Source organism: Adiantum capillus-veneris, chromosome 30 (genome assembly GCF_014529385.1).
Source record: "Adiantum capillus-veneris isolate H3 chromosome 30, ASM1452938v2, whole genome shotgun sequence".
Taxonomy (NCBI): Eukaryota; Viridiplantae; Streptophyta; class Polypodiopsida; order Polypodiales; family Pteridaceae; genus Adiantum; species Adiantum capillus-veneris.
This window is the reverse complement of record NC_140960.1, coordinates 14939211-15083389: the sequence shown is the minus strand read 5'-3', so window position 1 is coordinate 15083389 and position 144179 is coordinate 14939211. Positions and strand designations below refer to the sequence as shown.

The 144179-nt window shown below is 43.7% G+C and overlaps 2 protein-coding genes across 2 annotated transcripts; one reads left to right on the top strand and one right to left on the bottom strand.

Moving 5' to 3' along the window:
- Positions 1-1292: 1292 nt before the first annotated feature.
- On the top strand, positions 1293-3529 carry LOC147417579 (ferritin-3, chloroplastic-like). Its single transcript, XM_086506565.1, has 8 exons — positions 1293-1677; positions 2011-2094; positions 2182-2242; positions 2323-2413; positions 2513-2574; positions 2689-2754; positions 2856-2919; positions 3103-3529. Exons 1-8 carry the CDS (start codon positions 1376-1378, stop codon positions 3135-3137), a joined length of 765 nt encoding a protein of 254 aa, XP_086362691.1. The 5' UTR covers positions 1293-1375; the 3' UTR covers positions 3138-3529.
- Positions 3530-65391: 61862 nt separating this feature from the next.
- LOC147417578 (transcription factor SRM1-like) lies at positions 65392-136301 on the bottom strand. Its single transcript, XM_086506430.1, has 3 exons — positions 135884-136301; positions 134752-135245; positions 65392-66122 (listed from the first exon to the last, which is right to left on the bottom strand). The coding sequence occupies exons 2-3, from the start codon at positions 135222-135224 to the stop codon at positions 65633-65635; spliced, it is 963 nt and encodes a 320-aa protein (XP_086362556.1). The 5' UTR covers positions 135225-135245; positions 135884-136301; the 3' UTR covers positions 65392-65632.
- Positions 136302-144179: the final 7878 nt, after the last annotated feature.

Sequence of the window (144179 nt, the reverse complement as noted above, 5' to 3'; positions counted from 1 at the left end):
GCCAGCACTCGTCTATGGACGCTCAGAGGTGCGCGTGTGCACGCGCACACACAAAGATTCTCTAGAACTCGACTTCAGAAGAAGTCAATCTTGTTATTTTGAAAATAGCAACATTTCTTTGCTTCCAATTTCACGTTTTGGGCTCTTCAAAGGAAAAAAGAACCCAACCCAACATGTGGGTGCTCTATTCTTTTTCGTCAAGTCCATGCCTTCTCCTGCGAAACGTAACTTAGGTTGGGTTCACATCGCCCGACGGAAGAGCTTAGAATTTCCTGTGAGCCAATCGAAATCTCCCTAGCTCGCTGCCTTGTTCACATAAGGCGATGGAAGGTGCTGACTAGGCTGCCACGTTGAGGAAGAATTCGCCTTTTTCTCTTCTACCCTGCCCTCTTTTTCTTCCGACCCCCCTCCCCCCCCCCCCCTGCCCCCCCCCCCCCCCCCCCCCCCGAGCACTTCCACCCTCATGCCTTTCTTCTCCAGCCAATGGAGCCACACCATGCAAGCATAGGGACTACCGTCTTGTGTGAATGCTAGGGCGGAGGCAGAGCTGAGAATCTCTGCGTTCCGCCGGGAAGTGGTGGAAAGGTGCTTCTCTTCCACCTCTTCAATCTGAACCCACCCTTAGAAAGAGAGATCTTGTTGATGTGCCCCCTTCTTCCCCCCCCTTGAGTGGACTCGGCTCCCCGAGAGAGAGAGAGAGAGAGAGAGAGAGAGAGAGAGAGAGAGCGCAATGTATCACTCCAAATTAAACTGTATTGAGTAAAAGATGAAAAGGAAAGCTGAAGTAAGTGCCCTGGAGCCTCGAGAGAGATTCGCCTTTCGCATCGCTCCAAAGTAAATTTTGAGTAAAAGATGAAAAGGAAAGGTGAACTAAGTGGGCACTTGGGGAGCTAAAAATGTGGCACGTTTATATTTGAAAGGAAATCTGGTGGGCGATAAGAAAAGCGCCACGAATGTTGCCCGACACGCGCCAAGCCCTATCTTATCAATCCACGTGTCGAATGTACAGGCGATCGGCGAAAGAATCTTGATGGATTGGACGGTCAGGATGGGGAGATGCCAGATCGGCAGGACGTAGCGAAACAGGATACGTATTACGTATTGACTATTGAGACGAGTGTTAGTAGGCTTGGAGAGGAGCTCAGAGGACTTTATAGTCGTAAGGAAATACGTATACTTATGGAATCTACGTATGACGTATGTAGGTGTACGCTTTACAGGTGGATCGTATCGACAGGCTGGACCGCAGGGCGCGTGCCGGTATAAAAAGAGGCGCGTGCCGCTCCCTTTGGCAAGCCCTAGAGCCCCGTCTGCAGCATTTTTCTCTACACACACTCGCACCCGTCTCTCTGTCTTTAGACCCCCTTCCCCCATCATGCTCCTGAGAGTCTCGCCCTCTTCCTCCATCGCCCCTGCCCAAGGCTGCCATGCCGTCCATTTGAAGGTGCAGGCCTCCCCTGCTCTGCCCTTTCGGCGTTGCTGCCCTAGAGTCCCATGCATCCGGGCTGCTGTCACTCCTGATGTGGTTAACAACAGCAGCCTCACGGGCGTGATCTTCCAGCCCTTTGTTGAGGTGCAAGAGCAGCTTGTGAAAGTGCCCCCTTCCTCATCTGATCAGTCGCTTGCTCGCCAGCGCTACTCTGCCGGTTGCGAGGCTGCAATTAACGAGCAGATCAAGTTAGTGTTCTGAGTATCTGTCTGCGTTAACTTGTAATTGTTACGTTTGAAGCGTGTATGGAAATTTAAGATGGGTGTGTTTTGTTTTGGTGGGTACATGTGCATGACGAGGGGGCGTGTGTGTGTGTGTGTGTGTGTGTTGGTGGGTACATGTGCATGACGAGGGGGCGTGTGTGTGTGTGTGTGTGTGTGTGTGTGTGTGTGTGTGTGTGTGTGTGTGTGTGTGTGAGAGAGAGAGAGAGAGAGAGAGAGAGAGAGAGGAGAGAGAGAGAGAGAGAGAGAGAGAGAGAGAGAGAGAGAGAGAGAGAGAGAGACACCTCTGGAGACTTGCAGTGTGGAGTACAATGCATCGTACGTCTACCACACTCTATTCGCGTATTTTGATCGAGACAATGTGGGCCTTCCAGGATTTGCCCGGTAAGCGATACTTTAAAATGAAACGTGTTTGACATGGAGTTTGTGGTTTTGTTACTATATGTCTTATCTGTCTGTCACTTTGTGAAGGTTCTTCAAAGATTCAAGTGCTGAGGAACGAGAACATGCAGAGAAGTTAATGCAGTATCAGGTTTGAGCGCTTGTTTCCTTACATGTGGAAAATTGCCCCCTTGAAATATCTTGATTTCTCCCAACAATTGTTATGAGCAGAACCGGAGGGGTGGCCGAGTGAAATTGCAATCCATTGTTATGCCGCCAATGAATGAGTTTGATGATCCAGAGAAAGGAGATGCACTCTATGGTGAGTACTGCATGACACACTTGGTTATGTTTGTCTGGTTGAGTTGGAGTACTCTGCGAGTATGTTCTCATTGGAGTGTTGTGCCCTTTGTGTTTTCAGCTATGGAGCTGACTCTTGCCCTTGAGAAACTTGTCCATGAGAAATTACTGAAATTGCACAAGGTAGAATCTCCCATCTGGATGTTATGTGAGCTCCATTTGGGTTTTATTATCTATATTTGTTTATAAAACTTGGTGTGGACACCTTTTTCATCATAATAGTGAATTCTCTTGCAGGTTGCTGAAGAGGAAGATGATCCTCAATTGCAAGATTTCATAGAGGGCGAATTCTTGAAGACACAGGTGGGTGCCCATAACAATGACACAGCTCTCTACAATAGCTCTTTTTCTTTTTGCTTTTTCGGAAGTGAATTATAACAATTTGTTGAAATTATATGTCCCAGGTTGAGGACATAAAGAAGGTTTCAGTGTATGTCTCTCAACTGCGGAGAGTGGGCAAAGGCCATGGTATGTTACGCACTTATTGATTCTTTGTTTTGCAATCGCTCTTGCTTTGACTCGCTCGATTTTACATTTTGCACACGACAATGGTGCCTAATCTTCACAGTTTCTTAAATATTATTACAGAAGGGTCAATTGTTTTGGATGTTTAGCACTTTGAAGTTGCTAATAATCTTATACACATTGCAGGAGTGTATCATTTTGATTTGCAGCTTCAAGGATGAGGGGCTTAAGTAAAGACCAAGTTTCTAACACAAGATGCGTATGCGTGCGACACTATAGCTTGTAAAAACAGCTTTTTTTCAAGCACAATTTTCCTCTTGACGAAGGAGGTCTTATGTACATATAAGGTGGATGCATCTATCTAATTCAGCGTGCAGATGTAGGTTACAAGTACCCAAAGATGTAGGTTATAATACATGTTCATGTAGGTGGTTGTTTCTGGTTCCCCATTCTCTTTTGCCATCCCAGTTCTGCTCACCCTTCCATGTAGCAAGGGATGACAGTTCATGACCATTGCGATGCCGCCTTGTTCCAATGTTTTGAGTTCCATGTTGACTGGTTTTTTTGTAAGGATTCTTGAGAGATGAATCGGAAAGAGACCACTTTTGGTGAATGGAATAGAGTGGCATGTGTTGTTTTGTTGAGTAATTTCATTTCCATTTTGAACTTTTTGACAAAAGCTTTTGACAAGATTTTGCAAATATTCCTTGCTCAAAGTGCATGATATGTTTCTTCCTTTTGATCAAATGTCAGCCAGTGCATGAGTTTTGAACGGGTGATTTTGAGTTTTTATGGTGAGAAATACTACACAGAGATGGATAAGTGAGGGGTTACTGGCTACTTGAATCTCGTCAATTCTTTTGATATTTACGATATGTTGTCCGATGGGAAGCTGTGGAGTGCTTCGTCCATGAACAGGCTTAATGCAAGATTAATTTCTTTAAGAGAGTACTTATATTAATTTTTTAAGAGATGAGAAATAATCCAGTGTGCGCATTTGGGTGACATGAACGGGAAAAATTCTGTAATACGTATTGAAGAATTTTTTATGGTGAAAAACAATTTTAATATCCCAATTACAGCTAGATGAAAGAAGATTTTTGAGATTTATTTAGGTTGGAAATTGTAGAATAGGATTAATATCTGTCACACCAAAGCCTTGACAAAGTGGGTGGCGGCAAAGCCTTGACAAGTGGGGTGATTGTACCCATCCCTTTATAAAGTACTTAATAAGCTTGCACCTCAAATTGTTTTTGGGGCTACTTGACAAATGGGTTGATGGTAGCCATTACCTTCATTATAGAAAAAGGGCCCCCTAGTCTAGTCTAGGGCCTCACTCAAATTGCTCTTCTCACGAATCCTTAAAGGAGCCCTCCACTTGTCATTTGGAAAGTCATGTCTGCAAGTGATCACATGAAAATCTTTCAATTCTTGTTGCTTACATAAGTCCTTCAAAAGAACTTCTCTTCAATAATTGAAAAGAAATAAACCATTTCCTTATTAACATTCTTTCTCGAAATTCAATTTTTTTTCAAAATAATCTGGAGGAGATGTAACAAATGATTTGAAACTTTGAGTGAAATAATTTTTAAAAAACTTTTGATTCTTTTATATGTACCATTAATGATTTTAAAATTAATCAAATTTCACAAAATCATGCTACATTGCATATAGACAGGACCACTCCCCCCCCCCCCCCCCCCCCCCTTCTTCAGATTTTCAATTGCAAGAAATTAACTAATTTCCACAAAAGCATGGCACATTGCAAGGTGGTGCACCCGTTTACATAAAGAATAAAAGTCTTTTGACTTCCCACTTGTAAGAAGCTTTCATGCACCCTTTTATATATATATAATAAAAAAAGCCTTTTAACTCCTACTTGCAAAAAGCTTTTCATTTTTTACACCTTTCACTTTTGCATTTTAGATGGAGTTTTTTTTTTCAAACTGAAGAGACCTAATCATTTTCAAATCAAGCCATTTAGTGAAGGGTTTTGATTTTTTATTGTATCCATTAAGAAACAAAAAAAGACAAATTTCTTTTTAATCAAGGCAAAAAAAAAAGTCAGGCAAGTTAATGCAATGCCTCTTGTACATGCCAAAAATTGGATTAATGTGAAATTTTCATCTCAAATTGTGAATGTTTTTTTTTTTGGGTGGGCCAAACTCACAAATGTGAGAGAATGGTTTGTGGGATGGTTTGAATGTTGGACTTTGGTACTCTCATATTGTAAATGTTAAACAAAACATCCTTTTAAAGTAGATTATTAAATCTTTCAATCTTTTTGTAACCCTTTATGTAACTTGGTGTCGGTGAGGCCTATCACCGTGCCATGGCGAAAACTCTAAACCCTAAAGAACTGCCCGACGCTCTCAAGGCTATCGAGCCGACTGGCGACCTTGTGGAATGGGCACCGTTGATAGCGGTCAAAGCTCCCTTACTGATCTGAGTAAGGAGGAACGGAAACAAAGAAAGACATAGGTGGAAAAAGACCTAGCGGCAATCTTGTGTGCACTGTCATTGAACAAAAGGTCGCGCAAGGATTTGGCGTCGCACGAGGATGTTGCTGAAGTGGCCAAAGGGGACAGATCTTTCCAAGCACTTAAGAAGGCGCTCTCGCAACGGGTCGAGGTGGAAGATGTTGTTACGGTGGTTGTTCCCCCTGCCATAGTGAAAAAACAGCTTGCGGAGGTTGCAAATTCCACTCTGATCTTCGGGTTTATGGGGAGAGTTCCCAATAGAATTGAGCTCTGTAATTGGCTTTGCAGTCCACTAGTGTTGATTCAACACGGCGCGGTAATATTCACCCAATATATAGCAAAAGGATTCGTGCCAGTTCAGTTCAACGACAGTGCAATGGTGGAGAAGGTTTTGGCGAAAAGACTGCTGTTCTTCAATCGTGCGTTGGTGTGCGTGCTCCCTTGGGACCCTCTGTTTGAATCTAACGAGGCATTCAAGGATCTCTGCCCAGTATGGGTGGAGTTTGGCAACCTCCCAGTATGGCTAAGAACGAAACTTGAAGGACCTCACTGCTTCGCTTGGTAATCCATTGTTTGTCCCATCTGCCAGAGCCTTGGGGTAGCAACAAACAAGGTCTGTATCTGGTGGGATCTGAGGAAGCCACAGCCAAAGAACTTGGTGGTGAATGTTGGGGCAGGGCTAAAGATCATTCCTCTTAACTCACCTTCTTCGGGGCCTACTTCAAATGCAACAAATTCGGGCATTTTGCGAGGGCGTGTCCCGTTGTTTGAGGTGCTAAAGCCTACAGAGGAGAGAAGCGAATCACTGGCTACCCCACAGGGTGGCACGAATACAGTAGATCCATCAAAGAATCCTTCTGAAGATCTTGGCAAGGCAGAGAGGGGGCAAAATAAAGTCAACTCGAATAAAGATGTGGAGAAACAAGATCATGGAAACCGGGGTAAGGGCAAGACCACCCAAAGCTATCGCTTTTCATCCACCGCTCAACAAAGGACAGCCACCCCATTAATGCAGAAGATCGTGATGTCTCTAACTATTAGGTCAAAAGATGAGGGCTGGCAACTAGTATCTCATATTTCATGTAAACGGTTCAAAGCAAAGGCTAGGACCTTGGGACAAATCATAAGTCTCCCGCCGGATTTCCCAAAGCCTCATGTCCTGTATGACAATATATTCGAAGTTTTGGGGAAGACAAATCAAGAGGACCTTTTCACTTCCAAAAGCTGGATACCATGCATGTTGTAGCAGAAAAGGAGCCAAGGGAAGAGGACAACCTGAATGGGAACTCGGGTGAAGAGTTCCTGGAGGCAGAAGAATTTGTCCCCCTTTTCCAATGATGGATACTCTCTCTATTCAATACTGGAATGTGAAGGGACTAAACCTGGAAGAAGGGCACTCTCTTTTGGGAGGAAGTGAAGAAAGAGAAGACAGTCAATTGCTAGGCCATCTAGGAACACCATTTGGATGCCCGGTGCAAGAGAAAAGAGGCTGTAGGAAAAAACTTATCTTTTTATGGGGAAGGAAGCGACGGTGTCAGTGGTGTCTTGTCCATTACTGACAGAGATTTGGAGCCAAAGGTGGTTCTTAACCACCCCTCCGGAAGAGTCCTTGGTATTAGAATCAGATGGGACAATCAACCTATCACCATAGTAAATGTTTACGGCCCGTGCAACGCAAAGGATAGAGCTAAACTGTGGATGCACCTCAAGGATACTCCGATCGAAGGGGAGTGGCCGATGGTTGGAGATTTCAATATGGTCGAGAAAAGCAAGGACACTTAGCTCAAAAAAGTCTAAATGGCTAAGCTTATGTGAGAAATGGGCTATTATTGACTTGTGGGAAGTGGGCCCATGGAAGAGCATGCCTGGATTCACCTACACAAGCCTTCAGTATCCCCATACTGCCTCCCGACTGGATAGATGCTACTGCTCTCATCAAGCTGACTGGATCTCATCGACGTTAGAGATGAAGATAATCTCAACAAAAAGCCTCTCCGATCACATGCCATTACAATCACAACTCAAGAAAGAAAAAGGGGGGGAGCAATCCCTGAGAGGGAGAAAAATCTTCTTGTTATAGGGACACACCTGTTCAAAGACCCTCTCTTCAGAAGCATCACCAAGAAAGCGTTGGGAAAGCTCAAGAAAGATGTGCGGATGAATAAACCTAGTGCTTGGAATGTATTTGTTCGGAGTGTACAAAAAGCTATCAAAATTGCGGGTCCTCGGGTAAAAAAAGCCAATGAGGCACATATCAAACATCTCACAAAGGAGGTAGCGCAATTAGCCTCTAGGAAGGCCGAAGATAAGCACAAGCGATGGCTTGAAGCTAAATCTCACATGGCTAACGAACAACTAGAGGAAATCAAGAAGGTGAGATTGCTATCTAGGGAAACTTTCCTGCAACGAGCCTTCTAACCAAACACATTTTTTTAGGGCTTTGAAAGTGAGGAAAAGTCAAGACCGCATGCAAGTGCTCGATGATGAGAAAGGGAATACAATTCAAAACCAAGATGAGATGGCTGCACTTATGCTCAAGTATCTCAGCTAGATTATCGGCCAGCTAGAGAGCCAATCTCAAGAAGTGGAAGAAGCCCGGGCATCTTTACTTGGAAGTGTAGAAAAGAAGGTTCTCCAGGAGGAAGCCAACCGCATGGAAAAGGCCTTCTCTAAGGAGGAATGCTCAGCGGCACTTAAAGCTCTTGGCAAGGAAAAGTCCCCCGGTTGGGATGGACTGAAGACTGAATTCTTCAAGGAATTTTGGGATGATCTCAAGGGTCCAGTCACACGGATGACCAATCTAGCTATTTCAGAAGAGACGTTGGATGCAAGTGTTAAGAGAGGGCTTATCAAGCCCATCCCCAAATAGATTTGCTGCTCTCAACTTAAACATTGGCGTCTCATTACGATGATGTCAGTAGCATACAAAATTATTGGCAAGGCGATAGCTCTCAGACTTGCCCCCCTCCTGAGCTGGATCATCTCTCCCCATCAAGACGGGTTCATTAAAGGGAGATCTATATATGACAATATCTTGGCAGCAATGGTAGGAATAGAGTATGCATCCTTCTCCAAGAAAGAGTGCATCTTGCTGTAGCTGGAAGACTATGATAGAATAGAATGGTCCTATATAGAAGAAGTCATGGGAGCTCTGGGCTTTGGGCCTCGCCTTTGTCGCCTCATACGCACACTAGGCGTTGGCAGCCAGTCAGAGCTCCTGTTTAACGACAAAATTGTGGGATCTTTTGAGGTTAAAAAGGTCTATTAAGAAAGGATGTCCCCTGGCCCCCTTGTTGTTCGCCATCGGGTCACATCCTCTCATTATGATGCTCGAAGCCAGTGTTATGCGGGGAGAGATTCAAGGTCCAGCATTACCGGCCAACGACTAGCTACAACGACTAGCTACTGGCCAAAATGTTCGTAGATGATTCGCGCCTATATTTGAAGGCGTGCCCTCAAGTTGGCAGGAGAGCTATGGGGATTGTGCAAACATTTGCCGTGGCCTCGAGATCCAAGTGCAATATAGAGAAGTCTCCCTGTCGGAGAATGACTCTTTTGACTTGAACCTGCAGTCTAGACATGAGAGATTATCTCAAAAGGGAGTGTATTTAGACACCTGGGAGCCCCCGTAGGGGTGGACGTAACCCGCATACAAAGATTTCAATGGGTCATTGAAAAAATAAGCGCCAAAATGAGAAGGTAGGAGTTTGTTCTCCTACCCTTCCAAAGCTGGATTAGAGTGATCAATGCTTTTATGATCTCGTATGTTGCTTTCCTCTCGGCTAGATGGGAGGTAGTTGCTCGGCTGGTAGACCAAGGAGGGCTCGGCATTCTTAACCTTGTATCTCATGTTGAGGCCCTTTGTGCCAAATTTATGGTCTCATTGGCTAAGCAGGACCAAGCTTGGGCTATCATGACCAAGGAAATGCTTGATGAAGCAAAACTGGGATTGAAAGGGTGAAAGTGGAAGGGGGTTGGGATGCACGACAAACTTCTCGCCCCGAAGTGGTCTTATCTTAGATCTGGTGGACTCTCAAGGGAGCTGATGAGGAAGTGCAAAAGTGTTGCTGAGGCTTTGGAATGGGGGGAAGTAACCAAATACTTTAAGAACTCCATTTTGCATTGGTCCCCTTGGCTCTCTAAAATACTGGGGCCGCCGCAAAGCCCTTACTGGATAGAAATGGCCAGGAAGGTGAATAATAAGGGACTCATTCGACTAGAACATTTCTGGGTTGGCAACAGGAAGTGCTGGAAAACTACTGACTCTTTAGCCATCCAATTTCAACTAGATGGCTTTGAGATCTTACTAGTCTATAGGGTGATTAAAGAGCTTGATAAGGTGGTGATGCCAATTTGTGAATCCAACTTTCAATGGGACGCTTGGAGATGGCTCGGAAGTAGCCTCTTTTGGAGACCACACTCTAAAGACATTTACCATGCATTAATGCACGAGGCTAATTGGTGTATCCCCCTCAACAAATTATGGAAGAGGCACTGGAGCAAAAACGGTGGGAGGGAGTCATGGAGAACATCTGGAAGCCAAGATGGCCTCAGTATATGAAGATTTTTATGTGGAAAGTGATGTGGGGTGCTCTGCCGATGGGTGTAAAGATACAAGAAAGAGGCATTGGGTCCGATCGTTGCTCGGGGTGCAGAATTGCCAGTGAAGACCTAGCCCACCTTTTCATGGGATGCCACGCAATCAGGGGCATGGCTGGGAAAATATGCAAGTGGATTCAAAGGACATGGAAAATTAGGGTGCGGTTGCCAGTGAAGACCTAGCCCACCTTTTCATGGGATGCCAGGCAATCAAGGGCATGGCTGGGAAAATATGCAAGTGGATTCAAAGGACATGGCAAATTAAGTTCTTCAAGAATGATCTGTTCTTTGGTAGTAACAGGATGGGAAATCCTGCTCTTCTCGTCTGCACTCAAATAATCAGGTACTACTTCTTGCACCATACTTGGCAAGCAAGGAACCGCCGCGTGTTTGAGGGGGATCTAGCTGTGGCAAGCTTTTGTAAAATCATGCAAGAGAGCAGAGTGACGATCCACATGATCAGAGGCAAACAAACCTCAAAAGACTGGTTTAGAACAATACATAACATCTTGTAATAAGTAAAGCCGGTGAGTAGGAGTGGTTTCTCTGCCAAGCAGATAACTTGTAATCCTTTGACCCTCAAGGCTCGGTCTGAGCTCGAGGATTGGTGTATATTTCTGTTCTTAATACTATCCACTCACAATTTTGAATTTTGAAAAAAAAAGATTTTTAAATCTTTCTCTCCCCCCATATGAATCTATATCTATCTATACTATTATAATTGGGGAAGGGATTCTGCCACCCTACCTGAACAAGGTCAACTCCTCCTTGAACTGCCAGTGTGGCCTGCAGCCTCCAGCGAGAACACAGGGAACTGAGAGAGAGAGAGAGAGAGAGAGAGAGAGAGAGAGAGAGAGAGAGAGAGAGAGAGAGAGAGAGAGAGAGAGAGACTAGTCTATATCTATCTATAATATCTATTAAGCAGGCAAGAATTTCGACAGGCCATGTGGTGCAAGGGCAGGCCAACGACCCATCACACTGAAATTGCGGAGAGTGGCCGCAAGGCGAACAGAGATACAATCAAGGCCTTGAGGGGGGGCGGGGGCGGGGAATTCACCAGGGAATCACGCCCCTCCTCCGGCCACATGTCAACATGAGGTTGATCCGACCAATGTCTTCTATAGCCGACGATCATACGAACAGTATTCCAGAGTTGAATATGGATACAGATTGAGAGAGAGAGAGAGAGAGAGAGAGAGAGAGAGATGTGTGTATCTCGCCCCATCAACTTCCTCCCGCCTCATTCCAGTGCCGAAGGGAAGAAATGGAGCAGCATAATGTATTGAATGTTGTTGGAGTAAATGGATGCGTCCCTTCTCAAACAGTTGCTCAGAGAGCGAGATCCAGAGAATTCTGCCAGTCTCACACATCAGCCCCCGTCAAATTGACTAAATAGGAAGGTTTTTACACTTTGTTCTTCTTCCCAAAAGTTTTGCACGTTTTCTCACCTTCAAGTTCAAAATTGAGAGAAGAAGGACCATCGTTAAAAAGCTTAAAAGCTTGTCAAAATCTAAAAAATTCTTTCAAAAACTTAGTAAACTTACATACGATAAAAAGATTATCACCATGATGGAGCACTTTTCTATTCGATACACGTCGATGATGGCGATGTAGCATGCACCCAAATTAGGTCTAGGGACTCAGGAGCGGTTAAAGAAAGTAGATGCAATAGAGGCTTAACTTCGCTTCAAGAAAGCGGTGGAGAGGGGAAAAGGGGAACACACCCAGCACACACAGTGCCTCACTATAGCTCAGGGTATACACAGCGTCCCAATCCACTGGAGTTCACCTTCAAAACTCGACACTATCCGCAAGAAAACCACTGCTTTCACATGACCATACGCACACACGCTTTGCAATGCACCAAACAGACCCAATCATACCGCTCTATCTTCCTCACTTGTCTCCCAGCAACACAAGCTTGTATCTTCATCATCATCAGCATCATATACCGACTCCGTATCTGCATCTTCATCCGCTTGCTGCTCCACAAAAGCTTGACCATCTCCATGTCTGCTTCTTAACCTTCGGTATCTGCAACCTGATGGCATTCTACTATCTTCTCATGCAAACTTTCCACAAGAACAGGCTTTACCTCTTTAATCCGCACTGAAAACTCAACATTTACTACCACTTTTGCATCCTGGACCCTGGTTCATCTCACCATGGAGCTTTTACTTGTTGACAAGCTCGTCCACCCTCGGCACATGCACATCACAAACTGGGAACATAACCAACCATAGGCCTTACCTCAATAGGCTCTACACTTCGAACAATTGGAACCGCCTTTGGTCGGACCAAAGAACACTCCGCTACCGCCGCAACAGGCACATAATCTGCAGGCTTTAACACGCCCAACTCCAACTTCAGCTTTACCTTTCTACTCTTCATCTTGGCTAGATAGACCATGTCTTCATATGTATCCGCACCGTCTTCCACCTTTTCTCTAATCCTCGAATGCAAGCACTCTAGCAACTTCCATAGCTTCAAATATTGACTGCCCTTAACCCCAGTAGCAACCTCTAACTGATTCGAATAGGCTTCAAATGCTCAATGAAAATAGAAAAATCCTTACTCACATCCTGGCGTACCGCCTTCAACTTTGCACCTACTTTTTTCGACGTAATTACTTCTCAAAACCGCTCCAGAAATTGGTTTTAGAACTCCTGCCATGATCCTTGATCACTACTCTTTAAACCATCGAACCAAATCTTGGCTCGTCGTCGCATCAACAACGGCATCGTCTGCAGCTTCTGTGCATCCGTCAATATATGCATCGACAACAGCCATAGCTCAAAATTTGCTAACCAATCCTCACGATCTTCAACGCCCGTAAATATCGGGCCAAAACTTGGCTCCACCATCTCTGTAAGCTTCAAACTCGATCACTGAACACCTCGACCATCAACCAACCGCTTTGTCGGCTACCAAACATCACTTTAAACCTCAAATCGGAGCATCAGACAGCTCTTCACTGGGGGCATCAGAAGATGGAGAGGGAGAAAGGGAAACACACCCAGCACACAACACAATGCCTCACTATAGCCCAGGGTATACGCAGTAGGGTATACACAGTGCCCCAATCCACTAGAGTTCACCTTCAAAACTCAACACTATCTGCATGCAAACCACCGCCTGAACACGACCATACGCACACACGCTCTACAATGCATCAAACAGACCCAATCATTCCGCTATGTCCAATTCACAACCTTCTACACGCACACAGCCTCTCTCTATCTCTCTTTGCACGACAAACCTCCAGGGGGAGGGAGAGCACACGCCGACACACGCCCGAAAACATACGCACACAAGTCGAGAAGAGAAGGGGAAAGGGGGAATGACGCCAAGAGACAGGAATGATAGATTTTTTTGCATTTATACAACCATGTACAACCAATTCTCTAAGTCGGCACAACCGTCGGCAAAAAAACTCAATGGCCAAAGCTCCAAGAGCAAAAGCCTATTGGCCCAAAAGCCCCTAAAAATTCACGTTATCCCCTTTTATAGAGGGGGCTAAGTCCCAAAAAAAAGAAGAAAAAGGAGCTTCCTCAGCTCCTTCAGTCAACTTTGAGCTTACATCCAAAAAAAAAAAAAAAAAAAAAAGGAGCTTCCTCAGCTCCTTGAGTCAACTTTGAGCTTACATTAGTATTTTTTTGGTTTGGCATACAATTAACTTACTTCTTTGGTTTGGCATACAGTTAACTTACTTCTGTCTAGAAACATTTGCATGGTGGACAACTCGGTATGTCCTTGTCCGTCGGGTTTGGCCACCCACTTTACTCGCCCTGTGAATTTGCCCCTTTGGCATATGGCAATCCCCTTGGGGAATCTGTGATCTCTCTCTCTCTCTCCCCCCCCCCCCCCCCCCCCCCCCCCCCCCACCCCCCACAGCAGTCGTGGGACTGCTAGGCTTACCTCACCACTAGCGATATCGCTTGCGGGGGGGGATGTGCTCGCTTGCCTTCAAAAAAGGGGCATCGGCATGGGACCAACGGCTTGCCAAACTACCACGTCATCCCATGCACCTAGCCACACTGAACCACTGCCATCAGCTACTTCCAGCGCACCACCGACGCAAGCCCAAACCGCCGATGTCCGCCCCTGCATACGCCCGCGCAACGCCCGCAGGGCAGCATCCATAGCCACGCAGAGCAAGAGCTCCCCATGCTCGCTTGTACACTTCAATAGGAGCCACGCCCTACCTCAAATAGTCCGGACTCCTGCAATCCATGTGGGCTCAAGTGACTCGCCACGTGGCGGCCTCCAGAGCCCTCACCTCAGCCTTCAAAAATTTCCACATTCACTTTCAAAAAATTCCTTTTTTTTCGCAACCCTTTTGCTTGGTCTGGTCTTTGCCATTTGGTGATCCGATTACCGGTCCGCAAAGCCCGGGCAAAAAAACACATGATTGGCTCCGCACTCCTCCGACCTTGCCGCATTTTGAGATTTCTAAGTTCCCGAACCGAGGCTGCAAAAGCGCTAAACTTCATCTGTAATCAATCTCGAGTAGCCGCACCCAACCTTCCAACTGCTATAACTTTCTGCTCCAGGCTTTGTTTGATAAGAAGTCAATTCCTATTTTCTCTATACACTACGTAGAACCTTCTCAAACTCTGTCAAGGCCAAAAAATGCCACATGGCACGACTCCCCATGCGGTCAACCTGGCCCTTGGCAAAACTTCAAACAGCCATATCCTGCAATCCATAGCTCTGATTTGCAATCTAAAAAGATGGGTATGCTCCATAACTCAAGCACTATGCGTCTATACAATGACATTCACTTGGGACACCTATCCCCAGTTTGCTCTTCCCGACGAGGATCTGCAACGCACTGCACCTTCAAACTCCAATATCTTGGGCTCCGTAGCTCCGTTTGATGAGCCGTCTGGACCTGCTCCTTCAGCACTTCAAGCTCTACATATCTAAGCCCAAATACTTCACCTTGAACCTCATTCATTTGCTATCCAAATTAGCCCCTCTTCTAGAGCCTTTCTTGGCCTATAAACCGCATCAACCATACATATCCGCTGCTACTATCTGCCCATGATCTTTATAGTTTCTCTAGCCCTTTGCCTTCCTTCTACTAGCCTGCACATACCTGCCCATGCCATCTTCTATGGTCGACCAACTTTGGCTGCACCAGCAGCATGACCTCCTTTGTAGGAGGAGCATATGGTACAGACTGTAGCAAAAATAGAGAAGATTATGATGCTCTTCGGAAAATTGGTGCCCCTCATGGAGGAGGCTTCAACTCACACACCCCCAATGTAAGAGAAGCTAGAGAAGAGTATTAGGCTCTTCTGAAATCAATGTCCATCATGACGGAGGTTTTGACTGATCAATCTGTTGCCTCACCGCCACATTGTCATGCACCCTCTACCAACCTTCGTCTTAGTTACTACGATCTCGATGCCGGAATTAGATGATCTCCCATTAACAAAGCACCAATTTAGTTGTCAATTCTACATCATTTTCACGGCTAGGTCCACTAAAATGCAAAGCAAAGGAGCTCTTCTTTTCAACATTAGCCGTTGTCTTTACCTCTACACTACTCTCTCTATGTTAGCCTCTCATGGAGGCTTCTAATGATCGACCCTCATCACCGCCTGGACTAATTCTAGACTATATATAATGCAAGTCTTGCTCAACTTCCAGGTTCACCACATTGAAGTTAAGAGGCCGACCTCCCCAGCTTCAACCTGCATGTCCCTCCGTCACGAGAGAGAGAGAGAGAGAGAGAGAGAGAGAGAGAGAGAGAGAGAGAGAGAGAGAGAGAGAGAGAGAGAGAGATCTCATTAATTCTTGACTCTCAATTGAAGATTAGTGCGCGATGTCCATGATTATGTATGTGTATGTAGGGTTAGATGCACTCACACCTACAGAGCAACGTAGTCGTTTGAGTGTCGGTAGGGACTGGTGGAAGATCTTGGAAGTCAATAAGAAGGCGTAACAGACAATGACATGGCCAGTAAAGAAGGGCCATGTCAAGGAAAGTGCATAGGAATGCATGATAGGAAAGGGAGAGAGAGAGTCATTTCGTCTGCAGCTTGGCCTCACAGGTTTTTAATGTCATAGGAACAATCCCAAGATACCGAGAGAGAGAGAGAGAGAGAGAGAGAGAGAGAGAGAGAGAGAGAGAGAGAGAGAGAGAGAGAGAGAAGAAGAAGAAGAAGAAGAAGAGAGAAGAGAAGATGAGTTTTTAATGTCATAGGAACAATCCCAAGGTATTGTCGCTATGTTAGCCTCTCATGCAGGCCTCTAATGATCAACCCTCATCACCCCCTTGGCTAATTCTATCTATACTATATATAAAGCGGGGAGAAATTATGATCCCTCCCCTAGTCAGGTGTCAAAAGGAGAAAGCTTTCGGTGTGTTTTGTGTGATTCAGTCTTTGTCACACACACACACACACACACACACACACACACACAGAGAGAAGAAGAAGAAGAAGAAGAAGAAGAAGAAGAAGAAGAAGAAGAAGAGAGAAGAGAAGATAAGTTTTTAATGTCATAGGAACAATCCCAAGGTACTCTCGCTATGCTAGCCTCTCGTGCAGGATTTTTATGATATCGACCCTCTTCACCCCCTTGATTAATTCTAGCAATACTCTATACTATATATAAAACTGGGAGGAACTCTGGCCCCTCCCTCGACCACGTGTCAAAAGGAGAAATCTTCCAGTGCATATTGTGTGATCTGGCCATGATAGTAGTGCTTTAAAGAGAGAACAACCGGTGACTTGGTGCTAAAGTACTCCAACAGACCCCGATTCTCCAGCCATAGCTTGGCGATCGTTGTCTGCTCCAATCCCCCCTCTCACTTCAATCTTCATGCACAAGACACAGGCCAAGGGGCACTCATTTTCACAACCATATGCAATCCCTTTTCTTCAATGGGGGTGACCAAGGAGTTGAGCTCAGATTTGATCTCTGCTCTCAGGGTTCACTCGCCTGAGCGGCATCAACTAGAAAAAAGGAATGCGTGTGCGTGTGTGTATATGGGAATCACACCACCTTCTTGCATGCTCTTGTAGGTTGTAAACGCCTTTCCAAGTTCTCAATTATAATGGAGTCATTGAGAGAGAGAGAGAGAGAGAGAGAGAGAGAGAGAGAGATGGGTAACTATGTTAACAAACCCTCCATCATTTGTGCTAGCTGTGTGTGAGAGAGAGAGAGAGAGAGAGAGAGAGAGGGGCCGCCGGCCACACTAGTATATATAAAGTCATCTCATCAAATACATTAACTAGTTCCAAAAAGAATATCTTCAATATGTTTGAATGCTTTTTTGTGAAAGAGTACTTTTACAATAGTGACATGCATGATTCTTTAAGGCTCGCTCCGTGACACATGAGATAGAGCAAGATGTATTGTAAAGAGGCATGCTTTTCGATCCCTTTTAATGAGGTTCTCTAAGAAGGCATAGGCAAACAATTAATAGATCAAAAGTCTTTTAAGATGTGCATTTCTAAGCTTTGTGACTTTTCACTTAAAAATGAAAATTATCCATTTCTACTTTTTTGTACCTTAATTGTTATGGCTGCAGACTATGCACTTTTAATCATAAATAGCAACAATTAATAGCTTAAATTTTGTAAATCTACCCTTTATATTAAGGGCTAAGTAAAACATTTCTTTTAAACACTACCCTCTGTGTGTGTGTGCGCGCGCGCATGCGATCGTACGCGTGCCAAAGACAATTATGAAATTTAACCTTTTTAAAATAGTTTTTTAAACTTTCATGACACCCTCAATAGTCACTTTTATTCTTTTTGAAGGTCCATGTGAAGACCACCTTGTTTTTTTTAATGAAAGCGCTGATAATTGAAAACAAGGTAAAAGTACGAACACCCTTGAGGAAGGATAGGAGTTTTCCTTGCGAAGAGAGGGAAGGCCAAAAGGAGAGGTGCGGAATGACATTAGTAAAGAGAGAAAAAAGGATAGGTAGGGTAACGGAGCCAGTTTAGAGACGAAATTTTTTGACCCCGAGGTTAGATACATATCCACCCCCAATTTAGAGGCAAGAAATTTGGCATATTCTAAGAATCTTGCTTATGTGTCTTGTTGTGATTTGCTGAAAAGTGTACCATTACTGGGTCTTGAGTGTCTCTAATGCTTCAAAATGCCTCAAAAGCTGAATTGTTTCAAATGGAGCATTCAAATAAAATGTAAAACATATTAGTTTTTGTATCATTTGATTCACCTTTTCATGAGGAATCTCGTGCAATGCGTAAATATTGAAAATGATGAGATTTGCAAAATCCCCCCCAAAAATATCACGTTTCCACAAAACGCCTCTAAACTGGCTCCCTTACCCTAATTGAGGCTCAAATACATTCTTAAAGGCTTGTAACATGAGAAAATTAGAAGTCTTTATCTTTGCCGTCTCTATTTTTTGGAGTTCTCTGACTTCCATGACAAGAGCTTTAGTCTAATCCATAAACTTCATAATACCAATGAAGGAAATAGACAAGGGAAATTGCAAATGGGAAATGGGGATGGCCAAACATTGCTTTGTTCCTTTCCATCCAAACCTACCATAAAAAAACAGGTCTATAGGGGAACATCTAAAAAGCTACATTCACCCAATAGCAACAACCTCTAAGTCAGGAAAGAGGCATCTAGACTGCGAGCTTTTTGGAAAACAACAGATTGTATTTGCAATTGACAAATACAAGGACTAAAGAGTCTTCATGAACTTTGCACTTGCAACAAACTCCATTTGAAATTTTCTTGGCTTTTGACCTTGTCCAAATCCCTTGGTGGACGATGAGCCACATGAGACAATTGTGCTTGATGGCTAGACGGTAGGCCTAGATATCTACATTTAAATCTATATATCCCATTGCTTGGCATTCCATGCTACACCCTATTTGTTGTTGAGCTTGCTACTCGGGTTTGGCTCCATATTAGTGACTCTTGCTTTAGGAAGATAAATGCTTTGGCAAATCTTGAAGAGGGAGAAGGGTTGTCCTTTAGAATACCTATGCAACCAGCCTTGAAACCTTTGACACCTTTTTAGAATGATTGTTGCACATCCTTGAGTCATACGGTATTTTTAAATGAGCTCATATTCAGTGAGCCAAACACAATCTTTATAAACATCCTTCCAACTTTTGATGCCTAGTTTCTTTGGGAGGAGTCCGACAGAAGCCTTTTGAGTATTCCAAGTGTTCCAAACGTGCAAAAAAGATCAGACCCTCTAGGGTGAAGGTAGCATTTGGAACTATAACATCTTGCAATGCTAGACCAGTCTACGCTCTGTAGCCTTTCAGATGGAATTCATTGATTTTTATTTTGATCAGAACTACCCAAAAATCAGAGGAGGAGGCGCTCCTAATCCACTTGCTTGCTAGCTTATTTGAAAGGTGTTGAAGATTGAGAATCCACAAACCCCCTTGCTTTCAAGTTGTTTGCCAAAAGAATTTAAGGATTTTGTTAACCTCCCCAGAGAAATCTTCTTACTAGAGTGAAGACTTTGTTCAGTTAATGTTGGGATGGAAACCAGCAAGACAAGAAGATCAATGTAAAAAGTAAGTAGTGATTTAGCAAAAAAACTCTTGCAGATAGGTTAAGTTGATGGTTCTGCCAATAAGAAGAGCTTTTTCCTAAATCTTTCAAGAATCCAATTCCATATGTGGTTGAAGGAGACATTGAATCCCATAGGGATTCCAAGAAACCTAAAAATCTAACCCTCCTCAATGGATTTGCAGCAAGCATGTACAATAGTTCCAAGGCAGGAACATTTTGATATCTTATAACCTGGTTTTGAATGGTTGATAAAAGAACCACTAGCCAAGCAATAAATGTTAAGGCAAGACCAAAATTTGTCAACAAACTGAAGATCAAACTGTTGTAAGCATAACTGATCATCAACAGAATCTTTAATTTCAATAGCTTTCAATTTCCCTTCGTGAATAAAATCCTTAACTATACAGCCCAAAGCATCAAGAGCAATAGCATAAAGTAAAGGTGGCATTGGACAGGCATGCCTGATGGATTGAGGGGAAATAGCTTCAGCCAAAGTACCATTCACAAAGATCCTAGCAGAGGCATTGCTAAATAAAATGTGCACAAATCTGATAAAGAATTTTCCCAAACCCATGTCATGCAAGCTTTGAAGAACGAATTCCCATTCTATCCTGTCATATGCCTTGTCAAAATCCAATTTTGAAGAAGATGAAATCCTACTCTGTTTCTCTTGCATATTCCACTCCTTCCCAATGTGGAATTATGGCATCAAGAATGAATCTTTCCTTAATAAAACCCTTCTACTCTTTCAAGATAAATTGATCCATAAGGAGGCTAAGTCTTCTAGCTAAGTACAGAGAGAAGATATTGTAAACAAAAGTCAGACATGTAATTGGCATCCAATTTGACAAATCCTCCCTTGAGCCTTTCTTGTGTATTAACTCAACAACCCCAACATTAAGGGAAGGGGAGAGAGCTCCTACAGCCAGAGCTTCTTGCTAGATCAGCATTACAATAAAATTCATTGGAAATCCATCGATCCCATGAGTTTTTCCATATTTTTAATAGTTTCTCTTATCTCCCCTTTTGTAATGGGTAAATTTAGCAGTTTAGCCAAGTGTGTTGGCACTGTTTTTGCCCTAACAGAAGAAATCTTTGCTCTGGCATTAGTTATTTCCCTATTTCTCAAGGGGAAGGGGAGAGAAAATATTGGGAAAACAAGACCTAGCAATCCAATATTCTCCTTATGGGAAGTGGCTTGACATCCATCTTTATTGATCAAGTAAGGGATGAAATTCCTGCATTTCTTTTTTGTTTTCACAATGAGAACATGTGAGCATTAGGCTTGGGTGATAAGATTGTCAAAAATGTTGCATCAAATTTTAAGAATTGCCGTGATTTTGGAATCTAGCCACTATTTTTCAAAGTCGGTTCTCTCTCTCTCTCTCTCTCTCTCTCTCTCTCTCTCACACACACACACACACACACACACACACACACACACACACACACATTTTTTGCAAAAACTAAGATTCAATGTAATTTGACCACCTCAAATTGCAAAATCCCAATTAAAATCCAAACTTGCCTTAAAGAAAACCAAAAAATTTTCAAAAGTTCGGACAAATGCTCAAATTTTGATTTAACAAGGTGAAAGTTTACTATTGTCTACATAAAGCCACTGACAAGAATTTAATAATAAAATGCTTCTTTGTTCTTGGGCTTTGTCTTAGAGGCATTTGACATAGTTCCCTTGCTTTTTGTGCTGGCTATGAAATCAACATCACCCCCACCATCCCTAGTCTTGAGTCGTAGCTCCTCTTCGAGAAACATTGCACTCAGTTCTTCAAAGGTAAGGGGTGTTGAACGAATGTGAGTGTTTGAGTGTCATAACAAGACCATCGTATCTAGCTAGAAGTATGTAAATTTAGCACCGAGATAAATCTTCCAAATAAATATCCACACCAACAATAACTAATTGACCTTGGAGATCCTTCATTCTCTTGATAAAGGACCACCTTCTCTCCATCAGTAATTTTCTTAGCAGCAAGTTGATTTTTTGGATTTTGAATTTTGGTGTGATTGTGCATCTCATATTGGCAAGCCAATATGTGCCAAGATTCATGTGCCTTAGTGGCAGGCTGAATCAAAGTGACAATAGAATCACTTACAGACATGACAATGGCACACAATGCATTTGCATTCCTTCTCGTTTAGACACGTAGAAGAGTAGCATCTGGAGGAATTACAAGAGACTTGTAGCAGACTAATTGTTACATCGGGCTCTGAGTTGGCACCATTTTTTCATAATTCATACGAATCCAAAAATAAAAAAATATTGAAGTTCCCCAGAGTTTAGTTGGTGCCATCAAGCTTGCTTCTGTGAAGGTTAGTGGACAAATTCGTAGTGGAGTAGCACCGCCATCAATGTTTAAGATGCCAAAATACTAAGGGATTGATTTTGCAAGGTAATACAAGTACTTCTCGTACAATCTTAGCTATGAGCACTTAATGCTATAATACTATGTAACAAATGTAGAACAAAATAGGATCTTGTAGCAAGGAGAGTAGAGAGATATTTTATATAGAAAAGTGGCAAATCAAAATTTAGATTAGCACTATTAGTACAGAGATATTTTATATAGATAAGTGGCAAATCAAAATTTAGATTAGCACCATTACAAAGGGATGGCATCATCCACCCATGCGCTCTCAAGGTAGATCTTAGTAGATGGCGATATAGACAACTAGTGATATTAGGCAAGAATACAAGGAGCTAGTTTTCCTTCAATATAGATGCCATGGTTCATGGAGATGGCCTCCTTATATAGTGATGTGTATGGGTGGTAGATAAAAGAGAGAGAGAGAGAGAGAGAGAGAGAGAGAGAGAGAGAGAGACATGTGTGTGTGTGTGTGTGTGTGTGTGTGTGTGTGTGTGTGAGAGAGAGAGAGAGAGAGAGGCATGTGTGGTATTGACTATACCAACCCACCGTCCGTGTGGCGATCGGCCATTAACCATCGGCCACCACCCATCGACCAACATCGGCCAGCGGCCATAGTACTAATGGCATGTACATATGGCCTTAGTATTATAGGGAATATTGTGGGAATATTCCTCAACCTGTGGTGCCAATCTTCAAGGAATTTTCATTTAGAGTGGACTAATCCAAGCAACAACAACTAGGTGTAGCTAAGAACACCTATAAAGTAGAAAGATCAGGGTTTAGGTAGACTATTGGTAAACATGAAAGTATGGCTCCATTAGCAGCTTTAATTAAGAAGCCGCTCAGGTTTACAACAGCCTGTATGGTCATGACATCGTGCATTGCAAAAAACACCTTGATGAGTGAGGCAAGATGTACCATTAATAATGCATGCATGCACCGTGCTTAATCACTATACCGGCCCACCAGCCTATATGTACCGACTACTTAATCTCACTCATCGGCCTTCAAGTCCGTCATCCTGCACCCAGTCTGATTCATCATGCTCATTAGCTTGCCTGATATTTCTGTGATTTTTAGCTCATGAACATTACTCGGCTCCATTTTGGCATATGCACAGTACCATCCCTTTGTAGGCCACTTGCATGCATAGAACATCAATGCTTCATGCATGACAAAGGCGGCCATTTTCACCACTAGCACAAACACAATTTTAAGTTTTGAGTTCAAAACTTGTCATATATATCTTTGATGTCTCTTGGGATTGAGTGGTGGCCATGCTCTCTCTCTCTCTCTCTCTCTCTCTCTCTCTCTCTCTCTCTCTCTCTCTCTCTCTCTCTCACACACACTCACACACACACACACACACACACACACACACAAAACATGGGCAGCTCTTAATCTCCATTCGTGCATGTTTGGGATGCAATCGTCAATTCTCATAGTGCAAGGGGAGCGAGATACATGGAAGGGTGGATGCTAGGGCCTATAATAAAGTGATATTGATTATCTACAGTATGAGGGTCTTGAGTTCAAGATTTGAGATCTCTCTCTCTCTCTCTCTCTCTCTCTCTCTAATGGTAGTAGGCGTTGGATTGCTCTCTCTCTACAATATCAAGTCTAGAGTTCAAGACTCGTGAGGCCTCTTGATATTGTTCCTCATGGCACTCAAAACACGATTTCAAAAACATAATATTCTTATAAAACTAAGCGAACAGTAAACAATGCTTGACAAAGAAGCATATTTGTGAGTTGGGTGCTAGTCTTGCTAGAGGTGCAATTGATTAAGATGTTGCCCAATGATAAGTGTATTCACATCAACTGAGCCTTGGTTGTCCCTTCTTCTCGATAACGGCCTTCATAGTCAAATCGATTGCCACCACTAGGACTGTCATACAACCCATCTCAATCCTTCTATCGTTCTTTATACCTTGCCGGCCCTATAGTAACATGGTGATCTTAGCCACTATCACGGTCTCCATACTGAGCATCTCTACTTTAAGTATCAACATATCTATCATAGCCGTCATGACTGCTATACCTATCATACCCTCTATTTGTCCCATAGTCACTATGACCATTCTCGAGCGTCCATTATAGTGTTCACCATACCCTATGCCACTATCGTAGTGGTTATTTGTGCTTGTCACCACCATGGGAAAATTTTCCACCCCTACCAAAAGGGTAATCCCTTAGTGACTTGGTTGCTCACATTTAGAACAAAATTTTATCATGCAATTATCCATAGCATGGTCCATGCCTCTTTTGTTAGCAAAACTTATAGATCCAAAACCAAAGGTGTACCAGTATCCCTATCCATCATTGCCTCCATGAACTTGCCAGACCTCCTATAGTAGCTTTTGAGGCCTTAGTCGTTCATCTCCCAAAAGAGACCACCAACGAAACTACTACTCATCTCATACTCATCCATATCCAAAGATCACAATTTGCATGCAACTAGCAAAATAGACAACTCCACATAAAAAACCAAAAACCTCTCTCTCTCTCTCTCTCTCTCTCTCTCTCTCTCTCTCTCTCTCTCTCTCTCTCTCTCTCTCTCTCTCTCTCTCTCTCTCTCTCTCTCTCTCTCTCTCTCTCTCTCTCTCTCTCACTCATTTCTTCTTGGTTGACGCAAGAGTATGAACGTGATATACGAGCTGCTTGGAACCATCTTCGAATGACCAAGCACGATACAGTGGTTGCTTACTGTGAGAGATTTTGGAGCTCTTTTCTACCCGCCTCTTCATTCAAGAACATCTCGTTCAGAGAACAGATTGAGCGGTTCACCTTTGGGTCTACCTACAGAGATACGAGATCACTACTTGGAACAGAAGTCAGCTTCTATTTAGGAGTTGATGAGTCATGCGAAACGGGGCTTTGCCATCCACTATGGCAGTCTGACCTACCCCACCGATGAGGCCATGACACAACAAGCCGAACAGACTTCTCTCTCTCTCTCTCTCTCTCTCTCTCTCTCTCTCTCTCTCTCTCTCTCTCTCTCTCTCTCTCTCTAGGAGTGGCCTCCGTGGTGATGGATCATGGATTTTTCTGAGAATGCTTCGCATAGGCAGCTTGCCAATGTCAAGAGGTCATCCATGCTAGTAGCACTCATGTGGTTTCCTTTCTTCATGGATGTGCACAATCCACGACATGGAGACACTCCGTGTTGAGGAATTGCTCTACCTGGGAAATACATGGATGTGTCCAAATTTCGAGATATTTTATCAAGTCTTGAGTTCTAAGACTCTCTCTCTCTCTCTCTCTCTCTCTCTCTCTCTCTCTCTCTCTCTCTCTCTCTCTCTCTCTCTCTCTCTCTGTGTGTGTGTGTGTGTGTGTGTGTGTGTGCTGCAGGTCATTATGATTTTAAAAAACCACGATTTTTAAGGGAATGCCTAGCTAAATTCAACTGCAGGTCGTTATGATTTTAAAAAATAGAAATTTCAAAAGGGAATGCATAGCTACAGGTGATGCTTGGAGTAGGAAGGACAATCCAGTAGAGAGGAAAGCTCAAAAGTTGGTATGGTAGTAGTCTGTGAAAATCCATGAGAATTCAACGCATAAAGACCCTCTCTTTGCTCAAAAAATTTCAGCTCCATAATACATAGTATAGATGTTGCTTAATTATAAAAATTGACTTGTAATTTTTGCAATATTTCGTAATTAGAAAGGCGAAACGAAATTATGTCCTTCCATAGGGAAGGGTACTAATTTTGATTGCCCGTCTTTTGAAAGAAGAGAGAACCCATCAAATCCTAATAGTAGCCTTCAATACATATTTAAAGGCCCTTGGCCAAAAAGCAACTTCTATGAAAAGCTTTGGACATGCTCGAGCTTTCACAATTTTTGGCTTTAGTGAATCTCCAAAAGTACGCCTTGGACCCTTCACCATGGGACCCCAAGAAACATGAGGCCTACTACCACCCAAGTGGCCTCCGTGTGTGTTGACCATGGGGTTCCAAACAAGAGACTATCTCAAGCACTCCCAATGCATGTAGGATGGTGTTGCTCAAGGCCACTCTATAGCTGCTCCCAGGACCTAAGTTGGCTCACAGTAGCCAAGCAATCTTCCCAACTCCTACTCAATCCAACTCTACACATATCTGTGAAAATACATCTGATGGACGGGTTCCAAGGGCCGCCTGTATGAGGAACTCAGTACAAATTTGGTTTAGCAACAACTCCTTGCAGGGCTCCTCCCTTGGAAGAAGTCCTCTGACCACAAGCTTCCCAAGGAGGGCTCTGTTATGTCGTGCTGGGTCGATAATCACAACCCTCCTTGAGAACATGGGAAAGTGATGACCTTTGAGGACACTTTGGCTCGGACCAGCTTGGTGTTGCGCCTTGACCACAAAAAGTTCTTGATCAATCTCTCCAACTAGCTAATGCACGAGCTCAAGAAGTTCCAACAAGACGTGATGTACCACATAGTAGCCAAAAGCACCTGGTTGGCCACTACAACCCTACCATCCAAAGAGAGACATGCCACCTCCTAATGTAAAGGAGGAGAGGAGCAGTTTTCTTCTTTGGAGATAGATCCAAACCAACCTAATAGCCCAAGTAACATACAAAAGTCCCTAGGGGGATCCACATGAATCCCTCTCCATGCAACCAATCAGGTGTAGGTGTAGGACCACTGCTAACCTAGAAAGCCATTGACTTCCTCCAGCTAATCAGTGCTCCCGATGCACAACAAAACACCTCAAGAGCTTGCTCACACCTATGTAGATTGGCCTCTTGGCCCTCCAAGTACATGCTTGAGTCATTAGCAAAATTAGTGCCCAATAGCTTGTATCCCTTAATAGGATGCTCTAAACCACGCAAACCAACCTCCAGTGAAGTCAAAAATCTTCTCTTCACCTAAGCATAGAAGAGAAAAACCAAGGGGGCAAGAGGGCAACCTTGTCTAACCAAACATGTGAGCATGAAGCATGCCCCTCTTCCCCCCTGCCAAAAGCACATGATTGTGTGCATATCTATAGAGAATTGACACTCCTTTGATCCAAGAAACTAAAAACCCCACCATGCATAGAGTGCCTTTGAGTAAACCTAGTCAACTATGTCGTATGCCTTCTCAAAATCAAGAAGGAGTATCACAAGATCCTCTCCTCAGAGACGCGCAAGGAAACACGCCTCCCAAATGGTGAAGATGTTGTCAAGGATAATGTGCTCCTTGACAGAACTTGTCTGGGTCTCATGTATAATGCTCTCGAGTAACATCTAAATTCTCAAACTCAACGCCTTTGCTAAGATTTGTAGGTTGAGTTAAGAATGGTGACCACCACTACTGATTCTCATCCAAGGAGACTCCCTTCTTGGGGATAAGGTATATTAAACCCCACTCATGCTATCAGGCATCTTTCTAGTGTACATAATGTTCTAGTAAGCACTACCAAAATCCAGACCAAGCAGCTCCCAGTACTCCAAGAAGAAGTTGGGAGTCAAACCATCCTCCCCCAGGCAGCTACCCGGGGGGAGTGCCTTGAGGGCCTTGTGGAGCTCCTCCAACTGGAGAGACGTCTTAAGTCTTTGATGCATTTTCTTGGTAACAAGGCAAGGCATCCGGCACTCTAACTTTGGCTCGGTTCAAAGCAACTCATGGTAAAAGTCAGTAGCAAATGCATGCATATCCTCAAGCTATGTAGAGCAACTGACTCCTCAAGTCTCCTCAACTGACAAACATTGGTGTCGGCATGGCGAGGACTCACAGTCTCAAAGAACTCACCATTAACTTTGTCTCCCACATGGGTCCATTGAGATGCCTGACAATGGAAGGCAAACTCATGATGTCGTTCCTCAATGGTGATCAACTCTGTTAGCAGATACGCCGTGACGGACGTCACCATAGCGAGAACTCACCTAACAAGAATTGCCAGCTAAGGACAAAGCTCAACCCGCAGGCACGTGGAAGCAAGCATAGGGTGTCAACCTACACTCGACCGACTATTGACTACTTCCTACAGAGGTCTCTACCCAATGTCTAAGTTACAACCTACAATTGTGCACAGGAGGAGATTTCCTACAACGCTTCCATGAGCCAAATACCCATTAGACGTTCTCGAAACGCTACAAAACTTGAGGGATATCCTATTAACACCAATAGGCACTCTTCCTAAGGTTCGTGACCCAAAACCCTACCCAAAAACACCCGATGCAGAATCACGTAGGATGTCTGACAGGTTTTTGCAGGTCGACGTTTCTGAAAACTAAGGTGCCTAATGTGTAGCTCTACTCAATATTACAAATGCGTGGATATGCTGAAATGCAAAAACAGACACCGTTTGCTTACCCAATCCCTAGAAATAGCTCGCGTGAAATCCTACTCAGTCTAATGGAAAAAAATAATATACAAAATTGGAAACTTCTGCAAGCCCCAAGTATTTACAAGTGATATTACAGGTTTTCTAAATCAAAGGATGACTACATAGGATTTCCTTCTTTTCTCATTTTGCCAGTCTTCAGTTGAGTGTGGCCGCCAGTCTTCAGCTAACACTCCCCCCCTCCTAGCTCATGTTGTCCCCGACATGACAGTAGAGCCGCTGCTTCAGCTGAGGATGTCGTGCATCTTCAAAACAGACTCATACCGTGCATGTTGGGCCACTAATGTTGGGCCACTAATATATCTGTGTCAATGGTGAAGAAGCCGGTGTAGAAGGCTTCTTCAAAGGCTTGGAGATGTTATAATGGCAGGAACATTATTCTTTGGTAGAGGGCATGTATCACCTCATGGGGAGGTTGAGCAGACAGTTCATAAGCACATCTATAAGTGTCCTGGAAGAAGAATATGTTGTCTATGGCTTGTCTAGATTTGAAGACCTCAAAGACTGCCAGAAGTGTTTTACATATCTTTCTGAGCATAATGCAAGAGAGGTCAGGCGAGCCAGTGAACAATTTAATGGCGCCCGTTAGAGTTTTCACCATGTATTTCTCACTCATTCTCTTGCTTGCCTTCAATCCTGGTAGCTTCAGGTAGTTGAGCCACGTGGGGTTGCCTTTCTTCATCAATTCATGTTCCTTCCATGTCCGCATCCTTGGCAGAGGGCAAAAGCTGAGGTCGTCTGTGATCATTTTAGGTGCCTCTACCAAATGTACTAAATACTGTGGGTATTTAGTGAGCCATGCCTTCCTCCATTTTGGTTGAGAGTCCACAATGAACTTAACACCTTCTGGTTTGGTAATGTCTTCATTGTACATCGGCACTATAGGCTCCTCTTTAATCCTCTTGTTGATTGTAGCAGCCTCGTATTTTAGAAGAGGATAGGGGAGAGAGGGTTGTAGCCATTCATGTCGAACGAAATTTGCATCTAATTTTTGAATGGTCATTGACTTCAATATCCTCTGCTCCCACTGCATTGCTTCTTTGGCGGTGTCTTTTATGGCTGCTTCTATTGCTTTATGTAGATTCTCTTCTTCTTCTTGTGTCAGATCCTGGGGCTCTTGTACTGGTCCCACAAGAATTTCCTCTTGTATTGTTGTGTCCACCGGATCTGACACATTCTCTATATCAATTCCTTCCATAGCAGCCAACCCATGACTTTGTTGATGTTCTTCACTTGTTTGGCTCTTAAGTTCATCGAGGTGCTTCTATAAGTCGTCTTTTGCTAACTGAGCTTGTTCTATCATAGCTACTAATAGGTCATTAAGTTCTACATTGACTCTATCAGCTTTCTCCAGCTTCTGTCTTACCTCATCATTCGTTGTCTGCAGCGTCTTTGTATCATCTTCTAGTCTTTTCTGAAGGTTAACCAATTCTGCTTTCACTGATTTGTTATCATCTTCCAGTCTGCTTTGTATCACCATTGATCCCTCTGCTAGCACCACTCTCTGCCTCTTTTCAAGCGTCAACTCTTTTTGAAGTTCTATCATTTGTTCTTCAAACACATCTTTATCTTGGCTAGTGCTAGTTGCCACTACAGCTCTTGCTCTACTCGGAGATGCTCTCAACCTCTAAATCGTTTGATCTTTCACTTTGATTTGATCCTTTAGTTCGATCACCTCATCTTGGCTAGCCTCATGTGATATTTCCGCCTTGTCCTTGGCCTCTTTCAAGCTCTCAACGTGTTTTGACTCTTCCACCAGCTGTAGGGTGAGCCCATCCCTTTCCTTTTTGGCTTCAGTCATAGCATTTCTGATTTTTTGGTACTCTTCTTTAGAGTTCATCAGCTTCTGATTGGTTTCTTGGTTTTGACTTTCTAACTCTTGACATTTCCTCAGTGCTGCTTCTAGTTCAGTTTGCAGTTGTGCTTGGCTGTGCATTTTCTCTTGACTTTGCCGCTGAAGTGTTTCCACTTCAGCTTTCACCTTTTCTTCACTCAACCTCAGCCCTTCATACTCAATCTCTTTGGCCACTGATCTGGCTCTTAATCCTTGTAGTTTCTGCATCACTTCTTCCCAATCTTTGGCTTGTGGTTTCAAATCCATGGTATCTGTTGCAATCTCCTTTAGCTCCACCAAATGAGGGCTCAACGTGTATTCTTCTGGTTTAGGGGTTGACAGTTGGAAAGTTGTATGAGCTGCGTCTTCTTGGGTGTATCCAGCAGCTAGTAGATCCAAGAATATTCCATAGTTTTTTGCTTCTAGATCTTGCTTCTCAGGCTTTGGTTCAAATTCTTCCTTCTGCTCTTTCTTTTTTTCCTCTTCTTTCTTGGAGTCTTGTTGCTTCTCAGATTTACTCAACTCCTCAGTTTGTCGCGGTTGAGGAGGACTAGGAGGAGGTGGTGATGGTGGAGGACTAGACTCACGTCTTGATGGTGGGGTTGATGGCTTCTTTTTGAAGTCTCGATCAGCCTTTGTTTTCCTCTCTTGCTCTTCACTTTCCTGCTCTTCTAACAGCTTCCGCCTCACATCATCAATCTCTTCTTCGGTAAAAGCTATGATTGGAATATTCTCGGCTGTTGCATCTAGGATCTTAAAATTCTTTATATAATCTTCGAAGCGATCCCTATTAATCCTTTGAGAAGATCCAAACATGGCCTCAAGTGAGGGCTTCCATAATTCGTTTAGATCTCCTTTAAGCATTCTTTGGGCTCTAAAACTCTCCATCAGCCTCTCTAGCCGAGCGGCCTTCTAGGATTTAGTCTCTTTTGCTGGCATCTAAATGGCAGCTTTCTTTCCTTTCTTTGGCTGAGGTGGCTCTTCTTCTACTGTCGCTAACCTTCTTTTAAGTCTGGTGGTCACCCTGGGAGCTGTAGGTTGCTCCTCTTCCTTGTCTTCTGTCAGCTTCAACCACTCATTCTGTGATGGAGGAAGAGGCCACTGGCCTTTAGCATGTAGAGCTTCATATATCACCTTTGTGAGCATCTCCCCTGCTGCAATATATGTAGGAATCTTGGTTCCCATCCTCAAAATGTGGTATTACAGGTATGGCGCATAATCTATCTCTCCTGGGTTGCTTGTCTTCATTGCCCATGTGAATGTTGTTTCAATTGTTGCAGGTGGCATAGTGTACTTTTGAGGCCTCTTGGTGCAGATATGGAAATATTGGTTGTAAAGTTGGCACATGGTTGCCACCATTGGATCCGCAATATCCTCGAAGGTGTAGTTCTTCTTGGTTTCCTTGTATACCTTCACCTCTTCTCACCTCTTGTTGACAATGTCTCTTGCATTAGAGAGGTTCAAGGCACTTGCAACCACCTCTGGCGTGATTACAATCACTATGTTCTTTCCTTGCAAATCTATCACCTTGGCTATGCCATTCTCCTTTATTGTGGTGACAAATTCCCAGACTCTTTGAATGTCAATTCCTGTTGGCAAAGCCTCAAAATAATTGTGTAAGTCTAACTTTTCCAAGATAGACACTATCTCTGGCCTTCTCGTGAACTCATTGAGTTCTTGTGGTATCATTGGCAGCTCTATGGCATTGCCCTCTGGGTCTTTGAACATGCCTTGGTATATTCTGAGGTCGTTTGCTTCAAATAAGTTGCTTTGTAACCAAGTGGTAGTGGGCTTTATGGTTCCTGTTGGTATTATAAATGGCTCCACCTCATCCAAGTAGTCCTTGTTGGTCATTCTTTTCTTCTTTGCTAGCAACTTAGCGGCTTTCATGGATCCTGTTGCACTCAGTAGTCCAAAGTTAGCGTTCTTTACAGATTAGCCGCCGATAAATTGAGTTTTAACTATCCAATTGACTTGAAATTTGAAACATGAGCTCAAGAGGGACTAAGGATGCCCTACAAGTGAAAACAGTAGGATTTGTGCTACAAAATAAGCCTAAAGACATCCTACACGTAGTATGTCTTTTTCATTAGAATGACTTGAAACTTGACATGATGATAGCTTATCACCTGTACATCACAGCTATGTGCTTGGATTTTGATTTAGACACCAAAAAGTGCAATTTTGGACTATTTTAGGCTTCTTGGTATACAAATGAGTAGGATGTCCTGTAATGATGAGCAAATGGTATCCAAATGACGTGAAACTTAATATGTAGACTTCTTGTAGCATGTGATCACATTTATGATGTCAAACTTTGCTCAGTAAGTCAAAATGACCTTGGAGACATACTACACGTAGGATGTCTTTTTGCTCAGAATTGCATGAAGCTTGTCGGTGTGATAGAGCATAGCCCGTGGATCATCACCATGGTCTTAGATTTGAATTTGGATAAGTTTTGAGGGTAGGAAGACCATTTTTTGTGCTTTAGAGTATGAAAAGTCCATCTATGGAGCTTTGAGGCCAAAAAGTGATCTGTTTGGCTTGACACTTGGTGGGTGGGTTTGTATGAATGTGATAAAGATGTTTGAAGATCAAAAAATCCACCTGGAGGTTATTTCAATCTTAGAGACATACTACGTGTACGATGTCTTTTTTCATGATTTTGAAGGTGTGACCTCACAGTTAGCTTTGACATATTATGAAGAGTGTGTGGTTCAAGTTTCACTTGATTTGGATCATTTTTGATAGGTCTATGACCATTTCTTGCCTCTATGCTCTGACTTTGTGCTTCTTTTATGCATCAGAGGTCAAATGTGGTCCAAATGGATGAAACTTGAGGGATTAGATGTAAATGACATGTAGAGGCTGTGTGTATGGCTGAATGATGAGTTGGGTGCCCAAAAGTTTCCTTGAGACATTCTACACGTAGGCTGTCTCCTGTGCATTTTTTTGGAGCAAGTCCTACTACTATGTGCATATGACCTTCCTAAGTCCCCTTTGTGCCTTATTTCAATTAAAAAATCAAATGGTTAGTTAGAAACTTCCTCCTTGGCTTTCAAAGCCTCAGAGGCGATTTTTGACTCTTGGAGCGCTTTTCCGCGATGAAATTTCTTGATGATGACCAGCATAGCTTCATAAACCCTTGGGGGACCTTGCCCTATGGTTCTTGTTGGCTTTGGTTTCACCTGAGCGTCGTTTGGCGATTTGTCGCTCTGGAAGCACCCATGATTGCGTTTGCATGCCCCCGATGATTTGTAGTGGTCTACCACCATAGGACTTGGTTGTTGAAGGCCTTGGCAAGCCGCTCGTAAAGTTTGGTGGAAAACGGACGTCTCGCTTGGCTAAGAGAGCCAAGTGACGCTTTGCGTTTTCGATGCCGTTTCTGAAGCTTAGGTCTACTTTGGGTCACCTTATGGCCATGTGGCCTATGCAGCCTTGTAGAGCTCATCGAGAAGCTCCTACCCATGAGTTTTGGTATCATTCAGGTCATTTTTGCCGGATTTTCCTCTTTGTGGCCTCTTGCAGGGCTTGAGATGTTAGGGTTTTTTCCGTTGCTTTCTTGCCTCCTTTGGGCATCCAAGATTGGTCTCCTAGGCTAGGGCAAACCCCCTATGAAGTCTTGTTGGTATTGGGTTAGCCGTTAGGTGGCTACCTATGCTCATAGGCCTCTACCTGCAAACCCCATTGGAGTTCTATGCTAGTCTTGGCGACAGAACATCAAATATATACGAAGAGCATAAGGTGTTGAGTATACCTCTCATATCTGGTGTCCGTCGAGTGCCTGTGCACGGCGTATCAGCTGCTGGAAGTCTTGTGCGCTCTAGGTAGCTAGAGCTCTCTCTCACAAGTGAAATAGTAGAAATGAGCTCTAAGTGGGGTGAAAAAATCTTATAATGGGGGTCCCCGAACCATTTTTCATGAAATTTGACATGTGCTCCTATCTTTTCGCGAAACGCGTTTTAGACTCAAAAAGTTCCCCATTTGGAGTCTTTGCCCAGTTTTCGAGAATTTTGACAATTCGGTCAAAATCTAGCCACAACACGCCTCCTGCTTCATTCTCATAATTGCACCCACACTGTACCCTGGGTTGTCTTATAGTCACTGTCAACCCAAAAAAACCCCAAAAATTAAAATAATTAAAAAACTTTATCTTGACACACTATGTACATTCACATGTAATTTTTATGGTCGGATTTCTCCGTTTTATCAATATTTTGCCCGAAAAATGGTTATTTTTACATTTATACACACACCTATAGGCCTCAATTGGCGTTTGGCCTCATATATCTGTAGATTAATTTTGTCTAAGGGCATATGTACTTAGGTTAGTCCAGAAAATTTTGCAATCAAACGTAAACCCCTCAAAAATAGTCAAAACATGACCTTTTTGCTTGCTTTTTACGGTCATCGGGTTCACATTGAGAATGCCTTCCCCCTCCTAATCGGAGTCCTCTCAGATGACAAGGTGTTGCCTCGGGGTATGTGCAGTGTATGGGTTAAAATCGTGCTAATGCGCGGCCTTGTAACGTGGCCCTACCTGATGCATACTCAGGCAATGCATGGTAAAATTAATGCCGTGTGAGAGGAGGGTATAAGCAAGATGCTTATTGGCATTCGACGTTGAGGTTTCTTGTTTGTTCCTGGTTTGGTTGGTAGATTTTCTTTGCAATTAAAAGTTGTAATTCTGCCGCTCGTTGTTTGATCGTTTTCTTTGCAAAAGTGGCTTGGTTTGCCGCTACTGTAGATATTGCCTTTGTGATCTCCTTGGACGGGAGTGTCTTGTCCGATGTGGCCATAATCTTTTTCTCTTTTGATTTCCATTTGTAGCTTTGATTTGGAGGCATTTGTAGGTTTATGGCCTCTTCTTTGGTTGTTTTTGCGGTTCTTTTGATCGGCACCCACATAGATCGATTTGCGGATGTCGGATTTAGTGATTGTCTGGCTGCTTGTGTTGCTTGTACTGAAGGGAGTTCCTGTAGCATTGCTTTGGGGATCCAAACGTGTGTCTCATGTAGTTGGCGATTGAGCATGTTTTTTAGTATCCATATCTATTTTATGGCCCTGTTTGGTGTTTGTTTAACATTGTTCTTCGGAGGTCGTCTGCTATTGCACTGTGGTTTGTAGGCTCGTTCACTTCCATCCTTCCGTACCCATACCTATTGTTTGCGTATTGCTGACCTTGATCTATTCATTGTCGCCTATGGTGTCTCATTTTTTGATTGAGTACGATGGGCGGTTTCCTGGTTATCCTTCATAGGTATCTTTTGCTGGTTAAGTGGCACCCATCTTTTTTGCTCTTTATCAAGTGATTGTGTCACCATTATCTGGTTCTTCCGGGTTGTCTGAGAAAATGCTATCACCTGGTGTTGTTGTGCTTGTTGAATTCTGACCGTATTCGAATTCCAATCTATCTGCACATTATACTCTTTTTGCCATGGTTGTCCCAACACCATTGGATGTAGTGTGCTCGCATCCTCAACCACATAAAACTTGTGGGGATAAACATATTGATGTATTTGTACATGCAATATCGTCCAACCCAATATGCTTAATGAGTATGATGTACTTCTTTCAAGTGCTTGTTGAGTAGGATGGAGTTGTTCTTCAAGCTTGAGCTGTTTATATAATTTGCAAGAAATCAGATTTGCTTGAGCTCCTGAATCAAGCAATGTCGTCGATTCAACTTGGTTACCACCCACTTTGACTATGATTATTGGATCCATTGTGTCTTCATTAAAATTTTTTAATCGAATAGCATTTATTCGCAACGATGATCCAATTTGTTGTTCTTGTCGTAGAAGCCTTCTTTTTGCAACGCGTTCTTTTGCTTCTGCTTGTGCTTCTTCTTTTACCCTTTGTTTCTCCTTTGTTCGTTGTTTTTCATGATGGATTTGTTGAAGCATCTCCTGTGTTAGTGGTAAATGATACTTTTTTAACCGACACCCACTAATCCAATTTGGCATTTCTTCACCTTCCAATGTCGCAAGTTTGACGACTCCGCTTCGTGATAAGTCACTAATCACAAAGGGTCCCATCCCTCACTTTGTAATTTTTTTGGCATGTGCTTCAAAGTGTAAACAAGTACATAGTCACTTGTTTTAAACTCTTTTGTGCGCACATGTTTGTCAAAAAACTCCTTTTGTCTTCTCTTCTAAGCATAGATCAAAGCTATAGCTTTCAATCGAACTTTATCTAGCTTTTCAAAATCATCTATTCTTGAAGAGAGTTCATGGCCTATCCATTCTAAGTGTTTTGCAACTCGTAGAGTTGGAATCAAAAACTCTATGGGTAATATAGCGTTTAGACCAAACACCATGTTGTACGGTGTTGTTCCAATCGATGTTTTATAAGCTACCTTGTAGGCCTATAGTGTTGAGTGTAATTGTTGATCCCAGACTGCCCTTGATTTTGATACAATTTTAGTCAAAACAGTGCATAGGGTTTTATTTGTGGCCTCAGCCTATCCATTTTCTTGTGGATGATATGGAGCAGATTTTTTATGTATGACCATGAATTCCTCTAGCAGGTATTCAATGACTTCATTAAGAAAATGTGGTCCTGGATCACTGACAATTTCTATTTGTAATCCGTATCTTACAAAGACATTCTCGTACAAAAATTGTGCAGTTGTCCTTGCATCTGCTTCTATGTTGCTTTGGCTTCAGCCCATTTTGTGAGATAGTCCGTAGCCACGATGATATATTGGGTATGGGTGCGATACGCAGGGGGTGAAATAGGCCCCACAAAATCAATTTCCCATTTTGCAAATGCCCGTGCTCCCATCATTGGCCGTAGTGGCATATCATCTCTTTTTATCGGCACTTTAGTACGCTAACATGCATCACAACGCTTTACAAATTCCTCAACATCCATGTGCAATGTAGGCCACCATATCCCTGCAGTGAAAACAATTTACCGTCTTATCGCATGAAAAATGGCCTCCACTTATTCCTCCATGTGCTTGTTCTAGAATCAGCAGGTATTCACTTTTACTTGCACAGATTTTAAGTTGATTGTCCTTTCCTCGCTTGTAGAGTTGATTTTCAATTAAATTAAAGTCTCGAGCCTCCAACTCTATAGCCCTTTGTCATGCGTTTTTTATGTTTTCAAGAAATGTCCTTGTTGTTAAGAAATCAATGATATATTGACTCCATGCAGGTGCAATGGTTACCTGAAACAATGTCGCGAGATCCACCGATCGTTTGGCACTACATATAATACATTTGTTAACATAAGCATGTGTGTCAGCATACATAGTTGGCCAATATACTCCTAAGTGTTTCAATCTTTGGTGTGTTTTCATTGTTGAACAATGAAATGCACAGTCTTGGATGCATGCTTCCTCAAGATAACACTCGAATTCCTCTAGATTTATACATAAGCATAGAACTATGTTCGAGCCTAGATGGTATAGTCGTCCCGCAATCAATTGAAAGTTTTTTGTTTGTGGAAATGTTTGTTGTGTGGATCCTTCTTCCTTTTTATCAAATCTACCTCCAAAGGAAAGAATGCTAACAATTTTCTGAGACCATTTGGGTATCATTTCAATATTGAAAGATAAGCATCAGGTATGTCATCATCGATTCCTTCAGGAGCTTCCCCGTTGTGTAGCCTTGAAAGATGATCCGCTCGTAAATGCATTTTACCTTTTTTTACTACCACTGTGAAGTCAAACTCTAGCAATATAATAAACCAGTGCACAATTCTCCCAGTATTGCATGGTTTATTTACTAGATACAGAAGATCTTGATGATTTGTGAAGAACACAAATTTGTTCGCAAGCACATAATGCCGAAATTTCTTTACAGCATATATCATTCCTAATCCCTCTCTTTGAGTGGTGGTGTCTTTCTTTTCTGCACTATTTATCTATCGGCTCGCATAACAAACTGGGAAATCCATTGTTCCGTCTCCCGGTTGAAGCCAGAATAGTCCCAATTGTGTATGCAGAGGCATCAATGTGAACATGGAATATCTTTTCCCAATCTGGTGCTTTAAGTACAGGTGCTGATACAATGTTTTCCTTAAGCTTTTTGAATGAAGTTTCACACTTCTCAGTCCAGTCGAAACTGGGCAAGCCTACTATGACTCTAATTTTGTCTAGGTCGGTAGTTATGCCATTTCTTGAGACAATATGTTCTAAGATGCGGCCTTGCCTTACCATAAAAATGCACTTTTCCGGGTTGAGACAGATTCGATATGTTCTGCACTTCTCAAATACCTTTTGTAAATGGTCAATGTGTTCTTCTCAAATAAGAGAGTGGACACATAGATCATCCATATATATTTCTAAGAATATTCTTAGGTATTTTTTGAATGCATGAGTCATTAACCTTTGGAAGGTGGCTGGTGCATTGGTTAGGCCAAAAGGCATAACTCTATACGCATATATGTCCCATTCTGTTGCAAATGCGGTTTTGTGTTGATCCTCTATTGCAATTGCCAATTGGTTGTACCCCAAAAACCCATCCAGAAATAAATAGGCATGTTTTCCTGCTACCCTCTCAAGCACATGTTTTGTGATTGGCAAGGGATAATTATCCCTTATTGTTGCTGCGTTTACCTTTTTGAGGTTCATAGACACGCAACTTTCTGTTCTTTTTGGGGACAACCACAATGGGTGACACCCAATCTGTATGCTTGATTTCATAGATGAATTCAGCATCCATCAGTTTGTCAATCTCTTCTTTGATTCGTTTAGCAAATGTGTCATTATATGTGTAAGGATGCTATTTGCTTGGTTTGGCATCTAACTTCAACGGAATTGTATGTTGGCATATCGATGGATCAACTCCCTTGAGGTCTTTGTAAGACCATGCAAACACATCTTTATACTTCTTGGGAAGCTGTGTTAGCATTTCTTCTTCTTCAGGTCCTAAATCAGTTGCTATATAGACATGGCTCACCTGGCGTAGCGAGGTCAATTTTTTTTGCATTTTTCAGCCCATCGTAAGAATCCTGGTTTATTCTTTCCCTTATTGGTGGTGTCATTATGATTTTTCTGTCTTGGATGGTGAATTTTCGATAGTGGGATGGTACATCCATGTTTTATTTTTTTGAATCCTCCTTACCTTCACTTTCTGCCTCAGTAGTCCATACCTCTCGTAACATCCGTTTAAGCTCTTGGTATTTCTTCTTACGCTCCATTTTGGTCCACTCGAGCTCTTTTGTCTTTTCACGTTTTTATTGTTGAGATCTTCTTGAATTTGTTTTCGTTTTAGTTTTCCGTGCTTGTTTTATGTCCTCATGTTTCCTTTTCCCTCGAACTCTTGAGAATCTCCTTGATATTTTGTCTTTTATACAATCCTCTGCCTTGACTAGCATTAGATAGTGCATTTTGTCTTTTATCTTGGGCATCGGGTTTTCTCTAACCTTGTTTTCTACTCTTTTTTTTCTATAGGGTTCCTGGAGTCTAGGGTATTGATTTGCAAAATCATAAAACTTGATATCTGCAGTTGTTTCCCTACTCTCGCTTGAGCTGTCTGAACACTCGTTATCTGCATTCCAGATGCTCAGAGGTGTCATAAAACTCTTCTTGTTCTGGTGAGTCTACATTCTCATCTCCTACTGGTACAAGGTTTACCATGTAATAGGGTAGCACATCATAGCCGTCCTTATCATAAAATTTTGTCATTGGGCTATCTGTAATGGCACAGACGTCCAACGTTGCTAATATGTGTTTCCATTCCATAGGTTCTAATGCATCTTCGGAAAAAGGTTCCGGAATATAATCCTTGCTTTCAATAGCTCTTTCTAAGATGCATTCCTCTCTTTTAAAGCTCCCACAATGTGAAGCTCCACACATCCATAGCTCTTTTTTCTGCCCTAACCATGCTGGGAGTTCAGACCCTGCCAACGTAGCCGAACTCTTCCACTGGTGTCTAGTTCACATCTTTGTAACTATGGTCTTTTAGGTATATTTTGGTTGTAGTCTTCCCACGCCTGAGGTATATGTGGTCATAACCCCAATCCTATACCATCTTTAATTGTCTCATGAACGGTCTTCCCAAGATGGTCTCGTAATTGTTCTTTTTGCCAAAGTCAACTATTGCAAATGTATGCTCGTACTCGATTTCCCAAGAGGTAACAATTACTTTTTCTAAAAGTCCTAGAGGCTTTTCCATGAACCCATTGCCAGTTGTAATTTCATTCTGGTTGCTCTTAAAGCCGGTTTTCCCCATTTTTTCCAGATTTCTTTTGTGGCGATAGCGACTCCCGCTCCATTGTCAAGAATAGCCTTGGATACTACTCCCTGGAATTCTACTGGTAGTGTGGTATTTCCATCTTCTCCTTCACAATATTCTCCAACCTTGTTTAAAGGTACATGCCTAGTGTTCCATTGAGGCTTGTCCAATTCTCTGATCCCTTCTTGAATTCTCGAGGTAGGGTCTTTTACTCCAAATTTTTCTAAGCATTTGTCTATTGTGGTCCACATGTTTGGTCGTAACCTCAGGAGTTCGGCTAACGTGATTGTGCATGTCACCGGGGTGGACAGTAACTCAATCAACCCTTGTAAATCCATTACTCTGTTGGGAGAAAGTCTTTGAGATGGGATTGCTCTCACTTCAGACTTAGCTTTATACTCCCCTAGGTAAGAGGGTAGAGTTTTTAGCGAGTCAGGTTGGTTGTGCCCCGAGCTAACTGACCCCTGGTCCCCCCTTGTGAATGCATATCAAAGTTCATTTGTGATCTTGCCTCAAATTCTTCAATGGGAGGTAAGATCTCATTTTTCTCCTTCCCAGCGCGACTTAGTTGGTGGTTCACCTTGTTAGCTTCATTTGCTTCCACAGGTCATCTAGACTGTCACGCTCTTTATCCATCCCTGCCGATGTTTTAGGTTGGAAACCATCAAATGTCTCATCAATTGTATTTGGCAGTATGATAGGTTCCCGCTTAGACTCTGAGGCAGGCGTGATTCCCTCCATTGTGTCCGCTTGTTTCTCTAGAGTTGGTGTGATAGGGGTTGGAGCTGGCACCTCGTGCCAACTTGCAGGTTTACTAAGTGGGTTTTCTATCAAAGATTGGGTTGTTTCAATCATCTTCCTACACATTTTCAACCTCTGTTTTTCTAGTTCCGCATATGGATAAGTCATCCATCGTTGCTCTTGGTTTTGGTTGTTTTTTAGTCTGGCTTCGTATGCTTTTAAAAGTGCGTGAAGCTGCTCATTTACTTTTTCTATCAGTACTGATCCTCCCGATCCTGCACTTTTGGGTTCCACTATTTCCTTGGGCCCTATGGTTGCAGCATTGTGTGAACTAAAACTAGCTAGATCCTCTAATCGCTCCAATCTATCATTTGTGTGTTTTAGCTCCTTGGATAGAGTTGTTTGCTCTCGTTCCTTCCTGGCTTTCATACGAGCCTTTCTAGCTTTCCAAGTGTTTTGTTGATTTTTCATTTCTACACTAGGGGCATTGGTCTTTGGCTCTTCAATTATGGGTTCGTTTGTCCTTCTTTGAGCTTGTGCCCGTGTGACTACCTGAATAGGTATTACTGTTTCATTTTCTGACCCCCCACTGGATGGCACTGCTTCAGCCATGTTTAAAGTAGTTTTTTCTCCTCTGCTCGGGTTCTTAGGGCAATCAAGAATCAAGTGAGTAATTCCACACTCGGTGCAATACGCATTGACTCTAATGATTTCATCGTGAGGATAGTCCTTTAGCCAATGATCTCCGCCACACTTGTAGCAGGGTCCCTTAAGCTGTTGAGGTGCTCCTTGAGGTCCTCTCTGTCGGTAAGCATGCCTCTGCCCGTCCATGCCTCCGTTGGCTATGAACAACAATGTTCATTCATCCAACTTGTATATTCCTTCTCATGCATCGTGGGCAGCTTTTGGTGGTCCTGTACTTCCAATCATGCTCCAAGGTTCTTGCATCTTAGGTTTTTCAGGTGGATAATAGACAGGATTTGTTGCATCTCCATTGGGATCTTTGTAATATGCATGCATGGGTACCAAAGCCTTTGCTTCTGGTTCGTTTACCGTTGGTGCAAACCTTATGCCGACCGGTCTTACTCCTGGTAGGGGTGGTTGTTGCCCCAATACTGGTTGTGGTCTTTCAACTCCTATGGGTCCTGGTAGTTACCTACTGGATACCTAGGCATCAGTGGGATTTGAGGAGATGCTACTTGAGCTTGGGGAGCATAAGGTTGCTCTCTCACATATCACTTGTTATAATAACATTCCTCCATCACATGGTTTGTCCATTTTTGTTCAATTGCACACCACTTCGGCTGCTTAGCCTGAGGCTTGGTATACATATTAATTTTTTTCAGCACTTCTTCCACCAGCTCCTGGCTTACAGTTACTTCTCCTTTCTGTGCGGACTTAGTGGACTTGCTTCCACTTTGTTGTGAGGATGAATCATCATCAAGATCCTTGAATTCACCCTCCTTGTAGACCGTACAATTGTCTACAAGGTAAAGAGCTTCCTTAGTTAACTCATTTAACATTGTGCTCCTCTTCATAAGTAAGTCCTTTTGGAGATCTGCGTTTCTCAGTCCTTGAATAAATATAAGCATAAGTCTGGAGTGGGTTGGTAGTTCTTCCATAGGGTAGAACTTCACATATCTCTTTAGTTGTAGGGCTGCCTTTCGCACAGATTCTCCTTCCTTCTATTTGAATTTATGGATTTGTGAGATTGTATTATGAGCTATTCCCCTTTGTGAGAATTCCTCAATAAACTTGTCAAAAACCTCCTCCATAGACTCAAAATCTCTACGCTACATAGAGTCAAACCAAGTGGCCGCATCCTCTTCTAGGGTAAGTCCAAACCCTGCAAATTGAGTAGAAAAATCCAAAACTTCTTCAGCTCTAATTACACGCACGAAGGCTGCTACATGATCCCTAGGATCTCTGTTTCCCCAGTATTTCTTGTTTACCCATTTTTGCACCTGAGAAAGTCTAATTCTACGATGGTCTACAAATCTCATCATCGGTTCTCCTCGTCCTCTTCGATATGCCTCTTCTTGCCTTCCGTAGTGGGAGGGTTCCTCTCCCAAAGGTGCTCCTAAGTCATAATTTCTGACGGTTCTTGCAAGAGGTGGTTCATCTCTCCGAACTTGTTCTCTTTGTTCTCGTTCTATGGGTTGTCTTCCGGGTTCTGCCGACTCTTGAGTTTTTGGCTTACTCTCGCCTTGGTAATGTGAATGGAGTGGTGGTTCTTGTTAATCTCTTAGCCCTCGTGCGGTTGGATAACCACCTTTGTTTAGGTCTTGTTCGGATGTTGCATTTTGTTGAAGCCATGCCTGCAATGATGGTTGGGTTGCCTGTTGGTTTTGATAGTTGAAAATTTGCTGCCGGTTAAATTGTGATGTTGCGTCGTACTCTTCTGAAAATGGATTTGTAGAGTTGCTAGGGGTATAGGTGGACCTTGGTACTTCTTCGGGGGCATACGTTGATGTTTCTGGAACTTTTGCCTTATCTACCTTCTTTGGTAGAATTTGTTTGTATTCTCGCCCGTACCTATCAACAAAAATGATATCCTTCCCCATAGCAATTTCATAGGAGAATAAGTAAAGAACCTTTTCATCACTTAATTCCTTTGGGTAGGGTTCATCAAAAATAAGAGACTACTCCCTCACTCTCATGCTTGTAAATTCCCACATTCTCATTATAGGTAGAGACTCTGGTTGTTCTTTTATCATACATAAAATGAGCTCCAGGTCGATCAATTTTAGGAGGTGGCTCTTGAGTCTCTTGAGTTTCTGAGACCATTTTTCCTTTTGCCACATTATCTCCATACCTGTTGTAATCCTCAGGGTTCCTAACTATCAGATAGTGGTTCCCCTTTTCATCTCGGAATCTATCTCCATCATCATAGACTTGAATTATCTCCAATCTCTGAGAAGACCGTTCCTCTAAACAAATACACTTGTGTCCCTGATAGTCAGAATAAACTAGGGCTCCCCGATAGTTTGTTCCTTCTAAGAAGATTTTAGTGGACTTGGCCTTGTTCAAAGGGTTTTGGGAGGTACTTTCTCCTAGCATTGGTCTTTCACCAGAGAAGCCTCTTGGTTGTTGACTACACATTATGAAGAAGGACTTGTCTGATGAACTGTCAGTATCACTACCTTCCTTAATGATTGTGCTAATGGATCTAGCCTTGCCTGAGTTACACTCTCCTCAGTGGATACTAAGCTACCCTGATCATATGCCACTTTTTGGTCTCTCGAAATGTGTCTTCCTGATCTTAAATTCATCAAACTTAGAAATGCAATTTATCAAAAATGCAACCACTCACCTGGCAAGGGATCAGTTTCTGCACAACTTCTTGCTTTGCTGCCGAATATACATGTACACAAGCGTTTAATTTCGGTAATCGAATCAAAGAATTTAACCGCTAGAGGTGGTCTTAGTAATGATTGGTATAAGTGGAGTGTTAGTCCCAACCACTACTGTACTCTATACACTTCTGATGTTCTTGATTAGGTCCACTAATCTTGAATTGTACACCACCTACATGTTTATAAGTCTAGAGATAACGTCTTAATTCTCGTCTTTGCTCCGTAAATAGGTCAAACAAAGTCCAATTTCACTTCTGAAAGAAGTTATGGAACCCTTAAGTCAATTAGAACCTCCTTGTATGTCCACAGTTTAATATTGTCCTAAAAGTGATCCTGTAGATGTCTTTTTGCTCTGTTTCAGATAAAATTTGCAAGGTAGATTTCCCTTGATGTGCTGAGCTCACAGCTGTTCTCACTTTTTGGTTTGGACACCTATAAGTTGGTCAACTAATCAGAAATTTGTTCCAGAAGCCTAATGTCCATTCTGAGGAATTAACCAGAAAAATCAACTCCAAATTGGATCAAACTTGACTAGGAGGTTTGTCCAAGGCTATATGATAGCCTGGTATGTCTCAAATATAATTTTGGCCTTTTAATCATGCATTAGACATACTACACGTAGGATGTCTTTTGCATCAGAATTTAACCCAACTTGGCCCACAACTTTTCCTGATGTTCTGAGCTCACAAGTGTGTTTAGATTTGTGTTTGAATGTCAAAGGACCCCAAACTTAGCTATCCTGGCCTTTTTTCTGTCAAAAATGCTAAAATCTGCTTAAACTTCAATTTTCTCACCCAATTGAGATGAAACCTTTCACATGCACTCAATAAATCATGTAGATCATGCACATGAAGACATCCTATGGTCTTGGTCTCAAAATTATGCCTTGGCACAATTTGGGTAGGATGTTTTGGCAATTCCTGTCTTTTGGCCACAATCTGTCAAGATATGGTCAATCTTCCACTTTCGAGGTGAAATTAGGGTAAAACCTACCTTCTAAACACTCTGGTCAACTCAGATTCTCAAAATTCTTGCTAGATCACCGTGTAGACATCCTACACGTAGGATGTCTACTGTCTTAGATTTTTTTTTTTTTTGCCAGTGGACTTTCCTATGCTCTGTAGACCTCTCAGCAATAATCACAGAAACTTTTGGCCTTCAATTTAGCTTCTAAACACAATTTACTGTCTTTTATATTTCTTCGATGAACCTAACATCAAATATAACCTGCATGAAGTGCTCCAGATCATAAATCATGATGTCCTACTTACCCTACTCCTACTCATCATGTGAGATGATGATTTTGGTGCCTCGGATGCTTCCTGGCCTCGCACGAACTCTCAAGCTATCTTCTCACCGCATATGCCACTCCAACTCCTACTCTCCACACCACAACCTAACTCCTATCTAACACTACCTAAGACAGACGATCCAAGCCAGCCATACGTTTGCTAGACTCCTCCTAAGACCTAGAGAGTCCACCACCCTTCGATCCTATCTAAATGTAAAATAAGACTCTGGCAAGCCAAAGAACCCCTATCCTCAAGGACTAGTCTCGGTCACCTACCTAGGATTTTCATCCCCGGCAACAGTGCCAATGTTGGCGGATACGCCACGAAGAACATCAGCACAGCGAGAACTCACCTAACAAGAATTATCAGCTAAGGACAAAGCTCGATCCGCAGGCGCGTGGAAGCAAGCATAGGGTGTCAACCTACACTCGACCGACTATTGACTACTTCCTACAAAGGTCTCTACCCAATGTCTAAGTTACAGCCTACAATTGTGCACAGGAGGAGATTTCCTACAATGCTTCCATGAGCCAAATACCCATTAGACATTCTCAAAACGCTATGAAACTTGAGGGATATCCTATTAACACCAATAGGCCACTCTCCCTAGGTCCGTGACCCAAAACCCTACCCAAAAACACCCGATGCAGAATCATGTAGGATGTCTGACAGGTTTTTGTAGGTCGGCGTTTCTAAAAACTAAGGTGCCTAATGTGTAACTCTACTCAATACGAACGCGTGGATATGTTGAAATGCAAAAATAGACACCGTTTGCTTATCGAATCCCTAGAAATAGCTCGCATGTCAATCTCGCGAAGCCGGGTCGTACATGCGCAATGTGGGTATTGGCGCGTAGCTCTCTCTGGGGGCAGCACGTGGCACTTTTTCGTACTCGATTCCGACCACCAGTGTATGCGTAGCATCAAGATAAGCTCTCACTCTCTCTCTCATACATAGAATACGCTTCTCACAGACACTTCATAGAATGAACAAGGGTCTTTTCATTAAGGTTAAAATTTGGTATATATACCTTCCAAATACAAAACCTCATGTTCCAAAGTGAAATCCTACTCAGTCTAATGGCAAAATATAATATACAAAATTGGAAACTTCTACAAGCCCCAAGTATTTACAAGTGAAATTACAAGTTTTCTTAATCAAAGAATGACTACATAGGATTTCCTTCTTTTCTCATTTTGTCATTCTTCAGTTGAGTGTGGCCGCCAGTCTTCACCTAACAAACTCCTATTGAACCTGCTACATCTGATCCTCCAACCAAGGACTATTTGGGTGGAACTCTTGCATTTGTTGTAGGGAAGCAATGCCCGATTGGAGATGCTTCTCCTTCTCCTTGGTTGTAGCCAAGCAAGCTACAGACTCTTGGAGGAAGAAACAACTAAGCTCCACAAATCCGTTAGGAATGTTTTGGGATCTTCTTCGGGCCTTTAAATTGGACGCTTAGTGAAGTGCTTAAAATGCTAATGAAAGTTTGACCAAGCTAATAGCATAGGCATGAAAATACATATTGGCATTAAAAAGTCCTAATGTCAGTGGTTACTCTACTAGCAAGGGTGCCCTAAGTGCTCAAACTCTCTGCCCAAAGTGCCACCACCTACTCTCTGAGCTCTATGACCAGTAGAATCCTCTCAAGGATGCACAACATGGCACTCCCACTTATCTGCATTTCTGTCACAGTAAGAATCATTGACGCATGATCTGAAAAGGAATTCCTTGCCAAAATGCATGTAGATCCTCCCATGTCACAAATGCGGTCATTTGACATAGAAGCCATCTATCCAAAATAGATTCATGCCTCCTACTATGCGATCAGATCAAGAGATAGGATGTCTGGGGATCATACAAAGCCTACATGTTTCCAAACATTTGAGATCCTCAAGGTCATACATAAGCACTCCCAACTTGCCAACTCAGTCTCGTGCATAGTAACATGGTAGCCTCCAATACAATATGAGGGATCCTCCAACATGTTGAAGTCCCCCCCATTAGTCCCATTTCATCAAGCATTATTGCAAGTCAAGCTACCAATTTGGGTGAGATGATGTTAACCTTGGATCCTTCATCAAAGAATATAAGGACTTCATGATCTCTTACTTTGCCCCATGCTCTAAAAAACTTGATACTCTTATCCTTCTTCTCTAAGGTCACTCCCACAAAATTTGAAACCGGTCATGTCTTTGTCTTTGTTGGGATCCAGGCCAACTGGCCGGACATCCCACTTACTACTAACCCATCTACTAACTTAAACTGTATACACTTATTCTTTAATACAATAGAATAAGGAGCTACAATAGGATAATGTTGTTGTGCGCTCCACCCAAAGCAGGTCTCTCTCTCTCTCTCTCTCTCTCTGCTCTTGCACTTGCTCTCGCACATGCTTCCCGTGGCACCTTCAACTGGTATCAAAGCTGGGTTTGTGCTTGCCATTTTTGCGTCCGCGCACGTGCACTTTCAAAAGTGCAAGCAGGTTTTCGATTTTGGCATCGGCAAATTCAACGTTCCGAGAGCATTTCTGGCAGGTGTTCTGGGGTTTTACCCCCCTTTTGAATCTGTTCATACAGCCGAAAGCTTCATCCGAGCTACACTTCAGGAGTTGTATTTTTCAACTCCACTTTTGCTACAGATACAGGTATAGGACACAGGTGCAAGTTGTTCAGAGACTATTTTGGAATTGTATATAGCCGTTTTATGGCTATTATGTGTTGTTGAGATGGTGTTTATGGGCTGATTAGGAGCACTTTTTGGCATCGACATTGTCTCGGGTTTTTTAGACATCCATCTCCTCACAGGTTCTTGCATACATACAGGACATCCAAATTACAGGTTGTAGTGTTTAGCATCAGCACAGATTTCAGTGGGAGTACTTGATGCGCATATGCATTGTTTTGGCAGTTTTGATAGTGCTTGAGCTCTTTTGAGAGCGGTTTTACTCCCCGGAGGGATTTGTTTACTGTTTGCGCATTTTGTTTGGCGCCTCTTTGAGTGCGTATACTGCTCCTTGTAGTATTGTTGACAGTGGATGTACATTGAGTTGTGGAAACTGCCATATGTACCTTTTGTGGAGCTGATTTGGCTTTTTTCTGCCAGTTCCGATCGTTTTTGAGACTCGGTTTGGAGGCCCTTTCTAAGACTAGCCTGGTTTCTTGTCTGCATAACGTTTTGTGAGGGTCGATAGCATGAGGTTTTCTTGAGCTGGGGGATTCTCAAAAGTTGAGATCCTTTCGGTGATACAGGTTGCTGGAGTACCCCTTCTTTTGTGGCCTCGCCATAGGACATGTATAGAGAGGGCTAGGTGCATTTGACACCGTGTTGGTAGTCTTGGGTTAGCTTTTGACTTTTTATGCACAGTTAGTGGTTGATGCGCCTATCTTATGCTTTGAGAGCATTACTTTTGATGCGTTACTGATCTCTTGTGACAGTTTTGGATTAAGATTCTGTCAGTTTTTCTCGGGAAACTCTATCGAATTTTTCCCATAATTACCAATGTTTATCACCATATTATCTTTAGCTTGCAGCCATGTCATCTAGTGGTGAAAGGGATATTTACAATATCCGAAAATTTGATGGGACGAATTTTGCTATCTAGAAAGAGCAAATTTAAGATGTTCTTATACAAAAAGGCCAGCTGGATCCTATCATGGAGCGCCCAGAGGGCAAGTATACAGATGTTGAGTGGGAGAAACTTGATGCTAAGGCCAAATTTACCCTCTGTTTGCATTTGGCCGAATCTGTGTACTTTACTATAGTTGGAGAAAGGACTGTTAAAGATGTATGGGATAAGTTGTGTTCTAGTTATGAGAACAAAATTGCCACTAATAAGGTTTCCTTGATGAAGAAGTTGTTTGACCTTTGTATGAAGGAAGAGGGCACTATTTCTACTCACATTAATGAGTTCAATATCATTTTCACTCAATTGACCACTCAGGGTTTGGTCTTCGATGAGGAAATCAAATGTATCTTCTTGCTATGCAGTTTACCCTCGTCTTGGGATATGTTTTGTATTGCGATTAGCAACTCAACACTTGGTACCGGTCTAGTGTACAATGACGTCCTTGGTAGTCTGTTTATCGAGGAGATTCGCACAAAATCTCTCAAAGGCAAGAAGGATGGTGATGCGTATGTTGCTAGTGATAGACAGAGGGGTCGCACTCAAAGTCGTGCCAAAAGCAAGGAACGTGGGGGCTCACACAGTAAGTCTCGGGGTTCTATGCATAATGTTGAGTGCTATCATTGCCATAAAAAAGGGCATGTGAAGAAGAATTGCAAGAAATGGTAGCAAAGCAAGAAGGATAAACAATCCGGTGACACTTGATGATTCAAACAAGGGCAAAGCAAAGTTAGAGGAGATCAATGTGCTAGAGTCTTCAAATTCTCCTATTGTAGAGACTCTTCCAGTAGTTGTTATGCCACTTACCTCTAACATATTGGTCTTCACAGCAGATCTAACTGTCGAGGCTCTTGTTACAGAATATGCGCAGTATGCACAGAATTGGATAGTAGATTCTGGTGCGAGTTTCCATGTGACACCACATAGAGAGTGGTTCTCTACTTATTCTCTCTTGCGGCACAGTGAGACTTGGTGATGCTTATGAACTAGACATTGAGGGTGTCAAAAACGTCAAATTGCATCTAAGAAATGGCACGCACTTTACTTTATGTAATGTCATACATGTGCCCAAGTTGACTAAAAGCTTGATTTCTGTTGGGTCAGCTTGATGATTTGGGCTACAACACCACATTTGGCAATGGTTTGTGGATAGTACGCAAAGGTAATCTTGTTGTACTGAGAGGTCAGAAGCATGGTACCTTGTATTCCATGCATGTGTCAGATGTTGGTCATGATTACATATCTATAGCCGAGTTGCCGTCTACTGAGTTGTGGCATTGCCGGCTAGGTCATAATAGCCAAAAAGGAATGAGAACTCTGACTTGTTTTGGCTACTTACTTGTCTTGTCTTATGTTGACTTTCCTATTTGTGAGCACTGTATCTATGGCAAACAGACTAGGTCTGTTCACTTACCATTGGGTCAAAAGCGAGCTGGTCCTCTAGATTTTGTACATAGTGATGTTTGTGGTCCTATGTCAACCAAATCTCTAGGGGGGGGCAGCTATTTTGTGACATTCATAGATGCCTCTACTCGAAAGGTGTGGGCATATCCTTTGAAACATAAGGATCATGTTCTTCCTGTGTTCCAGAAATTTTTGGCACTCATTGAGAATCAGTCTGGCAAGAAACTCAAGAGGTTGTGGACTGACAACGGTGGAGAGTATGTCTCCAAGGAGTTTGACAATTTCTGTGCTAAAAGGGGGATTAAAAGGTAGTTTACTACACCATACACACCAGCTCATAATGGAGTTGGTGAGTGCATGAATCATATGATTCAAGAAAGAGTCACAGCCATGCTTTCTAGAGAAAATCTCACACAAGGCTTTTGGACAGAAGCCGTCTTGACTGCACATTATAAATCGTTTTCCTAGTACGTCATGAATTATGAGATTCCAGAAGAGTTATGGTCTAAACATAAGCCCCACTATGACCATCTATGTGTTTTTGGTTGTGAAGCTTATGCTCACGTGCCTAAACAACTTCGGCAAAAGTTAGAGCCAAAGTCACACAAATGTATTTTCATTGGATATGGTGCAGATGGAGAGATGGGATATCGTCTCTGGCACCCGAAATCTTGTCAAGTCATCCATAGTTCAGATGTGATCTTCAATGAGTCGAAGATGCATAAACAAACTATCAAGGAAATAGAGATTCGGAGAGTCTCTTTTGAGGATGTTGCCTCAGAGACAGTGAAATCAACTCAGCGGGCTAGTGATGTACCTTCCTCTAGCAATGCTCCTGAGAGAGTGGATAGCAATGGTCAAGGAGTGAGACGGTCTACTAGAGTCTCTCATCCACATGCGCGTTTCAAGCCAGGTCTTGATTACATCATGTTGATCGATTGCGGTGAGCCAAGCTGCTACCAAGAAGTCATGATCACGGATGATGTGGTGAAGTGGGAGCAGGCTATGGAATCTGAGTATAACTCGATTCTTGCTAATGACACTTGGGACTTGGTAGAACTGCCAAATGATGCGAAATCTTTACCTTGCAAATGGGTTTACAAGAAGAAATTTACGTCAAGTGATCCAAATCCAAAGTACAAGGCTAGAGTTGTAGCCGAAGGGTTCAAACAGTAAAAGGCAGTCGATTTTGATGAAACCTTCTCGCCTATGGTCAAGATGACAACACTTAGAACCGTACTTGGTCTTGTAGCGATTGAGGACATGGAGCTTGTCCAAATGGATGTGAAGACAACATTCCTTCATGGGGATCTTGATGAGGATGTTTACATGCAGCAGCATGAAGGGTTTATTCAGGAGAACGCATCTCGTGAGGAGCTAGTATGTAAGCTCAAAAAGGCACTTTATGGCTTAAAGAAGGGCTCACGACAGTGGTATCATAAATTTGATGCATGTATGAGAGCTCAAGGATATAAAAGGAGCGAAAAGGATCACTGCTTGTACACAAGAAAGCTAGATGGCTCGATGATCATTCTAGTTTTGCACGTTGATGACATGCTTATAGCTGGGAAATCCATTGCAGAAATTGCCAACTTGAAGAAAACGCTTACCAAATAATTTTGCAATGAAAGATTTGGGGGATGCTATACACTTTCTTGGCATGTGAATCAAAAGAGATCGCAAACGTCGTATTCTTGAGTTATCTCGGGAAACATACATTGAGAAAGTTTTGCAGCATTTCAATATGCAGGGGGGGAAAGCATTGAGTACCCCAATGCAAGAATTCTTGAAACTCAGCAAGGAAGATGCACCCAAATCTGATGTTGAGGGAGCTGAAATGGCTACGGTACCATATTCTTCGGCACTGGGCAGTCTCATGTATGCTATGGTGGCCACAAGACCAGACATTGCTTTTGTAGTGGGAGTGGTGAGCCGATATATGGCAAATCCTGGTAGCAAGCATTGGGAAGCAGTGAAGCACATTCTTAGGTACCTCAAAGGTACAGTCGGCAGGTGTTTACGCTTCGAGAACAACGATGCATCCATTGTGGGTTATACAAATGCAGACTATCAACATCTGGTTATGTCTTCATATTTGCTGGAGCAGCAGTATCTTGGAGGTCATGTCTTCAAGATTGTATGTCGTCTTCCACTACGGAAGCAGAGTACGTTGCATTGTTGGATGCAAGTAAAGAGGTTGTATGGTTATCTTTCTTAGTCATAAATCTTGGCATTGATGAGACTCCAGTGATATATTGTGATAGTCAGAGTCCTCTTGCATTGGCAAGGAATCTCGTGTTTCACTCCAAATCGAAACACATTGAAGTCAGGTATCATCTCATGAGAGATTTCTTGGCCAAAAAGCTCATTGATTTGGTCAAGGTACACACTAACAACAACCCAGCAGATGCTTTGACGAAAGGCTTAAATTTGGAGCGATTTACACATTGCAGTGAGTTGATGGGTATAGGTAGAAGCCACTAGACTGCTTCACGGTTGTACATACCAAGTCACTTGGGTTGCGTTGGCCTTCAAGTGGAAGTTTGTTGGGATTCAGGCCAATTGGTCGGACATCCCACTTACTACTAACCCATCTACTAACTTAACCTGTATACACTTATTATTCAATACAATAGAATAAGGAGCTGCAACAGGATAACGTTGTTGTGCGCTCCACCCAAACAAGGTGTCTCTCTCTCTCTCTCTCTCTCTCTCTCTCTCTCTCTCTCTCTCTCTCTCTCTCTCTCTCTCTCTCTCTCTCTCTCTCTCTCTCTCTCTCTCTCTCTCTCTGTGCTCTTGCACTTGCACTCGCACACGCTTCCTGCGGCACCGTCAGTCTTCCCCTTCTTTACTCGCTCATCTACCAATTTCAAAGTTTTTGACTTTTCCTTAGGTTATTCCTCCAGAAAGTTTGCAAGGATGTGCCCTTGTTCTCCACAACTCTAACACTTGCCCTCTTTGTAGTATTTCGCACGTTGCTCTATTGTCAATTGTGGGCCGGTGGATTTCTTCTTTTGTTTCTTGTCCTTGTTCTTTTTGCCATCAAAAGAGTCTTTCCCGATTGAAGTGCTCATTGTTTTGTCTGAGGGGTAAGTCAAAGAGTTGGAATACATTGCAAAGCCATCCTTGCCATGCACCGTATGCTTTTGAATGCTATGATATTTTTTCTTCACGTATTACAACCATATCTCTTTTTGAAGACCACAACAAAATACTCATCTACTCCAAAAATGAAATCTTTTGAAAAGAACCTACTGGAAAAAAATGTATTCGAGAGCTTCCGTGAATAAGTCACCAAAAATGTTTTCCTTTCTCATTCTCATATGATTCCAAGCTCTGATAACATCTCTTCAATGAGGGGAAGTATAAGATCCTTTTTTTCCCTTTTACCATTTGAAAAAAGAGTGCTCTATGTCAATGGGGGAGGGCTACTGTTAAGGAACCTTCAATTTAAAAACTGCTTTTATACTTCTAAAATTACTTTTCTTGAGAAAAAATTTGAGATAACTTTCCCATTATCTGATCCTTTTACCTCAAGAAGGTATCTTTCACCTACCAAAAGGAGTATTTGAATCTTTTCACGGTCTTCTTTTCCCTACTATTCCCACCTCCCTTCTTGTCCCACCACCTTCTTCTCCCTCTTCATGCTACCCTCTCCTTACCTTTATCTTTTGTGTGCCATCTTGTGCGAGCAATTTATCCCACCCAATTGAAATGCCCTAACACATCCATTAGAACCATCACCATGTATGGCACATTAGACAAACAAAATTGGTGGATCCCAATATCCATAACCAAGGCTAGCTAAATAATCATGCAGCAATAGAGTTGGAGAAGGAAAGCCTCATCAAAAAATCAAATCTTGGCATACTCAAAAGGAAGAGTGAAATATTTGAAGATTTTTGGAGCTAAGAAGACAGTGAAGAAGTTTTAGTACAACATGTTTATATGCACAAGGAGCTTCACCTTTGTCCTAGGAGCTGCAACCTTCCTCTGCACATAGAAAACTATAAGTAATTCATATGTTTACACTAGATTATTGATTGTTCTTTCCACTTTGATTTTTCTTATTCTTGCTACTATGCTCCTAAAATTGCTATATTTTTTGTATGTTTTGTGATGCTATGCTCCTTATTGACCTTTATTCCTCAAGCATTAGGGAACAATATCACCCACTGGAGTGCATCATTGACATTTTGGATGCCTGCATGGATCCATTCGGGAGAATCTATACAAAGGGAGAAATCATGGGTCTCTTGAAGAGCAAGGAGTATTATTTTATGATCATTTCTATGTTCCACAAATATTTATGAAGGAGTGGGGTAGTTTCGCCAAGCTTGCACTACATGATTTTAGGAGTGGCCACTACCAAGCTTGACAACAAGCAAAAGCTAGAGGTGAAAATACTTATGAAATTCGAAAATGGTTAAAGGCTAACATTTCAAGAAAATAGAACATAGCATTTAATCTTTATGCCCAACATTGTATTTGTGGATTTCTCTACAAAGGTAGATTGAAAGTGTTCAGAACAATGATATTAGTTAATGTTTAGACACAAAAGATGTAATAGAATTTATGGATGAAGGCTAGGCTCAAAAAATAGTGAATTGAGTGATTTGCAAAATGCAATCTAGCTCTATTGTCTCTATAAATACATGATCCACACCCAAAAATTCATCTTGTCTTTTTTACACATTGTGCAGCATCCTGTGGGTGGTAAATTGGTCCCTCTAGGTCAAATTATAGATGATTATATCAAAAACCCCACTCTGGACATTGTCCCCAAGTGAGGCAAGATCTATAGACTAAAGAGATTTTGAAATAGATGGCAAGAAAGTGTGTAGATAATGATTTTTTATATTTTCCATTTTTTTTCTTGTGTACATGTCATAGTCTTCTTTTCTCCTTTTGGTAATTTGGCTTACAGGTCTTAAGAAGGATTGAAAAGAAATTTTTGTGCAAGGAAGTGCCAGAAGGGATTTTCCATCTACTTCCAAACTAAAGCCTCCTCCTTAATTAGATCCCTACCCTATTGTCATTAGTGTTGGCAATTTGTACCCCTTACTGCCTACAATTGGCATTTTTTATAAAATATTTTGATATCAATGGCAATTACTTGTTTGGGGCAAATGGATTTAGTTTGTTTGTTTCAAATTTGTAAGGATTATGTGTGGTTGGATGTGAAAAGGTGTGCCAATTTCATGCTTTTAATTTTGTAAGGTATTTGTATGCTCAACAAACCATAATGCTATCATATCATAGTTTTGTCACCCCCTTGCTTCACGAAACTATAAATAGCTCACCCGAATTTCCCAAATTCCATCCACACTTTAAATGAACAATATGGATAGAAATATCATTAAGGATGAATGTTTTGCAAGCCAAGAAAAAGAGAGAGAAAGTTCGTGACAGAAGACCAAAGTTGAGGAGAAGGCGGAGAAGGAAGTGGAAGATAAGGTAGAGCCAGACTCAGAGCTAGTTTTCATCATCTCAGCTTACCTTTTAAACAAATCCCACCATGGTTTAAGCCCTTCAGGTATAGGGCTTGAAGATGGCATGGAATGTGCTTTTGGGCTTGCAACACAACAACTAGATTGGATTGAATGTGTATAGGCATCACAACAACTCGACTGGATTGAATGTGTATAGACAGACACAAGGGCTTCTATAATTGTGGATGAATTTGAAAGACTATATTGGGACTTACACTTGACCTAAAGCAATGAAATTATAACATTGGAAGCCTTTGGATGAATTTACTTGTATTTGCTTTATTTTCTTAGTTTACAATCAAAATGTTTGATTTTACAAGGAATGTATAGCTACACAAAATTTTGGTTTTCAAAAAGGAAAATTGTATATTCTTTACAAAATGCTATGTGCTCTCTACCAAATGTTCTAGCTCATATCTATTTTGAATTGGTTTGCAACCTGCCTCCAAAATTTGTTAAAAGGAAGCCTAAGAAGTGTCACAATGAGTAGCTTTTGTGTTCTCCTAATCTCCCTGAAGCATATCACTCTTTGAGAAAATGACATAGAAACGACATCATTCAAAAATAAATGCTTACCAAAAGTGCTTAAAGAGTTGTGTAGGCGTTATATAGTTTTATAGCAAGCCTATTGAAATTATATTTGAATGATGATGGCCACCAGTGCAAAGGTGAGGAGGGAGAAAGGGCGTTGAAAAATGTAAGTGAAATGAGTGGGAAGGAAGCTAGACTTGTCCAAAAAGAAATGAGAGAAAATGAGTGAAAAAACATGTCTGAGGGCGTCATATTGTTATATAAATGTGCACAGCCCTTCCCTGCAAGCTAGATTTGCGTAAGGAGGACTCCCTTCTCCAAATTTATGAAACATTCAATACATCTTTTTTGACTTAAGGGTATCCATATTACAAATTTTAGCGTTATCGGATGGTCCTACATTCACTGTAATCGCGTAAGGGGGGACAATCTTCACAAAATCGTCTATGTTGTGAGTTAACAGCCGGGGGCGTCCACTAGGAAATATGTTAGATAGCATGTATGAACAAAATAGGGATTTATAATTAGGTTCATTTGCATAAAAATGTAGTTACATAAAGGGTTTTTCAATTGAGAAAGTGAAAATTTTCCTACATAAGGGTTTTTTTTTTTACAAAAATGCATACATAAGGGGTACATATAATACTTGAAAATATATAGGTAAGGGATTATTTAAATACCTCTTGTTCGCACGTGTTATATGCATTTTTTACATAGTGGACTCCCCGAGGTTAACAATGGAAGATATCGAGATGAATATGGAGGATGGTGTGATGACTATGGTGTATGGGTGAAATTAGTATTACACTAATTTTGACTTTCACCTTTTTAGGAAAACCTTTTGGTAGAGGATTTTGGAAGGCATGGATATTGAGGCGGTTGATGAGACACGTGATGATAGATTGTTAAACCTACTATACAAGTGAATCACTTGTCAAATTTTTCCTATGTGTGGGAAATCTTCAACATTCCCTTCTAATCGGGGAGCTTTCTTGAAGGGTTCAATAATTATCTCTCAAACCGTCAAAAGGTGTACATTGAACTTGGAAAGTAGCTCAAGGTTGGGGACTATTTTCAGTTTTAGATATATTCAAGCTAGGAACATAACCTTTTTGAGTGGCATGGAAAGTAGGTTTGTAATCTTGTGACTTTAATACATTGCGTTGTTGGTATTTTTTATTCTTGTTCCAATGAAGGAGAGAAAATCCACACCCTTACAAATAATAGCATCTATAAATGGCATAGAGCTTGAAGAGACACCTAAAGATTTTAGTGAATAAATGGATAAAATCCAAAGCAAATAGATTCTGGATATGGTGCAGTTCAAGGAAAAGAACATCACAAAGCTAGGGGAGTCCATTCATATCCAAGAGTATGAGATTGATCCCTTACTATGCACAAAAATTGTATCCACCTACAAGATAAACAATAAGGAATATGTATTGCTCATGATATATAAACTCTCTTTCATCTAAGAGAGGATTATTGACTTACTCTTCTTGGAGATTGAGCAGAGCATGACAATGGCTTTGTGAACTACATCACACCATGTCCATTATTTTTACTTGATACAAAACCTAATAAATTCATTAATCGGTTTGTTGTTGGAAAGCATATAAGTTACATGTTGTCCAACCATATGAAGAGAAAGGGCTTCCCATAGAGAAAGAATTCCATCAAATACATCAAAGATTGAAAATAGACCACATGGGCAAAGAAGGTCCAAGAGAAAGTAAAGAGAAAAATCCATTATTTTTAATTGACCTTTGGAAAGAGGGCCTTTTCAAAGACGATGAAAACCCTAAGGTAAGACAACAAGCACAATTTCTAAGCCAATGAAGCTTTGATTGTATATAACTAATTTTTATTTCTTTATACAGATTAACATTGTCGAAACTGAAAAAAATTTGGAGAGAGGGGAGGCTTCAAGGCCTTTAGATCTCAAGAAGGACCAGAGTTTGCATCATTACATTAGGAATCTCAACAAGGAGACAATTTTATCTACCATAGAAAGAATTCCCAGTCACCCCCCACGACTCTCCCCATGCTTGCACTACTAGCTTTGTCAAGGGTGGTAGGCTCACATCCAATATGCTCAAGAGTGTACAAAATCATACTTCTTGAAAAGCAAGAGGCTATCACAGTTTTTGAAGTTGCTCCAAGATTTATGTGCTCAAGAAATGCATACTATTGTAGGCTACATAGTTGCCTCTTCTGACAACATAGACCAACAATTGCACGATCAAAAGAAGCAAGAGTACTTGAAGTGGACGGAAATTTTTAAAAATCAAGATGTTGGTTGAGGAAGCCGAATCCGATCCTTCTAATATTTCCCATTTAATTCCTTATCTCTCAGTGGCCTGCCATTGTAAAAACATTTCATTTCCAGATGACCTATTCTATGCATCTTTCCCTTTTTGCATATTCCTTTGTATAGTTGTAGCAAAATTTTCTAATAATTTTTTGGCTTCTTGTGATCTTTTCATAGAAGTTGCTTTTAGGCCATGGACCATTAAATATGTACTAAGGGCTCTCTCTATGGCATTCTAGTTGCAATGGAAGCAGAGCAAAGGCCTGGCCATTATACCTTTGTGAAGTAATAAAGAAAGAAGTACCAAAAGGGGTGTCAGACTTTGGGGCCACTGCATCTGCTCCATGTCAAAATTCCTCTTCTCTCTCTCTATTTCAAGTTTTGTGGTTGCAATTTTTTATGTGTGTTGTGGAGCATCCAAGCCTGTTATTACAGTGGTATCAAAGACGACACAATTCTTCTTCTACGGAGGATCCAATCCTTTCGCATGGATCTCACATGGGTTCTAACTTCTAGCAGTGCATCCAACAGAGGGGAAAGTGAATCTTAGTATTGCTCATGCGACTACTACTTAGTATAGGTTTTTCTCGATCGTCTTACAAATGGCAGTTGATATGTATTTCATCTCACGGAGCCCCCCACACCCCCCCCCCCCCCCCCCCCCCCCCCCCCCCCCCCCCCCCCAACCCCCCTCTTGTGCTTAGTTAATAATTTAGCATTCCGACTAGAGGTGGAGTTGATTAGTGAGGAGGTGTTACTGCTACAATATTTAAGCATCAACCTCAACTTGATGATCCATGAAGCTCACCTATATTCAAGCTCGTTGTAGTTTTAATTGTACTTTTTCTTGGTATTATTTGTTTGTTGTTGGTGTTTCTCTTCTTTCTTGATACTATACTTTTTACTCTCATTACTAGAATGTATCTGGGAAGCATATAAAGGCCTACACTTCGAAGTGCACCAAATCTCTCTCCCTTTGCTAATTGCTCTCTCAAAGCTCGTCTGGATGAAAGATCAAGTCTCATTGAAAAATCTCTCTCTCTCTCTCTCTCTCTCTCTCTCTCTCTCTCTCTCTCTCCTAGAAAAAAAAGCACTTAACAAGGCCAAAGCTACAAAGGAGAGATCATCATCCAATTTGGCTAATTGGTTGATTTGGTGGGGGAATCTTGCTTCAAATTGATGGGAGAGTAGGTTCTTAAAGTTGCTTTGTATTTGGTGAAAGCTTAGTCCATTTCATGTCCTCAAGATATCATGTCGTCTCCCAAAAAAAGAAAAGTTTTTTAATGTCCTCTTACTAAGTAGCCCAACTAGAAAGAAATTCTTGATTCCGACAAAGCATTTGATTGATTAAGTCGACCAAGAAAGCATATGAATTTTTTTTAGATTAAAAAAAACAAGCACTAAAACTAATGAGCCTCATATCACATGGTTTATAGCTCAATGTAATGTGATCTATCAATAAATGTCGAGAGCACATAAGCAAAGGCCTAGGGTGGGGTTTGTTGGGGTTAATTTTTTCCAACCTTAGTTTCACTAGCAAGCTTGGGAGCACAAGCCAAAGGGGTGAAGTAATCAGAACATTGGTGAAGCTTCTTTCTAGGCAATACATCATGGATCATCTCAAGACATCAAGAAGGGGGTGCCAACGTGCAAGAAATAAGAGGGAAGGAATTTTGAAACAAAAGTAGGATTTAGTCATGCATCTTTCATTGCAAGTACAATTATAACTCTTGGCTTTTGACTCTGCAACTACTGTTTGTAATTTGAGAGAGAGAGAGAGAATATTTAGGCATTTCTTCAAAGCTATAGTGGTGGCATATCTTTCATTGAGGGGCAGGATTTGTGCTTGACAAAAACATAGGTTTAGTGTAAGCCCACCTGCAATTTTGACATTTACTTCCAAGTTTTATATGTGAATGTGAGAAAACCTACACAATTTTGAGGAATTTAGTGTAAAACCTTCAAATATAGTCAAGATACTTCCATAATTCCTGTGTAGCTTTACCCAATATTTAGAACTAAGTTTATTTCGAGCATTATGGAGGCTGCAATGGTAGAATTTTGTTGCTCGAAACAAACAATCGGTGTCAAAAAATATTGTCATGGCATATTGAGGCCACATCAATACAAAGTGTGTCATGTGCACACGTGGAAGAGAGCAACTTTGGGAAGTATGGATCTTTCAAAATCTGCCCACATAGTGAAGCTCTCTTCTAAAATCAACCCATCTTACACTCTCATTCATTGACCATCTTTTTCCTCAGCTCCTCAATCACCATGCCTTCTTTGATGAATCCCTCTCCCTTGGCAATCTTGGTAAAGATTTAAAGCCCCTCAAATAGGTTTATTAGAATTCATTCACAACCAAATAGCCCCCTATCATGGTGATGAGGCGTCATTCTAGGTCATGTACATTTGTAATGATTTCATTATGATCCACTATTATGTTCCTCTAAAGGTAAAAAGCAAGGTAAAAATAAATTTATAATGAAATTATTTGTGTGTGTGTGTGTGTGTGTGTGTGTGTGTGTGTGTGTGTGAGAGAGAGAGAGAGAGAGAGAGAGAGAGAGAAAGGGGGGGGGGGGGGGGGGGGATTTTCTGTGGAAAACTTTTGTGCTCCTCGAAGCATGATTTTTGGAAGTTAAGAAACGTTCTTGATGATCATTTTATTCACCTTTGAACAAGTTTTCCTTTCTTGTTGTCGTAGGCAGTACCGCCATAGGAGGCGACACGAGTCCCACTTATTGAAATAGCACGACTAAGAGTACTAATTAGATATATTCCTCTCTCTATCTCTCGTCGAAGGCGGAGTGGGACAAACCGGCCGGTTTGAGGAACATTGTGCTCTTTCGCATCCTCTTTATGTAGGCCATTGCGACGTTTCACCTCATTATTTTATCATATAATGTCTAATTGTATGGTTTTTTTCCTCAAAGTTGGGTCCACACTCATTTAAGGGCTAGCTGTGTAGCTACTTATTTTTCTGTCCAGTCACGGGGAGCATGGATTGCGGGGAAAGGTCAGTCAACGACCTTGCGACTTTGCGCAGTCAAAAACCTGCCCCCCCCTGCTGCGTCGATCCGACGACCCAAATCGTGCGCCCGGCCGTCCACGCGCCCCCGCCGTCGATCCCTCGAGTGACACCCCGTGTCGCTTATAAACGAGGGGGGAGGGGGCCATGCAGTGAGCTCTGAAAAGTTACGCGCACTGAGGTGTTCCACAATGATTGGAAAAGACAGTGAAACGAGGAAGGATTACGCATGCTGACTTGGTCTGCAAGGATTGGAAGAAAAATGATTCTTGAAAAAGATTGGAGGAGGCAACGCTTATTCCGGGTGCTGAGCTAGGGATCGTACAATGGCCTGCAAACTGTTAGCTACGTTTCTCAGATTTCGAACGCCGACTTGGCAATCATTTGACAATATTGCAACTGAATTCTGTCGTGTAATGGGCCAGGATGGCCTGCCCCCGACCTTGACGATAATGGTCATTAAATGATCTTACCTAGCCGTCAAGGTCGCTGGTCGCGGGGCAGTGGATCCTGGCCCTCCATCCCCTGGCGTTTCCTGAGCGGAATCGACTCCACCAGCCGCCCGATTGCTGCTAGGTAAGCACACAGAATGTCCTTGCCATGCATTCAATTAAGCTCTGCCAACTCAGCTCAAGGAAACGTACAGGCTGCTTAACAAGTCAGCGCACATAATGTTTTCCAGTCATTGCCAATGAACGTGAGCCCCATCAGCACTCGTAATAAATCCGTCAACCTCCTTGCAATCATTGCCATGTCAGCACCCGTAATTAACCATTGTATCTATAAAAATATGCCAAGTCAGCAACGGGAACTCTCTATGAAGGCGAGTGGGCTCTGCCTGACATGTGTGCTCTGACACTGCTGCGCATGCAACCGGTTGAGCTCGTTGATTGTAACCTCTGCAAACTGTACGCGGGCCATGGTAGTTTGTTGGCCCCCCTCCCAGCGACCTTGACGGCCGGGAATGGTCATTTACTAACCATTCCCATAATATTGACTCCCACCATGGCTCCCGGCCTCCGCCGGTCGCCATGGGGTCGTCAATATTATGGGCAATGATCAGTAAATGACCATTCCCTACCCCGTCAAGGTCGCTAGGAGGGGGCCAGGTACAGATGCTCAATTTAGTTGCGCAAATTGCGCAGTCCACAGGTCACCGTTAGCCACCAAGTCTACGTTAGTCAACAGGTTATTTTTTAGTGCTGAGGTGGAGGATGGTGGTTGGTCAAAGCACACACTGCTTCTGTTATTACTTGCGCTGACTTGGTGTACAGTCATTGGAGTACACAACGATTATTCTGAGCGTTGAGTTGCCATGCAATCATTGGTAATGACGATTGGCAATGATTGGAGGAGGAAGGCACTGATTCCGTATGCTGAGTTGGACACCTAATATTGGTCAATTGTGCCTCTGAGATTCTGAGCGTTGAGATGACGTGCATCCACGCCTGTTCTGCCTAGTTATGGGGCCGGGATGGACAGCCACGATGGCCTGTCCCCCAACCAACAACATTGACGTGCTGAATTGGCATGCAATTGTTGAGGATAGGAGTAAAAATTATGGTTTCTGAGGTGACAGATGCATTGGCTGCACGTAAAAATTCCGACGAGGAAGGTGTAGGGAATGATCCCCTGCTGACTATTCCCTGTTTTCAAGGAGACCGACAGATGGGAGCCATTGGCGGGAGCGCTGAAACCAGGGAATGGTCAACGGGGGACCATTCCCGGCTAATTAAGGTCCATGGCAACGAAGGCCAGACAGAGACGTGCGAGCAGATTACAAGCACTAGAAGCGACCTGCTAGGTGCACAGTGAAAGGGACGTTGCAAATTACGTGCGTTGATGTGCATGCCAATGATTGGCTTTTAAAAACATTGTTCCGCTTGCTGATGTGTCAATTATCCAAGGGCTTAGGCAAAAAATTACGGAGTTTAATTGTGAGTAAATGTACGGATGAGATGACCTATCCCCCTCCCTTGGACTTCGACGATGTAGGGAATGGCCCGCAGTGGCCATTCCCTGAAATATGCGCAACCTCATGGCAATCGACTGAGGCTGGGAGCCATGATGGTCTCGCATTATTTCAGGGAATGGCTATTGCAAGGCCATTCCCGGCCGTCATGATCGTTGGGAGAGGGGCCAAAAGAGCTGGGGTCTGACAACAACTAAGCCAAGGTGTGTGAGGAGTGTACCCTCGTCACTATATGGCATGGCTCTGGTCAAGGGGGATCTAGGGCCCAAATTTGGGGACGCAAGGCGGCTTTAATCTGGGCCACCGGATCACGCAGTGAATTAGGGGTGAACTAGGGGGTGAACTTGGGGCAAAAATGGTACCCCAAGTTCACTCCTAGTTCGCCCGCCTTGCGGGGTGTGGGTCGAACCTGGGACGTCTCCATTGCCACACGAATGCCCTACCACCACGCTAGCGTGCATCGTTGTCCATGTTGGCATGGCACATGTTCATACCCTAGTTGAGGCGCCCCTAGTTCACCCCCAATTCACCCACCCCCAGCTTACCCACCCCTAGTTCACGGCTAGTTCACCCTCAATTCACCCCTACTTCATCCACCCCTAGATCACCCCTAGTTCACTTTGTGATCCGACGGCGGAGATTAAAGCCGCCTCGCGCCCTTAAATTTGGGCCCTAGATCCCCTCTGACCTAGAGCCGTGCCATATAGTGACGCCTGCAGCTGCAGAACTGATACCTACGAATGTTTCTCGTTGCTAAGTTGGCGCTCAACAATTGCATACACGCGACAGTATTATGCATGCTCAGTTGGCGCTCAATGATTGATGCAAGCGGACAATATTACGCATTCATACAGGATTATGCATGCTGAGATGGCGCTCAATAATTGCATGCAAGCAGTACAGTATTCTGTTTGCTGAGGTGGCGTGCATCCCATGGCTGGAGAGGAGCATTCTGCATACTAAATGACAGTTAATGAACCGTCCAGATTGTCAGCCCCTCCACCAACGACCTTGACGGTTACAAAAACCTACGGATGCAAGGTTAAGAGCATGAGCCTCCTTAACTAGCCTCCACAAAAACATGGGAACGTGAGAATGAGTAAAGAACAATGGCCACAGCAACATGCATAAATCTATAAGACAGTTAGCTCGAGCCTCGAGCTCTGCACAATCAATGCAACATAGAGCTCAGAGGGCTCAGTCTTCTGCACACTATGAAAAATTCACCTTGAAACATTACCTTTAATAAGATAAAACTTCTCATTGACAATGAAAGACCAAATATAACCAAGGGATGTTGAACGAAGCATTCTACTATTAAAACCACCCCAAGGTGATCAATGTTTTCAACCTTTCAATTCAGGTTCATCAACGCTTTTGTCTGGTGCAAAGACACTGAATCAACGAACGAATCAATACGAAACAGATCGCTACAAGCAAGGCCCTGTGCCATGAATGGCATGCCAATTCATTCACTTGACAAATTGGGCACTTCAGCAAGCTAAATCTACCAATGGCATTAGGCATTAAAAACATTAAAGTTAAACAGTCTCTCTCAAATGTACAAGGTTGAAGCCTAGGGCATTAATGCATAAAAGGGATATGGAGGTGCAAGGTTAGAGTCTGCTTTCAACGATGGGTAGCAGGCTGGGAAACTGGCTGTTGAGGCACTGCATATACCATAGGAACTCCACTTACTGCAGGACTAGGTAGCCCCGGTCCAGGTAAAGGCGCTCTAGTCACATAAGGCCCAGCGATTGGAGAAGGCTGGAGTGGTACAGGCGTACCAATAGTCGACCCCCCTGGTCCAACCATGGGAGGGCAAACTGGAGCACCAAAAACAGTAGTCCCTGCGAGATTTGATGGTCCTGGATGTGTAAGAACTGATGCCCTTGCCCCTTTGCCTGTTATTGGTGATTTACTGGCCTCACCAGTATTGTTTACACTCGTAATGTCATGAATACTCGACCTCCTCCTCTCCTTGTTGATAGAATTCAAACGTATGAAATATTTCTGTGCATGGCTCGCAACTTGTGTTGGCGTCCTTGAGATGACAAAATTTCGTGAAATGCTGCGCCAATCCCCCTTTCCATACTTCTCCAAACCCAGCAAGAATAACCTTCACAACACGAGGAATTTGTCAGTTAGCATAAACCTGAAAATTTCAAAGAGAAAAACACCAACTTTCAGCGACCTTAGAGCTCCCTGCCTCGATCCTATTTCTCAACCTCATGCAGAAAAATACTCTTGGAATGAGACTCTGAACTCTTATATATAAAAACAAACCATTTTCTACCGTAAAAACATGTAAAGAACATCAAAAACATGCATTTAATACATCATTTACATCTCTCTCTCTCTCTCTCTCTCTCTCTCTCTCTCTCTCTCTCTCTCTCGCTCAGAGCGAGACCCAGTTCTCTCTCCCTCCGTCCTCCCTTGGGCGAGGGCGGCCTTGTGGGGGGGCGTTACCTCTCAACCCCGCCCTGCTCAAGCTGAGCAGCCCCGGCCCACCTGCAGACGCCTTGCTCAGCCGCGCTTTGCGCCATTACCTCCGTACGCTCTCAAAAGCAGATGTGGTGGGCTAACATCTTGTCACAGTTCCACTTCCAGATTGTCCATGTGCAGGGACAGAAGAACTTGGTGGCAAATGCTTTGTCCCACAAGCCGTTAGTCTTGGCTATTTCCACGATCCATCGTAGAAGCTTCGAGGACATGGTCGATCAATACGCCACAGATCCAGATTTTTCAGATGTATTCAGTCGAATACAGAATGGGGAGGTAGTAGCAGAATATTCCATACGGGATAGCTACTTGTGTGAGGATTAGTGGTGCTAATCCTTTAATTAAGACTTAAAACTTCATACTTAAGATCAAACTGAGACTCAAAAGACAAGAACACTGTTGTTTGATTGATTGAATGATTGCTTGAAAACTGAGTACAATAGGCTCCTTATATAAGAGACGAAGAGGCACAAATGAAAAGACACGTCTCATGGTGAAGAGACATGACTTTAGACATAAAGACACATCCTTTCGGCGAAGAGTCGCAACCGTAGAGTGAAGGGGTGTGACCAGTCGTCGAAGGAGTGTGGCTTTTGGCAAAGAGGCATGTCTCTAGAGCGAAGAGTCGTGACCATCCAAGCGCAGGGGTTCTCCTTGGCATGTTACTACTCGTATCTGCAACTAGGACAAGATGTAATATTGCAACATAGTCACAATCGTGACATTCCCTCCCTCTTCAAAATAAAAGCTAGGGTAGTTGTAGAAACCCCGGGAGAAGGAAATGTATTGTTATTGTGCTTCTGCATCCAAAGCTCAAACTGTTAAATCCCATGTCATGGCATTGTTATTGACCATGACTATTTTGCCAAGCTATAAACTGATCACATCTGCAACTTGTCTCATCTTTGTCAAAAGTATGAGTATCACATCTGCAACTTGATTAGTGCCTTTGTCAAAGTCATTTGTAAATTCGAGCTTTGTCCAAGAAAAGATTGTTTCTTTATCTGCTTCAAGTGAAACTATTGGTAAACTGACTTGAATTTTCTGTTGAGTGATGACCATTGGTTGAAAACTTCCAAGGTAATCCATTGGTTTGTCTGGAGCAGTAAGATCCTCCTGAAGGGATGTCGTAGACTGAGACTGAGTAGTGCTTGAAGGTATATCATCTGTAAAGGTTTATCAATAGAACAAGTTGTGTCTGAAGATTCAATTGCAACGTCTAAAGTCGTCCTGCAAGATTCTGCATTTGATTTATCCTTTGCACCGTTGAAGGTAAGGACTGGAGTCTTCAAGGTTGAAGGATTATCATTCACCACTGCATTGGGTATGTGTTCAGAGACAAAGACTTCATTCTGCAAGGGCAGTGATAAGGCGACTTTTTCTGCCTGGATCACGGCCATAGAAGGGGTTATGTGCTTGTCTGTTGTCACACAAGAACCGGAATCTTTTGAATCTTCAGTTGTTTCAACGAGTATTAAGGCTTCCAATTGAGAAGGGGGAGGTCAAGGGAGTTGTTGCCTCTTAGACCTGTGAAGGATCCTCTTGCACAAGGAAAGAATCAATAAATCTTCAACTTTACCACCATCAGACAAGAAAGACTTAAATGTAGGGCATGGCTCGCAAGGGGGAACTTGTCCAACGTGGCGGTGTTCACAATCGAGTACTCGACTAGGGTCACATATATGTGCCACTAAATCCGTCCATCTTGATATGGATGTTTTCATTTTAAGATGAGATCCTTTGGAAGCTTCATGTTGCTGCTTCTGTTGTTGATGATTCCAATAAGAAGTTGGCTGCTGAGAACTGTAACTTTTCCAAGATTATTCATGCTGATACTTTTGTTGCTCGCACGAAAATACTTTGTGTCTAGTTATCTCTGAGAAACCATGCTTTGGGTGAGAAATTTGAGTTCCGAAGGCTTTTGTTTGAATGGTTCTTCCCAGTCGACCACTGAAGCGTCAAAAGAAGATGGCGGATAAGCAGCATTAGTCATCCGAGAAGCAGTAGGACGACTCCGATAAATGTTTTGCGTATGCATCTTCTCTAAGCGAGTGTGAATTGATGCAAGGCTCTTGGAAAGTGCTACCATCTGCGCTTTGAGAACTGCTATCGGGTCCTCGAGTGGAATAGAGTCGTTGCCATCTTGTAAGTCGGCCATGCTGCCTGCTCAAAGAAAGTGATTGTTTCTCCGATTAGCTTAAGAACTGATACTTCAAGAGCTAAAACAGGGAATTCCGGTACAGGTACCACCTCTGGAACAAGTTCCAACTTTGGGGTAGGAGAATTTGGAATAATTATTGCTTCTTGGCAAGAGAATTTTCTGGTAAAATCTCCGTCTTGAACCTCGTCTACGTACGAGAGATATGGGATAGGTACCCCGAACTCATCAACTGCCATGGGTGTGGTTCCAAAAGCGCACAGAGGGCAACCAGAGGGCCAGCGCCAGAAGATGAGTGAGGGCCAGCGTTGGTTGTTATCGTTCTTTGTTTTTTTTTTTTTTTTAAATGCAAGGTGTCCAAGAATGGGTTCACATGATATGAAGAGGGTACCCAGCCTTGAACTTTGACTTCTTATGGCTTAAAAGTAAGAATGTAGATGTAGACAAAGGAAGAAAGAGATTCACCAGGATTGTAGATGACATTGACATCATATCTTGGTTAGATTTTCTTTTGGACAATTTATATATAATCATCGGCGACTCTCTTTTCAAGCAAACAATTGGTATCCCTATGGGCACCAATTGTGTTGTTTTTCTTGCTAATTTCTATCTTTTTACTTATGAGTTTGATTTTATGGAGCGGCTTGTCCTTGATAACACTTGCCCAATATTTTTGCACAAGTTATGCAATGTAAGATGCTTTGTAGATGATCTTTTTGTTTCTCACGTTCCTTCTTTTCAAGATTTTATGTACTTGAATTTAAGTTCTGTAGATGGAGGAATTTATCCTAAGGGGTTTTGTGAACTTAACTGTACCACAAATAGTGATTGTTGTGCCTTTTTAGACCTTAAGATTTTTCAGACTCCCTTGGGATTTGAAGTAAATATCTATGATAAGCGCCTTGAACCAGAATATGTCAATCTAAATATCATCCGTATGCCTCACATTTCTTCGGACATTTCTCTTTTAGCTAAGTACGGTGTCATTTGCTTTAGATTTTCTCGTCTTTGTTCTAGTAAATCTGCTTTTGTTGTTCAATCTTGCCATCTTATTTCTTTACTAGTTGAAAAAGGATACTCATTCAAAAGAATCATGAAAAACGTTCGTTCATTTTTGCATCGTAGTAAGTTTATTTTTAATGTTTCTTCCTTTGGAATGTTCAAGATAATCAATAGTAAATTCAATAGAAGTGGGGAACTAAAAAGCCCACGTTTGACTTAATAACACCTTATATTGTTGTTTTGATCTCTAGCGCTTCTAGTATTTTTATTATAGCTTGACAAATGCTAGCCTTTCTCATGGCTGAGTATGCCCATCACCTCCGGAGGGTGATAGAAACTCAGCTCGTTGGTTTTATAGAGTACGTTCAAAGCATGAATGACCTCTATACAGACCTACACCTACTCTTGGGCACTGACGACGTGAGTAGGGATGTCATAGCTGTTGTCCAAGGTATGCCTGATAAAGGTGATAATCTTATTCTTCTTGTTTGGACAAGGAGCGCAGTTGAGGTCACATATTGTCAAGTTTGGATCTTTGCTCTTCGTAGGTTTGTAGTAGTATTCATTTTTCGATTTCATACTTAGCTTACCTAAGGACTTAAGAATGTGTTCTTTTAGAAGTTATTGTGTGAAATTTGATTTCTAGGATTAAGTTTTTAAGATGTCTTATACTTTTTTGCTTAAAGTTTAGTACTTGTTTTAAACTAAGTTGCATCATCTTATTTTACGCATGTTTTTTCTAAAAACATTTTTAAGTTAATAATTTTTTGTTTTATCTATTTTTGTTTCGTAGCAAACAAAGTGATTTAGTTTGTTTGTTTTTGTTTTTTCTTTTCTTTTCTTGTGTCCCTTGCTTTTATAGTTTTATGAGTGCTTTATTCCCTCTTATATTTCGTGAGTTCATACTATTCTGAACTTATGAAGCTATATTTTTTTAACAAGGTAAATGGCAAATCATAAGTGGCTGGCTGCATTAAACCTCATCGTAAAAAAGTTTGCAGCATAAAACTCCATGCACGATGAAAAGGCACGAGCAAAGGGCAGCCAGCGAAAGGGCAACTCGGGGCAACGCTGGAAAAAACTGTCATTCTTGGTGGATTGGCTACGTAGACTTCAACCTGTAGATGGGTATTGGGCCAAGCACACTAGAGAGTGTAGAGCATGAGAGAGGGAGAGGCTACCAAGGCATGCCGGGGGAGAGGACTCTTGCAAAGGGATCCGTGGTGCCCTCTCACGAAGAGATGTGCCTGTTGATGTGCAACAATCAGCAAAGGTATTCAGCCGTCGTCAGCATAAGGGAGAGCCACACCCATAAATAGGTACTCATGTATGCGAAAGGGTGCCAACAAGGTGAAGAGGTGCTACCCTTTCACATGAATGGGTGTGAGCAAATCCCAAAGGGATGCCACCCGATGAAGAGACACACAAAACGGCACTAACAGAAGTTTGCCCGAAATTCACCGAGTACTTGGCACGCCGCTCACACACATTTGCATCTCTCTCTATTACTTATGTAAGTAAAACAGAAAAATTCTTGTTACCTCATACACGTATGTGTGTGTACCACCTTTCTTTTGCTTCCATGCAACTCCGGGAAGGGGATAGAGAGTAGCGGCGAGGGTGAGAGGCTCACAACCTTCGGGTCCCGGGAAAAAAACTTGCCCTGATACCATTGTGAGGATTAGTGGTGCTAATCCTATAATTAAGACTTAAAACTTCATACTTAAGATCAAACTGAGACTCAAAAGACAAGAACAATGATGTTTGATTGATTGAATGATTGCTTGAAAACTGAGTACGATAGGCTCCTTATATAGGAGACGGAGAGGCACAAATGAAAAGACATGTCTCATGGTGAAGAGACATGACTTTAGACGTAAAGACACATCCTTTCAGCGAAGAGGTGCAACCATTGGATGAAGAGTCGCAACCGTAGAGTGAAGGGGTGTGACCAGTCGTCCAAGGAGTGTGGCTTTTGGCAAAGAGGCATGTCTCTAGAGCGAAGAATCGTGACCATCCAAGCACAGGGGTTCTCCTTGGTATGTCACTTCTCGTATCTGCAACTAGGACAAGATGCAATACTACAACATAGTCACAATCGTGACAACTTGATGAAGAAAACGATGTTGTGCGTTACACAATCGTTGAGGGAAAAGGTTCTAACCGAATGCCACTGTTGTTACGTGCGCACTTCACTTGCGCCACGTGGACACGCTTTTGCCATAGTCTAGTATGAGTCTTAGCTTAGGACTGAGCTTGGCACCTTTGTGAGCCTCTAGCGTGACGTGCATGTCCAGACCAGTCACGCTTGCATACCCTATCTTGCACAAGAACAATCATTTCATCATCCAGGCATATTACCGCGTTAACCACTTCTTATAAGTCATTTTATTAGAAGTGACTTTTGGAATTCTTTTTGTAAGTTTGTTGGAAAAGTACGTAGAGCAAATTGCTAAAGATCTATAAAAGAAACCCATTGGGCACTCCGTAGAAGCAGAAGAGCCAGGGACAGCAGGAGGCACGCACCACAGCAGATAGGCAGCACCTCAACAGGAGCCCTAGCGTTTCTCAACAGTTCAGCCCAGCATTTTCAGCCATCAGCCACCAGCGTTTTCAGTTTCAGCCCTTAGCCTCGCGGGAACCCACTTTCACCCGGTTGCAAATCCTCGTCATGTTTCCATCTACACCTAGATCAGCATAGCGTTTTTAGTTTTCAGCAGATCAGCCTGACGTTTAGCAGATTAGTAGAGACCAGCCAGCGTTTTGCAATTTCATCCAAATCAGTCAGCGTTTTTGCATTCCCAACCTCGCTCGACTCGGCGGTTGCAGATCAGCCTCGTGGCGGTGCGACAGTAGCAGATCCATAGCAGAACATCGAGCGTTTTCAGTTTTCAGCATTGACGCCGTCTTCGTCGACATCATCATCGTCATCGTCATCACAGATTCCTATCTTGACGACGACACCATCGCCATCGTCATCGCAAATCCCTATCTTAACGACGACACCTTCGTCATCGTTATCCTCGCAGTCCCGGACTTGACGACGACACCATCGTCGACATCGTCACAGTCACCATCTTCGTCGTCGTCGTTGTCGACATCATCGTCATCGACATAGACCAACAGAACCGTCTTTCGACACAGAACCGTCGTGGACTTCACCGTCTTCGAAACAGTACCGTTGTCGACAAAGACCCTTAGTACCTCATCTTTGACATAGACCTCGTTGTCGACCTCCCCGTCTTCGACATAGAACCCGCAGTACCCGTCGTTGGCATCATCGTCTTCGACATAGAACCTCAGTATCCCTTTAGTACCTCAGTACCCAGTACCACAGCATCAGTACCCCTTAGCATCAACATCTCAGCATTCAGTCATTGTAGTAGCATTTGTGCAAGAATAAAGAAAGTACTTGCTTTGGCAACAGAGCAAGGGGGCCCTTGAGGGTTGGGACCCGACATCCCTGTGTCGTCTCTTTATCTCTCTCTTGTCTCTCTCTTTCTTTCAGTTCTCTCAAGTAAAGTAAAGCAACCCTTGTGTTTGTGTGCAGAGTACTAGATCCGAGCAAAATCCTTATTCTCTTCCGCTACACCTAACATTGGTATCAGAGCTTTGTCTGTGCTTCGGCTTCGCAAACTCAAGGGAAGAAACATCAGGAGCCAAGAACCTCAAGAACTCAAGAACCCAAGCAAGACCAAGAACCCAAGGAACCTCTCCCAGAAAAAAAATTTCCTGAAGAATCTTTGAGTCCCGACCATGGACTTACCAGATCCCATCTTCATTACCATGTCTTTTAAGGAAGATCGACATCGGATACACGAGAACCCAGATCTTGAGTACCAAGATCTCCTAGCCTAGTATGCGGATATGGAAGGAGTTGGAGACAGGATCTCTAACCTCTTTTGCATTCGCATTCGCATGTAGCGTGCATAAAGGACTCCGGAACCAAACCTCAATCCATTAGCACCGGTAATATTTTCACCACAATCAGTGTTCGGGGAACAGCTCTTGCTATAGCAGGCAGAGTCAGCACTATCTCGTATAGAGCCCAGGCTGATATTCGACAATCGTAGTAAGGCTGGACAGTGCCCCTTACACGGTGTTTGCATCGCCAGCAATACCAACAGCACCCGCAATACCGTCAATCCCTAGTTTCGAAGGAATTTTCATCGGTGATGCATCCACAGCATCAAAAGCATTCATCAATCAGCATCAAAAGTATAGAAACAAGTTCGGCAGCTGTGCCTCACTTTTAACAAGGGCGGATGTCAGGTGCGCACTTAACTTGCACCACGTGGACACGCTTCTGCCATAGTCTAGCATGAGTCTTAGCTTAGGACGGAGCCTGGCACCTTTGTGAGCCTCTAGCGCGACGTGCATATCCAGGCCAGTCACACTTGCATACCCTCTCTTGCACAAGAACAGTCGTTTAATCATCCACGCATTTTACCGCGTGAACCATAAGTCATTTTATTGAAAGTGACTTTTGGAATTCTTTTTGTAAGTTTGTTGGAAAAGTAGGTAGGGCAAATTGCTAAAGATCTATAAAAGAAACCCATTGGGCACTCAGTAGAAGCAGAAGAGCCAGGGACAACAGGAGGCAGTCACCACAGCAGATAGGCAACACCTCAGCAGGAGCCCTAGCATTTCTCAACAGTTCAGCCCAACGTTTTCAGCCATCAGCCACCAACGTTTTCAGTTTCAGCCTTTAGCCTCGGGAGAACCTGCTCCAACCCGGTTGCAAATCCTCGTCACGTTTCATCTACACCCAGATCAGCATAGCCTTTTTAGTTTTCAGCAGATATCCACAGCAGATAGGCAGTACCTCAGCAGGAGCCCTAGCGTTCTCAACAGTTCAGCCCAACATTTTCGGCCAACAGCCACCAGCGTTTTCAGTTTCATCCCTTAGCCTCGCGAGAACCTGCTCCCACTCGGCTGCAAATCCTCGTCATGTTTCCATCTACACCTTGATCAGCATAGCGTTTTTAGTTTTCAACAGATCAGCCTGGCGTTTAGCAGATTTAGTAGAGACCAGCCAACGTTTTGCAATTTCATCCAGATAAGTCAGCGTTTTTGCATTCCCAGCCTCGCTCGACTCGGCAGTTGCAAATTAGCCCCGTGGCGGTGCGACAATAGCAGATCCATAGCATAATATCTAGCGTTTTCAGTTTTCAGCATTGACGCCATCATCGTCGACATCGTCATCACAGATCCCTACGACACCATCGCCATCGTTATCGCAGATCCCTATCTTGGCGATGACACCTTCGTCATCGTCATCGCAGTCCTGGACTTGACGACGACACCATCGTCGTCATCGTCACAGTCACCATCGTCATCGTCATTATTGTCGACATCATCGTCGTCGACATAGACCAGCAGAACCGTCTTCGACACAGAACCATCGTGGACACAGTATTGTCGTCGACTTCATCGTCGTCGACAAAGATCCTTAGTACCTCGTCGTCGACTTCATCGTCTTCGACATAGACCTTGTCGTCGACCTCCCCGTCTTCGACATAGAACCGAAAGTACCCGTCGTCGGCATCACCGTCTTCGACATAGAACCTCAGTACCTCAGTACCTAGTACCATAGCATCAGTACCCCTTAGCATCAGCATCTCAACATCCAGTCATTCTAGTAGCATTTGTGCAAGAATAAAGAAAGTACTTGCTTTGGCAACAGAGCAAGGGGGTCCTTTGTAAGGTGCAGCGGAAGTGAATGTTGAACTTTTCTCAAGATGAGTGCTCCGAACTGTGCTCAAGGGTTCCTTTTAGTTACAGAAGGGAAAGCCTTCCGTTCCTTTAGTTAGAGAGTGCAAATGATCACAAACAAAGTGGTAAACACTATGAATGAAGGTGCTAAGACTGAGAGAGAGAGACAGAGAAGAATACGACACCACAATGTTGTCAACCCCTCCTCCAAGAACCCCACTCTCTGTGGCGGGAGAGGTATATGCTATTGATTGCACAATCCTCGTACATTGGTCTAAATGCAATGGACTCGACGACGATGATGACAACGACGAGACAGGCTGAAAACTGAAAACGCTAGGGGCTGAAATCTACAAATCTTGTATCTGCTGAATTCTGACTCTATGTCAATGACGACGGCAATGACGACGATGCGCTGTAAAACGCAGATGCTGAAATCTGCGAATAGCCGGCTGAATCTGCAAACACTTGCTGATCTGACCATGCAGCGAGGATCTGCTACGGGAAGGTGAGATCTGCGAGGTTCAAAGGCAGCGGTGCTGAATCTAACTCCTGAAAATGCAAATCGCTGATGCAAATGGAAGTTCTGCCGCCAAGAAACTGCAAACGCTAGGGCTGTTCCCAAAACGCTAGGGCCGGTGATGGTACCTGCTGCAAAATGCTAGAGAATCTGCTAACGCCAGGCTGATCTGCAACTTGCAAAAGGCTGGGGCTGATCTGCAGTTGATGAAAACGCTGGGCTGTTCTTGATGGCTGGAAACGCTAGGTTGTCCTGCCGCGGGTCTTACTGAGAAGATGCACTGTCAAACACTTGGTCCTTGCTGCCTCTTCTGCCAGAAAGTGCTAGCGCTAGCTTTTCTTATATACTTGCTTAGCCAATTTTCCCTACCCATTTTCCCAACAAAGTTAGTTAATAATAATAAGTGAAAAACGGCTAAAATAGGGAAAATGGGTTCTATGCATTGTAAAATGCTCACGATGGATTCTGATGGTAATGCTGATAATCATGCTATGTGCAACCAGAGGATATGCAACCACTCTAAGTGTCGGGCCATGCACGGCCTGCGAGCAGACTCACAAAGGTGCCAGAACACTTCTTAAGCTGACCTGAACCCTAGTCATGAAGTAGCCTGTCCACATGCACATAGGGTTAGATATACACGTGACATTCCCTCCTTTTTAAAGTGAGGAACTGGTACAGAACTGTATGGCGTCGAGAGAGATCACCAACAATGTCTGGATGAATCCTAGGAAGGACTCTTCGCCGGCCCACTCTGATGTGTGGGTCGTGCGATACTTAAACTTCATAAAGGTCTGCAACGCTTGCTTCTTTGGGCCGCGCCGAAAGCGACACAAAGTCATTTGTGGCTGCGTCAAAGCTCCAACTTCGACTATAGTCGTGGATCTACCTTCTTCAAGAATCTCCGAAGAGGAAAATTCCTAAAACCACTTCCAACACAAAAACATGAACATACCCATTCCATGTAAAGTGACTGAAAAAATTCTAGTCTTCTTTAAAGATTGTGCATGCAATGTACATGAACAAAGAGACGGAGTGCCAAACCGTTCATCAAACACACGCAAAAATTGGAATCGAAACTTGTCTCTGATCTAAATCTATCATTTGTGGCAAATCACAATGGAAATGCCGATGCTTGATGCTCAATCCTTCTTGTGCTCTTTCAGATATTGTGTCATGCCAAGGAAGAGACATGGAGTGTGAATTCCTTGAATGCAAACATTTCACTTTTCATGAGTAATCCACATACATATGTTGCTAAATTGGCTTTGTCTGACATAAAAATAATTCTAAATAAATTATTGGATTTAAAAGTGAGAGGGTTTTCTCGCTTGAACTCCAAGAAAAATAATTCTAAATGAATTATTGGACTTTTAAGTGAGAGGGTTTTTCTCACTGGACATAGGAGTACAGAGTATTCCTAGTGCGTCATTCAAAGTAATGAGGGAGCACTGAGAACAGGAATATCTGTAAGGCCACCAGGAACGGGTACTTCTGATGCATCACATCGGATGGGTGCCAAGGAGCATCGGAAAGAAGTATCCGATGTCGTGACACATCAAACCCTATGTGTCCGTGGACAAGCTACTTCATAACAAGGGTTCCGTCAGTCCAATCAGTTTAGATTAGAAGTGTTCTGGCACTTTTGTGAGTCTGTTCGCAGACCGTGCATGCCTAAGCACTTAGTGTAGATGCATATCCTCTGGTTGCACACAGCATGATCATAAGCATACCGATCAAATTCCATCAGAATCCTTCAGGGGAATTTTCCAGTGCATTTAACTTATTTTCTCTATTTTTGACATTTTTCACTTATTATTTTTAAGTGACTTTTGTTGGAAAGTAGGTAGGGCAAATTGACTAAGTTTATATATAAGCAAACCTAGGCTAGCACTAATTGGCAAAAGAGGCAGCAGGAGCTCCTTGCTCAACAGGCAACTTCTCAGCAAGATCCCCCCCTTGGTGGCGTTTTCTCCTCCAAGCAAGAAGACCTTCCCCTAGCATTTTCATCAGCAAGTTAGCATCGCCAGAAGACCTCAGCCCTAGCGTTTTTGATCCAGTTGCATCGCAAGACAACCTCATGGCCTAGCGTTTTCCCAGAAGCCCAAATCACCCCATTGCATGGCGTTTTCAGCAGATACAACACCAACAGTTTTTCAGCCTTTGAACCCCTAAAGACCAGCAGATTTCAGCCACAAGGATCAGCCCACAGTAGCGTTTTTGGTTCCGGTGATTTTCAGCCATTAGCGTTTTTGGGACAGCAGCAAATCAGCCTCAGATTTCAGCCAGTAGCGTTTTTGGACAGCAGTACAAAAGCGTCAATTTTCAGCCCTTAGATCGGTCTCGTCATCCCCGTCGTCGACATCGACCTAGCCTAGACTTGCATCAGTCACATGCATCCTCTTTGTACCAATTTGTGCAATCAATAGTAGACCACTCTCGCCGACGAGAGTGGGGCCTTCGGAGGAGGGTTTTACAACGCCTCTGGTGTCGTATTCTCTTCTCTCTCTATCTCTGAGTCTCATGCACTTCCATTCACTGTGTCCATTCACTTTGTTTGTGTCCATTGCACTCTCTCACTAAAGGAACGGAAGGCTCTCCCTTCCGTAAGTAAAAGGAACCTTGAGCACAGTTCGGAGCACTCATCATAAGCAAAGTTCAAACATTCATTCTGTTGCACCTTACATCCGACCATCCGGGAACGGACATCTCTAATGCATCATAGGATGGGTGACAGAGCATCGCGAAGGAGATTGTACCGTAAATTCGATACGAAAGGACTAGGTGATGGGTATTCCTGATGCGTCACAAGGTGGGTGACAGGTGCATCGGAAAGGGAATATCCATAGTCAGGAGGAAATTCCGAACTGTGTTAGAATTGTGCACAAGGAAAAGCAAGCACTTGTATGAAGATGGGTTCAGAGGAAACTTTTGAGAAAAAACGGATGCTTTCTGAGAAAGCGGGATTGCTTTTCAGGAAAGCAGATGCTTTTCCACGAGGAAGTCTATGTCTGCATTGCAAATGTGCATGTGATTGCATCCACGGACGCCTGGGAAGTATTGTGAAAGCATTGTTTTCAACTTATAAGGTTTTATTGAGTTTTTAGACAGATTCAGAACATGTTTAAAAGGTGACTGGCCGCCCACTTAATAAGTGGGCAGCCTATGATTAAATGAAGCAGTAAAACCAGCCAGCGATTTTTTTCTCTTTTTCTGGCAGCATAGCCAAATTATTTTATTTTATTTTTTTAAAAATGAAAAACGGCCGCGATCTCTATGCGAGCAGCCAATGCTCTGCTATCTTTGCTGTGGCCAAGGATCTATAAAAGCATCACACGCCCTCTCCCGACAAGATCAATTTTGGCAAGAAGAAGATGCTACTGCAAATTTCATCCGCAAAGAAGACGTTGCCGGTGATGCCCATGGCTGCCCCAAGTGTACCAGATGTCGCCAGGACACAGTGCGCGAGTTCTCTTGCGAAGAAGTGCCTACAGAGCGTGTTTCCATCGCGACAAGCTGCTGTTTTTCTCTGTTTTCAGCCCATAAACGTTGTAGACGAGGCTGATTCACGAGAAGGAACCTGAGAACACACCTCTTTTGTGTGTAGGATTGGAAGAGAGGATTTTCTATGTAGAAATCTCTTTCGGGGAATTGCTTTTCGACAACCGAGTTGCATTTCGAGCGTCAAGACTTTGAAGGTAACGATTTTCATGTTATGATCTCTAAGTAATTGTTTGTAGGTGTACTTCCTCTTAGTGAGGGAGTAGGAGCAGAGAAAGCGCTCTGAGGAATTAGAGCCAGATCAGCCCAAGGGTTTCGTACCCGAGTTTGGGAAGTAGATCCACGGATCCGAGAGAGGTAGTCTCTCGAGTTGTGATCCGGAGGTTGAGATTCCCAAGTATCAAAGTTGTTCTGCGGGAAGAGGACTCTGGAAACAGAGTTAGAAAAGAGTTGCAAGGATGCCGTGCCCAGAGTCTGGAAGGTGAGATCCAGAGGCGAGAACCCTTGGTTCTCGAGGATTTGGAATAAGGAACAGAAGTTCCTTGGAATAGGGTTTTGCCCTAGGAATAGGAAGCTGAGGCTTTTGGGAACCATCGAGTCCTTTTCTAGAACAAACGTGGTAATACGTTCGGTTCAAGTGCTTGTATAGACTTCTCCTCAATAATAAAAATACTATTACGAGGGGGGGACCAGCCCATCTTCTGGTCCCCAGTACTGTGTCGATCCTCTCTCTCTCTCTCTCTCTCTCTCTCTCTCTCTCTCTCTCTCTCTCTCTCTCTCTCTCTCTCTCTCTATATATCCTTTGGCTTCAGTATTAAGTGATAAATTCTATTTATCCGAGTGTATTTTATATTGTGATGCACTCCCGTTTGTGACAGTGGTCAGAGCATGGTCTCCTCTCTTTCTCTGTAAAAGAGGTCGACTCTCGGAAGATACGGGAAGAAGCCATGACAAGCCAAGAGAGAAGTAAGCAGGCGGAGACCTAAGTCCTGCAGGAAAAGCTCGCAGAGTTGGGAAAATTCTTCTCTCTGCAAGAAGTTGACACAAGACTTGGGATTCTCTAAGAAGGCGACAAGAGCATGATGCTCAAGAACCTAGAGAATCCAAGGAGCGGAATGCTCAAGATCCTTCAGAATCCAGAAAATATCCATGGACATCAATCCAGAACCATAGCCATGAAATACCATCGTTCCGGGAAGGATATGAAGGTCTCTAGACCTAGGAACACTTCAATCAAGTTTGATACTTTTGACGGAAGGGAAGATGTCCCGAAAGCTATCGCTTTTGTTTGATTTGAAGTTTCCTTTGCAAATGGCAATTTCTAAAAGGCGTCGAAGGTGAGACATGTGACCAAACAACTCAAGGGATTACAAGTACTTGGTGCTATACCAAAGCTCTGCAAGGAACTTATAACAAGACTTGGATTCAATTTAAGGCTGAATTTTCCGACATTTTTTTTTTCCCCTCTACGCTTTGAGGAAGGCATCCAAGAATATTGGGATCGGTTGCCCAATAGGAACACGAGCGAGTCAAAGCAAGTAGTGGTTCACTCTTGCCCACGGTACCTCCACTCTTGATCCTCTCTGTGGAAGGAAAGATGAAATTCAACGAAGGACTATTGCCCGAATTTTGTAGACGCATCTGCAAGATACTTTGCAACAGATGGGGGAGTCGGCAATAAAAGCTGAGAGTGTACACCTTAGTGTACATCGAATCTCACCCCCTCAGTGGGACGGGAACCATTGAACACAGAAACATCAAATTTTTGTTCTCTCTCCTCCACGGATATGTGGCTATCCGAAGAAAGTTTGGAGTAAGGGAATTCAAATTGACCCCTGAGATTTTGAACACAAGACCCTCTAACTTTAAGTGAGAGGGCAAGTCTTTGATCAAAGTTACCTCTTTGAGGAAGTTACAAGTGCATTTTCTTTTTCGCACGAGGAATGCATATGTCTAACGAGGACTGATCACTCTTGAGTGTTTATGAGAGTAGGGTTGAGTGAGAACATTGTTTTATACAATAAAGTGATTTGCTTAACCATCCGGAAGGTCCATGATTAATCTGGTATCCTGTCACGTGACACATCTAACCCTATGTGTCCGTGGGCAAGCTACACCATAACAGGGTTTCCGTCAAGTTCAGTCGGTTTAGATTAGAAGTGATCTAGCACTTTTGTGAGTCTATTCGTAGACCGTGCATGCCCAATCACTCAATGTAGATGCATATCCTCTAGTTGCACACTGCATAAGCATAAGCATTTCCATCAAATTCCATCAGAGTCAGTTTGGAGATTTTTCCAGTGACTTTATCCTATTTTTGACATTTTTCACTTATTTATTAAGTGACTTTTGTTGGGAACTCAGTAGGGCGAATTGGGTAAGTTAATATATAAGCAAACCCAAGTTAGCACAATAGGGCAGATGAGCAAGGAGCACAGCGGGCTTCCAAGCAATAGGTGTTCCCTCCCTCTCTCAGCAAGACCCTCCCCAAGACACCTTGGTGAGGCCACTCCACTTTCAGCCCATCAGCGTTTGGATCGCCATCAAGCCTTCCTCTCCCCTTGGCGTTTTCCTCATTGCAGCCATCGCCATCAAGCTCCTTTCCCTGGCGTTTTTCCCCCCTTCAGGCAGCCCAAACCCTGGCGTTTTTGGAACGCCAACACTCAGCAGAAACCAGCGTTTTACACCAGGAAATTCAGCCCCTAAAGCGCAGCCTTGCCTTGCAATTCTCCAGCGTTTTCAGCCTACGATCACAGCAGTAAAAACGCAGCCAAAGCCTAGCTTCATCAGCGTTTTTTATCAGCCCTCACTCCCTTGCCAACACCAGGGATTTTCAGCCATATAAAGCAGCCCCAAGATCACCCAGATCCTAAGCATTTTCCCCCTTGTGGACAGCAGATAGAAGAGGACCAAATTCAGCCCTAAGGTCATCATCGTCGTCATCGACATAGCCCCCATTTGCATCAGTCCATGCATCATCATTGTACACCTTTGTGCAATCAAAATTAGACCACTCTCGCCGACGAGAGTGGGGCCTTCGGAGGAGGGTTTTACAACCTCTCGGGTATCGTATCTCTGTTCTCTCGTTCTCTCAGTCTCATTCACTTGCACGCACAATATCCACTCACTTTGTTCGTGATCATAGCACTCTCCATAAGACGGAAGGCTCTCTCCTTCCCTAAGAACTAAAAGGAACCTTGAGCAAATAAAGATCACTAATCTTGAGAAAATACAACATTCATTCCGCTGCAGCTTACATTGGTATCAGAGCTTTGAAAGTGTTCTGCATTACTCAAGGAAAGAACCACAAGAACCACAAGAATTTTTTTTGCTTGTTGAGGTCGCACGAACCCAAGTTTACTTGGGCGTGTCGATTCCTAATCGTGTTTTGTTGAAGATTGACAGGAATCCCAAGAAAGAAGGGCTTGTCCAACCTCCCCTTGTGTCTATTTTCACTCATTGAGAGTGGACCGTGCACTTAGCGGCCGGCCAATCGACGTGAGGTGGGAAAAAGCAACCTTGCTGTGAACGCAAGGCCGCCAAGGGGTGTGCCCGCGGAAAAGAGTAGAACTCGGGTGAAGAGAAGATCCTTCTCCAACGCGATTTGCAAGCAAAAGAAACCCTCAAGAATCAAGTTCCTCGTGAACTTAAGAACCAAAAATCCTAGTGCATGGTCGTCACCCGAAGCGGAATGGATACTTCGCATACAGGTGATGAGCATGAGAGAGGCGACGAAGGATTCTCTGTCACAAAACGGGAGCGTACACGAGCACTTAGAAAATCTGAAAATTATAATTCTTTGAAAACATGAGAGAAGGGAGAAGATCGACACAGTATTGGGGACCAGAAGATGGGCTGGTCCCCCCCCCCCGTTAAGAGTATTCTTTTATTCAGGGAGAATCCTTATACAAGCATGAGAACCCGAGGAAACCCCTCCGTTCTGTAATCTTAGACCTGAAGGTCGTGCTTTCCCGTAAAGGGCTTGGGCACAAGGCCGTTCTTTCCCGTAAGGGACTTAGGCGCGAAGCCGTACTTTCCCGTAAGGGACTTAGGCGTGAAGCCGTACTTCTCGTTAAGGGCCTTCCCGTAAGACGGGAGATTCCTGCAAAACAAACCACACAAACACGAGACAACAATTCGTATGGCGAATCCACAATAGATACCTGTCGCTCTTGCGCGGGAAAAAGCGACTTCCGTGCTTCGTAGTCTCGCGATCTCTTGCGGCAGAGTCTTCTCTTGCTAACGTTGGTACCCCCTTTGAGTGAGGGCAAGTGGTGCTTTTATAGCTCCCTGGCCACGGCACGAATAGCTGCTCGTGTAGAGATCGAGGCCGGTTTTTTTTTTTTTTTTTTTTTTTTTGCGCTGTTCTACCCAAAATAGGGAGAGAGAATTCGCTGGCTGGTTTTGTTGCTTTATCTTCTAAGTGACTGCCCACTTACTAAGTGGGCGGCCGGCATATTTTAAAATTGTTCTGAGCCTGCCCAAAAACTCAATAAAACCTTATAAGTTAAAACCAATGCATTTCACAACACTTCCCAGGCGTCCCTCGATGCAACCACCTGCACGAATGCAATGCAAACATAGATTCCTCGCGGGAAAGCGTCTGCCTTCCCGCGATTGTTCCTGCTTTTTGTAAAAAGCTTCATTGAACCCATCTTTATTCTTGTGCTTGCGTTCTTACGCGTATTTTCGTACTCAGTTCGGATTTCCTCCTTAGCCTACGGGATGCCCCCTTACTGATGCACCCGTCACCCATCATGTGACGCATCAGGGGCACTCGTAACCCGGCCCTTTCCACCGAACGTACGGAAACTCCTTCGTGATGTTTACCGTCACCCATCGAATGACACATCAGAGTTGTCCGTTCCTGATGGCAGTTCCTGTAGCTACAATCTTTTAACAGTTCTTAGTGCACATCATAAAATATCCTAAAAAAGAAATTTATCTTAAAAAATAAGAAAATAGTCCAATTAGCAACATCCCTCTGGCTTCTAAATAGTTGACCTGAATTGTAGTGCTTGGATATATACCCCTAGTATCTCGGGATAAGCTGCTAATTCCTCCTGCGTCATCCACTGAGCATCTAGATTTGAATAGTTCTTAAACTTAACCAAATACTTCCGTGTTATCTTCCCGGATTTGAGAGACCGCTCCTGATGACTTACTATCTGCTCCGGTTGGAGTATTTCTTCTGTTTCCTCAACCTCAAGAGGTTCCTCAGCACTAGGCTGGCTTGGAGGCGGTCCCATATACGGCCGGAGTAAACTGACATGGAAAGTATTATGGATCTTCCAATTAAGCGGTCGCTCTATTCGGAGGATGACATCGTTCACTCGCTCAGTGATCTTAAACGGCCCATAGTAACGGGTAGAAAGTTTTACCACCTTCCCCTTATGAGACGCTTGTTTCTTAAGTCTTGCCTTCTCAAACTTGAGTAAGACTAACTGTCCGACTGTTAAGTCTAGATTCCTTCTGTGCTTGTCTGCAGCTTTCTTATGCTTTTCCTCAGAGCGTAGAATAGCTCTCCTAACTTGCCCGTAGGCGGTGTCCAAATCCCGGACAAACTCATCTGCTGCAAAGATCTTATCCTTAATTAAAAGGATGGGTGGAAGCAAAGGCTTACCATAGAGAATCTCAAAAGGTGCTTTCCCCATCGATGAGTGTATGGTATTGTTATACGCATACTCGACAAGAGGCAAATATTTCTCCCAGTCAGATTGCCGGTCTGACACATAAGCTTTTAACATATCCAATACTGTGGAATTGGCTATCTCACTTTGCCCGTCTGTTTGAGGATGGTAGGCAGATGAAAAATTCAGCTTTGTACCAAGATTATCCATCAAGGCACGCCAAAAATTTCCTGTCATGCGAGGATCTCGATTGCTCACAATAGACTTAGGCATTCCATGATGCTTAAAGATCTGTGCTAGAAAGACCCTAGCCATATGATCTGCTTTGATTGTTTTCTTGACTGGTATAAAGTGTGCTTGCTTGCTAAACCTGTCCACAATGGTCCAGATCGTGTCATTTCCAGTCTAAGTTCTAGGGAGGTCCATGATGAAGTCCATGGCAATACTTTCCCAAGGTTCATTAGGCACAGGCAAAGGGTGTAGCAACCCAGGCGTCTTATGCCGATCATACTTCACTTTTTGGCAAACCAAGCATTCCCTGACATACTTATCAATGTCTACTTTAAGACTAGGCCAAAAGAAATATCTTTCCATTGCTAAGGTCGTAGAGAGAATACCCCGATGACCCGCATAAGGCGAAGCGTGTGCTTCATCCATGATCTTCTTTCTTAATGGTTCCACCGCACATATGGCCTGATGGTGGTAGAGATAACCGTCCCGAATGGAATAGGGAAACTCATTCTCTCCACGATGTAGCTTTCCCCAAATGGTGGATAAGTCTGGATCATTCGGATACAAATCCGGTAGTGCTTCTAATTCTTGGTGATACACCGAAGTGATAGCGTTCACCCTTGGCCGCCTAGACAATGCATCTGCGACCACATTCTTGCTCCCAGCCGTGTGAAGGATCTGGAAGTGAAACATAGACAAAAAGTTTGCCCATCTCATCTGCTTCTCAGATAGTTTCCTTTGCGTAGGAAAATACCGCAAACTCTGGTGATCAGTCTTGATCACAAAATCCGCTCCTAGCAGATAGTACTTCCAGTTGGATAAGGCGTGAATCACAGCTCTGAGTTCCTTTTCGTAGATTGATGCATGCAACTCTGCATCCTTAAGCCGTCTGCTTTCATAAGCCACTGCATGGCCTTCTTGGTTTAACACTGCTCCGATGCAATCGCCTGAAGCATCGCAGTGAACCTCAAATGGTTTCCTTAAGTCAGGCACTATCAAAATAGGTCCATGGCTTAGCAAGTACTTGAGCCGATCAAAAGCTCCTTGTTGTTTCGATCCCCATCTGAAAGGAATCTTCTTCTTTGTCAAGTCATGAAGTGGTCCTGCTACATGAGTAAATCCTCGGATAAACCTTCGATAATATGAACATAATCCCAGAAAGCTACGTACATCATGTACCGTAGTGGGAATAGGACGATCTTCTACCACTCGGATCTTGGCAGGATCCATACTCACTTGATTGTGAGAGACTATATGGCCGAGATAGTGTATCTCTGAGAGAAAGAACTCGCTTTTCTTTGCATTCACATGCAACTCATGCTTTCGCAATTCTTGAAACACTAAGTCTAAGTGCTGCCGATGTTCCTCTTCTGACTTAGAGAAGATGAGTATGTCGTCAAAGAATACTCCCGTAAAAGCTCGATACGGGCTGAAAATGCGGTCCATCATGCGATTGAATGTCGCAGGAGCATTGGTCAAGCCGAAAGGCATTACCAAAAATTCATATAGTCCAAAGGTTGTGCGGAAAGCAGTCTTATGGACATCCTCAGGGACGATCTGTAACCGGCCTGTATGATCCAATAAGGGCGGTTGACTTTACTTTAAACCCTGATTTAGCTTTCACCCATTATCTCTTGTCTATTTTACCTGTACTTTCACGACACAACAAGAGGGGAGAGGGATACAGGTTGCTAGATTGCACCTGTATGAGAAGACGGACACCAGATTGGCCCCTAACTTAGGCGCCCCTTTCGGTATTTCTTTATTGTTCAAAAGAGGGAATAAACGTTGTGGTTCCTACAAGCTGCCCCGCACAAACTCGGCTGAATTTCCACTGTTCCAGCCCGATTTCGGCAGCATAACTGTACTAGAACCCTTCACGGTCAGTATTCCCACGCATTGACAACTTTCCCGACGCATACGGGCACTTTGCAAAACCTGGCGAGAATCTGCAGCACGCTGAATTCTCTGTTTTCAGCCCTGAAAATGCGCCAGATCACCTGTACAGCGGTCCCCTTGCATCCCCGAACCTCCTGGGGGTATTAGGGTCCGTTTAGGGCCAAAACCCTAAACCTGCAAAAATACACAGCAGGCTGTAATTCACTGTTTCGGGCTCCGTTTCGCGTGCCGGTCGCATCCCTAGCAAGTCCTCGAGCTCCCGCACCTGTAGGGCTACTTGCCCTTTGAATCGGACGAGATTTCTGGCGTGAAACCTCTCCGAATTCACCTGTACCTGCGGGGGGATTAGCCGCTAGCTAATCCAGTACCTGTGCAAGAGGCTCTTGCCTCGGCAATCGCGCATGAACCCACACAACTGTACATTGGTCAAATGAAGAGCCCACTAGAGGGGCATAACATACTGCCAAAGGGGAGAGAGAGGGCAGTGCGTAGCGTGCAGGGCATCACTCCTGGCACCGCACTGTGCATAAGAGGGAAAGCAAGCACTCCATAGCTCTTAACCTGTGACAAAATCAGCAAATGAGCCCTTCTTCCCTTCAAATTCAGCGCCAACTCCTTCTTGCATTGGAAACTGCACCAAAATGTGCCACTTGGCACATTTACAAGCATTTTCCCGTTTCGGGGTGGCCGCCTAAAAATATCCCAACCGGTTGCCCAGTTGACTTCACGGCAGAGTAAGAAAATGTTCCCTTTGTCATTCCGGAGGTAATGACGCCAACACATTTTCAGTTCCCAAAATAGCAGTTCCCTAAATTTTAGGAGATGCTGCCATTATATCTTTCTAGGTCATCCGACCCTCTTTGTACACTGCGACCACATCCAAAACTGAAATGTAGCCTCTGTAGCAAAGGATTCCACTTTGGCTAGTCAATGACCCCACTTGGCTAACCATAGTCCTTGTCCAACCTTAGTGCTCTCTTGCCCTCAGGCCTGGACTCCCTCTGGACAGTTCCACACTAGCTATGCAATGCAGGGCAGTTAGATTTCCCGAGGGGTGTTTCCAAAAAGTGAAAGTAAATAGATAATAAGAAAGAAATCAACAAAAAGGATAGATAGTAGTCACACGCTAGTGACATACCCCCCTCTTGAAATCTCAAACGTCCTCGTTTGCATCTATGTCGTACATGCTTACTGTCAACACTGATGTATTCAACACCTGTCGACACATTTACGACACATACATGCTCATTGTCAACCCTAGTGTATTCAACACCTCGTCGACTCATGTATTGCCTGCGTGTGAACCCTGTCCCAACGACATAGTGGTAGCTTCGCACTCTGCCATTGCTTTGAGTCACTAACTTTCCAATGACAAAATGGTAGCTGCACATTTTGCCACTGTCTTATAGTACACGTTGGATCCCGTAACACTTTTGAGCATACCCAAACCGACAGTTTAAGAATGCAGTTACACATGTACTCTTCAATAGAAGCAATCATTGTATCCTTGACAAACTGACAAGAAATACTCACTTCTACAGCACTAACCAAACTTTTGGACTTTCCTTAAGAGCAATTGCCAACCTGACAATCTGTACAGCTCTAACATTCATGTAACAGGTATTTGATTTGAGCTCACTTTAAATACCATGTACATCATTTGTTTCAGAAGCCATTGTCACACTGACAATCCATGTAGCTTTGAAACTCAAGGGGTCAAGGTAGGTTGCAAATCGAAGGCTTCCAGGTAAAGTGATAACACAGTTGGTGACTCTGCAAGTTCACCTTCTTCCATCCACTTAGCATCCATTGGTGGATAGTTTCTGAACTTTACCAAGTAACGCCTAGCAACCTTGCCTTTCACTTTCCTTTCTTTGTGTGCCAAAATCTGTTCAGGGACCAAGATCTCGTCAAGTTCCTCGACTTCCGGCTGATCTTCAGCTGGCATATTTTCTGGCACATCACCCACATAGGGTCTGAGAAGACTCACATGAAACGCATTGTGAATCTTCCAATTGTCAGGCAATTTCAGCCTATATGCAACATCACTGATTATGTCGCATACTTGAAAAGGCCCATAGTAACGCATGCTGAGCTTTGGAAATAGTCTTTCCTTGCCCTTCATCTTCTTTAACCTTGCCTTTTCAAAGCGTAAAAGCACCCAATCACCAAGTGAATATACCACTTCACGACGGTGACGATCAGCTGCTTTCTTTTGCTTTGCCTGAGTCCTTTCTAAGGCCACTTTGACCTTCTTGTACATTTCATCCATGTCCTGAACATACTTATCTGCTTCAAATATCTTGTCCTTTGTATGCAGTATGGGAGGAACTTTCTTGCCACCTTCAACTATCTCGAAAGGTGCCTTGCCAGTTGATGAATGCACTGTATTATTGTATGCATACTCCACCAATGGCAAATACTGCTCCCACTTTCCTTTATGCTCTGACACATAACACTTCAGCAGATCTAGGACAGTAGAATTTGCCTCTTCTGACTGCCCATCTGTTTGAGGATGAAATGACGAAGAGAATTTGAGCGTGGTGCCCATATTCTCAAACAAACCTCTCCAGAACAAACTTGTCATGCGTGGATCACGGTCGCTAACAATCGACTGTGGCATGCCATGATACTTGAAAATATTGCTCATAAACAAGCGTGCCATCTGATCTGGCTTTATCTTCTTCCTGACAGGAATAAAATGAGCCTGTTTGCTGAATCTGCAAATAATGGTCCAAATACCATCGTTTCCTGTCTGCGTTCTCGGAAGATCAAAGATAAAATCCATAGCAATACTTTCCCATGGTTTATCTGGAATAGGTAGTGGTTGCAATAACCCTGGTGCCTTTTGCCTGTCAAACTTGACCTTTTGGCATATTAGGCATTCTCGCACAAAGGCATCCACATCCCTTCTCAATGTAGGCCAATAGAAGAATGTCTCTACCGCTTTAACTGTAGCATCGATACCACGATGCCCTGCATACGGTGGGACATGACTCTCTTCCATAACTTTGCGTCGCAATGGCTTTGTGACACACAATCTGCCATGCATCATCATGAACCCGTCTTTAAGAAGATAGTGTTCATGACGTTGTCCATCCATTAGCTGCTCGAAGACCCTTGCAAAATCTTCATCATTTGCATACTGTTCTCTCATATCATCAAGTTCATGATGATAAGGAATCGACACAGCTGAAATTTGTGGCTTCCTTGACAAGGCATCAGCCACAACATTCTTCTTGCCTTCGACATGCACAATCTGAAAATGGAACATGGACAAGATATTTGCCCATCGCATATGCTTCTCAGATAACTTTGTCTGTGTCAAGAAGTATCGCAAGGTCTGATGATCCGTTTGGACAACGAAATCTGCACCTAGCAGGTAGTGTTTCCAACTTAAGAGCGCATGAATCACAGCCAGTAACTCTTTCTCATAGACCTGCATGGTCATCTCTGGCCCTTGCAAAATTCTGCTCTCATAGGCTACTACCCTGCCATCTTGCATTAGCACAGCACCAATGCTACTACCGCAGGCATCACACTGGACCACAAATGACTTCCTAAGATCTGGCAACACAATGACTGGATCCGAAGTCATCTTTTCCTTTAAGAGATTAAAAGCTGAAATCTCTTTTTGTGTCCATCTAAAGGTGACTGCCTTCTTTTGAAGAGCATGTAAAGGTGAAGCAATCTCAGCGAAATTTCGGATAAACCTTCTGTAATAGGAGCATAGTCCCAAAAAGCTTCGGACATCATGCACCGTCTTCAAATTTGGCCATGACTTGATCGCTTCGACTTTTGCAGGATCCATTCTGACACCGTCCTTTGAGACAATGTGTCCCAGAAAGTGAATCTCTTCCAGAAAAAACTCACTTTTCTTTGCATTGATGAGCAACCTATGACTGCGTAGCTCTTTGAATACAATGGCCAAGTGATGCCTATGCTCCTCTTCATTCTTTGAGTAGACTATCATGTCATCAAAGAATGTACCAACAAACTACTGGTGTGGACGGAAAATTCTGTCCATCATCCTATTGAACGTAGCAAGAGCATTTGTGAGACCAAAGGGCATCACTAAAAATTCGTAAAGGCCAAACGTCGTTCTAAAAGCAGTCTTGTGCACATCCTCTGATCTAATGCGGATCTGATGGTACCCACTCTTTAGATCTATCCTGCTAAACATAGCTGCTCCTTCTAATTTGTCGATAATATCATCAATTCTAGGTATAGGGAACCTATTCTTGATGGTATTCTTGTTCAGTGCACGGTAGTCGATGCACATACGCCATGAGCCATCCTTTTTCTGCACCAACAACACTGGAGAACAGAATGGAGATGAACTGGGCTGAATCAGCCCCTTTTCTAACAACTCCTGTACTTGGCCCATTATCTCTTTCTGCTGAGCCGCACTAACCCTGTACGGAGGCTTATTTGGTGGGCTACAGCCTGGCACCAAATCTATCGCATGGTCCTCGGGTCTCTCTGGCGGTAATTGAGACGGTAATGAATCGGAAAAACAGTCACTATACTGTTGTAAAAACATTGACCTTTCTTTATCTAGCACAGATAAATTTGATTCATCACAATCTGACACTTCACGTGCAAAAACCAAGTACGCAGAAAGATGCTTTTTCATTACAGAAGTAATAGCAGAAGCTGATACAGTAGGAATAGACTCCCCTTTAAGCTTTACATCCAGAATGTGAGTCTTTCCCCTGCTCTGTACAGTGATCTTTTTGTTGTAGGTATCCATGATTCCCTGTACACGAAACAACCAAGGAATACCTAACAACACATCACATCCGTCCAGTGGCATGATGTAAAATTCTTCAGCATCTACATAGGACTGGATATGTAGACGCAACTTTCCAATGATGGGTGTCACAGCCTCTGTATGGCCAGGACATGCCAAACCTGCCTCTGCTGTATACCCCATCTCTTCAGGTCTGATTCCCAACTTTGAAGCCAATTCTGGGGAAATGAAGTTGGCTTTGGCACCTGGATCAAAGAAGATAAGCACTGTTTGATCCCTGACCTTTCCCCATGCTCTGCAAAGCTCACTTGCATCTGAATTTGGCTTGTCGCCCACCATATCTGGCACTAGACCAGCCATGGGCTTCTTTCCTTTCTTGTCTTCCTTGTCATCAGAATCAGCTGGCCTTTTCTTTGTAGGACAGTTGTAGGCAATGTGGCCAGGCTGCTCACATATAAAGCATTTGTTCTCTGTCCTCAGGACCTTCTTTTGCTCTTCTGACTTGCGAGGAAAACGTCTTTTCCATTTCTTTGCTGGTCCTTTTTCTGATTCAGCCGTAGCTTTGTCTTTCCCTGCGTTGGCTGACTCCTGAGTCCCTTTAGGAGCCTCATTGGGAACGTGCTTCTTGGCTGAATTTTTCTTGCCTGATCCTGCCTTGACGCCAGTGTTAAATTCACAATCTTCTCCCTTGAGCAAACCATTGCCAGTGTTTGCTACCTCGATGAGCTGTGTCAAAGTAGTGACTTTTGTCTTCGTGCAGTATTTTCTCAATCCTTTGGGTAGGCCACAACAGTATTTTTCAATCTGTTCTGTCAATCGCACAAACCTATAGGAAGTTACTGGAAGTAGAGCTTTCCAAAACTTCCGATTGTAATCATCCAGATTTCTGCAAGTGGCAGCATTTAGCTGGTGCCATTCTGTCATGACATCTGCTTCGAAATCATCAGATAACCATGCTGCTGCAAAAATCTGCTTGAAGTAAATCCATGTGGACGGAGCTTGCCCTTGAAGCAATAAAGTTGTCCACCATTGTCCCGCATTCCCTGTCAAGAAAGTGGCTGCCTTGCGGACCTTTGAAGCCTCTGTAAAGTTTCCCCCTGCATAGGCCTTATCAAACTGCTGGAGGAATGAAAGAGCCTTCTTCCTGTCATCAAACCCTGTAAAGGTCGTGAATGACACACCTTTGCCACCTTCTTTGTACGGAGTTGGCCTCTCCAGCGGCGTTAAATTGTCATATGGAAGTGACTAAAACATGGGAACACTATTAAGGTTCATCTGTGTTCCTTGGCCGCTATTAACTTGACCTGGAAATGCCATATTTGGCTGCTGATTTGTAATTCCAGCCATACCAAAATTTGCCTGTGGCATCCCGAATTGGCCCTGAGTGCTTTGAAACCCTGGTTGCATACCCATGACACTGTACATGGGGTTAGGCATCATCGTTTGAGCACCCCCAAACACTGTTCCTGGCGTATAAAACTGATTTCCAGGTGCATGACCAGCCATGCTCTGGAATACCGATCCACCTCCAAAATAGCCAGGGTGTACTGAAGGTGGTGGGAAGACTTGTTGCATAGCCTGTAAGTTGCTTCCCTGCCCATTAGAACCAGCTATAGGCTGTTGAAAGGTGGCGGGCTGAACTGGTACAGCTTGAAAGACTGGCATCTCAGCCACCTGTTCTTGCACCTTAGGCATACGTTGTGGAGACTGCATGTTCTCCGTCAAGTGTACAGGTGTTTCCATTGACTGTGCGGTATGAATCACCTGTGCTCGAGCCTTAACAGGCTTTTGAATATGATCCAGTGACCCAACTTGCTGAGACGGAACAGGAGGTTGCAGAAAGGCTAAAAACCTTGGGTTCTGCATTACTTGTGTGAACATAGTCACAGCAGTAGCCAACTGGGTCCTGAATATATCATCATCAGTCTGTGGTGGTCTTGAGGACTCACCCACTTCATGTGTCTGTTGACCCTGTGAAGAGGAAACCTCTTCAGTCACATCATCTGGTCTGTCAGCCATAATTACAATTCCCTGTGTCTGGTCTATGATCCCCTGTGTCTTCAAGCCCAAAACTGACCAAGGCTCACTTCTATGGGAAAAAGTGATTTAATCCCGTCGATGGAACCATGTAACCGGCCTGTATGATCCAATAAGGGCGGTTGACTTTACTTTAAACCCTGATTTAGCTTTCACCCATTATCTCTTGTCTATTTTACCTGTACTTTCACGACACAACAAGAGGGGAGAGGGATACAGGTTGCTAGATTGCACCTGTATGAGAAGACGGACACCAGATTGGCCCCTAACTTAGGCGCCCCTTTCGGTATTTCTTTATTGTTCAAAAGAGGGAATAAACGCTGTGGTTCCTACAAGCTGCCCCGCACAAACTCGGCTGAATTTCCACTGTTCCAGCCCGATTTCGGCAGCATAACTGTACTAGAACCCTTCACGGTCAGTATTCCCACGCATTGACAACTTTCCCGACGCATACGGGCACTTTGCAAAACCTGGCGAGAATCTGCAGCACGCTGAATTCTCTGTTTTCAGCCCTGAAAATGCGCCAGATCACCTGTACAGCGGTCCCCTTGCATCCCCGAACCTCCTGGGGGTATTAGGGTCCGTTTAGGGCCAAAACCCTAAACCTGCAAAAATACACAGCAGGCTGTAATTCACTGTTTCGGGCTCCGTTTCGCGTGCCGGTCGCATCCCTAGCAAGTCCTCGAGCTCCCGCACCTGTAGGGCTACTTGCCCTTTGAATCGGACGAGATTTCTGGCGTGAAACCTCTCCGAATTCACCTGTACCTGCGGGGGGATTAGCCGCTAGCTAATCCAGTAACTGTGCAAGAGGCTCTTGCCTCGGCAATCGCGCATGAACCCACACAACTGTACATTGGTCAAATGAAGAGCCCACTAGAGGGGCATAACATACTGCCAAAGGGGAGAGAGAGGGCAGTGCGTAGCGTGCAGGGCATCACTCCTGGCACCGCACTGTGCATAAGAGGGAAAGCAAGCACTCCATAGCTCTTAACCTGTGACAAAATCAGCAAATGAGCCCTTCTTCCCTTCAAATTCAGCGCCAACTCCTTCTTGCATTGGAAACTGCACCAGAATGTGCCACTTGGCACATTTACAAGCATTTTCCCGTTTCGGGGTGGCCGCCTAAAAATATCCCAACCGGTTGCCCAGTTGACTTCACGGCAGAGTAAGAAAATGTTCCCTTTGTCATTCCGGAGGTAATGACGCCAACACATTTTCAGTTCCCAAAATAGCAGTTCCCTAAATTTTAGGAGATGCTGCCATTATATCTTTCTAGGTCATCCGACCCTCTTTGTACACTGCGACCACATCCAAAACTGAAATGTAGCCTCTGTAGCAAAGGATTCCACTTTGGCTAGTCAATGACCCCACTTGGCTAACCATAGTCCTTGTCCAACCTTAGTGCTCTCTTGCCCTCAGGCCCGGACTCCCTCTGGACAGTTCCACACTAGCTATGCAATGCAAGGCAGTTAGATTTCCCGAGGGGTGTTTCCAAAAAGTGAAAGTAAATAGATAATAAGAAAGAAATCAACAAAAAGGATAGATAGTAGTCACACGCTGGTGACACGATCCGTATCTAATGATACCCACTCTTTAAGTCTATGCAACTAAAGACACTTGCACCCTGCAACTTATCAAGTATATCATCAATCCGAGGGATCGGAAAGCGATTCTTGATTGTGATCTTGTTTAAAGACCGATAGTTTATGCACATTCGAAACGTGCCATCTTTCTTCTGCACCAGTAGAACTGGAGAGCAGTAGGGTGAAGCACTGGGCCGTACTAACCCTTTTTCTAGAAGCTCGTTGACTTGCTTCAGAATTTCCTCTTGCTGAGCAAGACTCACCCATTAAGGGGGTTGATTGGGAGGCAAGCTACCCGGTATGAGATCTATACGGTGATCTTCCGGGCGTACTGGAGGGAGTTCATCAGGAAGTGTTTCTCTGAAACAATCTTTGTACTTTTCAATAAATTGAAGACGCTTCCCTTTCTCGATTTCTGTGTTTCCTTGAACATCTGGAATTTAGTTCGAGCTTGGTAGTGCGGGTTCCTTCCTTGCTTTCTCTTGCCTCATAGAGGCTTGCTCTTGCCGTTGCTGCTTTAGCGGGCAATCAGGTTTCATATGTCCTTTCTCGCCACAGTAGAAGCATCTTCCTTCCTCTCTGAAAGTTTGGAGTTGAGTAGGAGAAAGATACTTAGTTCGCTTGCCAGTGCCCTCTGGCTTCTTAGAATGATCATCGTCTCTAGATGGAGGACGTTTTCTTCCTTGGCCCCCTTGGTCATCGTAGACCCCTCTTTGTCTTGCACGGTAAGTGTTATGCTCCATCTTTCTGGGCGTCCAAGTTGAGTGCAAATCCTCAGCAATGATTGCTGACTCCATCATCCTTAGAAGAGTATCATGCGGATACACCTTCATACTCTTTCGAAGCTGCGGTTGGAGACCTGCTTCGAACTTTCTTTTCTTTTCCTCGTCGGCAATCTTCATGAAGGAGTGACCTTCAGAAGAACCGACCAATACTTGTCCACATAGGTCGTTACTTTTTCATGTTCCTTCTGGGCAAGCCAGTCCCATTCCTTCCGTATGTCCTGCTCGAAGTCAAGTAGAAGAAATTGTTCATAAAATTCAGATTTGAAGTTCTCCCAAGTTCTGGCCTGAGAACCTTCCAGAATCTTGGCTAGCCACCAATTACTTGCCGTTTCCTTGAGGTGCATCCCCACATGGCGTAATTTGGATCTTTCTGTGAAGTGCCCATTGGTAAAGGCGACTTCAAACTGTCAGATGAAGGACAGTGCTTTGGAGATGTCTCTCCGTCCATTGTAGGTTTCGAACTTGATGTCTTTGTCACCCGATTTGAAGACTCTCATGCGATGTTGAGACTTGCGACCATGCTTCTTGAATCGAGGCTTTAGGTTGATGAAGAGTAGTAGTAGTAGCGGCTTCCTCCTTCTAACGAGATGATCGAGAAGTAGAAGTATAATCAGGAGAGTAAGATGGAGATGAGATAGAGATGTCCCTGCTCTCGTCTAGCAAAGATAGCCCTTTTTCCTGGCCTTTCCTTGGAGTAGGCCGTTCATTACGATCCGAAGATCCTTTGTGCACCTCGGCACGTTCTTCTTCTCTTGCCTCCTATGGTCTCAAGCCAACAGTGTTGTCTGGATGCTTGACTGCATCAGTTCCATTCGTTTTCTTCATTCCGCCCAAAAGCTTTTGGACGTCTGGCAACAGTAAAATTTGTTGCAACTCCGCAAGCTGAGCTTGCACTTGTTGAAGCTCCTCTTCAACGCTTCTCCCTTGGCTCGACATGGTTCTTCCCGTTCTTCCCGGAATCGTCCTTCTTTGCAGAGAAAGAGAGGAGTCCGAGCTCTGATACCACTGTCACAAAACGGGAGCGTACACAAGCACTTAGAAAATCTGAAAATTATAATTCTTTGAAAACATGAGAGAAGGGAGAAGATCGACACAGTATTGGGGACCAGAAGATGGGGCAGGTCCCCCCCCCCCCGTTAAGAGTATTCTTTTATTCAGGGAGAATTCTTATACTAGCACGAGAACCCGAGGAAACCCCTCCGTTCTGTAATCTTAGACCCGAAGGTCGTGCTTTCCCGTAAAGGGCTTGGGCACAAGGCCGTTCCTTCCCGTAAGGGACTTGGGCACGAAGCCGTACTTTCCCGTAAGGGACTTAGGCGTGAAGCCGTACTTTCCCGTAAGGGACTTAGGCGTAAGGGCCTTCCCGTAAGACGGGAGATTCCTGCAAAACAAACCACACAAACACGCGACAACAATTCGTATGGCGAATCCACAATAGATACCTGTCGCTCTTGCGCGGGAAAAAGCGACTTCCATGCTTCGTAGTCTCGCGATCTCTTGCGGCAGAGTCTTCTCTTGCTAACGTTGGTACCCGGGTACCCCCTTTGAGTGAGGGCAAGTGGTGCTTTTATAGCTCCCTGGCCACGGCACGAATAGCTGCTCGCGTAGAGATCGCAGCCGTTTTTTTTTTTTTTTTTTTTTTTTTGCGCTGTTTTACCCAAAATAGGGAGAGAGAATTCGCTGGCTAGTTTTGTTGCTTTATCTTCTAAGTGGCTGCCTACTTATTAAGTGGGCGGCCGGCATATTTTAAAATTGGTCTGAGCCTGCCCAAAAACTCAATAAAACCTTATAAGTTAAAACCAATGCATTTCACAACACTTCCCAGGCGTCCCTGGATGCAACCACATGCATGAATGCAATGCAAACATAGATTCCTCGCGGGAAAGCGTCTGCCTTCCCGCGATTGTTCCTGCTTTTCGTAAAAAGCTTCATTGAACCCATCTTTATTCTTGTGCTTGCGTTCTTACGCGTATTTTCTTACTCGGTTCGGATTTCCTCCTTAGCCTACGGGATGCCCCCTTACTGATGCACCCGTCACCCATCATGTGACGCATCAGGGGCACTCGTAACTCGGCCCTTTCCACCGAACATACGGAAACTCCTTTGCGATGTTTACCGTCACCCATCAAATGACACATCAGAGTTGTCCGTTCCTGATGGCAGTTCCTGTAGCTACAATCTTTTAACAGTTCTTAGTGCACATAATAAAATATCCTAAAAAAGAAATTAATCATTAAAAATAAGAAAATAGTCCAATTAGCAACATTCTCCCCACCAGGAGATTTTTCCAACCCTCCCCCTTCGCCATCTACACCACGAGTTGTTCTAACTCCTATGGAGATGATGGTCAAGTCAATGATGGACATGATGTTGGCACAACAAGAAACGACTCGCCTTACGATGGAACGAAATGAAAGAAACGCACAACAATAAGAAGCGACTCGCCTTACCATAGAAGCGAATCGAGTTGCACTGGCACAACAAGAAGCCAATAGCCTTGCTTTCGAACGCGAGCACGATGAACAAAATGAACGAAAAGCAGAAAGGGAGGCTGAGCGTGAAGCTCAAAGGGAGGTACGCACTCAAGAATTTATTTCCCAAGTGCTAGCCTCGAAGACCGAACCACCCAAAGATCGTGGGAGTTCCTCAAGTGGTGCAAGCCACGATGCGGATTCCGACAACCCAGTCACCGAAAAGTTGACTTTTAGTAAGTATGATGGTAAGATGGATGCTACGGTGATTCATTCTTGGTTGCATCAATTTAATGCTTATTTTGCGACAACTAAGAAAACAGGAAATAGCAAAGTTTTGACGGCAGCTATGTACCTTGCCAGTGATGCCATCAATTGGTACCACGCATGGCAAGAGGCACAGCTAGCCGCGCACCTAGAGGCAGCCGACGATTTCACGCCCCTCTCTTTTAGTTGGGCTGATTTCCAAGACAAGCTCAAGGCGCGGTTTATGCCACCTCAATACCTCGCACGATTGAAAGAGGATTGACGCAATCTCAAGCAACATGCTATGCCAGTCATGTCTTTTTCTAACCGTGTTTTGCAGCTAGGCACTCAATAACGCAAATCGGATGACGAGCGTAAAGAGGCTTTTCTCTTTGGGTTAAACGAATACATCAAGTTTGATGTTGAAGTCTTTGACCCCGCGGATCTCAACATGGCGGTAGCAATCGCTCTCGCCCAAGAGATGAAGCACAATAAGGAAAAGCTTAAGGAGAACAAGTCTTCTCAAGGGACATCTCAGAATTCTCAGAACACACAGAATGGTAAGAACGGTAAGAATGGTAATTCTTCTAGCCCTTCTTCCTCTAATTCCTCGCAAAAGAACTCTAACATGAATCTAAGGGTAAAGCTAAAGCACCTGCAAAACCTAAGCTAACCCCTGATGAAAAAGCTTCACAAGGAATTATAGGAGGATACATCACGGCTGAAGAACAAGTGATTTATGCTAAAGAAGGTAGATGTTTTCAATGTCACGTCAAGGGTCACATTAAGAAGGCTTGTCCTAAGGCAGTCCCCCCGAAAGAACCAAAGGCACCCACAGCTACCACAAGCACTGTCACAACACAACCTGCATCTTCTCATGACTCTGACACACACATTGATGACTCTCTCATGAAGTGTTATGGTCATGTAAAAGGACAGCGTTTTATCATATTGTTTGATCCAGGCAGTATGCATGATGTGATTAGTCCCCCTCTTGTTGAGAGAGCCCGCCTAGAGGTTAGTCAGAAATCTCCTCTTGAGGTTTCTGGCTTCGCTCCTGGTATGGACTCTCTCATCACGAAGGAGTGCCTTGATGTGATGTTTACCGTTCAACAAGTTTCTTTTCGTAGGAAATTTCTTGTGTCTCCTCTCTCAGGATGTGATATGATTTTAGGCATTAAATGGTTTCGTGAACTGAACCCTCTCATTGATTGGGAGGCTAACACTCTCACTTTACATGCCAAAATTGATTCCCCCCTCATCATTCGTGCTGAGGAGGGCTTGCATTCTTTGCCTCTCATCTCTCATGTGCAGGTAAAGCGTGAATTACGACGAGGAGCACAAGCGGCATTCATTTATGCTGCTCCAGTTTCCCAGAGCATTCAGGCTCCAGGTAAGTATTCGGAGTTGTTTACGAAGTTTAAACATCTCTTTTTGCAGGATGATCTTCCACCTCGTCTCCCACCCGAGCGGCCGGAGGACCATCGCATCAAGCTTATGGAGGCACAGCCTGTCAGTAAGGCTCCCTACCATTTGAACAAGTCACAGGAGGAAGAGTTAGAGCGACAACTCACCGAGTTGGTCGCTAGAGGATTCATACGTTCTAGTGTAAGTCCTTTTGCTGCCCCTATTTTATTCGTTCGCAAGAAGGATGGTTCGTTTCGTTTGTGTGTTGATTACAGGGCATTAAACAAAATGACCGTCAAGAACAAGTTTCTGATCCCTCGCATTGAGTATATCCTCAATAGGCTCAATGGGGCAAAGGTTTTCAGCAAGGTTGATCTCAAAAGTGGATACCATCAGGTACGGGTATTCAAAGGCGACATTTTCAAGACCACCTTTCGCACCGAGCGAGGGCAATGGCAGTATATTGTTATGCCTTTTGGATTGACAGGAGCCGTGGGTACGTTCAATCGTCTCATAGTAGGTCGTTTCGGCGATATGGTAGGTGTATGTGTATTCATCTTTTTAGATGATATTCTCATTTTTTCTGCATCGTGGGAACAACATGAAAGAGATGTTGAAAGGGTACTAACTCGTTTGGATGAGTGTCAGTTGTACATTGCAGCTAAGAAGTCTGAATTTTTTCTTACTAAAGTCACTTATCTGGGTTATATCATTTCTGCAGAAGGCGTCAAGCTAGATCCCGCGAAGGTGGAACAAGTTCGTAATTAGGATTTGCCCATATGATGTGCGTTCTTTGCTTGGTTTATGTCAAGCATATAGTTCGCACATAGAGAATTTTGCACGCATTGTTGCACCTATGATTGATGTTTTGAAAGGGGTAAAGACTCGACATCAGCGCGTAGACTTGCCCGAGGCAGCCATTGAGGCTTTCGTAGCTCTCAAGGTTGTGGTGACAAAAGCTCCGTGTCTTATCCTTGCTTCTTGGGATGATCCCTTTGAGATATGGACGGATGAGAGCAATGTCGCCATAGGCGCTCTGCTCCAGCAACATGGTCGTCCTGTAGCTTTCCTTAGCCGGAAGCTCAATAGTGCGGAAAAGAATTATTCACTTTATAAAAAAGAACTTTTGTCTGTCATTCACTCTCATAAGCATTGGAAGCATTTTTTATATGGTAGAGAGTTTACAGTGCACACAGATCATCAAGCCCTCAAGTGGCTCCAGTTTATGCCTAGTGCACATTGGAGTGATTGCCAAGCGCGGTGGTCACAATTTTTTGAGCAATTTGGCGGTTTGATTGTGCTTGGAAAAGCTAACCCTGTCGCAGATGTGTTGAGTCGCAAAGGACAGATTTTGGCTCTTGAGTCAACAACCACATTTTCTATACAGGGTGAGTCTTTTGATAGCATGAAGAATCAGTATGCAGATTCGGAGTTTGGTAAGTATTGGTTGCAGGCTCTTGCTTCCCAAGGGCCCAGCAACTATCTCATTCGTGATGGATTGTTATTTTTTCGTCAGCATTTATGTGTGTTGCCCTCTTTCAGGCCAACCATATTGCATGATGCACATGATTCTCTCACGGATGGGCACAAGGGAATGAACACCACATTGGAAAAGATTGAACTTTTTTTTTATTGGCCTAAAATGAGGAAAGATGTGTTTCGTTATGTCACACAGTGCACCATATGTCAAAAAGTAAAAGCTCCTCGAGGTAAGCAGCAAAGCCTCTTGCTTCCGCTGCCTATTCCCGAGGGACCTTGTCAAGATATCTCTATGGATTTTGTGACTAACTTACCACCAAGTCTGCATTCAAGGAACACTCAATGTTTAACAATTGTTGATCGTTTCAGCAAATTTTGCGTGTTGATTCCTTGTAAAGCCACAGTTACTGCACAGGATGTTGCAAGATTGTTCATTAAGCATTGGTACCCCCTCTGTGGTTTGCCAAAGTCCATTATTTCAGATAGGGATGTTAACTTCACGTCCAACTTTTGGCGTACTCTCTTTGAAAATTTTGACACAAAGTTGAATTTTTCATCCGCTTTTCATCCACAGTCAGATGGTCAAACAGAAATTTATAATCAGTTGGCTTTTGATGTATTAAAATCTTACGTTCATGATCAGTAGTCTCAATGGGAGCTCTATCTCCCATTGGTTCAGGCTATTCTAAATGATTCCTTTTCTTCTGCTATTGATCGAACTCCGTATGAGGCAGCTTTTGGTCGTCCGTTCCAGTCACTTTTGACTAGATCGGTCAGTCAAATACCTGATGCCAATGCTGAGAGTCAGTCATTGGATGAGATTTCTGAGAGTGTGAAGCTTCGGCTAAGCAAGGCTCAGGAATCTTATTCTCGACAGGCTAACAAGCATCGTCAGGAGATCTCGATCAAGGAAGGAGATTGGGTGTATCTACGAATCATGAAACAGCGTCTCAAGCAAGTTGGAAAGAAATGTCCTAAGTTATCTTTTCGTATGTATGGTCCATTTCCAGTCATCAAAAAGATTAATGAGGTTACAATGAAATTGCAATTGCCTAACTCATGGTCTATGCACAACGTTTTCCATGTTTCTTGGTTGAAAGTGTTTCAGGGAACACCTCCAAAGGACGTTTCGGAAGAAGAAGAACCGGAGATCATCGATGAAGCTGAAGTCATAGAGCCGGAGCAAGTCTTGTTGCATCGGTTTCCCCATGGTTCGAGGAAACAAGGACGACAATATTTTTTTGAAGTTCAAAGATCAAGGAACCCATGAAGCGGTGTGGGTAGACGAAGAGTTCTTCAAGGATTATCCAGAGTTGTTGGCGGACTACAAGGAAGCCATGCAGCTCGGTACCAGTACCTCACTTTAAAAAGGAGGGGATGTCACGTGACACATCCAACCCTATGTGTACGTGGACAAGCTACACCATAACAGGGTTTCCGTCAGTTCAATCGGTTTAGATTAGAAGTGATCTGGCACTTTCGTGAGTCTATTCGTAGATCGTGCATGCCCAGTCACTCAGTGTAGATACATATCCTCTGGTTGCACACTGCATAAGCATAAGCATTTCCATCAAATTCCATCAGAGTCAGTTTGGGGATTTTTCAAGTGACTTTATCCTATTTTTGACATTTTTCACTTATTTATTAAGTGACTTTTGTTGGGAACTCAGTAGGGCAAATTGGGTAAGTTAATATATAAGCAAACCCAAGTTAGCACAATAGGGCAGATGAGCAAGGAGCACAGCAGGCTTCCAAGCAACAGGTGTTCCCTCCCTCTCAGCAAGACCCTCCCCAAGCCACCTTGGTGAGGCCACTCCACTTTCAGTCCATCAGCGTTTGGATCGCCATCAAGCCTTCCTCTCCCCTTGGCGTTTTCCTCATTGCAGCCATCGCCATCAAGCTCCTTTCCCTTGCGTTTTTCCCCCCTTCAGGCAGCCCAAACCCTGGCGTTTTTGGATCGCCAACACTCAGCAGAAACCAGCGTTTTACAGCAGGGAATTCAGCCCCTAAAATGCAGCCTTGCCTTGCAATTCTCCAACGTTTTCAGCCTACGATCACAGCAACAAAAACGCAGCCAAAGCCTAGCTTCATCAACGTTTTTTATCAACCCTCACTCCCTTGCCAAAACCAGGGATTTTCAGCCATATAAAGCAGCCCCAAGATCACCCAGATCCTGAGCATTTTCCCCCTTGTGGACAGCAGATAGAAGAGGACCAAATTCAGCCCTAAGGTCATCATCGTCGTCATCGACATAGCCCCCATTTGCATCAGTCCATACATCATCATTGTACACCTTTGTGCAATCAAAGTTAGACCACTCTCGCCGACGAGAGTGGGGCCTTCGGAGGAGGGTTTTACAACATCTCGGGTGTCGTATCTCTTTTCTCTCCTTCTCTCAATCTCATTCACTTGCACGCACAATATCCACTCACTTTGTTCGTGATCATAGCACTCTCCATAAGACGGAAGGCTCTCTCCTTCCCTAAGAACTAAAAGGAACCTTGAGCAAATAAAGATCACTAATCTTGAGAAAATACAACATTCATTCCGCTGCACCTTACATATCCGGTAATTCTCGAACAGATTACTTGCAACTGCAGGTAGGAAATTATGAAGGAATCATTCTGAGCTTTCAAGCAAAGAAAAGCTTTCATTAAGCTTGAGTACTCTTTAAACCCACACCCTCTACCTGGTAAGGGAAGATATGGTAGTGCTTTTTGTACCAGTGAATGAACACTCTCTTTTCGAGGGAAAGAACAAGCAACAACTACTGCCTGTGCTCGAGGAATCCAAGGACTGAAATCCTAGTTTATTTGATAAGCGGGTTTTGCTCTAAGATCGAGACAAAGGATCGTCAGGTTGAGCATCTTCGCTCTTAAGGATCTTACGAAGGGAAGATAATTTCCCAAGGTTCACCGAAACTCTAACACAACTTAAGAATTATGTACACACGAAGATGCACACCTATACCAAGGTGGGCCATATACCAATCCTTTTTCTTTTTGCTGAATGGAATTAGATGAATCTACTTCCTTTTCAAGAACTGGACCGGAGTTTGTTTTACTCTCTTGAGCGCCTTTTTGCGCGCAAGGATATTCCGACACGAGAATCTCTATTTGAGATGTGTTCGGCGGAAGGAATTTGAGTTCCTCTACGGAGAAGAGGTTTTCTGATGGTCGTTGATCACTGAGTACGCTATGTGCTTTTACCATTACAATAGCAACTTTTGGTTGCTAAATATGTTTCTCCATGAGCAGGTCAAGTAGCATTTACACGCTGCTAGAATAAATTCGAACTATTATGTTTGTAAGAGTATAATGCGCAAAACGTTTCAGAATGGTAAGAATTACATATGGGAGAACATCCCTAAGAATCAAAGAGGGTTCGCTCTATTGTGAACCAGAACGTACGTTCAAGAAAATGCTATGACTAGAATCCTATCTGCCTCAGATTTTGCAAGTTGTCATTGATACTTCTAAGGTGAATCATTTTTTATGATTTTGCAAGGAAGAGATGCTGATGGGCGTCGGGAAAACATTGCGGGTGGTAATAACTCGCAGGAGAAAAAGATTGGAAAGGAGTGTCGCCGTGCACAAGGGATCTTCGGATCAAAACAATTGGCCTAGCCAAAGCAACGGCCCAGAACAAGAACCTTCTTTAAGGTGATCGCACACTCTGTTTGTGAAAGAAAGACATCAAGATTGATGCTCTATGGTTTGAGCATTCCCAATGTGGGAGGACACAAGAGGTTTAATACCCTCTAGACTAATAGCGCAGGATTATTCGCAAGGACAAATACCTAAATTGATTTCTAGGAGGATTATCCTTCTCGAGGTTGAGAAGGCAAAAGTGAGTTAACAGATTTTCAGATAAGGAAACTTCGATCTGTTGGAAAGACGGGAATGACGAGTTCTTACATGGCTCGTACGTTTGATGATTAGTGAAGAAAATCCTCGAGGTACTAGAGAAAGGACATGAACCGGTAAGGTAAGTATTGAATTATTGAATTTTTGTTTAATTTAATTTTTAAATTCTCTTTTGAGAAAGGACTAGCTCAACTCACCATTGAGCAAGATTTGGAATCTTTCCGGTTTCTCCCCAGCAATTCAATTGGACCTCTATAGTTGAGGACAACTGTTTATAAGTGAGAGGGATGTTGCTAAATTGGCTTTATCTTACATAAAAATAATTCTAAATGAATTATTGGATTTAAAAGTGAGAGGGTTTTCTTGCTTGGAACTCCAGGAAAAATAATTCTAAACGAATTATTGGAATTTTAAGTGAGGGTTTTTCTCACTAGAGACATCCGAGTACAGAGTATTCCTAGTGCGTCATTCAAAGTAATGAGGGAGCACTAAGAACGGGAATATCTGTAAGGCCACCAGGAATGGGTACTTGTTAGGTGCAGCGGAATGAATGTTGTATTTCTCAAGATTAGTGATCTTTATTGCTCAAGGTTCCTTTTAGTTCTTAGGGAAAGAGAGAGCTTTCCATCTTATGGAGAGTGCTATGATCACAAACAAAGTGAGTGGATATTGTGCGTGCAAGTGAATGAGATTGAGAGAAGGAGAGAGAAGAGATACGACACCGAGAGGTTTGTAAAACCCTCCTCCGAAGGCCCCACTCTCGTCGGCGAGAGTGATCTACTTTGATTGCACAAAGGTGTACAATGCTTATGCAATGGACTGATGCAATCGGACTGTGTCGATGGCGACGACGATGGCTGAATCTGTGATCTTCTTCGACGGAAAACGGGGACTGTTTTGGGGCTGAAAATGGACTGTTTCGGGGCTGACTTGTGGCTGAATTTCACTGCCCTTGTCGGGGGTGACTTGGGGATGAAAAACGCTGATCTAAATGGGCATATGGGCTGCGTTTTTCCTTGCTTAAGATCTGCTGTAAAACGCTGATACTGCTGCTGTAAAACGCTGAATGGGGGAGGCCAAAACACTGCAGATCTGCTGCGTTTTTTATGGCTGAAAGCTGAAGAGAAAACGCTGGTTTAATGAGGGTTTTCTGGCGTTAGTCCTTGCTGAAATTGCTGCAGATCTGCCAGCAAGTCATAGCGTTAGTGATCTTTGATGGTACTGCTGCCAATGGGTAGAGCGCCAGGGCAAGGTGGACTCGGGATGGCGATAGCCGGATCTGGAAAACGCCAAGAGGAAGGTCCTTCTGGCGATGGCTGAAAACATTGATGGCTGAGGGAAGGGGAGTCTTGTTGAGAGAGGGTGGGGCACCTGTTGCTTGCTTGGGGAAGCCTGCTGTGCCTTTGCTCATCTGCCAGTTTGTGCTAACTTGGGTTTGCTTATATATTAACTTAGCAAAATTGCCCTACCTACTTTTGTTGGAAAGTCACTTAAAAATAATAAGATGCACTGGAAAATTCCCCTAACTGATGCTAATGGATTCTGATGGGAATTCCGATGATCATGCTGTGTGCAACCAGAGAATATGCATCTATGCTAAGTGACTGGACATGCACGGTCTACGAATAGACTCACAAAAGTGCCAGATCACTGCTAATCTAGACTTGACTGAACTGACTGAACCTGCTGTAGTATAGCTTGTCCACGGACACATAGGGTTGGGATGTGTCACGTGAGTACTTCTGATGCGTCACATCGGATGGGTGACAAGGAGCATCGGAAAGAAGTATCCGACCATCCGGGAACGGACATCTCTGATGCGTCATAGGATGGGTGACAGAGCATCGCGAAGGAGATTGTACCGTAAGTTCGGTAGGAAAGGAGTAGGTGATGGGTATTCCAAATGCGTCACAAGGTGGGTGACAGGTGCATCGGAAAGGGAATATCAATAATCAAGAGGAAATTCCGAACTGTGTTAGAATTGTGCACAAGGAAAGCAAGCACTTGAATAAAGATGGGTTCAGAGGAAACTTTGAGGAAAAACGGATGCTTTCTGAGAAAGCGGGATTGCTTTTCGGAAAAGCAGATGCTTTCCCGCGAGGAAGTCTATGTCTGTATTGCAACTGTGCATGTGCTTGCATCTAGGGATGCCTAGGAAGTGCGGTGAAAGCATTGTTTTCAACTTATAAGGTTTTATTGAGTTTTTGAACAGATTTAGACCATTTTTAAAAGGTGACCGGCTGTCCACTTATTAAATAAAGCAATAAAAACCAGCCAGCGATTTTTCTCTCTTTTTCTGGCAGCGAAGCCAAAATAAATTTTTATTTTTTTTATTTTTTTTTTAAACGAAAAATGGCCGCGATCTCTAAGCGAGCAGCCAATGCTCTGCTATCTTTGCCGTGGCCAAGGAGCTATAAAAGCATCACACGCCCTCTCCCGAGAAGATCAATTTTTGCAAGAAGAAGATGCTACTGCAAATTTCATCCGCAAAGAAGGCGTTGCCGGTGATGCTCGTGGCTGCCCCAAGTGTACCAGATGTGGCCAGGACCCAGCTCTGGGCTTTCCATCCGACCCGTCTTGAAACACGGACCAAGGAGTCTAACATGTACGCGAGACGGTGACTAAAATACAGGAAACCGTCACGAATGAAACACTCGAACAATGCATACTGATTAATCATGCGCATACAATACTTCCTGTGGGGGTTCCTTGGATCTTGACTCAAGAGCCAAGATCGGTTCTTCGTGATTGATTGAATCTGCAATGAGGTTAGCTTTACTAGAAAAAGCATCAACTAAACCATCATCCTTATGAAAAATCACATCTTTATCCTGCAAATCATCATGCTTGTGAATAATCACATCTTGATCATGCAAATCATGTGTGTCATGCTTTGGAGAAGAAAAGATTGAGAGAGTTTCTTTCTCCTTTTTCGTTTCAAGCTTTGCCTGCACATTAGAAATGAGAGATGAAGAATGAACAACTTCCTCCCCATGAATGACAATGGAAGAGTCACTTTTGCCATTGAAAGTGAAAGTATTAGCTACCCAATCAATGAGAGGGTTATGCTCAGAAACCATCGAATGCCTAAAAGCATATCACATCCTGAAAGACAAAATACTACAAATTTTCTGCGGAAGGATGCTTGTTGAACAGTGAACAACACATCAAGGCACTCTCGTGTAATGAGAGAGTTCATACAGGGAGCGAAGCCCGACACCTCGAAAGGAGATGTCTTGCTAACCTCCAAGCGGGCTCTTTTGACAAGAGAGTCACTTATCACATCATGCATACTGCCTGGATTAAACAATGACAAACCCTTCACATGACCATAACACTTAATGAAAGACTCATCAATGGGAGGATCGTGAGAAACTTTGGTCACACTCGTGTTCTCATTTATGGCATTAACAGAGGATGTGGGTTCTATGGATTCTTTAGATTCGTTAGATTCAATCTTAGGACATGTTCTTTTTATGTGACCCTTGATGTGACAATGATAACATTGACCTTCCTTAGAATAAATGCTTTGTTCTTCTGACGTGATGTATCCTCCTAAAATTCCTTGTGCTGCTTTTTCATCTGGGGTGAGCTTAGGTTTAGCAATTGTGTTAGCTTTACCCTTAAATTCATTGTGTGAGCTCTTTTCTGAGAGACTAGAGGAAGATTGGTTAGAAGAGTTACCATTCTTAGCATTCTACCATTCTGAGGGTTCTAAGGAGTCTGAGAGGTACTTTGAGAAGTCTTGTTCTCCTTAGGCTTTCCCTTGTTGTGCTTTATCTCTTGGGAGAGAGCGATTGTTACCGCCTTGTTGAGATCCACGGGGTCTGTTAGGTGCAGCGGAATGAATGTTTGAACTTTGCTCAAGATAAGTGCTCCGAACTGTGCTCAAGGTTCCTTTTACTTACGGAAGGGAGAGCCTTCCGTTCCTTTAGTGAGAGAGTGCAATGGACACAAACAAAGTGGATGAACACTATGAATGAAGGTACATGAGACTGAGAGATAGAGAGAGAAGAGAGATACGACACCAGAGACGTTGTAAAACCCTCCTCCGAAGGCCCCACTCTCGTCGACGAGAGTGGTCTACTTATGATTGCACAAACTGGTACAAACTGAATGCATGTGACTGATGCAAGTCTAGGCTATGTCGGCGACGACGATGGTGATGGCGAGACCGACCAAAGGGCTGAAATCTGCAATCTTTTATCTGCTGTCCAAAAACGCTATGGGCTAAAATCTGCTGTTGCCGAAAACGTTGTGGAAAACGCTGATTTTGCTGGTCTTTAAGGCTGAAAATTGAGGTTCTTAAGGGCTGAAAATCGCTGCTATAGATGGCTGAAAACGTTGATTCGACGAGGCTTTACTACTGAAAAACACAACCATGAAGGGGGGCGATTTGGTATGCAAAACGCTAGGGCTGCCATCTGGAAACGCTAGGTTCTGGGACTGCTTGCGGTGAAGGTCTTCATGGGGTGAAAACGCTAGGCTGATGCAGATGAGGGCGATGATCTCCTTGATGGAAAACGCCAAGGTGCTGCAGTTCTACGGCGACGATGCTTGATGAGAAAACGCTAGGGGGAGAGATGGTCTTGCTTGGAGGAAAATCCACCAAGTGTCTTGCTTGAGAAGTTGTCTGCTTATCTTGGCTCTTGTTGCCTCTGCTACCATTTAGTGCTAGTCTAGGTTTGCTTATATACAAACTTACTCAATTTGCCCTACCTACTTTCCAACAAAAGTCACTTAAAAAATAAGTGAAAAATGTCAAAAATAGGTAAAATAGGCTAAATACACCGGAAATTTCCCTGAAGGATTCTGATGGATTCTGATTGGAATGCTTATGATCATGTTGTGTGCAACCAGAGGATATGCATCTACACTAAGTGATAGTGCAGTACTTTAACTTCATAAAGGTCTGCAACGCTTGCTTCTTTGGGCCGTGCCAAAAGCGACAAAGTCTTATGTGGCTCCTTCAATGCTTCAACTTCGTCGAGAGTCTTGCTTCGTTCTTCTTCAAGAATCTCCATGGCTGAAAATTCTTGAAACCATTTCCAACACAAAACCATGAACATACCTATTCCACGTAAAGTGAGTGGAAAAAATCTTGTCTTCCTAAAAGACTGTGCATGCAATGTAGATGAACAAATAGACGGAGTGCCAAACCGTTCACCACACACACGCAAACAATGAGATCGAATCTTTCTCTTCTGATCTAACGCAATCAACTGTGGCAATTCACAACGGAAATGCCCATGCTTGGTGCTCATACTTTCATGTGCTCTTTCTACAACTGTGTCGTGCCAAGGAAGAGACATGGAATGTGACTTCCTTGAACGCATACTTTTCAGCTTTTCATGAACAATCCGCATACATTCGTGCTCATTCATGAGTGAAACATGCTCAACGTACAATATGTCATGCCTAGGAAAAGGGATCACATAAAGACGTTGACTAAAATAAAGGAAACGATCATGAATGAAACACTCGTACAATGCGTGCATATGAATCATGCGAACACATAATACTTCTTGTGAGGGTTCTTTGGAACTAGGCTCGAGAGCCAAGATCGATTCTTCCTGTTTGATCGGATATTCCTCTGGGGGTTCTGTGGACCTCGACTCGAGAGCCAAGACCGATTCTTCGTGATTGATCAAATCTACAACGAGAACTAAACCTTCATCCTTGTGAGCAAACACATCTTCTTCATGCAACTCATCATGCTTGTGAGAAATCACATCTTGATCATGCAAATCATCATGCTTGTGAGAAATCACATCTTGATCATGCAAATCATCATGCTCATCATTATCATCCAAATCATAATGCAAATCTTGTGTGTCATGCTTGGGAGAAGAAGAGACTAAGACAGTCTCCTTTTCCCGAATCTGTTCAATCTTCGCCTGCACATTAGAAATGAGAGAGGAAGAATGAACAACGTTCTTGCGATCCAATTCTGTTTTTCTTTCTGCGTACTTGCGATCAAATTCTTTGGCCTCCAAGCGTAATTGCTCGCGCTCACGCTCCATGGTTGCCATTCTTGCTTCGTGCCACGTTGTCATCATGTCCATCATCGTCTTGCACCAAGCCTCCATAGGATTTGGTGCAATCCTTGGTGTAGATGGGGAAGGGGGAGGGTCGGAAAAACCTCCTGGTGGGGAAAACTCTTCTTCGCCACTCCCATGCTCACCACCTTCGCGCGAAGTATCCATTCCGCTTCGGGTGATGACCATCCACTGAAGTCGTGGGTTCTTAAGTTCACAAGGAACTTGGGTTCTTGTGGGTCTTGGGTTCTTGGGGGTCTTGAGGTTCTTGAGGTTCTTGCAGTTCTTGGGTTCTTGAGGTTCTTGCGGTTCTTGAGTTCTTCTTTAGCTTGCAATGTGTTAGAGAAGAATCTTCTCTTCACCCGAGTTCTGCTCTTTTCCGCGGGTGCAACCCTTGCCAGCCTTGCGCTCACACCAAGGTTGCTTTTTCCCACCTCACGCCGATTGGCCGGCCGCTAAGTGCACGGTCCACTCTCAATGAGTGAAAAGAGGCACAAGGGGAGGCTGGACAAGCCCTTCTTTCCTGGGATTACTGTCACTCTTCAAAAACACGATTAGGAATCGACACGCCCAAGCGAACTTGGGTTCGTGCGACCTCAACAAGCAGAAAAAATTCTTGTGATTCTTGTGGTTCTTTCCTTGAGTGATACAGAACACTGCCAAAGCTCTGATACCAATGTTAGGTGCAGCGGAATGAATGTTTGAACTTTGCTCAAGATGAGTGCTCCGAACTGTGCTCAAGGTTCCTTTTACTTACGGAAAGGAGAGCCTTCCATTCCTTTAGTGAGAGACTGCAATGGACACAAACAAAGTGGATGAACACTGTGAATGAAGGTACATGAGACTGAGAGATAGAGAGAGAAGAGAGATACGACACCAGAGACGTTGTAAAACCCTCCTCCGAAGGCCCCACTCTCGTCGACGAGAGTGGTCTACTTATGATTGCACAAACTGGTACAAACTGAATGCATGTGACTGATGCAAGTCTAGGCTATGTCGGCGACGACGATGGTGATGGCGAGGCCGACCTAAGGGCTGAAATCTGCAATCTTTTATCTGCTATCCAAAAACGCTATGGGCTGAAATCTGTTGTTGCCGAAAACGTTGTGGAAAACGCTGATTTTGCTGGTCTTTAAGGCTGAAAATTGAGGTTCTTAAGGGCTGAAAATCGCTGCTATAGATGGCTGAAAACGCTGATTCGACGAGGCTTTACTACTGAAAAACACAGCCAGGAAGGGGGGCGATTTGGTATGCAAAACGCTAGGGCTGCCATCTGGAAACGCTAGGTTCTGGGACTGCTTGCGGTGAAGGTCTTCATGGGGTGAAAACGCTAGGCTGATGCAGATGAGGGCGATGATCTCCTTGATGGAAAACGCCAAGGTGCTGCAGTTCTACGGCGACGATGCTTGATGAGAAAACGCTAGGGGGAGAGATGGTCTTGCTTGGAGGAAAATCCACCAAGTGTCTTGCTTGAGAAGTTGTATGCTTATCTTGGCTCCTGTTGCCTCTGCTACCATTTAGTGCTAGTCTAGGTTTGCTTATATACAAACTTACTCAGTTTGCCCTACCTACTTTCCAACAAAAGTCACTTAAAAAATAAGTGAAAAATGTCAAAAATAGGTAAAATAGGCTAAATGCACTGGAAAATTCCCCTGAAGGATTCTGATGGATTCTGATTGGAATGCTTATGATCATGATGTGTGCAACCAGAGGATATGCATCTACACTAAGTGATAGGGCATGCACGGTCTACGAATAGACTCACAAAAGTGCCAGATCAGTTCTAATCTAGACTGACTGGACTGACTGAACCCTTGTGGTGTTGTAGCTTGTCCACGGACACATAGGGTTGGATGTGTCACGTGACAGGGTCGAAGACTTCTACACCAAACTTGATATATTCGTCCAACCCAAAAAGGAAAGCCTCTTTGCGCTCATCATCCGATTTGCGTAATTGGGTGTAGAGCTGCAAAACACGGTTAGAAAAAGACATGACTGGCATGCCATTCTACTTGAGATTGCATCAATCTTCTTTCAACTGCGCTAGATACTGAGGAGGCATAAACCGCGCCTTGAGCTTGTCTTAGAAGTCGGCCCAATTGAAGGAAAGGGGCGCGTCTTCGTCGACTGCCTCTAGGTGCGCGGCCAACTGTGCCTCTTGCTATGCGTGGTACCAATTAATGGCATCACTGGCAAGGTACATGGCTGCTGTTAAAACCTTGCTATTCCCTGTCTTCTTAGTTGTTGCAAAATAAGCATTAAATTGATGCAACCAAGAATGAATAATGCTAGCATCCATCTTACCGACATACTTACTAAATGTCAACTTCTCGGTGACGGGGTTGTTGGAGTCCGAATCTCGGCTTGCGCCACTTAATGAACCACCAACATCTTTGGTTGGCTCGGGTTTCGAGGTGAGTACCTGTAGGACCAACTCTTGCATGCGTTGGTCTCTCTGCGCATCACGCTCTAACTCCACGGCCGCGGGTCTATCTTCGGCCGCCAAGCGCGCTTGCTCATGCTCACGCTCCAAGGCTAACCGTCTTTCTTCACGCTCACGCTCCAAGGCTAACCGTCTTTCTTCACGCTCGTGATCCAATTCGGCCTTTCTTTCTTTGCGCTCGCGATCCAATTCTGTCTTTCTTTCTTCGGCCGCCAAGCGTGCTTACACACGCTCACGCTCAAAGGTTACCGTTCTTTCTTCGCTCTCGCGCTCCAAGACGGCGCGTTGCGCTTCTTGTCGTATCATCATGTCCATCATCGTCTTGACCAAAGCCTCCATAGGATTTGGTGCAATCCTCTTCTTCGCCACTTCCATGCTCATCACCTCCATGCGAAGTATCCATTCCGGTTTGGGTCATGACCATATACTGAAGTCTTGGGTTCTTAAGTTCACAAGGAACTTGGGTTCTTGTGGTTCTTGGGTTCTTGAGGGTCTTGAGTTCTTTCTTGAGGTTCTTCTTTAGCTTGCAATCTGTGTTAGAGAAGGATCTTCTCTTCCCCGAGCTCTACTCTTTCCTGCGGGCGCACCCCTTGGCGGCCTTCTGTCTACACCAAGGTTGCTTTTTACCACCTTACGTCAATTGGCCGGAAGTGCGCCGTCCGCTCTCAATGAATGAAAAGAGGAAAAAGGGGAGGCTAGACAAGCCCTTCTTTCTTGGGTTTCCTGTCACTATTCAAAAACATGATTAGGAATCGACACGCCCAAGTGGACTTGGATTACGTGCGACCACAACAAGCAAAAAAATTCTTGTGGTTCTTTCCTTGTATGATACAAAACACTGCCAAAGCTCTGATACCAATGTAAGGTACAGCGGAAGTGAATGTTGAACTTTACTCGAGATGAGTGCTCCAAACTATGCTCAAGTGTTCCTTTTACTTAGAGAGATAGAGAAAGAAGAATACGACACCAGAATGTTGTCAAACCCTCCTCCAGACAACGACGAGACGGGTTGAAAACTGAAAACGCTAGGGGCTGAAATCTGCAAATCTTGTATCTGCTGAATTCTGACTCTATATCGGTGACGACGGCGATGACGTCAACGCAGCGACGATGCGCTGAAAAACGCAGATGCTGAAATCTGCGAATAGCGGGCTGAATCTGCAAACGCTTGCTGATCTGACCGTGCGGTGAGGATCTGCTGGAAGGTGAGATCTGCAAGGTTCAGGGGCTGCGGTGCGGAATCTAACTGCTGAAAATGCAAAACGCTGATGCAAATGGATGTTCTGTCGCCAAGAAACTGCAAAAGCTAGGGCTGATCTGTTGTTCCCAAAACGCTAGGGCTGGTGATGGTGTCTGCTGCAAAACGCTAGAGAATCTACTAACGCCAAGCTCATCTGCAACTTGCAAAATGCTGGAGCTGAACGTCTTGCTGAGAAGGTGCACTGTCAGACACTTGATCCATGCTGCCTCTTCTGCCAAAAAGTGCTAGCGCTAGCTTTTCTTATATACTTGCTTAGCTAGTTGGCCCTACCCAGTTTCCCAACAAAGTCACTTAATAATAATAAGTGAAAAATGGCTAAAATAGGGAAGATGGGTTCTATGCACTGTAAAATGCTCATGATGGATTCTGATGGTAATGCTTATGATCATGATGTGTGCAACCAGAGGATATGCAACTACTCTAAGTGCATGGACATACACGACCTGCGAACAGACTCACAAAGGTGCCAGAACACTTCCTAAGCTGACCTGAACCCTAGTCATGAAGTAACTTGTCCACATGCACATAGGGTTAGGTGTGCACGTGACATCCTTAAGGGTTGGGACCCGACATCCTTGTGTCGTCTCTTTCTCTCTCTCTTGTCTCTCTCTTTCTTTCAGTTTAGTTCAGTTGTTTCAAGTGAAGTAAAGCAACCCTTGTGTTTGTGTGCGGAGTACTAGATCCGAGCAAAATCCTTATTCTCTTCCGCTACACCTGACATTGGTATCAAAGCTCTGTGTGTGCTTCGGCTTCGCGAACTCAAGAGAAGAAACATTAGGAGCCAAGAACCTTAAGAACTCAAGAACCCAAGCAAGACCAAGAACCCAAGGAACCTCTCCCAGTTTTTTTTTTCCTAAAGAATCTTTGAGTCCCGACCATGGACTTACCAATCCCATTTTCATTACCATGTCTTTGAAGGAAGATCGACATCAGATACACGAGAACCCAGATCTTGAGTACCAAGATCTCCTAGCCTTGTATGCGGATATGGAAGGAGTTGGAGACAGGATCCCTAACCACTTTTGCATTCGCATGTAGCGTGCATCCATTTCCCTCATCATTGAACCTTTGGAAAGGACTCCGGAACCAAACCTCAATCCATTAGCACCGGTAATATTTTCACCACAATCAGTATTTGGGGAACAGCTATTGCTATGGCAGGCAGAGTCAGCACTATCTGGTATAGAGCCCAGGCTGATAATCGGCAATCGTAGTAAGGCTGGACAGTGCCCCTTACACGGTGTTTGAATCGCCAGCAATACCCACAGCGCTAAGTACCCGCAGTACCATCAGTCCCTAGTTTCGAAGGAATTTTCATCGGTGATGCATCCACAGCATCAGAAGCATTCATTAGTCAGCATCAGAAGTACAGAAAGAAGTTCCGCAACCGTGCCTCACCTGTAACGGGGGGATGTCACGTGCGCACTTCACTTGCGCCACGTGGACACGCTTCTACCATAGTGTAGCATGAGTCTTAGCTTAGGACTGAGTTTGGCACCTTTGTGAGCCTCTAGCGCGACGTGCATATCCAGGCCAGTCACACTTGCATACTCTCTCTTGCACAAGAACAGTCATTTCATCATCCAGGCATTTTACCGCGTGAACCATCTCTTATAAGTCATTTTATTAAAAGTGACTTTTGGAATTCTTTTTGTAAGTTTGTTGGGAAAGTAGATAGGGCAGATTCCTACAGATCTATGAAAGAAACCCATTGGGCACTCAGTAGAAGCAGAAGAGCCAAGGACAGCAAGAGGCAGGCACCGCAGCAGATAGGCAGCACCTCAACAGGAGCCCTAGCGTTTCTCAACAGTTCAGCCCAGCGTTTTCGGCCATCAGCCACCAGCGTTTTCAGTTTCAGCCCTTAGCCTCGCGAGAACCCGCTTCCACCCGGTTGCAAATCCTCGTCGTGTTTCCATCTACACCCAGATCAGCATAGCGTTTTTAGTTTTCAGCAGATCAGCCTGGCCTTTAGCAGATTCAGTAGAGACCAACCAGCATTTTGCAATTTCATCCAGATCAGTCAGCGTTTTAGCATTCCCAGCCTCGCTCGACTCGGCGATTGCAGATCAGCCTGGCCTTTAGCAGATTCAGTAGAGACCAACCAGCATTTTGCAATTTCATCCAGATCAGTCAGCGTTTTCGCATTCCCAGCCTCGCTCGACTCGGCGATTGCAGATCAGCCCCGTGGCGGTGCAACAATAGCCCCGTGGCGGTGCGACAGTAGCAGATTCATAGCAGAACATCTAGTGTTTTCAGTTTTCAACATTGACGCCATCATCGTCGACATCGTCATCGTCATCGTCATCACAGATCCCTATCTTGACGATGACACCATCGCCATCGTCATCGCAGATCCCTATCTTGATGACAACACCTTCGTCATCGTCATCGCAGTCCTGAACTTGGCGACAACACCATCGTCGTCATCGTCACAGTCGTCATCGTCGTTGTCGACATCATCGTCGTCGATATAGACCAGCAGAACCGTCTTCGACACAGAACCGTCATGGACTTCACCGTCTTCGACACAATACCGTCGTCGACTTCATCGTCATCGATAAAGACCCTTAGTACCTTGTCGTCGACTTCATCGTCTTCGACATAGACCTCGTCGTCGACCTCCCTGTCTTCGACATAGAACCCGCAGTACCCGTCGTTGGCATCATCGTCTTCGACACAGAACCTCAGTACCCCTTTAGTACCTCAATACCACACCATCAATACCCCTTAGCATCAACATCTAAGCATCCAAGTCATTGTAGTAGCATTTGTGCAAGAGTAAAGAAAGTACTTGCTTTGGCAACAGTGCAAGGGAGCCCTTGAGGGTTGGGACCCGACAGCCCTGTTTCGTCTCTTTCTCTCTCTTTTTTCTCTTTCTTTCAATTCAGTTCAGTTCTTTCAAGTGAAGTAAAGTAACCCTTGTGTTTGTGTGCGGAGTACTAGATCCAAGCAAAATCCTTATTCTCTGCCGCTGCACCTGACAACTGTCCACCATTTACGGGTCACCGCGGCATTGACACCACCTTGAAAGGTGTGGAGCGATACTTCTTCTAGCAGAGACTCAAGAAGGATGTGGACGATTTTGTACGCAGTTGCTTGGTATGCCAAAAGGTCAAGTTTGACAGGCATAAACTACAGGGATCGTTACAGCCTTTATGTAACAGACTTGGACACTCCAAGTCAAGAATCAATCACGACAACACCAAATAACCACTTCAAACAATTCACAGATCACAATAGATTTGCACTGGCCCGACGGAGTTCCGTGCCTAGAGATATTGGCTCCAAAGACTGCCGCCCCTTTCGGTATTTCTTTTTGTATTAATCAATCATCAAAGTACAAGAGAGCGGTTAGGGTTTCACTCTCAGACTCTGCGTCCATATGCTCTGAGAAGTGAGGCCCTCACCACTAATTTAAAGGTTACAAGGGATGCCCCAAAGCAGAGCCCCAAAAGCTTGAAAGCAAAAGCAGATTCTCTCTCTCTCTCTCTCTCTCTCAATGAGAGTCAATAAAAAGCAAGTTCTCTTTTTCTCTTTCTTTCTCCCAAATCATAGCAAAAAGCTGAGATTTGCGTCGCTCAATATTTCCAAAAAAAAAAAATGTTTTTTTTCCAACCTCCGCGATTTCCGGAAATTAGGGTTTCTGATGTCCGCCACGTCATCACTTTGTGACATACCCCCCTCTTGAAAGCATTGTAATCGACCGCGATTACGCCTGCAAAACCGACAAAAGCCATAAACCGTCTTAGCAGACACTGACTGTTAGTACCTACGTACTAGGAACACACATCTAGCACATGTACAAAATCGACAGTCACATCACACGACATCACATGACATCACCAAACATCCAACATTCATTCGGATCTTAGACCATGATTTATCGGAAATGTAGCTAGCAATCACATCTAGGTCCAATTGGGACCTCAACGATGTCCGATTGACTAACCCCTATTGCAACCATGTCTATTCGAGATCAATCAGACCAAAATGCTGCAGTCATTTCGTCTATCAGTTCCTGCACTCACAAGAAGTCAAGAACAAATCAGTATCATTATCAGGAATTCCATTTCATAAAGTCATCCAGCAGAATACTATCAACTATCAGTATCCTTGAAGCTCAAAGAGACATCAGTGACTTTAGTATCAAAATCAAGGCATCTGTTGACAAAGGAGCGGAGTAACTCCCCTCTTGTGCATCCCACTGCACCAGATCTTCGGCCAAGCTGAATTTCTGGGTTCCGTTTGGAGTAGACTATGCTAAACCTCACAATCCGAGGAGTATCTGCTAGGTCCTCCTCCTCCATCCACTTCTCATCAAATGCAGGAAAGTTCTTGAACTAAACCAAGAACCGCCTTCGGACTTTACCTTTCTTCGTATCGTTATGTGCCAAATGTTCAGGAATAAGGATCTCATTTTCTTCCACTTCGGGTTGCTCATCAGGCTCCCCATCATCAGGCACATCACCCTTAACAGGTTTCAAGAGACTCACATGCAATGCATTATGAATCCTCCAAGTATCTGGCAGTTTCAATCGGAAGGAGACATCATTTATCTTGTCAGTGATCTAGAAAGGTCCGTAGTATCGCATACTAAGCTTTGGAAAAAGCCTCTCCTTTCCCTTTTTCTTTCGTAGGCGTGCCTTCTCAAAACGTAAGAGCACCCAATCATCCTCCTTCAATTTCAAGTCGCGACGATGGCGATCCGCTGCCTTTTTTTGTCGTTCTTGAGACTCCTGCAAAGTCTCGCGAACCTTGGCAAAAGCCGTATCCAAATCTCGCGAATATTCATCCGCTTCAAGTATCTAATCTTTCATGCTCAGGAAGGATGGAACCTTCGCAGCACTTTCAACAATCTCACATGGCGTCTTCCCCGTCGAAGAGTGTATCGTGTTATTGTAGGCAAATTCCACCAAAGGTAAGTTCTTTTCCCATTGAGTCTTTTGATCCGAGATACAAGACTTCAATAAATCTAAAATCACTGAATTGGCAATCTCAAATTGCCCGTCAGTTTGCAAGTGGAACGATGACAAGAACTGCAACTACGTGCCAATGTTCTCCCAAATTGCCTTCCAAAACAAACTCATAAATCTGGGGTCTCTGTAGGAGACAATCGTCTCAGACGCACCATGTAATCGGAATATCATCGTGATCAATCTGTGTTCTCGGGAAATCAAAAATGAAATCCATTTCAATACTTTTCTAGGGGCGGGTGGGTATGGGTAAAGGGTGTAACAATCCCTGTGCCTTATGCCTGTCAAACTTGACCTTCTGGCATATTGCGCACAACTCTTCCACATCCTTTTTGAGTCTCGGCCAAAAGAAGTATCTCTCTACCCCCTTCATGGTGGTAGCAATGCCGCGGTGACCCGTAAAAGGTGGACAGTGGCATTCAGTTATAACCTTTTTCCTCAACGGCTGTGTAACGCACAACATAGTCTTTCTCATCAAGTAGCCTTCCCGAAGGGAGTATCCAGCTATTGTCTCCCCATCCCGTATCTGTGTGAAAATATCTGCAAAATCTGTATCTGTGGCATACTGATCGACCATATCCTCAAAGCTCCTATGATGTATCGCGGAAATAGCCATAACCAACGGTTTTCGAGACAAAGCATCTGCCACCACATTCTTATGTCCCTGCACATGGACAATCTGGAAGTGGAACTATGACAAGATGTTCGCCCACCGCATCTGCTTTTCCGAAAGCTGCTTCTGTGACAAGTAGCGCAAACTCTGATGGTTTGTAAAGACAGTAAAATCCGCTCCGAGTGGGTAATGCCGCCATTCAGTAAGAGCATGGATCACTGCCAAAAGCTCTTTCTCATATGTCTGTGCTGTCATCTCCGGCCTAGAGAACAATCGGCTCTCGTAAGCAATGACATGGCCTTCTTGCATCAAGACCGCACCCAGACTACGACCACAAGCATCACAAAATACTTCAAATGACTTCTGCAAGTCCGACAAAGTCAAATCTGGTCGTGTAGTCAATTTCTCTTTCAATGTCTGAAAGGCAGTCACCTCTGTGGGTCCCCACGAGAAAGGTACTCCTTTCTATGTCAAGATATGCAAAGGGGAAGCAACCTCTGCAAACTTTCGTATGAACCGCCTGTAGTACGAACACAATCCCAAGAAGCTTCTATCTTCATGGACATTCCTCAAATCGGGCCAATCACGGATAGTCTCTATCTTGGCCGGGTCCATTTGCACTCCTACTGTTGACCCAATGTGTCCCAAAAAGTGTATCTCTGGTAGGAAAAATTCACTTTTCTTTGTATTAATCACTAACGTGTGATCTCGTAATGCCTGAAAGACTTGAAGCAAATGATCTCTGTGTTCTACCTCATTCTTGGAGAAAACAATGATGTCGTCAAAGAAAGTGCCAACAAATAGCCTGTACTCTCAAAAAATCCTGTCCATCATTCGGTTAAATGTCGCAGGAGCATTGGTTAAGCCAAAAGGCATCACCAAAAACTCAAATAACCCAAAAGTCGTCCGAAAAGCTGTCTTGTAGACATCTCCTGTCGCTATCCTGATCTGATGATATCCACTCTTCAAGTCAATCCTGCTAAAGCACGAGGATCCCTGTAACCTGTCAAGTATATCATCGATCCTAGGAGTCGGAAATCTGTTCTTGATGGTGATTTCGTTGAGAGTGCTATAATCAATGCACATTCTCCAAGATCCGTCTTTCTTCAAAACCAACAACACTAGAGAGCAATACGGTGAAGTACTAAGCTGGACAAGACCCTTTTCCAAGAGGTCTTTCATTGGGTTCATAATCTTTTCATTCTGTACTCGGCTCACACGGTAAGGTGGCCGATTCGGTGGCATGCTTCCAGGTATCAGATCAATGGTTTGATCTTCAGGCCCTCTGAAAAGCAATCGGCATGAGTGTGGAGAAAAATCTTGGCGTTCTTTTGATCAGGTCAAAACATATTCAACCTTTATCCATCGTTCAGTTCTCTCCCAAAAGAATGAGTAAGAAACTGAAGTTCATCAAGTACAATCTCTAAGCCCTTCATTTATCAAAGTCGCTTTCTCGGCCCGATAGTCAACCACGGCGTAGTTCTTGTGGTACCAAGGGATCCTGAGTAGAACGTCACTCGCGTGCCCTGAACACCCCTGTCATTGCAAACGAAGTTTGCAATGCTTGGTGTAATGGCAACATCCCATCCGAGTGCCAGTCGAACTACCTCCGTCTGTGGCGTCAGTCTGTCGGGCGTAATTCCAAATCGAGCCGCCAATTCCAAGTGAAAAGAAGTTGGCCTTGGCTCCTTCAAAAGAGCTTCCTCATTCCTTCACTTTGCCCCAAAAAGCGGCAAGTTTGTACTTTAATTCATTTGATTCGGTGCAAGACCCACGCCATGTGGTACCAGTTCTGCTTTTCTATCTGCCTTTTCTGCCACGTTCCTCAGCTACTCTCGAACTCTCAGGCATGTCGTCGTTCTTATCATTCTGTTCTTTCTATACCTTTTTAGGGCACTTCGCGAAGATATGTCCATGTTCCCCGCATCCAAAGCACTTCCCCTCTCTGATGAAGCGAGCTCTCTCCTCAGGAGTAAGCTTGGGTCGTGCATCCTTTTTCTCTGGGTTGCTCTTTTTCTTTCTACTTTCATTCCCAGAAGTCTGTTCGGCTCATTGTGTCATGGCCTCATCTGTGGGGTAGGCCAAGACTGCCAGAGTGAATGGCAAAGCCTTGCTTCGCATGACTCATCAACTCCTGAATAGAAGCTGACTTCTGTTCCAAGCAGTGATCTCGGATCTCTGTAGGTAGACCCAAGGTAACCGCTCAATCTGTTCCTTGAACAAGATCTTCTTGAATGAAGAGGCGGGTAGAAAAGAGCTCCAGAATCTTTCACAATAAGCATTGATTGTATCTTTCTTGGTCATCCGAAGATGGTTCCAAGCAGCTCGTACATCTCATTCATATTCTTGCGTCAACCAAGAAGAAATAAAAAGCTTCTTAAATTTCAGCCATTTAACTGGCGCAGTCTTGTTTAAAAGAAGCGTGGACCACCAAGTACGAGCATTCCCCTTAAAGTAAGAGGCAGCTCTCCGAATCTTGGAGTGCTCTAAATAGCATCCTCCCGCGAAAGCGATGTCAAACTGCTGTATAAAAGACAAAGCCTTCGAAGCATCTGAGTATCCTGAAAAAGTATCAAACTTGATCGAGTGGCCACCTTCCTTAAACTCTCGGACTTTCTTGCTTTTATCTTCGAAAAAGTCATACTGGTTAGCTTTGTAAAAATTCTTCTTGTTCGCATAAAACTTTCCGTCATCAGAATCTGAGCTGTCTGTAGACGAGTCCTCAGTAGAACTGTCAATCTCTGGACGAGATGTAGCCTTCTTTGCCTTTTTCTTGCCCTTTCCGAAGCTTTGTGTCTTGCTTCGCTTTTTGCTTTTTCTGTCTTCTTTGCTCGAGTTTGAAGAGCTAGAAGAACTGTCAGAAGAAGAAGAAGAACTGAGTAAGCCTTCAAACTTGACACGCTTCTTCTGTTTCTTTGCCTTGTCAAAAGTTGACTGACGACCCAAATAACCCGGAAAGTCAGTGCTTTTCTTCTGCTCTTTGCCGTACTTTTTGGCTTTCTTTTGCGCGTCAAAAAGCTAAGCAATCCGTGCATCAACCACGTTCTCCAGTTCCTTCTCCGTATATTTTCTTGGAGGCAGAAGGTTTCTTGAGAGCAGGTTTCAGGAGTGGTGTTGTGGTTCTCTGCCACTCTGTCTGTACCTCTTCCAAAGAGGTCTGGTTCATATATTTTGCCATCTTCGGGTCCTTGGCAAAATTGAGCATCATCTTTGTTGCATCGCCGATCAACTGGCGACGCTCCATCTCTCGCCGCTCCACCTGAGTAGGCCGAGGCGGGCCATACTCTCTGCCGGAATCTTCGTTGTGATCCCTGCCCGCATCTCCAGATGCAGAGGGAGTCGACTGATCCTTGCGTGAAGCCATAGGTGCCGCGGAAAAAAAAAATTGGGGATCGGATTTCTCGTAGAAGAGAAATCCGCCGTGCTCTGATACCACTGTAACAGACTTGGACACTCCAAGTCAAGATTAATCACGACAGCACCAAATAACCACTTCAAACAATTCACAGATCACAATAGATTTGCACTGGCCCGACAGAGTTCCGTGCCTAGAGATATTGGCCCCAAAGACTGCCGCTCTTTTCAGTATTTCTTTTTGTATTAATCAATCATTAAAGTACAAGAGAGCGGTTAGGGTTTCACTCTCAGACTCTGCGTCCAGATGCTCTGAGAAGTGAGGCCCTGACCACTAATTTAAAGGTTACAAGGGATGCCCAAAAGCTTGAAAGCAAAAGCAGATCTCTCTCTCTCTCTCTCTCTCTCTCTCTCTCTCTCTCTCTCTCAATGAGAGTCAGTAAAAAGCAAGTTCTCTTTTTCTCTTTCTTTCTACCAAATCATAGCAAAAAGCTGAGATTTGTGTCGCTCAAAATTTCCCCAAAAAAAAGAAAAATCATTTTTTTTTCCAGCTTCCATGATTTCCGAAAATTAGGGTTTCTGGCAAAAATTAGGGTTTGCAGGTTTTTTTAGGGTTTCTGGCAGAAATTAGGGTTTCTCCTGTCCGCCACGTCATTACTTTGTAACACTTTACCCATTCCCACCCGCCCCTGGGAAAGTAATGCTATGGATTTCATTTTTGATCTCCCGAAGACACAGAATCAGCACAATGGTATCTGGACTGTTATTGACAAATTTAGCAAGCAGGCTCATTTCATATACCTTCATAAGTTCAGAATAGTCTGAACTCACGAATTATAAGAGGGAATAAAGCACACCAAGGATTTCTGGTGTATCCATAACCTAGTGCTATGATAAAACCCCCCTTGAACAGATAGGGTGTGGGTCAAAAAATTAGCTACCAATAGATGGAGTTTTTGGTTTACTACCAAACCTTGGGTTTAAGGTGTACCCAGTAACCTCATGAGAAGTAGGACAAAATAGAACTTGTGCAAAAACTGATAATTTGGGAGGTCTTACCACTCATGTGTGGCAGTTTCTATAGCCCGTACAATTTATTTTGACTAAACAACATGAAAAGAGTTGATCTAAAAAGCTTCATTGTCAACAAAATATATTGGAGATTCAGTGTCAATCACATGAATTTGATTTTTACCCTTTTGAAAGCATCTATTTGACGGATGATTTGTTTTACCACAGTGAACACAAGGATTCTTCTTGAAATAGTCTTTCGTTTGATGATTGTTGCGCCCACAAAACCAAGATGAAGCTGCTCTAGCAGCACATTTAGTGACTGCATATGCACTAGAGGTATCAGAAGAACTGGTGGGAGATACGGCATTCGAGACTATATATGCACTGGGAAAAATAATAGAATTGGTACTAGATACCCTGCATTCTTCTTTCTGCAATGAATTTATGATACCATCCAAGGAGGGCAGCGGATCTTTCTCTTTTAAAATAGTAACAATCTAATGAAATTTATCAGTCAAACTTTTTAACAAAATGGCTATGAGATCTTCTTCTGGTACTGGAGCTTCGACATAAACAAGTTGAGTTTTAATACTCTTCAGTCTATTAGCTAAAGCTGCAATGTTTTCATCTTCACGCATGCGGATGGAATATAATTCCATTTTTTAACTCATTTTTGAATACTTAGCTTTGGCACCGAAAAGTTTCTCTAACTCTATCCAGGCAAACACTTGAAGAATCAACATCGTCAAAATAATGAATAAAATAGTCTTCTAAGGAGGTTAGAATGATACCAAAAGCTTGTTCGTCTTTCCTTTGTAGCTCAGCAGATAATGCCCTTGTAACTACAACGGATGTGCCAGATTCGTCGGTTGCGAGAGGCTTGACCACGTTCCATAGGTTTTTGCGCATCAAATAGCCTTTTACTTTGATCTACCAAGTGTGGAAGCCAGATCCATTGAACTGGTCAACTTTTGATGCCATATTAAATATGCAAAGGATAGCTTGGTCGTGTTTGTTATGCTTGCGAAGAATGATCGTCGATCTTTGTTAATGGAATTTCGAATTACCTTTTAACATATCAGTGGCTCATTTCATTCCAGTGAAGCAAAGAGGGGAGTCACTCTGTTCCTTTGTCAACAGATTACCCCGATTTTTGATATAGAGTCACTGATGTCCCTTTGGGTTTCAGGGATACTGTTGAGCTGACAGTATTCTGTTGTATGACTTTATGAATTCGAATTCCCGAATATGAAAATGATACTTATTGATTTGTATTTGACTTGTTTGAGTGCAAGAATTGTGTCACGAGGACGTGGCAACTGCTAACCTTAGTTGTTGATTTCTTTCCAATGTTTTTTGTTTAATTTTTGAGGCCCTCTTTTTGAAGTTGCAAATGGTCGGACATTGTATGGCCAATGTGAACGGTAGTTTCACCTGAAGACGGGAAGTAGTCGGCATTGGAATTCGTATAGTAAGAGAATGTCTAGGCTCAAAGCAAGATCATGTAGGTCCCCCCATCGCACTTAGCAAGTTGGCGGATACTAGGAAGTGAATTCAATAAAGGCACAAAGTCAAGGTGGGACTACCAACAAAAAGTATCCGACAATTGGGCCACATTGCACTTTTGGATGCAGTTCCAATGAGGATAGATGGTCAGATGACCAGTGGGAGCCCAACCGAAGCATCTCCTAAAATTTAGGGAACTGCTATTTTGGGCCATGAAATGTGTTCGCGTCATTACCTCCGGTATAACTGGGGGAACATTTTACAACTCTGCCGCAAAGTCAACTGAGCAACCAGTCGGGAGATTTTTAGGCGGCAACCCGAAACGGGAAAATGCTTGTAAATGCGCCAAGTGGCACATTTTTGTGAACTTGCCTCGCAAAGGAAGAGGTAGCGCTGAATTATAAGCTGGGAGGCTTCATTTTTGAAGAACTGTCATAGGTTAAGAGCTATGGAGTGCTTCCTTTCCCTCTATGTACAGTGTGGTGCCAGGAGTGATGCCCTGCACACTACACACTGCTCTCTCACTCCCTTACATGCAGTTATGTGATGCCCCACAAGAGGGCTTTTCATTTAATTGATGTACAGTTGTGTGGGTTCATGCGCGATTGCCGAGGCAAGAGCCTCTTGCACACGTACTGGGTTAGCTAGTGGCTAATCCCCCGCAGGTACAGGTGAATTCGGAGAGGTTTCACGTGAGAAATCTCGTCCGATTCAAAGGGCAAGTAGCCCTACAAGTGCGGGAGCTCGAGGTCTTGCTATAGATGCGACCGGCACGCGAAACGGAGCCCAAAATAGGGAATTACAGCCTGCTGTGTATTTTTCCAGGTTTAGGGTTTCGGACCTAAACGGTCCCTAATACCCCCAGGAAGTTCGGGGACGTGAGGGGACCGCTGTAGAAGTGACCTGGCCCATTTTCGGGGCAGAAAACAGAGAATTCAGCATGCTGCAGATTCTCGCCAGGTTTTGCAAAGTGTCCGTATGCATCTGGAAAGTCATCTATTGCGTGGGGATACTAACTGTGAAGCGTCCTAGTACAATTATGCTGCCAAAATTGGGCCAGAACAGGTGTTTTTCAGCCCAGACTATGCGGGGCAGCTCGTAGGAGATCAGAGGTTTTATTCCCTTTGTTAAAGAATAAAGAAATACCGAAAGGGGCGCCAATTTTGGGGTCTACTGGTTGTCGGCGTCTGCTTGGAGCATTCTAGCTTCCGAGCCATGTGTGTACTTAAGTGTTAATTCCCGTCGCAGGTTCCTTTTGCAAAGTACTTTCTCTCTGTGTGTGTTTAAAGTAAAGTAAAGAATTTGGGGTGAAAGCCAAAGCCTACCACCCCACGGGCCAGTTTCAAGGTTCCGTTGCCGAGACATCAGACACTTTTTCCTCAAAGAGTGAGCCTCGGTTGTGTTGGGTAAAGACACAGAGTGCAGGAACACGGGATTACACTATGGCCGACAAAGGGAAGGGCGTTATGGAAGAGGGTTCCTCTTCAAAAGACAGATAGGAAATCCCTATGGTTTTCGAGATTGGCGAGAGCTCACGGCCATGTCAGTCTGTACCTCCTGTCAATGTGAATGTCCCTCCAGTAGTACAGGGCTTTATGACTGGGCAACTTGAGAATGATGCGTTCAAAACTCAGTTAGTTGCCGCGGTGAATGTCTTTTCGCAACCGGTGCAGGTTTATGGAGTTCTTGCAAGCGCCACCACTGCAACAGCAAAATAGGCAACCTACACCGCATACGGAGCTTGTTGAGGCTCAAGCCCAAGTACTTAATGCGACTTAGCAGGATAGGGAACACTCGCATGTTGCGGTGTCAGGGGCTCCACTTGAATGGACAGGGAACTCGATACCAGGCAATGCACCCAGTTTTTCCACCACCCATGATACATCCTGGGTATTTCTGGGGTGGATCAATGTTCCAAAATATGGCTGGTTATGCGCTTAGAAGTCAGCCGTACATGCCAGGAACAGTGTTTGGGGGTATGCAAGGCATCATGCCAAACCACATGTATGGTATTATCGGCATGCAGCAGGGTTTTCAGTGCAACCAGGCCAGTTTGGGGTGCCACAGGGTCATTTTGGCATGGCTGGTTTTTCTGGACAGCAGCCAGATATCACACCTCTGACGACCAAGATGTGCCGACCATGCCTACTACAGTGCCCATGTTGCAAACTATTCCGTATGACAACTTGGGGGCACTGGAGAAGCCAAAAGTTTACAAAGAAGGTGGTGCAGCTGTAAAGTTCAGTACTTTCAGTGGCTTTGAGGATAAAGCAAAGGCTCTCACTTTCCTCCAGCAGTTTGATACAGCTTATGCAGGAGGGAATTTTACATAGGCCTCGAAAGTCAGGAAAGCTGCCATTTTCTTGAAGGACAATGCGCTTACATGGTGGACGACATTGTTAATGCAAGGATAGTCACCCGCCACTTGGGTTTACTTCAAGCAAATGTTTGCATCTGCTTGGCTGTCAAATAAATTTGAAGCTGACGTCATGACAGATTGGCACTAGCTTAGTTCAGCTTCATGCAAGAGCTTGCTGGAGTACAATCGTAGGTTTTGTAAAGAGTTACTCTCAGTGACCTCCTACAGATTTGTGCCATTGGCAGAGCAAATAGAGAAGTAATGTTGTGGGCTGCCTAAAGGGCTTCGTGATTACTGTACCAAGAACAAAGTGGCTACCCTCACTCAGCTTATGGAAGTTGCGAACGCCGAACACTAGTCTTGCCTTGTTGAAAGGAGAGGACAGTGGGTTTCCGAGCAACGAGAAAGGAGGGCAGCAAAAGAAAAATTCAGCGAAGAAGCCCTTTGTGAAAACGGCTCCTGAAGCGTCACACAGGGGTCAGAAAAGGCCACCAAAGACAAGGATTCAGCAGGGACTTCTGGAGCGCAAGCAAAGAAACAGAAAAGGAAGCCTTTTGTGCGCAAGTCGCTCGAGGAAAAGGAGGTCCTAATGGTTGCTTTATATGCGAGCAGCCTCGTCACTTTGCTACCCATTGTCCACACAGGAAAAGACCAGCTGACTCAGAGGATAAAGAAGATGAAGGGCAAGGAACGGCTGTTTCCTAAGCTCAGTATGCATTACTATGGGCCTTTTCAAGTGCTTGACAAGATCAGCGATGTGGCTTACAGGCTGAAATTGCCTGATGCGTGGAAGATTCATAATGGGTTTCACATGAGTCTTCTAAGACCCTTCGTGGGAGATGTGCCACAAGATATGCCAGATGAGGATCAGCCAAAAGTTGAAGAACTTGATGAGATCCTGGTACCTGAGCAAGTTTTGGCACATAAGGACAAAAAAGTTAAAGGACAGGTTGCAAGACGTTATTTGGTGAAGTTCAAGAACTATCCGCCTATGGATGCAAAGTGGATGGAAGAGCATGAACTGTCAGTCACCAACTGTATTGCAGCTTTAAATTGAAGCCTTTGGGTTACAACCTACTTATGCCCCAACCCAACGTGTGCAAAGGCGGGGTAATGATAGAGCTAGTACGCCAAATGTACATATGAATTCAGTATAATAGATGGAAATGACAAAAGTATGAAGGTCTCATTAAGTCATTTGTATCTATGTGTTACGACCTTTCTTGCGGATACATGCGATGATAAAAGAGTGTTAATAGCACAAGATCATCACTGGCGTGTACATATGGTATGCAATCGAGGACGTTTGCGATTTCAAGAGGGGGGCATGTCACGAGGACGTGGCAACTGCTAACCTTAGTTGTTGGTTTCTTTCCAATGATTTTTTGTTTAATTTTTGAGACCCTCTTTTTGAAGTTGCAAATGGTCGGACATTGTATGGCCAATGTGAACGGTAGTTTCACCCGCAGACGGGAAGTAGTCGGCACTGGAATTCATATAGTAAGAGGATGTCTAGGCTCAGAGCAAGATCACGTAGGTCCCCCCCATCGCACTTGGCAAGTTGGCGGATACTAGGAAGTGAACTCAATAAAGGCACAAAGTCAAGGTGAGACTACCAACAGAAAGTATCCGACAATTGGGCCACATTGCACTTTTGGATACGGATAGATGGTCAGATGACCAATGGGAGGCCAACAGAAGCATCTCCTAAAATTTAGGGAACTTCTATTTTGGGCCATGAAATGTGTTCGCGTCATTACCTCCGGTATGACTGGGGGAACATTTTACAACTCTGCCGCAAAGTCAACTGAGCAACCAGTCGGGAGATTTTTAGGCGGCAAACCCGAAACGGGAAAATGCTTGTAAATGCGCCAAGTGGCACATTTTTGTGAACTTGCCTCACAAAGGAAGAGGTAGCGCTGAATTATAAGCTGGGAGGCTTCATCTTTGAAGAACTGTCACAGGTTAAGAGCTGTGGGGTGCTTCCTTTCCCTCTATGTACACTGTGGTGCCGGGAGTGATGCCCTGCACGCTTCACACTGCTCTCTCTCTCTCCCTTACGTGCAGTTATGTGATGCCCCACAAGAGGGCTTTTCATTTGATTGATGTACAGTTGTATGGGTTCATGCGCGATTGCCGAGGCAAGAGCCTCTTGCACAGGTACTAGGTTAGCTAGTGGCTAATCCCCCGCAGATACAGGTGAATTCGAAGAGGTTTCACGTGAGAAATTTCGTCCGATTCAAAGGGCAAGTAGCCCTACAGGTGCGGGAGCTCGAGGTTTTGCTACAGATGCGACCGGCACGCGAAACGGAGCCCAAAACAGGGAATTACAGCCTGCTGTGTATTTTTGCAGGTTTAGGGTTTCGGCCCTAAACAGTCCCTAATACCCCCAGGACGTTCGGGGACGCGAGGGGACCGTTGTAGAGGTGATCTGGCTCATTTTCGGGTCAGAAAACAAAGAATTCAGTGTGCTGCAGATTCTCGCCAGGTTTTGCAAAGTGTTTGTATGCGTCGGGAAAGTCATCTATTGCGTGGGGATACTGACTGTGAAGCGTCCTAGTACAGTTATGCTGCCGAAATCGGGCCAGAACAGGTGTTTTTCAGCCCTGACTATGCGGGGCAGCTCGTAGGAGATCACAGGTTTTATTCCCTCTGTTAAAGAATAAAGAAATACCGAAAGGGGTGCCAATTTTGGGGCCTACTGGTTGTCGACGTCTGCTCAAAGCATTCTAGCTTCCGAGCCGTGTATGTACTTAAGTGCTAATTCCCGTCGCAGGTTCCTTTTGCAAAGTACTTTGTGTGTGTGTGTGTGTGTGTGTGTGTGTGTGTGTGTGTGTGTGTGTGTAAAGTAAAGTAAAGAATTTCGGGTGAAAGCCAAAGCCTACCGCCCCACGGGCCCGTTTCAAATTGATAGACAAAATGACTGCAACATTTCGGCTCATAAGTCTCTATAGACATGATTGCAATATGGATTAGTTAATCGGACATCTGTGAGGTCCCGACTGGATCTAGATGCGATTGCTAAATATGTTGTCGATTAATCATGGTCTGAGATTTGGAATGATTTCTTTAAGGTGATTTGTCATGTGATGTCCTGTGATGTCAAGTGATGTACTCCAATACAAGGGTCCAAATTAATTAGAGGGAGCATTGCTTGCCCCTCTCTGACACTCACAAGCCTCTCTCTGGCTGACGCTAGTGGTGACACCGATCTTCGACTAGAAGGCGGAGTCAGTGCCAATGTAGTCACCACCACACCAGCAGCCTCCTTGTTGTCCTTCCCTGAGTCACTATCAAAGCTTTCCTGCTTTTACCTTTGTCCTTTGTAGAATCTTTGTCTTTGCCTTTGGATTTGCAATCCTTGGCCAAATGACCACGCTTTCCACATTTGTAACAACGGTACTTCATCCTCTTTCTGGAATCCAAAGCAGCAAGTGCTTCACCATGTGCTTCCACTGTCTCAGAAATCTGAATTTTTCCTTGAGTTACCAACACGGCTTCCTCCTCAATGAGAAAAGAGCTGAGATCATCAAATTCTAGCTTTTCCTTCGTGACTTGTAGTCAAAGTGTCCTAGCCACTGTTTCATACTCTTGAGGCAACTTAGTGAGAGCCAAAGCAACTAACCGGGTACTCGTCAATGCACTCTTCATAGCCGATATTAATCATGAATAACTTTAGTCTTCATAAGAAATGATTGCATGGAACTTCCTTGGAGAAAGTGGATGGCAAACAATTGTCCAAGAAGGGTGACTGCTCGCATCGTAGAATCCCGATCAAACATTCCTACGAGCTTGAACCACATTTCGTTGGCAGTCTTCAAGGTCCGAATAGCTTGGAGATAGGTCCTTTGTAAGAGATTCCGCAATGGCCGACATTGCCTTCGCATTAGCCGCATCCCAATCGACACACGATTTGAGATATTCGTCATCTTGAAGGCGGGCGTACTTGTTGTGGGAGTCCCGTGTGGGACGAGGCTCCGAGTTGTCGACAACATCCCATAAGCCTTTCCCTGAGAACCAGAGTCGCATAATCAAATTCCAATGAGCGTAGTTATTCCCGTTCAATTTGTCGTTGGAGCTTGAGCAAGGGGGGGCCATGGTGAAGTTGCTAGATCTGGAACTCCGGGAACCTTCTCGCACTCCAAAGTGTGGCCGCACGAATCCCAAGCCGCAAGGACTCCAAGCCTTCTCCGCTTCTTCTGCTCTTTCCTGTCCGGTTCCAATTCGCCAAGCCAGAACTTTTCTCGTGCCTTCTCGCACTCCGAAGGTGGCCGCAGAAATTTCTAGCCTCTCTTCACCTTCAAATTACCGCCTCTTCGTCTCCCAAGTCGCACCTTTACTCCCTCGCACAAGCCACTGAGGCTATTGCCACCTTCTCCATCTCTTGATCTCCAGAAGTACCCTCCAGCCCACAGCATTTCAAAACGCTGGGCTCATAGCAAAGAAGGGCTGTCATGGAGCTTTTTAGAACACACGGGAGTAGAGGGGGGGGTCCGGCGCCGCTGCACAGCAGCGTTTCAAAACGCACGCAACAGCTAAGGGCAGCGACAAAGGGTGGTCACCGGTTGGGGCGTCTCAAAACGCAAACGGGAGGGGGGGCATGGCGCTGCAGCCGGCGTTCTGAAACGCACGGGAGCAAAGGAGGTGTGTCCGGCGCCGGCGCTGCCTCACAGCAGCGTTTTGAGATGCTACCGGGAATAGAGTGGGAGGTTCACCGGGTTCTTCTCTTCTTCAAAGCAACGCTCCGCCACCAAGGCTCTTGAATCAAAGAGCTACACCGAGTGGCTCTAATATCATGTCAAAGTCGACGATGCGGAAGCGTAGAGACCAAGGGGAGTGAGCGAGAGAGAGAGAGAGAGAGAGAGAGAGAGAGAGTCTCCTGAACCAATCAACCTTGGCAATGAATACCTGAATATGTATACAATGGAGGCAAGGGGTTGCTTATATAGCAATCCCAGTAAATTGCCCTACCCAAGACTTCGACAAATAAGTAAAATAAATACCTAAAAGCCAAACTAAATAATGGCGTCACATTGGGCAGTTCACTTGAGATGCCAAAACTTTAACAGGCCTGATATAACAAGCTTGCATCAGAATGAGCCAACTAAATAAATGACTGAGCCTCAGTATCCTTAATGTTGGAATATACAGAGCACTCAGCAGAAATTTGAAATGATAGTCCATCATCTGAAATTATATTTACTCAAGCTGTAAAATTCCCCTTACTAGCATTGCCACCAAAATATTTTTCTCTCCTTAACATCCTTACAAACCTTCACAATGGCATTACTTTATGTTACAAGGTTTGAAAAACCATAATTTAACACAGCTTTGTACGAAATGATCAGATGAACTACTTGTAATAAACAAAAGAACTACACATTGTGTATATAACAGAAAACCTGTGCTCTTCTTCTGTCCAAGGTGTGCCTTTCCGCCGCTCTTGCTCTGCGGATTTGAAAGTTCCAACCTTTCCGCTGCCACTGTTCCCACCAGAGACTCCAGAAGGCCGGCCGGATACAGCACCACTCTTTGTATAGGAACTCTCTCCAAATCCTGCAACAGGCTCCATTGCACTCTGAGCTGCTGCTGCCATTTGAGGGTACGAAGGCAGTTTAACCTTTCCTAAATCGATGTTCTTTATATCTTCCACCAGTAGCTCATAGTGCCTCCTTACTGCATCAGCATCTTTACCAGGAACCATAGCTGCAACATTTTCCCATCTATCTGGAGCATCATGATCATGCAAGCACAAAGCACTTTCAAAAAGCTTCTCTTCTTGCCAAGTCCATGATTGTTCTGAAGTCTCTGCATAAGGAGATCCTGCATCCCTTCCAGAGCACCCACCTGACTGGCTTGGGGATGAAGTACTCATTTATCTTTCACTAGTGATGAGCTGGACAACAACCAATGAATTAAAACCAGAAATGCATCACCATGAAATTGCATAAATTTTCAGGAAACAACTTTAGATGATGCATTGCAGACTGTTAGTCAGTGTCAGCATGTTAAACACTTAGAAGCTAATATCATAAACTCATGGATGGTAGATTCCCTAAGTAATGCACAAACATCAAAGGCAAGCACAAACATGCATTCCTTTAGCATCAAATCCTTACCCTGCACTAACATGTCATCCACACTATTCCCATTGGCATGATCAACAACTGTACTTGCAGAATTTCAGGGTTTCATAACTGCCCAACATCCTTACATTGTCATTTTCCAAAATAGTATTGAAAAACCCAATAGCGCTTATATGAGCTTAACTCAGCAAAGACTGAAGACTGACCCTTCTTCCTTTCCGAACGATATACTGGAATCTGTCATGCCTAGACCAAGTATTTGTAAACAAAATGCATTTCATAGCCGGTCGTCAAATTCCAATTCATTTTCATGCAATGAAGCTAGCAGAATGCATTCCGGACACATTAATAGTTCAACATAAAACCTCACAGAAGAACTGAACTCTTCTGAAAAGAAATTCATATGTCGAGCAGGAGACATGACATGATGGGCAAAACAGGAACTCACCAGGTTCAGCCGTTCATTTAGGGAGTGTCACTGATTTAGAAGATTGGGACCAATACTGAGGTTGACAGCCTTGTTTTTCCGCACATATAAACCACAGGCACATGTGCCTGTGCCTCATTCCAAGAGCTGCAAACACAAAAACCGCGTTCGTCCCTCTCAAACTTCAGCATTGGAGAGCAGACTTCAAAAGGCGCAGATTTGTTGAAGTGTTACACCCACAGAACCGCTGCCAACGATATTAACTGGGCGCTCTTCTCTCTCTCTCTCTGGGAAAAGCAGAGGAAAGCAACCTCATCCAATGAGGGGCTTGACCCCAAAGACAAATGCAAGTCAGAGCTCCACCTTTTAGCTGGGCGCAAGTTGAGAATCACTTGTATTTTGGTGAGCGAAAGGTGGGTCTTCTAATAATTGTTCCAAATAGGCTAGGCCCATGTCACACAAAGTCGAGGCTTTGCAATCAAGATGACAAGAAGGCTCAAGAAAAGCAAGGCAAATCAGATTCAAAATTGCACAATCAAAGCTTCTAAAGAGAAGTAAGAAAGCGCTATTGCTCAACTAATGTCTTCACGCACGAAGCAAGCACCCTGATGGCCTTCATTTATGAGCACTTCCATGAATTTTTGGTATATTGAGAAGAGAGTTAGACGGATATTGGAAATTTTATTATTTCTATATTGATACTTACCAGACTTAACTTTTTCATTTGAATAGTTGGAATATTCTTTTGTCAATTGATGGATTTTGGAACTGCATTAGTAATCCTTAGTAAAGGGTTGAATTTTGAATGCATCTTTGGACCATTGGATAAAGCTTGCATATTAATGCCACATGGCAAGCTAATGATAATAAACTTTTAAAAAAAAAATTAGGCCCTTGTGAGAGGTGTTGACATTTGTGTACCTCTAATGTGTTGAACACAGTCTTTCTCAACCCCTCTCAAAAAAAAAAAACAATTTCTTGCAATGCTTCCAAGTGTTTTTCTCGTCATTATTTTTTGTGCTTTTGAAATCTATTATAATCTTAACAATTCGTTATTACATTTATTTTCAGAAAACCTAAGATTCTATTGTGATAGAAAATGCTTTAAAATGCTAGCAACCTCTTATTATTAAATTATTTTCAATAGCCTGTATGGCCTACTTTATGTAGGCCATAATGAACTTTCACCTTGTTTCATTTCACAGTTGTTTAGTTTGTCAATCATGGGTCTTTTTATTTCACGACCTTAGATTTACTTTCCTTCTATTCTTTTAGAATGGCAACCTTAACCTTCACCTTGTTTTCTAGCGATAGTAGGGTCTCTCTAGAAATTCTCGAGGCACGATAGGAACTCTCAATATGCAGGCATCCTCATGTCTCATCTTTTCTCGTTATTCAATTGGTTTCTCCTTTTTCTTTATCCAAAATCAAGGATGCTATAGAGTCTTTGAAGATGGATATAAGTTTCGCTTACGATGGATTTCTAACCAATTATTTTCATCACTTTTTTGGATTTTTTGGCTCCAAAGCTGCTTGCCATGTGTCAAGAATCTTTGATGTTCAATGTATTGCCTATTTCATTCAACACAGGTATCATCAATCTTCTTCACAAAAAGCGGAAAAAAAATAATATCACAATTGGCGACCTATATATAATATCATAATTGGTGAACTATATGTAACTAGATTGTAACTTGCACATAATTAATTTCAAAAGTGTGTCACTAATTAATCATTATGATTGATTGATGTAAACATTCGAGAAAAGCAAAATCAAACATTGATATAGTGAAGAGGACCAACCTCCCCGCTCCCCCCCCCCCAAAGGACTTTTTCATTATGATGAGAATTTACAAGTATATGCATCAAAAAAATGCTATGCTAACATATTGAACTTGAGCTCTTTGTCAATTACCATGCTTTGTGAAGGCTTCAAATTTCACAAACCAGATAATCAGGGGCTTTGTTTCGCACGTGCAATATTGGCCCTATGGATCGACGGCCCCTTTTGGGTAGTGTATGAGTGACTTGCTTCTTTTTCTTTAGATCTTCTCTATCTATTGCATGGTTTGTAGAGTGCACGTGCATGCGGATGCGTGTGTGCGTGTGTGTGTGTGTGTGTGTGTGTGTGTGTGTGTGTGTGTGTGTGTGTGTGTGTGTGTGTGTGTGTGTGTGTGTGTGTAGGTGCACTAGCAAGGGAGAGTGTGTGAGGGGGAATTGGGAAGAAGGAGAAGCACATCTGCTTGGTTTAGTGGAGTAAAAAGTGAGAGTTCAAGTCAACTCTCACTTTCTCTCCCTATATTCATTATAGAGAAAATGAAGTTAGGGGTGGTTCCCATCGCCACCTGGCCTACACTTCAACAACCTCCCACTTGAAGGTCAGGGTGTCCAATAGTGGCGTCAATATAGTTAGTTTATACAAAGTCGATAAAGCATTGCCTAGGCTTCATCCTACACCCATAAGCTCTATGCATTGTGTAAACCGCTTCGAGGCTAGGCTCGTCGTCAGAGCATCTGCGGGTCGTCAGTGTGAACCTTGACAAACTCAATGCGCTTGCCAGCCAATACATCTCGTATGACATGGAATCTGACCTCTATGTGTTTCGACTTTGAGTGAAACACCAGACTCTTTGTCAAAGCAATGGCACTCTGATTATCACAATGCAGTACTGGAATCTCGTGAATGCCAAAATCTCCCACTAGATAAGCTAACCATATGGTTGGAGGCGTCAGTCGCAGCAGCATGCTCTGCCTCAGTGGTAGATAAAAACGTGCAGTCTTGGAGACACGATCTCCAAGAGATAGCCACTCCAGCAAACATGAACACATAGCCACATGTGGATCTTCTACTATCCACACAACCCGCATAATCCGCATCCGTGTAACCCACAATAGATGCATCATTACACCCAAAGCATAAACACTTGCTAGTTGTACCCTTCAGGTATCTAAGGGTTTTCTTCACTGCTTCCCAATGCTTCTTGCCAGGTTTTGACATGTATCTACTAACCACTCTGGTCTTGTGGCTACCACGGCATACATCAAACTGCCAACTCCTGAAGAATATGGCACTTTTGCCATTTCCTCTTTCTCAACATCTATCTTGGGATAATCTTCCTTGCTAAGTTTTAAGTATGCTTGCATTTGGGTACTCAATGACTTCCCCCCCTGCATACTAAAACATTGCAAGACCTTGTGGATGTACTTTTCTTGAGACAATTCAAGAATTCCACGTTGCCTATCTGTCTTGATGTGCATACGAAGAAAATGATTGGTATTTCCCAAGTCTTTCATGAAAAACTAAGTGCTTAGCATCTTTTTCAACAGATTGATCTCATCAATTGATTTTATTGCGATAAGCATATCATCTACATAGAAGATCAAGATGATTAAAGAGCCATCGTTCAACTTTCTTGTGTATAAGCAGTGATCCTCTTGACTCCTTATGTAACCATGAGACCGCACGAATTTTTCATACTTTTGGTACCACTGCATTGAACCTTAGTTGAGGCCATAGAGTGCCTTTTTAAGTCTACAAACCAATTCTTCCCTCGTTGGCTTTGAGTTTCACATACGAAACCCTATGGCTGTTCCATGTAGACAACTCATCTAGATCCTCATGAAGAAATGATGTTTTCACGTCCATTTGGACAAGTTCCATGTCTTGGATACCAAGCCAAGCACGATGCGAAGTGTAGTCATCTTGACTCTACTGAAGAGAAGATCTTATCAAAATCCACACCTTTTTGTTGCTTGAAACCCTTGGCAACTAAACGAGCCTTGTACCTAGGCTCAAGATCTTCGGCTGTATACTTCTTTTTGTATACCCACTTGCATGTTTGCCATGTGATAGTTCAACCAAATCCCATGTCTCATTAGCCACAATCAAATTGTATTCTGATTGCATGCCTGCTCCCACATAACGATATCATCCATATGTATAACTTCTTTGTAGCAGGTTGGCGCTCCATCGTCAATGACCAAAATGTGGTGTATACCCGGCTCAAACCGCTCGGGCGCACGTGATACTCTTGCAGAGCATCTTGGTGCCTAACTGCTAGACTCTGCTCTCTCTGGAGCAATAGTAGTATCTTGCACTTGAGGATTAGGTGCATCACTACTAAACTGAGTTGGTTCAGAGGCTACATCCAAATTGAACGCGTTCGTACTCAATTTCTTTAATGGGCTTCTTGTGCATCTTTGACTCATGAGTCATTGAAAATGATATGTGAGCTGTAAATGATTTTGCAGGATTCTAGGTGCCAGAGATGATAGCTTATCTATCCATCTACACCATAGCCAATAAAAATGCATTTGTGTGACCTGAGATCTAATTTGCAACGAAGTTCTTTGGGCACATGTGTATATGCCTCACATCCAAACACACGTAAATGCTCATAGATTGGTGTTTTTCCAATCCACAATTCCTTTGGAATCTTGAAATTCAAAGGAGAGCTAGGTGACCTATTGATAATGTGCCCTGTTGTTAAAACAGCTTCCCCCCAAAACTATGGAGTAAGTTTTGCCATAGAAATCATAGAGATAAATCGCTCTTGAATCGTGCGATTTATTCTTTTAGCTATCCCATTCTGAGTAGGTGTGTATAGAGCAGTAAACTGCCTACAAATGCCTCTTCGATTGCAGAAATCCTTGAACTCCGTGGAGACATATTCTTTACCATTGTTCGTACGAAAAGATTTGAGCTTTTTCCTTGATTGGTTCTCAATGATGGCGAGGAAATTTTTGGATTTTGTAGAAAAGACTTCTTCCTTACACTTAAGGAGATACACCCAAACCTTTCTAGTAGAATCATCTATGAACGTGAGAAAGTAGTTTGGCCCCCCTAGAGTCTTATGTGGCATTGGACCACATAAATCACTGTGCACTAAGTCTAGGGGTTCGCCTAGTTTCTTCTTCAATGGAGAAGATGTCAATCTAGTCTGTTGGCCGTATAGACAATGCTCACACAATGAAAAATCTGTGTAATCTAACACAGGTAAGTAGCTAGAACGTTGAAGTGTTTTCATTCCCTTCTGGCTAATATGCCCTAGTCGGCTATGCCACAACTCAATAGATGGCAACTCGACAACATAGATAGAGTGTTCGTCGACACTCAATACAAACATAGAGTACATGGATCCGTTTTTACAACCTTTCATCATGAGAAGGTTGTTCTTGCGGATTAGCCAAGAACGACACCCAAATACTGTAGTGTAACCAGGGTCATCCAATTGCCTTATAGAAAGCAATCTCTTTGTAAGCTTGGGCGACAGCTGCTTTTGGGACTCAATTGCTTTTGAGTTTCATGCTTATGGGGCTAGCATCCCTTGTAATGTTTATAAGTGACCCAAGGGGGCTCACTTCTCAGAGCATCTGGACGCGGAGTTTGAGAGCAAGTACCCGCGGGAGTTTTACTTTGCTCAAAGATTAATATAAAAAGAAATACTAAAAGGGGCACCATTATTTGGGGCCAATACCTCTGGGCACTGAACTTTGACAGGTCATGTTGATGCTCTCTCTCTCTCTCTCTCTCTCTCTCTCTCTCTATTAAAGTTCAATGATTATGAAGTTTCTGTTCGTGTGTTGCTATTGATTTCTCGCTTGGAGTGACCACATGTCTGACATTTTGCAATCAAAATTAGTACCGTTATGCATTTGAAGCTTCACATCACCAATGTCAATAATGTCAAGCTCATAGGAATCACCAAGCTTGACTATGCCTTGCATGAACGAATAAGAAGAAAACCAATCTCTATGCGGTGTCGTCCAGCTCCACTTCCATGATGGAAAAAATAGCAAATGGATGTAGGTTAAGCCTAATTGAAGCCTATATGATTATTCAACAGTAATAAGGGCTTGATAACAAGCAGGTTAAATGCTAAATGTATGCCAGATGTGGCTTTAAAGGGCCAACAGATGCCTTAATGATGCTAAAAAAGAGTATGTTTGAAGTGAGCACAAATGGAATATTATGGACCAGCACTGTAGTACTCAAAGTGCTCTACATGATTGTCTTTAGGCTCGTCAATTGGAGCTACAGTGAAGAAGTTATGCCAGCTTGAAGTTGAGATTGATTGTATATCTATACCGAATTGGGCAACTACAGATGAGGGATCAGGGATGAAGTGAATGCATGGGCCTGAAGTGCTCGTATTGTGGAGCACATCTATCTTTTCAAATTGGCAATTAGAGCTCTGGTTGCCAAGATATTGGTGGTTAAAGTTTTACCGGGGGTCGGCTCCGTACCAGCATGGTCGCTTTAGTGAGTGTTCCATCTGGGAGTTTTTTAGGCTTCAACGAGGAAATTTTGGGAAAGGATGCCACACTTGGCAGTGTTTTAATTGATTTGTATGTCGAATGGCTAATGGAGACAATTATGACGTGCTAAGCACTGTTTTGAAAGTTATGTATGCCAAATGTGGTGCCCGTACGGAAGCACATAAAGTTTTTGTTGAGCTTTCAGTTCAAAAATGTCGTTTCTTGGAGCACATAGATTGCAAGATTATGGCCATTATGGTTGGCAAGGAAGTGTTGGGCAGTTTTGACTGAATGTGAAGGGAAGGCCATTGGTTAAATGCAATCACCCATACTTGCATCTTGAAGGCAAGTGGCACTATACAAGCCATTGAAATGGGCAACTAAATTCATGATGATATGCCAGCCGCTTCAGGAGGACATCTTGAGTCTCGGAAATGCTTTGGTTTATATACATGTCAAATGTGGTGTATAAGGAGGGCAATTAAATTCATGATGTAATGCTAGTCGAGGGCTTTAGGAGGACATCTTGAGTCTCGGAAATGCTTTGGTCGATATATATGTCAAATGTGGTGTATAAGGAGGGTGTGCCACCCAAAGGCAAAGGAGGGCTGCCCAAAGGCAACCAAGGAAAATGGCCACCCTAAATGAATAATAGGTTTGGACAAGGGGGAGAAAATAGGAGAAGCGGGGGCAGACAACGAAGATGACACAGGGGAGAGCTAGACGAGATCGCAGCGGCCGCTACGGGCCTCATACGACAACACCTATGAAGCGTGAAATGCTCAAGAGGCCCTTGCGTAGCATTTTGGTCTCACTCCTGGTGGATTTGGCGCACCCCAAGCCCGCCTTGCCACGTCAGCAAGAGGGTGTTTTCACTTCCTAGCAATGACGGCGCCGTCGTTGCTTAGGGAGGTGGGCTATACTTGGGAAAAAGAGGTTTTTTGGGGTATTGTATGGGGGAAAAGAGGAGAGCATAGGGTAGGAAACAAAGGGTTGAAGCAAAGGAGAGGAAGAAGCTGTCACCCACTCACCCACACACACAAACACATTCCCACACACTCACGTGCACACACTCTTACACACACACACACGTGCGCGCACACACACACACACACATTCTCACGCGTGCACACAGGCTTACTCAAACGGACAAAAAAATAATATAAAAAAATCGGGTCATGTGACTCGTGCCGCCTGATGTCTCTCTCTCTCTCTCTCTCTCTCTCTCTCTCTATGCACGAGATCAGTTTCCTTTATGCACGGTCTATGGGATCTCCCCAGGGACAGATACGCGGGGCTTGCCTTGGAGTCATCTCGACAACTAGCTCTACAAGGCGATACATCATGTTGGTATGGATAGATGACATCATGGTTTCAGTCGCATGGTCTCAACATGGATAGATTACCTCCGCTTCAATACTCCCTAGATACACCCTCCCTGTCTCTCACACGGATAGAGATCACTAGACTCATACGTCAGGATCTGACTCAGCTAAATACCAGGAGCACATGGATACAGCCAACACAGGAGTTGGGCACGAAGATGGCCTTCTACAGAGAGCATCTTCTCCAACTCACGGAGGACGGCTTTGTGACTAGTCCTGCATACATGGATACACATTTATCTCAAGGGATAAGATGCGCTATTGGACAGATACCACATCCTCGCATCAACTCCAGATTGAGACTGGCCGATTTTGAGGGGTGCCGGTAGGAGCCAGGATATGTCACCTATGTAACTTAGAGCCAATGACAACTGCGCTACACATGTCACTGCCCGACATACTATGAGATACGCGGCTGCTTCCAGTGTCTATTCAGAGAAGGGTTCGGACCTTTTTCTAGGGTCATGGGATACAAGGATCAGAGGTTTCTCGGATTGTTCCCGCTAGAGCTGCGCAGACTTAGGGAGAGCTTGCTAAGGACATCAGGGGAAAGACAGTCTTAGAGACGAATCGCATATTTCTTTACACTAGATAGAGGAGAGCCAATGGAGCAATCATTACAGCAGATCTCAGAGCCTACTCATACTAGAGGTACATTGCTTGACCGAGCCACT

Bases quoted from the DNA above. Each gene is read 5' to 3' on its own strand.
- LOC147417579 (XM_086506565.1), top strand. From the start codon at position 1,376: ATGCTCCTGAGAGTCTCGCCCTCTTCCTCCATCGCCCCTGCCCAAGGC. The intron at 2,243-2,322 runs GTTTGAGCGCTT...TGTTATGAGCAG, and splicing joins AGAAGTTAATGCAGTATCAG to AACCGGAGGGGTGGCCGAGT. The intron at 2,414-2,512 runs GTGAGTACTGCA...TTGTGTTTTCAG, and splicing joins GAAAGGAGATGCACTCTATG to CTATGGAGCTGACTCTTGCC.
- LOC147417578 (XM_086506430.1), bottom strand. From the start codon at position 135,224: ATGAGTACTTCATCCCCAAGCCAGTCAGGTGGGTGCTCTGGAAGGGAT. The intron at 66,123-134,751 runs GTTTTCTGTTAT...CGTGTTGTGAAG, and splicing joins TGGACAGAAGAAGAGCACAG to GTTATTCTTGCTGGGTTTGG.